Raw genomic sequence first — 144179 nt, 5'->3', positions numbered from 1 at the left:
AAGATTACTGGAGGAACGAAAAAATCCTTGTCGGGTTTAGGTTATGGAGTGAGTCGCCCAATTGCGTTGTTTACTTTTTAAAATGTTATCATGAGTACCACCACTAAGCACTTAACTAATGGAGGCACTATCAAGTCCAGAGATACACAATGGATCAGAAAGTTCCTCAAAGCGCAATTTATTTATCCAAAGCTGATTCCCTGATTAAGTGTACTTTTATTAGTTTATACCAAAATGATGATAAAGTGAATAAGAATAATTGGAACAAACTCTCCCCATGGACATTGCGATCGCCATTGAATTACTTTTCAGTTTAATTTGTCGAAAGCTAGTGAATTATAGCATTCCTTTCTTGCCACGTACATTGTAGCTCAAGATGAAGCAAATAGAATCTTACCCCCATGCTGGGAATATACTATGATCCAGCAGCCACTTGGTTATTGCCTAGCTATATAAGTTTCTGGGATTGGGATGAAGTACCTATGCTTTTACATTCATCTGACAGTGTCTACACAGTTCATATTTTAACTTTTGGCTTCTGTAAATATGACTTTCTATTAGTTGAAATATAAGTAAAATGACTTGGGTTAGTTGATGCGAAGCTTGTTTGATTAGTTCCCATATAAATGGTAGCATCCAACTCTATTCCTAAGGCCCCTTTGGTATGCAGGATTTATGGAAATTTTCGGAAAACTGAATTTTTCTAAAATTTTAATTTTCAGATATTATCGTAAATTTAATGTAAAAATTATATTTCTGAAAATTGAGATTTCCGAATAAATTTTTTTTCTCTTCTATCAAGTCATTTTAAGAATTGGTACGATTTTAGTACGATTTCGCAAGTGTAAATAAGCCCATTACGGATTCTTGTAATGGTAGCACTGTAAATACTTGTTTTTTTTTTTGTTCTTTTAAGAATTTAGTTATTTTTAAAGTGACAGTGCACTTTAGAGAATAAATTACCGAGTTATAATTATTAGTTGGAAAACTGAAAAATATATATTTAAAAAACTTTATAAATTATATATGTTTAGACATTTTATTATAATCTCGTTTGTTAACAGTTTTAACTTCGGACTACATCTTTTAAAGTGCATTCGTCGCGAGTTAAATTATATTGGTAAAAACTGTGATAAGCCCTTTTGTTTTTATTGGATGACCATGAACTCGTACAATAAAAAGGTAGTCTATTTCATTTTATAGATCCCACCTCAACCGCTTTCAAAAAAATTGAGATTCCTCCTCTGAATACCGAAGTAGCTTTGTTACATGATTAAAGAAAGGAAAGTGATAAATGATAATGGAATCGAACTAGCAAAAGGTGACGAACTGGGGACATACACACACAGAAAAAGAGAGAGGAAGTTGTTCTGCATATGATAACAATCAAGCACTATTCATACATTAAAAAGAAAAGTAAAGAAAAGCACTGCTGTGCTTCATTAAAATGTCAAAAAGTTATTCCGCAATCAAAACAAAAAATGCGCTCCACCTTCACCTGTGGATTCAATGTTCGGGGGACGGGGGGTAATTAATCACCTTCATCTCTCTGTCTATCCATCTCTATGTGACATAAACCGGGGAATGAAAAGAACATAGTAGAATTTATAACCACAATAAAACAAGATTTTACCATTATTTTCAAAGTAAACATCTATGTACAATAGGTTTTATAATCACAAAACCTACTAGCAAATTAATTGACATTTCCCATATGTTTTGTCCCTCCTACCATACACAAAAAGATTACAGCATTTCCAAGAATACGAGTAATGTGGCATTTAGGGGATTTGGTTTTCTATAGTTCTTGTGATTTGGTTGGCGAGGAGCCTCATAAGTGGAAAGGTTTTCCGTCCACCTTCCAAAAATATTCTGTAACGTACTAGGTAGATAAAGTTCTACACCAAGAACCCAAATTTAAGCCCATGGTATTTTGTCACATGTACAGATTTGATAGCATACTCTCTTTCTTTTAAGGACAATTCATTTCACCAGATGTACTTCTTGCTAATGCCCTTTTTCCTCCTTTCCTATAGTTTGTGGTGCATTTGAATCAATCTCACTGAAACAATTAAAACCAAAATCATGAATACCAAAGTCCTGGCAGTCCAACAACCAAGCACCGTTATCTTCCCAAGATGGAAAACCCATGTCATTATTTGTATTATCTGCTTTAGGTGTACTATCCCATAATGCATCAAACAGTGGAGTTTCATCCAGCCACAAGCTGTTTATTAGAGATTCATCGCTGCAAATGCTATCCAGCAAAAGGGATTCTTCTCTGGAAGAAATCTCAGCGGGTGATGAGCTCGAATTCTCTTCTGAGTTGAGAACCCCATCATTTTCCTTAATCTGATGGTCATTGCCAGCTTGTGGCAAATGCTCTGCAGGGGATGAACTGTCCATGGACGAGACTTGTTTGTTAAGAGGTTCATGAGTAACGGGATCAATACCCATCTTAAGGAGCTTTTTCTTGATGTGGGTGTTCCAATGATTTTTAATTTCATTGTCTGTCCTTCCTGGTAACCTGGCAGCAATCTTGGACCACCTGAGACAGAGCAACTACACCAATCAGTCATATATATCAAAATCCAAGACCGTAAGTTAAGTCGCAGCATTTACGGATAAGCTTGCTGTGGGGGTCTTTTCTTGGTTGCAAAGAGGACTTATATCAAATAAACCGCGTTGATCGCTTTAAGTAAAATCTTCAATTGAATTAGTGCTATTTATCTTGCAACCAATGAGAATATGTCATTATTATTCACCCAACGATCATTTCCAATTTAATAACTTTTACAATGTACAAAGAGAACGGTAATTATGCAGGCCAATAAATTATCTTCTAAATAATAAGTATATAATAAGATTTATACAACCATATTCTTATATGGTCATTGTTTTATAGTTTTATGCCTATAGCTCTGCTTTTCAAATTTATCAAATACCATTTGGTGGGCACACCGCACACCATGCATGTCTTAACATTATGTATGGTTAATACAAAAAAGTCACAGTAATCAATGGTTAAGAGTTCCACGTAGTTTAAAATATGTTGGATGGAGAAACCAAAGTAAAGAACATGGTTCATTGTTGAAGAAGCTCTAAACGCAGGGCAATGTATGAAGTATGAAGGTGAGCTTGTGAAAAGTGAATAATTAACCTGTTGCCAAGACGGGCATGGAGGTCGATAACAAGCTGCTCTTCTGCTTGTGTGAGGAGCCCTCTCTTCAAGTCAGGTCGAAGATAATTAGTCCAACGAAGACGGCAACTCTTGCCACAACGCCGAAGCCCAGCAAGTTTTGGCACAGCTCGCCAACAGCACTGGCCATTGGTGAGAATGAAGTTGATGAGTTTCTTGTCTTCTTCAGAAGTCCATGGACCTTTCTTCACCCCAAGTTTGTCACAGCAAGGTTGCCTCCCCATACCACTAACACAACACCACTAGCTAGCTAACCAATACAAACCTTCAAACCAATACAAAAGTCTCTCTAACACTACCTTGTTATGACCCAAAAGTTCCACACCCACCTTTATATAATAAAGCTTGTTCCTTTTCCTGGCTAATTGTTATATAAAAAAGAAATATGCATCCCAAAACACTCAAATAGGAGGCAGAGAAAAACTGAGGGGGAGGTTGGGGGTCCACCATTGAGTTGTGAAAGGTACGGGGGAACTAATATGGGGTGTTCTGGTGTTTATAGCTGCATAAAATGGGTGACGCTGAAAGATTGGTGACCCGAAGGCAGAGCTACATGTAAGCATCCCAAAAAGAAACAAATAAAAAAATAGTGTGTGAAATGATTAATCTTTTACATACTTCTTTTAAATTCCACTGCCCTGATTGCACTCTTACTCAACCATTTCGTCATCACCACGTTTACGTGTCTTTATTAACAGTAGATTGTGATACGGTGTAGATGATTGTTAGAAGTGTTTTGGTCCGGTTGAGCAAGATAACCGCTTGATGTGATGAAACTTGAAGGAGATGTGCTGTGTGTGTGTAAAATGATCATCTGTGCTGTGTCATGTGTGTGGGACAACAAGCTGCTCTTAGTTTGAAAACATTAAAATATTACTTATATTTTTATTTATTTGACATTCTTGTTATTCAGGAATTGGACAAAATCTCTTCTGTTTTGGAGGCCACAATTTCGTTTTTCCTCTATTTGTCCCACTTTACAAATAATAATTCCCAACTCACTTTTGTCCGTGACACACTCTATCTAACCTGACATTAATGCCTAATCTCTCATGACCCATGCCTTATTTTTCGTTTTACGAACTTAATCAATTAATAAAATTGTGACCATTCATTGACCATAAAGCATTCCACCGAGCCATGACTCCACTATATTTGGAAGGATGACTAAAAGGATTGAAAACAAGTGGTTCGGATTAATTTTATCAGTCAGAGTTGCAAGGAAAATGTGTGAGAGAGCGATGCGTCTATAAGCTGTTCAATGGCAGCACTGTGCTGATAGAAGCAAAATGCAAACGATTTTATTACAGTTATTACTTATTATCTTCTATGGGTCAATTTCTTTATTCTCATCGCGTTCGCCCCACAAGTAACTATACTATTCCACTTTCGCGTATTCTACATACGGACATACCAAATAACAATATAACACATTGCGCGAGTTTCTGGGGTATTAGAACAATAATGATATTCCATGGAAATGGATCCTCTTGCGTTAAAAAAATATATATGATAAGGTCGTGTGTGAGAAGATCATAACCATACAAAGGTAAGTCAATGGTTATGATCTTGTAATTATCTATTTTATCATTTTTCCTCTCTTCTCCTTTATCTATTTTTATCATATTTTCTCTCTCTTCATTTATTACCATTGATCCCCTTTGTATAGTTATGATTCCCTACATGACATGATCATATGAATTTTCACATGAGAGAATCCAGATCTTCATATTCCATAGCATACGATTCAATTTGTATGTGTGGCGAATCTCGGTTAACCTATTTATACTTATCGTAGAATAGATGCCAGATTGCCAGCAACTTAAAACTATGAAAACAACTTAAGGACACACACTTATATCTTTTTAAGAGTGATAAAAGAACAAATTATGGGGAGAGAGAATGGAGGAAAAAACTTGTAATTTAAAATTTAAAAAAATACATTACATTCATATAAAAGGATCATCCTTTTAAATGACAAACACTAAACTCTAAAACTATATTGGGGAATTTTGTTAAAAAAGGAAAAAGAATTATTATTAGGGAAAATATTAAACGCCAACAAAATAAAAATTAGGGAAGAAGTACATACATTAGTGATTTGGGAAATTACATGTTCCACTTTCCACTTTTCAAGTCCCATTTATGAAGAAACTGTATTCTTTGACACCATGTCTGCACAATCTAGTATCTGCGGGAATAATTATATCGTAATAAAATTAGCAAAAGACTAAACAGATAATGGTTGTTATTTAGAATATATTATAATTTATTGCCAATCAACTACTAATAGGAATGCGTTTCTTTAGCCTGGGACAAGAAAAGACAGAGCTAGATATGTAATGTTTAAAGAGAAAGTAATATTTACAAACTTTTTATTTATAAACTCTTACAAATTACATTAAGTATGATTGGTTATCCTTCAATCAAGAATATATGATCGGTTATACTTAGTGTAATTTGTAAAAAAAATTGTAAACGGAACATTCCTCAATGTTTATTATACAAACAACAACGGAGGTATGATAATTCGACGGACAATTCATTGAGTTTTTTCTTTCTCTGTTAAGTGCCTGTTTGGATTCTCTCTTTTTTAAGCTACAAGCTACTTATAAGTATAAGCTAGGCCAAACAGATTTTAAAAAAAGCTCTTATAACGAAAAGCTCTTTTTTTTATAATGAAGAAAAAAGCTGAAAACTAAAAGCTCCTAGGAGCTTTTTTTTAAGCTCTTATCTGTTTTTTCTTGAATTGTGTGCTTTTTTTTAAAATGAAGAGTGATAAAGATAGAAAGAGATAATTTTCTTAAAATATGTGTTTTTAAGTAATTTTTAAGCTAAAACTTTTATGTAATTTTGAAACAGCTTTTAGCTTATTTTTTTAAGCTTTTTTTTTTTTACTTTAACTTATAAATAACTTCTAACTTAAAAATAAGAGGATTCAAATAGGCTTTAAATCTGCTCCGTCGCTCTAAAGTTCAACCAATATCATACAGATGCGTGCATGTCTTAGTAAAAGTAAAATTAAACCACAAACTTGGTTTTGTATCTTTGACACGGACTAGACATGAACTTGTTGATACTAACACGAACCATAAAGCAGGTTGTGTTTCGTCCACCTACGCCTAATTAATTCTAGATTGTTCCTTTGTCGGGCCAAGTTCTTAGCAGATTGGTTGAACTAAGCATTCTACCACCATGGCCAAAAAAAGGAAAAGTCAATATCTTTCATTCCGTGCGAAGGAGATCATATCAAAGCCAAATATTTGATCTAACAACTCGACCCCGTGATGTATACTTATCCTTCTGATGGATCTATCATGCGACTCTTTAATATAACATTTTATTACATGGTACCTACAGCTTAGGTGGGGGGTAGTTTCTAACCCCAATTTTTGGTATTTGACTTATTTCCTTTGGCTTTTGCGCCAACGTATATATGTGTGTGTAACAATTCTATTTGTGGTTTTTTTTTTTTTTGTGTGTGTGGGGCTTGTAAAGGCTTATTTTTATTTCTTGATAAGAAAATCCAAGTATATAGTTTATTAACAATATTTTGGGATATTTTGGAATATTATGATATTTTAGAATTTTTTATTTTTATTTTTGCTATTTTATATAAGAGTTTTAATTATGTATAAATCGATTATCAATCAATAATATCATTTAAAAAAAAAATATTTCTATTCTTAATAAATGCTTAGTGTCGAAAATCGTGTCAATTACTGTATAGATTCTTCTACTGTATAGTTAATCATTAAAACCAAATATATATTTTTTTGTTCTTTCTATAAAGTTGAGTATTTTCTTTTTTATTTTTTGGTAATAAAGTTGAGTAATTTCAATATAACCTTAAATCCAAGTATAAAGTGCTACGTGTCGAAAACCGTATTCAATTGCTGTGTTGACTTGCAAGGCACTATACGTGAGATATCTATTAGCACGAGTAGCATCATTATCTGTGATGTTCTACGAATCAATACATACAATTTCCCATGAAGAAGTAAATATGACTGCTAGACTTCAATCACTGATGACTGGGATAAACTATATTCATACTTCGATCCGGATCTTTTTGTGTGAAAAAAAAAATTGATATGATGATGTGAAAAATTATATTCATATAAATATAGATTAATAATAATAAAGAAAGAGAGGTTTATTGGAGAAAAAAAGAGAGAAAATAATATTGAAATAAATAGTTATAAAATTATAACTGTTTATTTACTTTTATTTTCACATGACCATATGATGTTTTTTTTTTTTACATGAAAGATTCATTTCCTTCATACTCTAAGTATATGATTAGCTACTAACAAAGCTAAGCATAGTTGGTAGATAATTGGATTTCTTAAACATATTGATAGGAATTTGATCTCTGGTCGTATATATGAAAAAGACTTTATTGAGAGAAATTTACTCATTTAATGTAATCTTTCGCCTCAAAAGAATTACTCTATAACTGTTAGCCGGAGAATATCTTTAAAACGAGAGAGAGTATATGATTAGCTAAATTGATCAAGGCAACAAAAAGAAACGGTTATAAGTTTCAGATTGAGTTAGCAAGAGTGTGCATTATAATGTTATATAAATTTTTTTATTTATGTTTAATTTATAAAATATAAATAGTTAGAATAAAAATTTGATAAAATTAATTTATTTTTAATTTCAAAAAATGAGTTTATAGTCCAAAAACACATTTGGCCAGAAATTATAAAATAAAACATTTATTTTTTTGAACACACTTTTACTACAAGAAATTTGATAAATAATGACTTTTTTTAATCAGTTATGCTTAAACCGCATCTAAATGATATTCAAAGGCGATTTTTGCTGACAGTTATATTGATTTGAGGCAGTTACACTATAATCGCCTCTAAATGCATATTAGAGGCGGTTAAAATGACTGCTCACATTGAACATTTCTAGGAGGTTGCAGTATAATCGCCTCCAAATGTAACAATTAGAGGCAGTTATATCATAAGTGCCTTTAAATGTATATTGAACGCGGATAAAATAACCTTCCGCATTGAACATTTAGAGACGATTTAGGTATAATCGCCTCCAAATGTAGTAAATAGAGGCATTTTTACTGTAACCACCTCGAAATGTTCAAAGAGGACGATTGTTTTAACCGCCTTGTAACCACCTCCAAATGTATATTAGAGGTGATTAAAATAATCGTCCCCGTTGAACATTTTGAGGCAGACAGAGGCTTGCTTACATAGTTTCGAGCAATAATATTCAAAGAAGAAAATTTCTTTGTTCAGCCGTTAGATTATCTTCAAATTTGGTCAATGGGTTCTTCTCTTGTAATACAAAAAAAATTGGTATATTGAAGGCAGTTATAATAACCATCTCAAAATATCTTTTGGAGGCGGTTATTCCAGCGGTTCATGAAAACCGCCCTAAATTGTCTCGCGAAGATGGTAACTTCAATGGTTCATTAGCAGCCTACTAAAGCAATTAGAGGCGGTTTAAACCGCTTCAAAATTCTAAAAAAACTACCTCAAAATACCAATTTTTTGTAGTGTTTTATTAAATACACACATCATAAAATGTGTTATCATGATTAAATGTACATTGTTTATCAAATAAATATTCTCTCTCATAGTTAATAAAATTGAATTGTGTTATCAAACACATTTTACCTAAAAACTCTTTTTAAGAACAGAAATTAAAAATCATCTTCCAAAAAAAATAAAAAAGAACAGAAATTAAAAAAAAAAATATTTTTCTAAAAAAGAGGTTCAAATAATATTAAAATAATTGTCATGCCGACCGTAAACAACCTTATTTCGTCGGTGGGACAATGCGAGTTCAAATTATAGTAGGCAACTCATAGCGAGTGGCATGGGCTGAAGAATCTTTGTACTCTTTCAATTGACTGGTAATTAATTTCGGAAGCAATTCAAAATGAGTCAAATATATAAAATTGCCTGTAGTCTTAAAAAAATATTTGACAAAAATGCAAAATCTCCTTCGATTTAAGCCTTTGACAAATAATTTCAATGTGATTTTAAAACTTTGTCGATTAACCAAGTCAAACTTTTAATAATTAATTGACAAAAAAACTTCCATTCAAAATGACACAAACAAAAGCTTTAATTGAAAATACAATTATTCATAATCACATATTTAACTTAATTAGGACGTTGGAAAAAAAATACTGAAATTTCAACGTAATTGGTCCACTTCATTTTTATTTTTTTATTTTTTTCACAAGATAGAACTATTTGTTATATGTTGACAGTCTATATGCTCACAAAAAATTGTTCATCAAAAAAAGGAAGATCGAATGAACTGATTTGGACTTTAACCATAATATTAGCCAGCAAAGAAGGACAATATTCAATTACACGGATTGGCACTGAATACTCATTATGAAAGTAAGGTACAAAGACGTAGGGTGATAAGAAGCGATGATGTAAAAGCTAATTAAGGGTGGCATTGCTTGAAAGTTGGAGCTGTCTGCACCCATTACTGTAACATTTGTGAGTTCATTATCAGATTTATCCCCACGACGGTTTCCCTTTTCACAGTTCTACTTCCTTTCTTCTTGAATTTTCTTTTGCACAATTTAATTATCATTTTGTCAAACGATATAAATATTTTGAAATTTAATTATAAATAATGGGGAACAATTTAAAGTATGCTATAAAATTGTTAGATTCCAACTTAATCAGTAATCTCAAATTTAATTTTGAATATACAATTGTAAAAAGAATCGAATCGGATTAATCAAATAATTTATAAAAAGATAGATAAATAAAAAATAATTATAAAATATTAAATATCCTCCACCTATCTATAAGTCAGCAACCATGCCAATAAATTATTCCGTCAAAAGTTCAATTAAAAAAGTTTTTTGTTATCTAGCCTTTTTCAACAATTTAATTTAATGTTTTAAACATCATACTAGCTAGACTGGTCGTTGTACCAGTTAGACCATGAAACGGTTATGTGTCTTCGATCGGTTTAAATATTATTTGATTCAAATGCAAATTTAACCCGTGGAACTAATTGAAACATACTCGGACTTCGCCCAATATTTTGTAAACTAGAACGAACTGCTATATTTTCTTTTACATTTTCAATTTGCAGATTCGGTTTAATCATGGTTCAACCACAAATTTAGAGGAATGAACTAATAGAATCACTCTGTATATTCTTTCTGATTATAGTGCAAAAAGCGAAGGGACTTTAATTATTTTTTTTGTCTTCGAATGTTGAAAATTTGTTAATAACAAATTTCTGATCCAAGTAAATCATTAATGTCTCCTTGTTATTTTTTGCTTCTACGGTCTTGTATCTCCCGCATTTGATTTATAACAATATGATCTTGAAAAATCATAGGTATAAGATTTTCTCCTTTTATTGCCTTTAGTATATAGGCATAAGATGTTCAATGCCGAAGAGGTTAGGCCAATATATGTAAGAAAATATATGATAATCCCGTGGTCCAGAATCCAACCATTAACTTCACTTTAGCATTTCTTACTATATTCAACCGAATATTACATAGTTTTATGTCGAATAAGAGACTATTTTAATAAATGAGGAGCATTTCAAGGAATAATGGTGCTGCGTGTAATTGGCTCATTTTTATTTTGGTTGAAAATTGGCTCATTAATTCAAGGGAAACATTTTAATAAGAAAAATATTAATTTCTCTTTAAAAACTAGTGTAAAGAATCATTTCAACCCAAAACCTTAAGGTGTTGGGTGAATATCTTCTTAGTTTTGAATGATTTATATTATTCTCTTATACACCCCCTCATGCAAAAAGGCTTTAGGCTTGAAGCGTGAACAAGTCCAATTTTTGTTTTACCTTGTCTTATTTTAATTCCAATAGAAAATGGAAGACAGTGAAGATCGAACCTTGTGGTCATTGAAGCTCTGATAGTAAAGAATCACTTCAACCAAAAACCTTAAGATATTTGGTGAAAAACATTTTTAATGGTTTATGTTATTCTCTAACAACTAACTTAATAACTTTTCAATTAAAGAATAATGATTAATGTTAATTACTATCTTATCGAAACTTTATCATGTGAATTGATTAAAGTATAGAGCTAAGAGCAATTAATATATCAAAATGAGAAAGTAATTACGCAATCAGAGAGTAATGCAGTCGTCACTGAGACAAACATTACGCAAAACATATACTAATTAATCACTTAGACTGATTGTCATTGAAGACCGACAATAGTAATTAATTAAACAAAAAGATGAGCTTTCAGTGCTATTAGCTTTTTTAGTGTTTTTGTGACTTGGTGCAACCTCGTCTGGTCTTGTGCACGCTTGAGAAGGGTTATCATTTTCTCAACACGTTGAAAGAGTAGATAGCATTTGATTAGAGTTCGGACCGAATGGTCCAAAATTTCAACAGCGTAATCCTTAGTGTGAAGACGGAAATTGCAAGAGATAGCATTCATGAAAACAAGGAACTTTGCAGCTCAAATATGGCTACGTATTTTACTTAGAAATTTGGATATGAAGATTTGGAAGAAAAATATAAAGAGCGAAAAACTTGAAGTAGGAGTTAAATCAAATGTAAAATACTTGAACAATCAGTAATTCCCATATCAAATAAAGGTAATAAGGAGCTGATATTAATTAAATTCTTGTGGAAGATGAAGAGCTGTATTCCATTTAATTATTTTGAAGTTCAAAGTTCAAGCCTAAGTTAAATCCAATGAATGAACTATGAAGTGTATGCCAAAGCCTAATATCCAATTTCATTGGTGGACTTGGAGAAGAGAGTGACCAGTGTTGGGTTAGACAGACGGCTTACCTAGAATCAGATATTCAATGGACTAGCATGATATGAGACAGGCTCAAAACTGATGGTTCATGTGAAAATTCGTTTCTACGCAAAGTTGGTGAACCTTTTGTGTTGTGTTGAACACTTACTAGTTGACGAATCATGTTCCCCTGCAAAAACCAACTTGAGACTACCGAGTTGGGAGGAGGGAAGCTTTTACAACTTGGGCCTGAAACTTGATCCGGCCCGGACCAACCCACTAGTATTGATTTTAATGCCAAATGCAATAAGTTATTTCATTATTCAAAGGGAGAAAACGTTAGCAAAATGCTATTTTTGAGAATGGATTTTCTAATGTGAAATTTAATATTATTAAATCGAATGAAATGATTTCAATTATTTGTCAACAAGTAAAAGGTGATGATAGATAAAAGAGAAAAAATATTGGATTAATATTGTCTCATCGTATAACATGATTATATTAAATCATATATGAGAAAATTAATTCCCTAAACAATGTGATTCTTTTGTGTTCAACCGTGATTTATTCCTATATTTACAAGAACATTAAAATATATGAAAAAATATATGTTTTTAGAAAATCTATAAATCTCCCACCTATAATCTATTCTACTTAAAGAAAAAGCTAAAAAATTTACTTTTTGTCTTATCCGATGGATAAAGATATTTAGTCAAAGACTAATGGATTGATTTTGGATTTATGTGCTCTCTCAGACGTCTACGAAGAAGATATCTTTGAGGGTAACAAATCACTGTGAACGATAAAAAATGAATGACGTAGCCAAAAGAATGATATGTGTGCATAATAACAGAAAATAAATAGAGTAAATGTCATACATATAGACTTTACTTCTTATTTATAAAGTTTATGTACAGGTAGTAAAATTTTGGACCTTTAGTAACTTTATGGGATCCCAATATTTGGTCCATTACTGTCACACAAAGATGATTAGCTTCTAAAGTAAAATAGTGTGCTTGGACTGTTATAAAAAGAAAGCTCAAGGAAGAATGGCAACATGATCCATGGTGTTACATACCAAGTATTGGATAAACTACTCAATCATGTCTTCATATATTGAGTACATGCAATTTTCTAATTCGTTGAATTCTCAAAAACATAAAACAACGATTACAAGCAATTTTTCTTGTAAAGTAACGCAAAAGAAGGGTGTTGTATAGGGCCTTCGACATCAAAATCCAAACGGCCATCATCAGACACACGAATATTTAACACCCCAGAAAGCCCAATATCTATTCTATTGAAAATATTTTAGGCATTTCATCAAGGGATTTGTATTTGTTATTTAACATGACATAATAAAATTTTCTACACACACAACATTTTATGGGATTCACACTTTTTGAAGAAAAAAAGAAATTACGGCACACAAAACGAATCTCTATAATATTACACAATCACTTTTCCTAGAACATAACTCTTATAAAACCGTTTCATCAATACCCACATTGCCTATAATGTAATGAAACTTTCGGGGGGGCGTTTTATTGGCGAAATGGTAGGAAAGTCAGTTTGATGAAAAAGATGTTTGGTTGATCAAAATATTATCGAGAAAATTTATTTAAATTTGCAAAGTCTATGTTCAGGAGGAACTTCACATTGTTTTTCTACTTCCTAAGTTATCTCAAAATACTACATCTCATGTGGTATTTTGTAACAGTGAATTTCACCCAAAAATCAACACAAAAGTCGTTTCTCAGCCATCCTATTTGCCTAGTATTTTTTTTAAAAACTTGAACCAAACATGATATTTTTGAACACTCACCGACACTTCCCCATCAAATCTAAAATAAAACGTCTACCAAACATAGCCTTAGCCATTTCATCGAATACTTATATTGCAGAACAAATGCACACAAAGCCTGCAAACAAATACTGTCATTATAGAACCATTATATAGAACTTGATATACTAGAAAACCAACACAAGAACAAAATGCTTTCTTAAAAAGGAAAAAATGTGTATCATTTTAAAGGATGTAAAGTTGTATCATTTTAAGTAAGAGAAAGAAATAGATAAAGGAAAAGAAAGAGTGGACAAAAAAATATAAAGTTGTGGATCTCACTTTTTTGTGAGAGTGAAAGAATGTAAGTTGTGTCATTTAAAAGAACAAATATTTTTTCCTCTTAAAAAAGTAAAGAAAAGTAAGATAAGAATAAAAAAAGTAAAAAGTTTGCAGATGAATAAGGGTTCCTTGCCCTAAATCGAGTGTTTGAGAGATTTACGGTGAATAATTTGGAGAAGTGGTTCCTGCAAGTGATTCCTCCTTATTTATGAGCAAGTGATTCCTACTTATTTAAACCATCCTCCCATCTAATTAATCCAGAATTTTGAATTTTCTAAAAAAAAGTAGTGGTACAATGGAAAATGCTTGAAGTGTGAAAGAAAAAAAAGTATAAATTAAGAGAAATATTTGTGGCCCTTGGGCCAACTCCAACCTAGCCCTCAAAATGAGAGGGCTTCAATGAGTTAGGACAGAAATAGCCCTATAACATAAAGGGCTAAATTTAATAAAGCTTCTTATGAGGTCTAATGGCTAGCCCTAGGGTTAAAGGGTTTTTTGACAGCTCCAATCTTTCTTTTTCTCTTTCTGTTATTTTTCTTGGGCCTTCTGAAAATATGGATTTTTGACATGAGACCATAACACTTCTCTTAAAAATAATTATACTCATCAGTCATCACGTATGATTGGTTTTGTGAGACTGAAAAATTATGCCACTGTAGAATCCCATTTCGCTATTATTCTAATGCTATTATTGACTTATTCTCTCTTATTTTATTTTTATTTTTTTGGACAGATTTATTCTCCTTGTAAGTTTTAATGTTTTATTAATTATTCAATGTGTACTTAACAAGTATAATATCTATTAAACTTTTACTAAATGTATAGATGTTTCACTTGTTTTCAATGTAAGATTTTAAAACAGCAAGCAACATTACGATTATATTAACATGATTTCATAATATATAAACTTGATGATTATTATTTAATTTTTTACTACTAATTTTTTATCTTATAAAATATATGATATAGTCTGATTTATTATTTAAAATATTATGCATTATATATATATATATATATATATATATATATATATATATATATCATTATGGGGACAAGATGAATTTAAATCCGTGTAAAAATAAAAAATTGAACATTCATTTCTTACTCGTTGATTTATTTGTATTAAATAATTCATATAATTAATAAATTAAAATTATTAAATAGGAGTGAAATTAACAATTAAGATCGAGAATATAAGTTAAATGAAATTATTAAATATGAGTGTAATTACACTGACCTCTCCCTTGATATATAGATGGAAAAAAAAAAAAGATAAATGCAATTGTATAACAGACTACTAATGAATGGAAATACATTAATAATGAAAAAGAATTATTAACTCGATATAGGCGGGGGTTTCTGAAGGCTAAACGCCGCTTTCATAATTAAACAGCAAAAAAGTCCAAAAGAACAGCATGAAGGAAAGCCCAGTGAACCTGACTCTCTCTTCACCTCCTTCGTCACCTCCTGGTGTTGCTGCAAAAGGGTAAAAATATAGCATTATCAGGGGGGAAGTGAACCTGCTGATTGTCCACACTCAAATTATCTGCGGGTGAGTATATTTTGTGTTAAACTACATATGAGCTTGTTTTGTTTTAGAGGGCGTTTGGTTGAGGAGAAATTTTTTGAATACTAGGAAAATGTAATTATTAGAAAAATGGTTGGAAAGTGAGTTTGATAGGAAAATGTAAAGAAAGTTGTTTGGTTGATCAAAATATTACCAGAAAAATTTATTTAAATTTGCAAAATCTATGTTCGAGAGAAACTTCGCACTTGTTTTTTCATTTCTCCAGTTAACTCAAAATACCACATCTCAAGTGGCATTCTGTAAAAGTGAATTTCATCCAAAAATCAACACAAAAGTCATTTCCCCTTCTATCCTATTTGTCTAGTATTTTTTTTAAAAACCTGAATCAAACGTGGTATTTTTCAATACTCACTTACACTTTCCCATCAATCTCAAAATAAATCTTCAACCAAACATTACCTTAGGGTTTTATAAGAGTTATGTTGTAGGAAAAATGATTGTGTTATATTATAGAGATTCGTTTTGCGTGCGGTAATTTTTTTTTTTTTCAAAACATGCGGGTCCCACAAAATGTTATGTGTGTAGGAAATTTTTTGTGATCGTGTTAAATGATGAATACAAACCCCTTTGTTTTATATGTTAAAGTTAAAAAAATATGATGCACTGTAAGTTGAAGGTTGAAAATGAATTTTATGGACAAGGTGAATATTTCCTTTCAATAAATATGTCATTTTTAAGATGTGATAAGTTATTGTCTAGAACTTGCTAAGAATAACAATATTTTGAAATTAGTTGCAGAGTTTCTTTATGAATAAAAAACTTTGTAAAATTTTGAAGCTATAAGAGGAAAATAAATTAAAATAAAAAAGTTGGAACAATTTATTACTCTCTATCAATTATGAACATTCTATATTCAATTGATTTGACATTAAAAATTTAATTTATGCATTAAATGTTATATATTGACTTAACAATGAAAGTTCGTGAATTATATTTATACATACTTAATTTAGTATTACACATCTTTTAGATATTTCCATATACAAGTCATTAAATATATAAAAATTTGATCTTATTATAACTGTTTTTCCTAAATTGAACATATGAGTCTAATGTCCACCTTCACACATAGAAAAGATTTATAAGAAAATAGGTAAAAGAGTGATTAATTAGTTTTTCAAATAAAAAAATACAAACGGGACGGTAAGTTTAACGGGACAGTGACAATTTTATCACGCTTGGCCAAAATATTTATCAGACTGTCATGTCAACAGTAAATTTTTCCAGAATGCCACGCGGCATATTTCGCTACACTGTGCAGCGAAATATGCTTGTAAATAATTCGCTACACAGTGTAGCGAATTATGCCATGTCAGGCTGCACAGTCAGCAAAAATGACACGTGTCAAGTAGGCAGTAATTCGCTACACTGTGTAGCGAATTATGCTTAGATTACTGACTGCTTGACACGTGTCATTACTGCTGGCTGTGCAGCCTGACATGACATAATTCGCTTTCTTGTGTAGCGAATTATTTCCAAGCATATTTCGCTGCACAGTGTAGCTAAATATGCTGCGTGGTATTCTGGAAAATTTACTATTGACGTGACAAACTAATAAATATTTTGGCCAGACGTGACAAAATGGTCACTGTTCTAAGTTTGACAGTCTGAGACATTGTTTGGTTATTATTAAAAAAAATTCACTTCGACTAGGACGTTTTAATTAATATTTTAAAAATATACATTCTTTTCTTTTTTTAGTAAGATTATCATTGAAGGTAACTGATTACTCTTCCGGAAAGGCCAACGCAGTTAAGTGATAAAGGTCTTTTTCTATTCTTTTCTTTGATCGGAAATAGCGCCTTATTAGCTAACATTTTAATAAGCTAATAGTGAGATAAGAATCTTGCTCATGAGTCATGCCTTCAATAAAAGAGTATACTTGCTTGACTGCTATCAATATCCCTCTCTTGTTGGGAGAGAATAGCCTCCTCCAGGAAAAATGGAAATTTTTTCTTACCCCGTGAGTAGTTGCTTGATTTGCTTTCTTTTTGAGTTAATTGATAATTTCATATTTAATCGAAAATTTAGAACTGATAGCTATTGATTACATACTAATTATAATGTAGATTTTAAATCAAATGTATACTTGTTAAATCATTATGTAATCTTTTAACATTTGCAATGCAATAAGCAAGAATATTACATTATGTATATATAGGGTTTTATTTTATGTCACATAATAGAAATTTTATCTCCTTCTCTTACTTCGATATCCATGTTCTCTTTTTTCTCTTTTCTTTTTAAAAAAATAAAGTGAGTCCAACCATTTGTTGTGAGAATAGGAGAGAAAATTTATCTTATGTGACATAAGAAAAATAAAACTCATATATATATATATATATATATAGAAAAAATATTTCTACAGACACCTTAAATAATATTATCTACAACTATTTTTTTTTTAATTAAGTTTGATGAGTAAGACATAGTTATAATAATAAAGCTGTTACTTTTTTTTCTCTCATCAGACATTGTCGGCTGATGTGGCAGAGAGAAAAAAAAACAATTTTTATGTCTTATGGTCAAACTTAGTTAAAAATGGGTAGATGTAGAAACTTTATCTAAACTGGCTATAGAAATGTTTAACCATACATATGTCTTATTTTTTTTACAAATTACACTAAGTATGACCGGTCATACTCAATGTAGTTTGTAAATAAAAAATTTATAAATATATATAACATATATATATATATATATATATATGAGAAAAATATCCGTTTACAAATTTTTTTTACAAATTACACTAAGTATGACCGGTCATACTCAATGTAGTTTGTAAATAAAAAATTTATAAATATATATAACATATATATATATATATATATATTATTACGTAAATAGTCAACAAGAATATCAGGAACTAATGGACATTCGACTTAAAATTATAAAATAAAATGTACAAGTATATTGCATCGTATAAGTAGGGTCACTATTCAATAAAGAAAAATATAGCAATTATAAATAAATAAACACACAAAAAAACCTTAGAAGATTTTCGGGCGAGAACAATATCAAACGGTTAAATTCCTTTTTTCCTTTTTTTTTGTAAAGATTCTTCGTTTGTTTTCGGTAGGTTATTGACACAGAAATCAAATTTTACTTTCATTATATTTCGGGAAGTATGATGCATCTGTTGTATGGTCAGCTAAGCTATTACTGTTGAATGTTGTTCATAAACGACGAAAACTTTTAGAGAGGTTTCTTACCTTGGGGTTGCACCGACGACGGAGGCAGAGCTGAAGAAGATGCTGAAAATTTGAAAAAATAAAATAAAATTCCAGGATCCATCATATCAATGCATTTCACAGCAAAATACACACAGGAAAAATGGTGAATTTATGAATAAAGCAATCTTCTTGATCCCAGACCAGCAGGACAAATTTGTTTACTCAAAATTCGAAATAATTAATATTGGTTTAAACACAAAATGCAAGGGCTAGCTACAACTCCATATTAAAATTGAAATGAAAAGAGCGCCACATATATGTACATACATACCTTTGCAGATGCTGACATCGAAGTTAATACCACATGAGTGGAGAACTCGGAGAGCCTGAGCGGTGTTGGTACCAAAACCTTCAAGTACACCAGGAGTGAACCCAAGTTGGCAGAAACATATTTTATGGGTTACGTCTATAGATTTGAGTGGATTGCAGCAAGTGTCGGGTGGGTTAGTGGAGTTCATATAGTCCAAACATGGGGATAGCTGATGAGCGCAAGGTGGAACAGTTTGCGCATCTCCTATGCTAATTACACTAATTATGCCCATCATTAACACCCAACCCATCATCAACCGCATACACATGCTACTGCGATCCATTTTGTTTAATTTCTTCCCCCACCTTAAATAAGACCTTCCTATTACTCTTGTCCTCTGAATCGATATTGCTATGTTTGTTTTTTGGTGACTATGTTCCATCTTTATAAATAGTTCCCTTAATTTGCCTCATTGGAGAGAGGTTTGATTTCAGCTTCCATATTGATTAATAAAAAGATAAGATGCCCACGTCCTCACACAATTAAGATAACATAATAATAATAATTAATCAAGCTTTCAGAATGAATGATTATTCTCTTGGTTTGATTCCGAGCAATCCATTGTCCATACCATTTGTTGTTTATCGAGTCTAATTATTAGACTAAAAAATTAGAAGTTGACCTTTGATCATCTCGTGAAGGTGTTAGTTAGGCTGGCGATATTCCAAGCATGGATTGGTTCAAATGAAATAAAATCAAGGACTGGTTTTGACGTGCGTACCAAACTAGAAAATTCTAACAAGTTCTTATATACTTTCCCAAAATGGACCAACCGGAACTTGTTTATGAGACTCTATCGTTTTTGGCTAATTGTTTAATAGAATGGGAAGATATTCTAAAAATTTCCAGAGATCAGGGGTTGGTGGAAATCAAATCGAAAATATTGTGTCCTCTACATGGGCATGTTTAATTTATTGCACAACTATATATATATGTGCTCTCTAGGGGGGGGAGCATGTTTAATTTATTCTTTTGGCTGGCTCAAAAGTCGTCCGAGAGAACGTTTCATCATAAATTTATGAGAGAAAAAGGAATATAGGAAAGCCGAAACTAGCTAGGAAGAGCCGGAAAATAGTTAATGGTTGGTTGCTGCATAAAAAATGAGGGGAGAGGTGTGACTGTGATCTGTGAAACGGTGAATCCATGACTAAGTACTAACATAAACGAAAGGGAACATGGTTGGATTTGACTGATTGAATTCTATATATGATTGTGAGAGAGGTTCAGAGGTCGCATTCACTCCAGATACATGTCTAATTATTGAGCATCAAATTCGCTGCATTGATATTTGTCGAAATAAAAATAAAATCGATGCATCAATAATATTAAAATATTTTTTTACAAAAATTACATAATTATATTCTTTAATGAAGTGGTAATGCATAATTGAATAATAGAATAAAAACTTATGCTCATAACATTACAAAAGTTAAAATTAGAGTAATATGTTCAATTATAAATACTACAGTTCATATCTATTAAACTAAAAACTACTTGACATCACACGATAAGTGGATTTCGATATCCGGTTCACTATTCAGTAATTAATTGATATATTTATTTTATTTTATTTTCTTTTTTCTCTTTTAAACATAATTGGCACCTTCTTTCAATAAAACATTTGACATCTTTTACACTTTAATTATTAGGAGCGAATGAGACCAGAGAAAATGATGCACATACAAACTCTTTAATAGAAGTCAATTATTGCGAAAATTGAAAAGGGAACCCAAGTTTAATAACGCCATTAGGGTTTATTGAATTAAATTATGTATATATAATAATAATAATAATAATAATAATAAATTTACAAAATAATAATAATAATAATAATAATAATAATATCATTGATGAGCGATAGGTTGACTCCCCTCCGCATATAATACAAGATTCTTAATATCTAAGAAATAAAATTTAAAACATTAAATATATTCTGTAATATTTATTTATTTATTTTATTATTGGGTTAAGTGTTGAAGTAGAATAACTAATTCTGAAAAATAGCATGCACCTGCGCATGTTATTTTGTTGTCTAATATATTAAATTTTAAAAAATAATACTAGCACATTTTTTTTATAAACTCCATATTAGTTGTACATACAACCAATGTGAGACTATATATCTCAACACGCCTCCTCACACGAGAGCCCATTGGGCTTGAAGGGTGGACAATGCAACAACACGCCCCTCACACGAGAGCTCACTGGGTAAAGAACCTAGGGATACATCACCCCAAAAGTTAGCTCAAAGGGTGAGAGTGCCCAAGACCTTATAAACTCAACATTAGTTGCACATACAACCAATGTGGGACTATATATCTCAACACAAACATTGAATTATAGAATTAAAATTTATTATTATTATTATTATTATTATTATTATAGTGTCTGAATTAAAGTTAAATGAGATTAGTCGATTTGTTGACTATTTATGAGAAGCTTATGAGAAAACATAGCATGGTTGCTTTTCTTTAATCAATATTGAGAACCATGGAAATAGCATAGAGAGAGGGGAATGAAAGGAGAAATGAAAATGTAAATTTTACTCAGAAGAAATGAAAAATAAAAATATGAATTTTTTTAATTAAAATGAAAAGGTGTTTGATACATAGCTTATATAAACTAGAGAGAGTAATTAACTTATAAATAATCACACTTATATTTATAAATCATTGAATGACTCAGCTAATTATCCAAAGAGGATTTAGAAAGTCTTTAATTAGTTTGTGAAAAACTACTTTTGAATAAAATGTAATTTGAAAAAGGTAACTGAGTAAGAACGAATTTTGTACGAAAGAAATTATGTAGTTCAATCAGAAAAATAAATAAATTATACCAGATACATAAACCTCCAAAATGATGCGTAGTGCATTACGCCATAAAGGTCTGAGGATGGATCCAAGCACGCCCATACCCGGCCCGGTTAACCTGCGGTGAAGAGTGTTTTAAAACTACAAACTCGATTTAATTTCCGGTGTATATATACTAGAATTCTGTTTCAAAAGTTGAAATTCATCCTATAATTGATTTTTCGGGCCTAAATATTTAGCTTTTCAATATTATCATAATTCAATTTATGCACTCATAATATAAAAATATTTTATATTATTATTTAATTATGTATTCATATAATACTTAATGAACTTCATATTTTTGTTTTATTAAATTTGTAGGATAAATTTTTTAATTACAATAATACGTTAAATTAGACTTTATTATTAAACAATGGACATTTCATATTTGTTAATAACAGCTATGTGTGGACATGATTGATTTAGCAGTTTTAATTAATTTACTTTGTACCTCAATTTAAAATTAAATATAATCTGTCCAAATGCTATTGAGTTGAAACATGCTCTGAGCTGTAATGTTAACTGGACTTTTAGGGAGCGTTTGGTAGAGAAAAAAAAATTATCCGAAAATCTCAATTTTTAGAAATATAATTTTTATATTTAGATTATGATAATAACAAAATTAAAATTTAGAAAAATTCAGTTTTTCAGGAATCCCCAAATATCCCGCGTACCAAACACGCCCTATGGAAAATAATTATCTCACGTTGCATGAGATAATTATCTCATGCAACAGAGACAAAATAGTGAGGTCTACTATTTTTTCATTTTTTTTCTTTTTTTTGAAAAAGTAGTGGATCTCACACTTTTATCTCTGGTGCATAAGAGAATTATCTCATGCAACATGAAATTAATAGATACCTTTATATATATATATATATATATATATATATATATATATATATATATAGGAGTTTACATTTCTACAACTGTTGTATGTGCAGCAAATAAATACTTGTCATATATATACTTTAAAGCACTAAATGCGGGGAATCATAACCATACAAAGGATGAAAGCATTAATTATGGAAAATCATAACCATACAAAGGATGAAAGCATTAATTATGGAAAATCATAACCATACACATGTCGTTGTTGTACGTAAAGTGACTGCAGAAATGATTTTACTATATATATATATATATGACTTATTGTTTCTCAAGTTGCTTGAGATAACTTTATTTCTGGCTACTAAATCATAAACGTACAAAGATGGATCATAAAGAGAGAGAAAAAGAGAATCATAATTATTCAAAGGTGAATCAATTAATATAAGGAAATAAATAAATAAAACAACGTAGTTTTTGGTTGGACGGAGATAAATATATCTCAATCTGCTTGAGAAATATTTTTCTCATATATATATATATATATATATATATATATATATATATATGGAAATATTTTTCTTAGGTTATTGGATATAAGTTATCTTATTTTGCTAAGACAAAATTATAAGTGGGTCCCAAATATAATTGGTGGAAAAAAAAATAAAAGTGAGACCCACATCTATTATGTGTGTGTAAGATTAAATTTATCTCATGTAAAATGAGATAAGTATAACCATATATATATTATTCTGAGAGCATCATTTCTTATCATCTCATTTTTTATTTTTTTTTATATGAATGAGAATTAAACACATAACTTAATATAACCTACCTAAACTCCTCAGCATTAGACCCAGTAGCTTATATAATCTCATTTAATCATTACATGCCATGACCATTATTACTTTTATGCTTGCAGATTGGTTTTAATCAGGTTCAAGGAGGAAAATTAATTTAATATAATTAATTTTATTATAATATTAATTTAGGGAAATAATTTTCTCATGAGAAAATTTTCTCATATTACAATATTCACAATTAAAAGGTGGATTTCATTTTAATTTTTTTGTAGACCCCACTCATGTATATGTAACATAAGAAAATATTCTAATGTCAAATGAGAAAATTAATCCCCATTAATTTAATTATTTTTGTTCAAAATGTAAAAAAAAAAGGGTAAAAATTCAAAAAGGAAATTTAATTATACTAATTCAATTCAAATAAGTTTAAATTTGAATTAATTGTCCATTTTTATTAAAAAAATAATATATAAATTCGCCAATTTCATCTAAAGACATAAATAGAATTTTATTTACATTTTAAATACAGGTGTAAAAATGTATTCATCAAAATATATCAAAAATAAGTTTACAAAAAATCATTAAAATACGCAAAAACACAAATTCAAATTCTAAATTAATTGTCATGTACGTTTAAATATAATAAGAAAGATTCTAAGAAAAGTGATCAATCCAAAAAAATTGGATCTGAAAAGTCAAGTAAAATATTGATTTAAAGTACAGATAATTTTAGTTCAATTTAAATTAGATTAACTTTTAATTTTGGATCTGAAAAGTGATCAACCGAAATAATGTTTTTTTTTTTTTGTTATCAAAAAAAAAAAAATGTTTTTTTGGTTATTTAGTTTTCGGCTCAAATTTTTGGTTAGATAATCATTTATTAAAGATAAAAAATAACTCATTTAATAATATTTATTTTATCATTCTTCTATGATTAATGTTACCTAAATTTTATTTTTAAATAAAAAACATATTATGAAAGCACTGAAGATATGCTCGTATTATTGGTTATATCAATTAAGACTTGCGGGATGTCATGTCATTTAGTTTAACGTGCAACGTGTGCATATTAAGACAAAAAAAAAAAAATGACCTGCATCGAGGTGGCTTACAAATTTAATGCATTTAATACGTGAGCATGTTAGGCCCGCTAACATGTTGTTAGCTCACAACCTAATGAACTACATTCAGCAAAGTAGACCAGTGGGTTCGGCCCATGTCGAAAAAGCCAATGAAAATACAAGATCCAATGAAAAAGCCAATGAATATGGGATGATGGGAGGAACATAATTGAATTACCCTGTTAGCCTCTGCGATATCCTAATTTCCAAGTTGTAAGTTTCAACGGATAATGCACAATCAAATAGTGAAGGAAGTTGCAAGGTTGAGCGTTTAATCAGAGTGTGAGTGCCCTCCCCTCAATCTCAAATTCTCAATGGCCGCGCTTAGCTTTGGCATCGCCATGACAAGTCTGAACGCCGCTGTTGGTTGTCGTACAAGAAGCAACCGAAGCACCCGCAGCTGCAGGAGATCCACGATTTCGTGCGTTGGATGGGTAACTTAACTTAACTACTTCTCTCGTGATCTTATCTTTGCAATTTGCAATTTTATTTTCTGAAATTTTGTTGTGCCAAGGAAGGACCCCGAAGGCGTGCTTGGCCCACCCCAAACCGGCCACCTGGCTCGGCTCGAGTTTCGAAGGCGGCTCGAGAGAGATGCAGAGGCCCGCGAAGCCTTCGAGCGTCAAGTCCGTGAAGAGAAGGAGCGCCGTGAAGCCCTTCGACAAGTAATTCTCACTATCACTCTCTTTCTTATATATGCTTTATTTCTTTTATTTTTATGATTCATTCGTTTTTCTTCTTCTTATGTTTTCATTTTCCCAGTCTCGTGATGTTCCCGATACTCCGCAAGAGCTCATTGAATACTTCCTTGACACTGAAGCTCAGGATATTGAATTTGAGATTGCCAGAATGAGACCGCAGTTCGTACTTTTAAAAACCTTTGCTTCCTAATTCCTCTTAACTTAGCAGTCACTGTTCCAAACGTTCTGTTTTCTCACATCTTATTTATATTCCGTTGTGATTGACTCTTGTGTTCTGTTCGATCTTCTAGCCAAGTAACTAATTGTTTCTGCAGATTGAATGAGGAATTCTATTCGCATCTGAAGTTCGAGTTAGGAGAGCTTCGATTTGCTGTTGCAAAAACACAGGTTCGTTACTTGTGTTAGTTAATATTTCGGTTGAACGAGTCGTGCTAGGGTCTGGCCATTTTACACTGATGGTTTCTGCAGCACATGGAGGACCGATTGATTGAGCTGGAGGCTCTAGAGAAAGCCATACAGGAAGGAACAGGTTTGTTAGAATCAAAAGGAAGAAAAAACTTAAACAAAAAGGTTTTCTAGAATTTAAACAGTTGCTTAACTACTGTAACGTAAGCTCACTCCTTACTCATATCTTCTATTACAGAAGCCTATGATAAGATGCAAGCTCAACTCATAACAGCCAAGGCAAGCCTAAACAAAATCTTGACATCAAAGGACGTGAAAGCAACTGTATGTCGTGTTCACCTTCCTTTTAAGTTTGTTGGTTTTATTCAACTTGAACTCATTCTAATTTTTCTTCAATGCAGTTACTAGAGATGGTTGAACGCAATGAAATTAATAGAACTTTGTTGGCCCTTCTCGACGAAAACATAGCAAGTGCACATAGGGGCAACCAGGTAAATAGCAATTGGGAATGTTTTTCCATCTGATTAGCAGAATCCCTTTGTGGAATTGTCAATTTTGAGGCATAATAATCACAGTATCACTCAGTTGTAACCAATAACTCAGTACCCTTTTCAGAACATTTTCGTGCCACGGGACTAGAAAAACGAAAGCTCTTAACTGGCAGATTTCCATTAATTGACCTAGAACAATAGGAATATGATTAATTGTTGAACCATAACACACGAGCTTTCTGTCCGCGTAATTTGTAAGCATGCTCAGATTAGTGCTTGTATTCTGAGTTATGACATGACGAGTTTACATGTTATTTTCCTTGTTGCAGAAACAGGCTGCGGAATACATGGAGAAGCTTCGTGGGGCTGTTGTCAAGTACATTACAGTTTAATGCATATAGTACGTTTTTTCCTACTTTATTATTTTCATTTTTGCGAAATTGTGCTGTCGATAATAGTAACAAATAAACTATGTTAAAGCACTGGGATGTTGTGGTAGCAGATTTCTCCACTTTGATATAATAACATTTGAATTGTAAATTTTGAAATATGACTTGTGCGTCCTTAGTTGGAAAGTTCATGAAAATTGATTTCAAAATCACAATATACACTTCCTGTTAAAAAATATTTAGTTTTTTTTTTTTCTGTTTTTCAGTAATTTTAATGTCTCCTTCATGACTTAATTTTCCCTGCACTAGCTTAATGGATGAACCAAATGTACTTTTCTGTCAGCAAAATGGGATTAAATCGACAACATATAATTTATGTTACGACTAGATACGTTGTCAAATTTTATTTCTTTGATAATTACTATCATTTTCACTCGTACCAAGCGGACAATATGTGAGCAGTGTAAATTATATTGATCCTGTAGCCCAAGTGTGCAGATTTATTCGAATCCTTTTGTAATACGGGTATGAGATATGCAAACTGGGATCTATGTTAGTGATTGGGGTGGGTCCGAGATTGATAGAGCTTATTAGCTTAATTGAGCAGGGTAAAACTTGTTTAGTGGGTAAAAAATGAAATCACTGTGTAGCCTTACAGTCGAAATAATATATTCTTTTTATAATCATAGTCTTGGATAAGAAAGAAAAAAAATGCGTAACAGGATTATTAATTTTATGTAAATTTGTGAAAAAGAAGGTATTACTATTATTTTAGAAGAATAAAGATCACTTGTAAAAGAGGAAAATATTCTACATAAAGCCATGTAAAAAACTACCTTAAATAAATAATATTCGGTTCTATTACAATTTATTATGCATTTTTCTCTATTATAACTTAGTACGCTGGTATTAGTAAATAAGGTAAGAATCTGATTCAAAAAGACGTTGATGAAAATAATTTAAAAAAAATAAATCACTATGTGTTAAGATATGAGTTCTGGAAAATTTTTCTTTTCTATTCAACTATTTTCACCTCTTAAAGGAGGGATATTTATACAAGCGACTCTCAACAAACAAATACATAAAAATAGGAAACTATCCTAACTACTTAACAATAATCAGAATAAATTCTGTAACAAACAAAACATTCTTATCTCTAAGGAACTATAATTCAAATTCAATTTATATTTTCAACACTCCCCCTCAAGTTGGTGCATGTATATCTGTCATGCCCAACTTGTCAATGAGTCTATCAAATACTTTTACTGAAACACCTTTTGTTAGCACATCTGCAAGCTGGTCTTCTGATCGAACATGGGGTATCTGGATCACTTGATTTTCTAAGTTTTCCTTAATGAAGTGTCTATCTACTTCAACATGTTTAGTCCTATCATGTTGAACCGGATTGTGTGCAATTTCCACAGCAGCTTTGTTATCACAAAAGAGCTTCACTGGCTGATTATATTTTATCCCTAAATCAGCAAGTATGCTTCTTATCCAAAGTAGTTCGCAGATGCCATATGACATTCCTCTGAATTCTGCTTCTGCGCTGGATCTTGCTACTACCTTCTGTTTCTTGCTCCTCCATGTGACTAGATTCCCTTCTACAAAAGTGAAGTACCCGGAAGTAGACTGCCTAGTAGTTTTATCTCCAGCCCAATCAGAGTCTGTATATCCTTCTATGCAAGCCTCCTTATTTTTTGAGAATAGAAGACCTTTTCCTGGTGATCCCTTCAGGTATCTAAGAATACGATATACTGCCTTCATATGTTCTTCACTAGGAGAGTGCATGAACCTGCTCACTACACTTACAGAGTAGGCAATGTCAGGTCTAGTGTGTGACAAATATATTAACTTTCCTACTAACCTTTGATATCTGCCTTTATCCGTTTCAACTTGTCCTGGATATATGCCAAGGGAGTGATTCATCTCAATCGGGGTGTCACACGGTTTACAAGCCATCATTCCAGTCTCAGATAAAATGTCCAGTGTGTTTTTTCTTTGACACATGAATATCCCTTGTTCAGATCTTGCAATTTCTATTCCCAGGAAGTACTTCAGTTGTCCTAGACTCTTCATTTCAAACTCAGCAGCAAGTTTTTTTTCCAATATTTTCATTTCTTCTATATCATCTCCTGTTAGAACCATATCATCTACATAGACAATTAAAATGGAAATTTTACCTTCCTTTCGTTTAATAAACAGTGTGTGGTCCGAATTGCTTTGCCTATAGCCAAACTTCTTCATTGCAAGTGTAAGTCTGCCGAACCATGCTCTTGGTGACTGTTTGAGACCATATAAGGCTTTATTTAACTTGCAAACTGTATTTTCTTTTGCCTTCACTCCTGGTGGAACCTCCATGTAGACTTCTTCCTCTAAACTACCATTCAAGAAGGCGTTCTTCACATCAAATTGCTTTAACGGCCAGTCTCTGTTTGCTGCTATTGATATTAAGATTCGGATGGTGTTGAGCTTAGCTACTGGAGCAAATGTGTCTTGGTAGTCTATCCCATACTTCTGAGTGTATCCCTTTGCCACAAGTCTCGCTTTATATCTATCTATGCTTCCATCTGCCTTTAGCTTAACCGTGTATACCCATTTGCATCCAATTGTCTTCTTTCCTTCTGGCAAATTTGTTAGACTCCAAGTTTGATTACTCTGAAGTGCCTTCATTTCAAAGTTCATTGCTTCCTTCCATTTTGGATCCTCCAATGCTTCCTGCACACTGTTAGGAATAGCTACAGAAGATAATTGATCAATCATTAAAGCATATGATCCAGATATCCTATGAGATGACACTTAGCTGGTAATGGGATATTTAATTTTTGCATTCGGGTCTGGTTCATAAGTAGTCCGGGGTACACCTTTATTTTGTCTTTCTGACCTTCTTACTTGAATATCCGAATCAGAATTTGGTAAAGTGGGATCAGGAATTACCTCAAGAGTAGCTTGTGTTTCAGAGTTGTCCATAGCAGGAGATTCGGTTATGAGAGGTAGACATGGTGACCCTTCAGGTGTAGGAGGTTCTGCATGATCGGGACTGGTGTGTAGATCCGTGGCTGAGACTTCTGGGGAAGTGAGATTTTGTGCTGATGTAGGAGTTATGGTCACAGGGAAGGAAAATTCTTCTTCTCTTATATATTTAGTCTCCCCCTGAGAAGAAGGATGGAGGACTCCCCCTGAATAAAAAGCTTCGGATTCCCGAAAAGAGACTTCAAGTGTGACATGCAATTTTTTAGTTGTGGGATCGTAACAACGGTATCCTTTTTGGAATTCAGAATATCCGACAAAGATGCATTTTTTCGCACAAGGTTCAAGCTTACTGCGGAGGGGTTTAGGTACATGAACATAGGCAGTGCAACCAAAGATTCGAGGTTCTAATTTAGTGACATGAGGAATAGAGAAATAGGATTCAAGCTTCTGGTGCGGGGTGAGGAAATTCAAGGCACTGGAGGGGGTACGATTTACGAGATAAGTAGCGGAGAGGACTGCCTCTCCCCAATAGGATGAGGGAACATTCATGCCAAACAGTTGGGCCCGGACCACTTCTAAAAGTTGTCTATTCTTTCTTTCAGCCAAGTCATTCTGCTGAGGGGTATAAGTACAAGATGTTTGGTGTTTAATTTCATGGGAAATTAGAAAGTCAGAGAAGGGTTTATTTTTATATTCCAGGCCATTATCAGATTGCAGAATATGGATGGAGCTGTTAAATTGATTTTTAACCATCCTATGAAATTTCTGAAACATAGAAAATACTTCAGCTTTATTTCGAAGGAGTGAAATCCAAACCATCCTAGTACATTCATCAATAAAGGACACATAATAGTGAGACTGGGAAAGGGAGGGAACCTTAGCAGGTCCCCATACATCTGAATGAATTACTTGAAAGGGGATACAACTCTTATTGGGACTGGGGTAAAAAGACATGCGATGGCTTTTAGCCATGTCACAAACAGAACACCTAAACATAGAAGGACTGCATCTAACAAATAAGTGAGGAAACAATTTTTTAAGAGAATAAAAAGAAAGATGTCCCAGTCGCCGATGCCAAAGCCATATTGCAGAATGAGAAGACTCAGAAATTAGAACTTCAGAAGGAGAAGAGACTGGCACCTTGGTAACCGAAGCTACTGGGTGCTGGGAAGAACCATGTTTGAGGTGCAAGAAGTAGAGGTTGCCATGTCTAACACCATAGCCAAGGATCTCCTGCGTCTGGACGTCCTGAAACTCACAAAATGTAGGCCAAAAAACCACAATACAGTTAAGGTCTGATGTAAGTTTACTGACAGAAATTAAGTTAAAATCGAGAGATGGTACCACAAGGACCGAATGGAGGGTGAGGGTCTGTGTTAGGGAAATGGTGCCCTGACCAGTGATCGGGGCCGAGCCACCATTAGCGGTGGTGACAGTGGTTTTATCACAAGGAAAGGACTGTGTCAACTCAGAGGCATCACGAATCATATGATCCGATGCACCAGTATCAATTATCCAAGAGGTATTCCCAGAGTATGCAGAGAAAGCAAGAGATTTACCTAGGATTCCTTCATAGATAACATGAGCTTGAGGAGGAGTAGAGGTGTCTCCTTCAGAAGATGACCGCAGAGCCTTAGAAGGGACCTTCCTGCGGGGCCTTTTGGTGAAGTCCCACCATTCTGGGTAGCCGATTATTTCGTAGCATTTGCTCTTCGGGTGGCCTGAATCGCCACAATGGGAGCAGACCAGAGGCTTGCCTGACGAGGAATCCCTCCGCGGTTTGGAGGAAGAATGGCCAGAGGGGAAACGAGCAACCAAGGCAGAGGAGTCAGAGGAAGGAAGTGGACGATTCATAGTGATACGCTGCTGATTTTCACGGCGAAGGAACACATATGTGCCTTCCAGGTCCAGCTTCGGATCTTTCCTGAGAATCTCGCCGCGAACATGATCATATTCGGAGTCAAGGCCGCTCAGAAAAATGTAGACACGCATGCGGGCTAAGGATGAGTGCGTGTTGACCACATCGTTGACAGTGGTTGCTGAAGATGAGATTCGGTGATCGATCTCTTGGAATATGGCCAGGAGATCAGTGTAGTAGGTAGACAGGGGACGACCGAGCTGCTTCATGGAGAAGGAGCACTGATGAAGCTCGAAAAGACAGGTCTCGTCGGATCCGTCATAGAAGGTCCGAAGCGCCGCATCCCAAATCTCTCGAGCGGATTCCAAGCGAATAAACCGCTGCATCAAGGATGGCGTCATCGATTCGATTAGCCAACTCTTTACTTTCTTGTTCTCAGTAATCCAGGTGCCATAAAAAGGATCAGTGGTGGGTGGTTTCACGGTGGCTCCGGTGAGGTAGCCGGACTTATTTCTGGCCCCAATACGCATATCCATCAACTGGGACCAGAGAGGGTAGTTGCCATCATCAAGAAGGACGGTGACAGGGAAGGAGGAAGCATCGTTTTGGATGATGATGTTGGGAGAAGGAGCGGAGGTGTGAGACGCGTTTGGGGAGCGTTCTAGAGAAGCTTCTGGAGATGTGGGAGAGGAGGCCATTACGGCTAAAGGAAAAAAAAGAAATGAGGGAGTTGGGTCGGGTCGGGTAGAAAATTAGGGTTTTGGGAAATTAGGAAAAGGAAAAAAACAGAGGAAATTAGGGAATGGGATTGGGTGGGTCGGGTAGGAAATTACGGGAAGAAAAAAAAAGGATAAATAGGATGGGAGTAGGGATACTGGAGAGATTAGAAAAAAAAATTCAATGATAAAAATTTTAATGGATCGAACACTGCGATGATATCATGTTAAGATATGAGTTCTGGAAAGTTTTTCTTTTCTATTCAACTATTTTCACCTCTTAAAGGAGGGATATTTATACAAGCGACTCTCAACAAACAAATACATAAAAATAGGAAACTATCCTAACTACTTAACAATAATCAGAATAAATTCTGTAACAAACAAAACATTCTTATCTCTAAGGAACTATAATTCAAATTCAATTTATATTTTCAACACTATGCCTCCTTTAGTTTACGGTTAGCCATTTAAGGAGGAGTAGGATTAAACAGAATTTTTTAAGTAAAAGAGGGAAAACAGTTCAAAAAAGCACATTATGTGTAAAATGATCTGATTATATTATATATATATTACGAATTCCTTTCCTACGCATTATATATGCCAGCTCCATATGATATGGCCATATAACATAATACATCAATATAGTAAAGTAGGTATCCTTCATAGTGATGGCGGCTAGAATGGGGCTTTGTTTACTGGTCCTCATGAACCTTGTCATTTACATGTCTGGCACCACAGAATCCGCCATTAACAAACGATCCAACCCTAACCCAGCAGACTTCATCAAGTCCTCATGCAGGGCCACTCGGTACCCTGTTTTATGCGTTCAAAGTCTGTTGGGGTATGCAAGCTTGATTCGCCAAAGTGAGCGACAACTAGCCATGACTGCTTTATCGGTGAGCATATCCAGAACTCGATCGTGTGCATCATTTGTGAAGAAGATGCCCAAAGCAAAGGGCATTAAACCCAGGGAGTACGGAGCCATACAAGACTGCATAGAGAACATAGGTGATAGTGTGGACCGTCTTAGCCAATCGGTTAAGGAGTTAGGGCGTTCGGGTGAGAACAAGGGAGAGGACTTCGTATGGCACATGAGCAACGTCCAGACTTGGGTTAGTGCTGCCCTCACCGATGAGGACACTTGTCTTGACGGCTTTGCTGGTCCTGCCATGAATGAAACATTAAGGTTGCCATCAGGGACAGGGTCCTCAACGTTGCTCAACTCACTAGTAATGCACTCGCATTGGTTAATCGCTTTGCCTCCAAGCATCCACACACTGAAACTCCTTGAATCTTAAACTAAGCGGTTAGTAGTTTTTACAACTGTATTTTCAAAGTTTGCCCTCTCAACTGTTGGAAAAGTCCGTCATCTACCAAGTCTAGATTTGTTCTAGAGGTGCTTCTCTGTTGTGCAAGCTGTATACCAAAAAATGAGCATTTTGTGTTATCAAGAAAAAAAAAAAACCTATTGAGTGCGTTTGTGATGTTTTTGTAATATAGGGGTTTTGTATGTTGTATTTAAGAAGTTCTTATTCTGGACAATTTGAACTCCTTTCTATCTTGTTTTTTGCTAGGACCTTTTTTTAGTTGGCAAAAGGATTACAAACCAAACAAGTAAAAACATGTGTTATTTTGATTTACCAGCCCCTAGCTAGCCATGAGGTTCTCCACTTGGTTTTAGAATTCATCAATCTATTAATTTCAATATATTGTGAAGAATTTTTCTGAACAATGAATCCATACTCCTGCAATTATACTACCATTGTTAGAAAACGAAATCCATTTCTAGGTTTACGCCAGAGTAGTTTGATCTTTTAAGATAATTGGTTCTTTTACATAATATCTGTTTCTTCCATTAAATAACCGGGAATAAGGAGGCCTTTGAAGATAAATCATGGTGATGATACGACGAAGAGGATTCAGCTGACCAGGAGATCTGCTTGAAGTTGAACTCCTACGCCATAAATCTTCCATACACAGTCTCTATATAAAACGACAATTATGACATGCAGCTATCACATTCAGGGCCTAATCTTCCTGTACCACTTTAATCCTTGCAGTCATGATTCAGGTTTAGTGGTCATCCATTATGAGTGAAAGTTGGATAATCATTAAAACCCTTATAATTTAATTTAAGAGACTCGGTGATTAAAAGGTTTGGTTAGTTACCAAATGATTTGTCTTTATTAAGCATTTTTTTATGTATATGGGTAAAGAGGCAACAAATTTTCAAACTCTGAAAGCGAAAGAAAAGGATGACTATGGAATTCAATTTGCAAGAGATAAAGTTGCATAAGGGATAGGCATGAGCTACAGAATTAGTCTCTTCGAGGTGATTATTTATTGTTTGTCACTCTTGGCAAAAAAAAAAATAATCAGAGTGTTACGCAAACAGTAAATTTTGCTAAAATACTACGTGGCATATTTCGTTATACTGTGTAGCGAAATATGTGTGCAAATAATTCGTTACACAGTGGAGCGAAATATGCCACGTCAGAATGCTCAGAACCAAAAATGTCATGTGTCAAAATTGGAGAAATTCGCTACATAGTGTAGCGAATTTCTCCAATTTTGACACATGGCATTTTTGGTTCTGACGTGGCATATTTCACTACACTTTATAGCAAAATTTTTGCACACATATTTTGCTACACAATGTAGCGAAATATGCCACGTGGCATTTTGACAAAATTTACTTTTTGCGTGGCAGTCTGATAATTTTTTGAGTAAATACCATTTTTGGTCCTCAGCAAATTTCACGATGCCCGCTTTAGTCCCTAGCAAATAAAAAGGCTCATCGTGGTCCCTAAAAAATTCAAAAAAAACCCATTTTAGTCCTTTTAGGGACTAATATGGATCTTTTTTGAATTTGTGAGCGACCACGATTTCAACTAAATGGGTCCATTTTGAATTTCTTAGGGACCACGATGGGCCTTTTTATTTTCTAGGGACTAAAACGGGCATCGTGAAATTTGCTGAGGACCAAAAAAAATATTTACTCTAATTTTTTTTTTTTTTGCCAAAAGTGATACTTGTGTCACTATTATTGTCAAATCGAGCTCAACTGCCAAAGAAAACCAAAGAATCCACATGAATTAATGGTAGAGTAATTAATTCATTTAATTGTGCTTTGGCACTGTGCAAGTGAATATTTTATGCTTTTCAGTCTGAAAGGAAAATAAACGGCTAAAAATAAGTGAAAGAAGGTAGACAGGGAGAAACATACGTTACGGTTTTTAAGGCCTGCCATAGAGCCATACCATGTCTGAAAAGCAAAGGAAATTAAATTAATTAAAATTGTATAAAAGACGCCTATAATGCGTTCATTTTTCTTTATTTAGACTTTAGGGGACCCAGCATGGTATTGGCAATCCTCCCTTTGTCTGTCTGGTCCATTAATTTGTCAGTGACTCGACATTAATTGCGGAGTTGTTGATCTTATTGTTGATTGGTATCATACGCATTAAAAAAGAATATACGAGATTTTTAATGAATATATATTATGTGTTTAGTATGTGTGTTTTTAAATAACACAAGATTTTTTTTTTTGAGTTACCCAACCCTAAATAACAAGGATTCTATTTTTTAATAGTTATGATAATTATGTATTATAAATAATATATAATTATAATATTAAAATTATTTTTTTATTTTTTATGTCAACATATAATTTCTATCGGCTGTAGGCTAGCCCTCTATTGGCCTTTTGACTTTTTTACTGCCCTCTATTGTCCTTTTGACTTTTTTATTGTGATTTTTAATATGTATGATCGAAATAATCTTTAGATTATATGTTTTGCCTAAATAATGCATAACGACGCGACTGAATAAGGGACGTTTTAAGACACGACACTCTACATATCGCGTCCAGTACAAATTCTGACATGCCATGTGACGTGATACCATGAAAGTCGCGTCCCTTGCAAAATGATATGCACAGGACGCGGTTGTGCATCAATCACATGTCAGGAAGTCATCAGACTTTTGATTGCTAAGCGTTTAATTCTGGGGTCTTGGTGATAATACTTCAGATAAATTATCCTTTTTATGTCACTGTTAAAGTTTCATTGCTTGTTTTCCAAAAAAAAAGTTCCATTGCTTTTCAGATATGAATTAGATGAATTTGTCACTGACTAAATGAACTACTAAGGAGAAAGGCCCCAATTTGAATGTGCTAAGCGCATTTGTTCAGTCCCAAGTAAAATTCACCAAAGTCGTCTGAAATAGTTTCTGAGAAAACAAAATTTATCTATCAGTTTTCTTATGTTTTCAGCTAATCTGTTTAGTTTTAAATTTAAATTTAATATAATTTAATTCAAAGAAATTTGAAGTAAATCGATTGTTGTTTTATTTTTATTTTTTATTTTTTCAAGGAGGCAATAAATAAACTTGATTATATATTTTCTTTTCTTTTGTATGTACAAAATCGTCTCTTTTGCAATGAAGATTTTGTTTTTTTAAAAGTACAATAGCAATTAAGATTTCAAGTGTATTGTTTCTAAATGCTCAATATTATAATTTTTGTGTTACTTAACACGTTTAACTTATATATATATATATATATAGAGAGAGAGAGGTAGGATCCTTTAACACCAGTATCAATTTCAAATTTGACACCTCATCTGAGAGTCGTTAGATCAAAAAAGATCAATGGTATCACATACTTACAAATCCGAGTAATTGATCTTTTTTTATCTAACGACTCTCAGATGAGGTGTCAAATTTTAAATTTTCCATCGGTGTCAAAGGATCCTGCCTCATATATATATATATGGGGGCAAGTTATATTTACAAATTTTTTTGTTTACAAACTACACTATGTTCTCCCGGGAGAAAAGTAGTTACACTATGTTCTCCCGGGAGAACATAGTGTAATTTGTAAAAAAATCTGAGCATTTAGAAAGTTTGTAAACGGATCATTCTCCAATATATATATATATATATATATATATATATATATATATATATATATATATATATATATATATATATAAAAAAGGTGTGTCATTTTAAATGACACACCTTATATCCTTTCACTCTCACAAAGGGTGGGACCCACATTTTTAAAACTTTTTTCCCTCACTCTCTCCTATGATTTATCTCTTTCTCTCACTTAAAATGACCCAACTTTGTGTCCTTTAAAATGATACACACTTTTCCCATATATATATGAACTACCATTAAATTTATCCATATTTTTACTCTAACGGTTGGCTTGAGCTAACAGTTTAGTTCACTTCGATTGATTGGCCGCAACTTAATTAAATTATAAGGATACTTTGTACCAAAATAAAAATAAAAATTATAAGGATACTTACATTTTTTATAGTTTGTAGAAAAAGGAAGAAATATGGATTTTTTTAAAATAGAAATATGGATAATTTACTAAACAATAAACGTGTTGGAGTAACAAGTTATGAAAATTTAGTGTAGTTATTCTTTCGTTTTTATACAATTATGGAGATTGAAATATTGAGCATTTAGAAACACAAAAACTATAATATTGAGCATTTAGAAAGAATACACTTGAAATGTTAATTACTATTCTACTTTTAAAAAAACAAAATCTTCATTGCAAAAGAGACGATTTTGTACATACAAAAGAAAAGAAAATATATAATCAGTTTATTGCCTCCTTGAAAAAATAAAAAACAAAACAATAATCGATTTACTTCAAATTTCTTTGAATTAAATTATATTAAATTTAAATTTAAAACTAAACAGATTAGCTGAAAACATAAGAAAATTGATAGATAAATTTTGTTTTCCTCATAAACTATTTCAGACAACTTTGGTGAATTTTAATTGGGACTGGACAAATGCGCTTAGCACATTCAAATTGAGCTTTACTCCTTAGTAGTTCATTCAGTCAGTGACAAATTCATCTAATTCATATCTGGAAAGCAATGGAACTTTAAGACTGACATAAAAAAGATGATTTATCTGAAGTATTATCACCAAGACCCCAAAATTAAACGCTTAGCAATTAAAAGTGTGATGACTTTCTGACACGTGATTGATGGACAACCGCGTCCTGTGCATATCATTTTGTAAGGGACGCGGCTTTTATGGTATCACGTCTCATGGCATGTCAGAATTTGTACCGGACGCGGTATGTAGAGTGTCATGTCTTAAAACCTCCCTTTAGACAAAACATATGATCTAGAGATTATTCCGGTCATACATGTTAAAAATTACAGTGCGAAGGACAAAAGGCCTATTGAAACAGACAACAGGTGTTTTAAGTCAAAACTTAAAAACTTCATTGGAACAACGGATGTATGAGATTTTTCAAACCCTGCCTCAAGCGCTCAGTTGTCAACTGATCTACGGCTACCCTGGGATTCTACTAAATTATATTTAATTAATTAAATAATGGTAGCTCAATTAGCTAGTATATAGAAACTGAGCAGATGGAGATAAAAAATATGTATTTGATACTCTTTAGTATTGTCTTTAAAAGAGGTTTAAAGCATTGATCTTATATCCATTCGGAATAAGATTACTCCCCATAAAAGATATATATGATTTGTAAAAAAAAAACTGTGTTTAATTGTGATAAGCCCATCGAGACGAAAGTCCTTCGCTGCAAATAGGTGTCGGGAAACTGGTCATCGAAAAGCATAGTTATCGACTATCGTAGTCTGATACAAGGTATTATTATTAGAATAATACGATTGGGAATTCACATAACATTGCACGATTCGCGAAATCATTTGTCAGCAATTCCTTTTATGTATTGTATGATTTTGATTTATAAAATATTGTCCACCTGAGTATATGAAATAAAGTTATTTTCATTTCATTAATCCCAATTAAAAACATATGAACAGTATAATTCGTATCAGAATCACACACTTCAACAATTTGTTAAGTTTTATTTTTAAAACTTTTCTTTTAATAATTCTCACCAAAATTTAAATTGTTAAAAAATTTTAAAAAATTCTACCAAATTTTTTTTTTAAAGAAATGCTACTAAATAAGTTTTATATTTAGAGAATTATATTTTGGATAAGTTATATTTACATACAAATTTTTACATATTACACTATATATTATGGGTAGTGTTCCGGATGGCTCAATAACTGCCGGCCCAAGGTCCCAAGTCCAACCCCAGGCTCCAACCCACGTTAGCCCTAAAGGCTGACATGGATCCTCCCATCCCCCAATGTTGCGACACTCCCAAAAGGAAGCACCAAAACGTCCCATCTTGGGACCTCAACCCCCAAAGACGACTGTCACGGGCTTCGTAAAAGGAAACTGCTCCTTTGCCCTACGCTGACACCTCTAGGCAGCAGAAGGCGCAGCGCTGCTACAACAGCAGCGCCTGCCACGCCCAACTCTGCCATCATGGGAGTGAATCTCAAGGAGGGTTGACCCCCTCCTCACCAACTAGGTGCACACCACTTTCTCTATAAATAGCCCCCTTGGGCACACTATGAAGGTATCTTATGTATCGTTATTATGCCCATTTGAATTTAGTCACAGACTCACACACCCAACACCCTTGTTATTAACTTGCTTCATCCTTTGAACAATACCTCCTAACCTGGTCTTTACTTCAGCTAGGGGTATCATCCATACAGTGACATTATCTCAAAAGGGAACATAATGGGCTTATAGATTTAAACGGTACATTGGCGCCGTCTGTGGGAAGCTATAAACTTCTATTCCCATTCTCCTACCAAATATCCTCAAGACGCATTTCACACTCTGATAACTAAACATGGTTGTCACGACCAGAAGAGAAGAACAAGCTAGGGCCACAACCCCAGAGGGTCACGTACAAACAGTTCATCCTAACTCCCCGCTATCCATGCATTCAGCTCCAGCTGAGCGAGCGGTTGGCGAAGCTCTCCCTCCGGTGCTGCAATCTGTTGGCTCACAGTTTCCAACAGCTGGCGCTAGAATAGCACAGTTGAATCACCGCGTAGCTATGCGTGAAATGCAAGGAAAAAATTTAGTCCCAAACCAACCCCCACCGCTGGGAGTTCACTTCGGAATGTCATTCCCCACTGCTGCACCACAAGCCTTCGACACACTCGCCCATCGTCCACAACCGGCCCGAAGTCAGCCAGTGGCGATGTACAATGATCATCATTTGCCATGATAGCCCCGTGCCCCCTGGACCTTACACTCATAATGTTGCCAACGTTGTTGCTCCTTTCCTTCAACCTTACCCTGCTGGTTTCCCATTCCACGGTTACGCTATGCAACCACATAACATGGCCATCCCACAACCCCAGGGGTCTTATCTAAACCCTGGTCATCCACCATATGGCGCCCACCAAGCTTTACACCAGGCCTCAGCCCTCTCTTACTCTGTTGAAGCCCCACACATACCTCACCCACAACCCGACCAGCATGCACGTAACCCCAATGTAAGGATAACGCTGCTCATACGTCAGGACGCAACAAACCCTTGACTGATAGCTTGCGGTTAACCCCCATACCCCTCGGTTTCAAAGGCCCCTCTAACATCACCATGTATATTGGTGAGACTGATCCTTTTGAGTGGATCCAAAAGTTTGAAGCGGCAATGACCCTTCACGGCGAGACGGATCTCCTCATGTGCAGGACTTTCCCCACACTTCTGGGAGAGAGAGCGCTGACATGGTACACCACTCTACCAACCGGTAGTATTGCATCGTGGGACGATTTGGCGAGCAAGTTTCAGTCCCACTTCGCAACCAATCGCCCGGTGCCTAAGTCCGTTCACTCCCTTGAAAAGATTCGCCAACAATCTGGAGAGTCCCTTAGATCCTTTTTGGACCGCTTTGATAAAGAGGCTCTGCAATTTCAAGGCTTAGACCCCAAGGTGCAAGTGCACATACTTCTGTCAGGCTTGCGACAGGGAGCGTTCGCTTACGAACTCGCTCGCCATGAAATCACTGACTTAGAAGAAGTCAGGAAAAAAGCCCAGGAGTTCATGAGAATTAAAGAGTACAAAGGGAGTCGAGTTGATGACGCCCATAACCAAGAGATGACGATCGATAAGAGTAAGAACCAAGCTGAAGAGAACAGGCGGAGTCATAAATCGTCTAAGTATGCCAGTCGCCCTTCAGGGCGTGACACATCAGGACGCCCATCACATAGCGTCCTGCAAACTGAGTACAAAGAGGAGCCCAAGAACAACCAACGGCCCCAGCAGCCGACCGGAGAAGCTGCCGCGTACTGCAAGTTCCACCGCAGCAACGACCATAGTACTGAGGAATGCAGACACCTTAAAGACGAGATTGACGAGCTCATCAAGGGCGGTGCTCAAAGGCGGGGAGGAGAAGGTGCGCGCCCGGCCAGAACTGGAAGGCGACAACGTGAGCGTAGCAGGTCACCAGAACAAAGGAGAAACAACCAGCTTGGTTATCAACCTTGCCATGAACGAGATCGCGGAGAAGACTCCCCACGAGACCGCAAAGTGCCGGTTAACCAAAGCAATAGAGGAAGACGAGAAGGATATGAAGAAGATTCAGCAGTCATCAAGCATGGGGTGATAAACATGATTTCAGGAGGCCTGAGCGGAGGCAGGGAAACAGTCAACACTAGGAAGAGATATTTGAAACAGTGTTTGGCGGTTGCTGGTAAAGTCATCAGCAAAGTAAAAGTGGATTCAGGTCCCGCCAAGCCTAAAATCGTGTGGGATTACAACGATTTGGGCGACGTCCTTCCTGGACATGATGACCCTTTGGTCATTCAATCAATAATCGCCAATTTCGGCGTCAATCGTGTATTTGTTGACCACGGCAGCTTTGCTGATATCTTATTTTTGCCATGTTTCAGGGCGTTAGGATTTACAATGAATGACCGTTGCAGGTGAACTTTCAGGTTTCGACGCAACAACCACCAAGCCGCTTGGAATGATAAGCCTGTGTTTGTCTTTGGGGACGCCACCCACATCAAGATCAGCTGACATCCAGTTCCTGGTGCTCGACACCCAGCCAGCTTATAATGTAATTCTCGGCAGAAGAATGTTCACCGCGTTTGAAGCAAGAATATCGTACCCGCACTTGGCAATAAAGTTCGTGGCGAGGGACAATAAGGTGGCGACGGTAAAAGGCGACCAAACAGTAGCCAGGAGTTGCTACAATGTATCTTTGAAACCAGCACCTAAGGTCACCTTCAAAGACCAACCAACGCCTCAAGTGAGAACGTCACAGGTAATAGAAGAAAATGCTAGTAGAAATGACAAAGAACTTGATCAATGTTTTCTTGTAGAATTCGACGCTAGAGACGACCCTCGAGCGAAACATTCCAGGACCACGCCAGATGGAGTATTAGAGCATGTAGTTTTGGGCGACGCGGACCACCAGTCAACTACAATCGGAGCGACCATTGATCCCGAAATTAAGAGTAGGCTGATCAAGCTGCTACGTAGTAACAGAGATCTCTTCGCCTGGAAACCATCCGACACAGGTATAGACCCAGAAGTGTGCTGCCACCGATTGTCAATAGACCCCAAAGCGAAGCCCGTCGCGCAAAAGAAGAGGAAGTTTGGCCCTGATCGCCAGAAGATAATCGATGAGGAAGTGAAAAGGCTCCACGAAGCTGGCTTCATAAAAAAAGTCAAATATACAACCTGGCTCTCTAATCCTATGTTGGTTAAAAAGCCTAGTGAGGTGTGGAGGATGTGCGTCGATTATACCGACTTAAACAAAGTATGTCCCAAGGACGCTTATCCCTTTCCAAGCATTGATCATATAAATGAATTTGATTACACTTTTGTATACATCTTATTTGATTATATAAATGCTTTTTTTTTCTTATGAAACATAAATTTGATACATATTACTTATGATTTATGATTTTAATTTTATCAATTCTTAGTTTAAAATTATTATATTAAATAAAATACGTTATTTATATGTTCTATTTGATGTGATTTAAAAATTGTAATAGATTATATTTACAAATTTTTGTTTACAAACTTTTACCAACTACATTATATATTTTCGGAAATATATTTTTAGCTGTGTCTATTCCTGGGAATACATAGTTGAATTTGTAAACAAAAAATTTATAAATATAATATTTTTCTTGAAAATTAATTATGAAAATTCACAATTTGAATTACAATTTAATAACCTCGCAACTGTTGAAAGTATTTTATAACTTAATAATTTTAATTCAAGTCCTTTAAGGCTTTAACTAAATTCCATAGCTTCGCCCAAAATCCCCTTAAAACACTTATTTTGTTTACAATCACATATTTCTTTTTATGAAAAAATATTTTTGCAGTTAATGCAGATAAGTTATCTGCATTTATTACCAAAACGACATCATTTTGGTATTGAAATCTTAAAGAATTATAAATATAAAGACTATTATTACCTTAAAATAAATTAAAATTACAAAAACACCATGATTTTCGTCTCAAAACAATGTCGTATTGGGTTTATTGCAGATAATTATCTGCAGTAAGGGAACCCTTTTTTTATATGGTTCACTTTGTTTTTGACATTGTATCAAGTTACACCGCATATACTAACAAACTGACTTGGCTTTATCAACCCTATGTAATCAACGTTATTTTAATTTTTTGATTTTTTTTAATGAAGGTGTTTTTTATGTAGAACATATGTTTAATTTATCTTTAACATAAATAATAAAAATATATATTGTCACTTTAAAAAAAATATATCCATTTCTTCAACCTGGGCTTTGGCCATTGTGATTCTATAATATTTTTTTTTTAAATGTTTGTGTTTGGGCCTTTGGGACACTAGATTCTATGACGTTTAACTATAACTAAGGTGGGTCAAACAAGATGAACACCCAAGATAACTACTTATTGTTAGAATCGAAATACTATTGTTTGACTGGTTTTTTATAATATATATAGTATCGAATCGTAAAATATAAAAATATAATAAAAAAATAAAAAAATACTTATTGAAATAATTATTTAATTATTTTTTTATTAATATATATTTTTCAAATTGATTTTTGAGTTTAAATGACAAATAAAATCTCTATTTCATTTTTCTTATTAATAATAATTTTTTAAATTTTTTTTGATTTAATTCATAAATCAAATTTTTATTTTATTAAAAAAAATAAAAATTTTGAATTAATTTTTGTATAACTACTTACCATATGGTACGACATTGATAACTGTGAGCTCATATAATAGCACAGTTGCACTGTATTATATTTTCGGCCAAACAATACTCATCATTTATAACTGACTGATGAATAATATAAGAAAAATCATCATCTCATTTTACATGAGATAATTATTTCATGTTCTCACATCAAAAATTGTGTCATCATTTTTCTTTTTTTTCTTTTTTTAATAGATAGTGGACTCCACCACATCATGTGTCTATAATAGAAGATAATTATCTCTAACAACATGAGAAAATAAAATCCCATAATACATAGATCTCCCCCAAAAAGGCCAGAATAAAACAGCCGTCAGAATTACCAACAATACAAGCATGATCATCTTCAGCCCACGAAATACATTTCACCATATGTTTTTTTTTTTTTTGGGAATTTTAAAACAATATTTACAGTCTATTTTATCGGTAAAACAAAACAAAACAAAAAAAGAGCCGAGACTTTATGGCCACCATAAATCGTCATAGAAAGAGTTTCCAAAGAGATCTTAAACACCAGTAGCAAATACTCTAATCTGCTACTATACACAGCTTTAATTAGTCAAACTAATTAGCAAAACATTTTAGGTTACAAATATTGTTTCCCCTAGCCCAGGGGAGCCCAATTCACGAAATTCATTTTCGTAGAAACTGAGGAAAGACGGTGATCTTCTGCAACAAAAGACACCCGAACAAGACATTTATAACCTCAGACAACCGAGATCAAGTTATCAAACCGCGATATCACAGTCACCCTCCAACGATTTAGATTAAATTAAAAGAAAGGCATGGCACGCACAAGAAACCAACGAAATGGAAAAATGGACTGCAATTGAGTTTCTCATAAATTGTATGAATTCACTAAAACAAAGCAAAATTAGAAAACAACTCAAAATCTCCCAGTTTGTTCTCCAACCCAATCTATTAAAGTATCAATGTCACACTGCGAAATGTAATTGTCAATTGCTTCTTCGCATGAACTCCCTGCCACCTTCCATCAAATTTACTTCATCTGAACAATTCCGGCACTGATCAGCTTTTGGATCTTGCTCATCACCATTGGATTCTTAGTATGTTCCTGTGCAGCCTTGGGATTTTCCTGGAAATCAATCAATACCTGCATACACACACAACACTCCATAAGCAAATCTCATTCCCGTCACACGAACGCAATACACACCAACATTCGATCAAGAGGTGAGCAAACCTGTCTCATAACAGGGTCTTGGAGGATGTTCTGTATCTCTGGATCCTGCATTCCTTTAGCCTGCAAAAGAACACAAAATTTTAAAATATATTGAATAAATAAATGAAACTATAAATTTCCCACTGAAATATTTTTGGCAGTAAATACTATAAAGTATGACAGTATGCCACACCTGCCTCTCCTTCAATTCATCGGGAGTCAAATCTCCACGGCTGGCCTTATTAATTTGTTGTACACATCTAAAATGGATATTAGATGATTAGACACACAAGATCACAGTCAACAAGTAAACTTGAAATATTAAATTAAAATTGCATGAATGTAGAACAATACCATACCTTGCAATGCCGTCAAGCAACTCCTGGTTGTTAGGGTCATGTTTCAATCCCTCTTTATATGTTTCCAAAGCCTTGTCATATTCTTTCATGAAAAACTGGACCGCACCTTTCCTATTATAACCCTTTGAGAAGGTTGGATCAAGCTCAATGCACTTCTCTGCATCCTTCAAACCTTCAGGCATTGCCCCCAGTTTAGTGTAGCATGCAGCTCTGTTACTATAAGCCTGTAACAAACGGGATATTCAAACAGATTAGTACATGCATTTTGCCATTAAACACAAGGATTATCACCTCTGTCCAAGAGTATTATTACCTTAGGATCTTTTGGGTTTCTTCTTATAGACTCTGTGTAATGCCTTATAGCCTCAGGATACTTCTGCTGCTTGAAGAATTCATTTCCTGCATGTCAACGTTTTTTATAATACAAGTTAAATTTATTAGGAAAAGATGGAATCCAAAGAAAGAAAAACAAAGCTAGCAGGAAATGAAGAACCTAGGAGAGTAGACTAGAAGAGATCATACCCTTTTCTCTCTCCTCTTCAGCCAACTTTGGATCAAAGTATTCTAGTTGTTCTAGTTCTTTCTTGGCCTTCTCAGCTTCATTAAGTTTGGTCAAGGTGTCTGGGTTGCGGTGCTCTGTAAGTGCTTTTTGGAAAGTCTCAATGGCAGGTTCATAATCCTTCGAGCATTTTGCCATTTTGACCAAGGCAGTTCCTTTCCTTGTCAAAGCTCTTGCTATCATCTTGAAGTCTGACCTTAGTTCTCTTCCTCTTTCAACAGCATTCTCACAGTCTTTTATGCATTCATCGTACTGAAAAAATATTCATCAAGGAATAGTTGTAAGAAGAGTCCTTACCTTACCAAAACATATTCCCTTGATTTTTTCAGACGACTGCCTAGTCTTATATGCTAAAGACACTCTATGAAAATCAAAGAGACCTATTTAAACACTCACTCAGGCACATTAAAGACAATCATGATAATATTTGATCAAATTCCTCTATATCCATTGTACAAAAAATTAGCCTAACATCGATCTTAAATATCATTAGTCACAAACACTTCGGAGGGGTTTGGCTACTGGATGCACCAAAGTATCTTGAACATATAGACAACGTGCATGGCTTGATGAGAGGGTTAAACCCGAGACAAAAACCACTCTAAATCACGCTTGACACATTCTTCTTAGTTCCCACAAACCAATAGTTATCATTTAGATTTCATTCTCAATTTAGTTCTTACCGGCCTGTTATTACAACAAAGTATTAAAGTTATAACACTTATAGAAATCAAATTGAAAATGAGTGTCAAAATATATTTTTGGTCCCCTTTTTCAATTTGATCTCTATACTTCATAGTAACTCCATGCAACTCTGACAGGGTTATAGCTGCAACAAATGGCGAGCACGAAATGTTGAAAACAATGAGGTGTTTAAAAACAATTGCAAGTACAGAAACTACATTAGAAACTTTTTTTCTCAATAAAATTAGAAAAGAGAGTGATGTGATGAGAAAAATTATATTTTAACCTAAAATTTGATTAAATGCACAAATATGACTAAGCAGCCTCATTAAAAAAAATAGACATATACCTCATATTTGCATAAAGTACTAACCACTTGTCTAGTCTACATTCTACAATTAAAAAGAGCAATGCACAATGACCATTTAATAGAAAGGAACAGAAATTCAATATATCTATTAAACCAAAAAGCATACCTTTCCCATTTCCAAGTAAACAGCAGCTCGGTTTGTGAGATACGATATATCCTCATCATCCAACTCCATAGCCTTCGAGTAATGTTCAATTGCGGTATCAAAATCCTTCTTTTTGTACGCTGCATTGCCCGCTTCCTTTTCCTTCTGAGCCTGAGCCTTCCTCTCCTTTGCGCTCCTCTCCTCACTTGTCACTTCCATGGGCTCAGGTTCAGACTCGGGCTCCGGTTGCTTCGCAGGTTCGGCTTCGGCAGCTCTCTTCCTCTCGGACGGCGAAGGTGAAGAAGACTCCGGCATATCAGTGTCATCCGTCGGTGTTCGAATCTTCACGTTGAGCAAAACCCCAATGGCTTGCATGACTCTTTGGTCCTTCAAGTGCAGGTTCAGATTGTTGGGATCTCTCTGAATATCCTGCATCATCTTCACGAAATCAGGTTGTTGAAGGTAAGCCCTAGTGGTAGGGTCAGCAGTGAGCCTGGCCCACATCTCGGGGCCAGAAAAAGCGTCGCCGAAGGGGTTAGTTGATGGCGGAACCGAGCGGGACCTGGAAGCTGCCGCCGCCGCCGCAGCCTGGGCATCAGATAAACCGGACTTGAGGGGCCCATTGTTTGGGTCGATTTCGAGGCCCTTTTTGTAAGCTGAAACGGCGTCGTCGTATTGGTTAAGACCAAGATGAGCGGCGCCGAGACGACTGTAACCCTTGGACCAGTCGGATTTTAGGTCGACGGTCTTCTTGGCGTCGGCTAAAGCCTCCGTGTATTTTTGGAGAGAGGCGTAAGCCGCAGATCGATTTGAATAGAGGACGTGATTTTCAGGGGATAGAGCGATGGCGTCGGAGAAGTGACGGATGGCGGCGGCATAGTCGCCGGAAGAGAAAGCAGCGTTGCCTTTGGCTTTGGCTTCGTCGGCCATGGATCGGAGTTCAGATTTTAGGGTGGTTTTGGTTTACGCGAAGAAATGGGTTTTATTTGATCGAGTGAAGACTGAAGAAGAGGGAGCGGTAGAGCCAAGAAAGAAACTAGAGAGTTCTAGGGTCGTGAGGTTCTGGAATGTTCTGCCAGCATCCTCACTTACTTGTTTGGCAACGCGAGGAAGGATAAATGCTTTTTCTATTCCTCCAATCCTCCTCCCTTTATTTTGGATTTTCTATTTAAAGGCCTATTTGGTGTGATGTATAAAGTATGATAGTATAAGTTTATATATATGTTATGACATTTTCAGTTGTTTGATGCAATCATTGTATAGTATAAACTTATACAGCAGGACCCCTTTATACATCAAAATGATGTATAACTTAATCCGGCCTAGGAGTGATGAATTAGGCCTGATAAGGAGTTGATGTATTAATATTGCTTGTACAATTCCCAAGAACTAATATATCATTTCAATATTTATATATTAAAATAAATTTTTTTAATAAATTAATTTTTAAAATATTGTAGGATATTATCTTATACAATATCACACCAAACGCTGGATAGTATTAAAATTTAATCAGGTCTTATACTATCAAGCCTTATCCTATACTATGCACCAAGCATGCCCTAAATCACAGAGACAAAATCTCAATGATAAACTTATTTACAAAAATTTAGTGATTATTTGAATCCTATATTTTTTAAGTGAGAAACTACTTACAAGTATAAGCTAGATCAAACAGATTTTGAGAAAAGCTCTTATAATGAAAAACATTTTTTTTATAATAAAGAAAAAAGCTAAAAACTAAGTGCCTGTTTGGATCCTCTTATTTTTAAGCTAGAAGCTACTTATAAGCATAAGCTAGGCCAAACAGATTTTGGGAAAAGCTCTTATAACGAAAAACTATTTTTTTTTAAAATGAAGAGTTATAAAGATAGAGAGAAAGATAATTTTCTTGAAATATGTGCTTTTAAATAATTTTTAAGTTAAAACTTTTATGTAATTTCTAAACAGCTTTTAGCTTATTTTTTTAAGCTATTTTTTTTAGCTTTAGCTTATAAGTAGCTTCTAGCTTAAAAATAAGAGAATCCAAACAGGCTCTAAAAGCTACTAGGAGGAGCTTTTTTCTAAGCTCTTATATGTTTTTCTTGAATTATGTGTTTTTAAAAAAAATGAAGAGTTATAAAAATAAAAAGAGATAATTTTCTTGAAATAAGTATTTTTAAATTAATTTTTTTATGTAATTTTCAAACAGCTTTTATTTTCTTTGTTTAAGCTCTTTTTTTAGCTTTAGCTTATAAGTAGCTTCTAGCTTAAAAATAAAAGGATCCAAATAGGTTCTTAATCACCTTATGTGGTTAGATTTTATTTTATTTGTTGTTGATAATATTCATATAATAATTTAAATAAAAAGAGTGATCAAAATGATTTTTATATGTTTTTTATTATTTACAAAATAGTTTTCTAACTCCATCTAATTACATTTTGATAATTTGTTCAACGAGATTATATACTAATTAAAATTTTCATTTACGTTATTATCTCGTATTGTTTATGGTATGTTGTACCCTATAAGTGAATTCATTTTTAGTTAGAAGAATGTCATTAAGTGGTTTCAACTTTCAAATGACTCATAAAGGTCATTCAGAAGATAATATAGTATACAATAATAATTTTTAAAACAGCTCTTATTTGGTCATTTTATGGGGTTAAAAACTCAACAAAAAATTATTGGAAAGCTAATTTTTAGTAATCAAGTTATATTTGAATAAACGTTTTTTTATTTTATTTTTTGAATCATGAATGTTTTAATGAGAAATGAAGAGCAAAAATATTTGTTATTATATTTTAATTATCTATGTAGATTTTTCTTTGTACTTTTTTAAATTTATATACTATTGAAGGTTAAGCGTAAGAAAAAAAATCACGTAACATTCCACCATAATTATAAAACGCAAAATTCATTGGTTAATTATTATAAATATATATCTATCGATTCATCGATTAGCCGATTAATTCAGTTCATGCACAGTTGGATTTTTTATATGAGATGACTCTCTCAAAATAATTTTTTTTCATTCTTAAGACTTAAATTCGAGACCTCTAATTAAAGAAAACAAATTCTTTATCACTTAAAGCGATGATTGTTGGTTGAATTCTATATTCTTGATAAATGCAATGTACATATTTTGGAGTTTAAGTCTTCATTCCTATACCTATATTGCATGACAGAAGTCCTCCTTATACCTATAGATTGTGTTGGTTAAGGTCATGTGTATTGGGCTGGTTATTGACCCAGCCCTTTTATCTATTCAGGTCCATCAAGAATTGGATTTGGTGGCCAATTACAGCACACACACACACACACAGTACCACCAACCCCCTCTTTGCTTTAATGCTGTTCTCTACAGTTTCAATTTCAACCCCACTCTGATTCAGCCCTTCCCTGTGCAGTGAGATTCTTTTGCCTCTTTGACAATCTCCATTTCCCCCTTTTTCTCTGGGTTTGTTGTCTTCCTCTGGACCCTGTTCCTCTTTACTCTTCACAAACTACACTTCTGGACGCACTAAAGGAGGTATGTGATTATATCCCATCAAGTTCATAATTTATATGCTTCTTTTCTATGGTCGTTGTTCTGCCTGTCTTATTTTTTCCTGCGATTATGTTGTGGGATGGCCAGTTCCATCTTATGTGGTTTAGTTAAATGTCATTTCCCCCCTATATAACAATTGTGCGTAATTGGTGAATGAATGTTGATTGCAAAGTAAGTGCTTAGTCTGCGGAGTACATGCTGCTACCTATCTTGACTTTCTTATTCTTTATGCTTGCTACTTGTTTATATAAATAAATGACCTGGAGGATGTTATTCGCTCCATATTCTTGCTACTTGTTCCCATATTTATATGAATGGACTTATGGACATGAGATTGATCAAAGTTCAAAATTCATAAAGTAGAATTGTCTAAATGTCACGTGTTTCATAAAAATATGCATATTTGAAATAAATAAAAAAATGAAGATAAGTGAAATATAATTTTAATACATCAATTATTGACAGTGAACATACTCCTGTTTTGTGATATTTCTGGTAAAGATAATTCAGAGCTGATAGGCACTCAGGGAGAGTGAGTGTCTGAAGATTGCAGAGAAGAGAGGACAGAGTGAAAGAGAAAGGAATTCTCTATTATTGCTGTATCTCGAGTCAAGGAAAATGATCTTCTACAATGCCTTTTTCTAACTGAACAATGTGCTCAGTTAAAAATTGTTCCAATAGATGCCCCAGCTATACAATTTCTGCTATTTGTCCCACTAACTGCCATCCAAACTGACTAATTGGCTTCCTATCTTGCTAACCTGATGGCTTCTCTTATTCTTTTCATACCCTTTCCCCAACAAGAGTAGAGTATAATCACACCTAGCAAATGTGCTGTATGAAAAAATACAATTACATTGCCAAGCAAAAGAACTAAAATGATGCAATCATACCTTGTCTGCGCATAACTACATGCTCATACACGGTCAACCAACAATATAAACTCTTAGATATCAGATCTTTTACAAGTTTTTTACCCAATTGCATAGCCATTGCATCAAAGCAACAAAACAATACCTGTTTCACACCAGCACATGGCTTGGAATCTTCCCGTGTCAACGTACTGCAATCTCTATATAATGTGGTCAGAACCTTTGCCATTTGATGACAATGTTCTTATAGTTGATTGTCGCAGGTATAAGCTTATTCATGATATTAACTGTAAAGAACCAATTCAACCCAAAAGCTTAAGCTGTTGGGTGAGGCTACATTAATGGTTTTATATATCTCAACACGCCCCCTTACACGAGAGTCCACTGGGCTAGAAGGGTGGACAATACACAGGCCCACCTACATGGCCGAAGAGAGAAATTCCACTAGAAAGAAAGTGGGAGACGATGAGGATCGAACCCGGTACAACCTGGCTCTGATACCATGTAAAGAACCAATTCAATCCAAAAACTTAAGCTGTTGGGTGAGGCTACATTAATGGTTTTATATATCTCAACATTAACTATCAGCTATAGTTGCTTGAGGAGTTAGTAGTAACAGACTAATAGTAGTAAGTGATTCAGCAGCAGGGAGCATGTTCCACTACTTCTCATAGCGATTGTCACGGACCCCGTTCAGAAATTGTTTGACATGTGGATAAAATGTACTGACAACGGGTATTTGTATATGCATATTCTTACCTGGATGATAATTAACGATAGACATCAGTGTATTGCTGATTATTTTGTTTTCCTTTAGCATATTATAGAGCTCAACCCCCAATTAGTGGAATAAGGTTTGGTTGTTGTGGAAGAAAATCTTTTCTTCAAGGGTTGTTGTGCCCATACAGTTTGCCCAATGCCTTATCCATGTATATTAAATTTGAAAATAGCACAGAACAAAGGCGAGTCTGACATAATGATAAAGAAAATGAAAAGATATGAGTTATGATTAGACTTTTCATGAAGCTGTTAACTTTACATATGATCATTGAAGAATTATTTTGCAAATTAATTTCAGAGTATGCTATGCATTCTCAACCCATCTGCGGAATTAGATCATAGCTTACAATTTTAAATGGACAAAAATCAGTCCTCAAGTAACTTCTAAGATATATGATGTTATGCATGTGTGTTTACACAATATTTGTTGATGTATACATAGTGATTTCCATTTTGCAACTTTTTATTTTAGCTTGTATGGTAGTATTGTGATTGATGTAACTTTCATCTGTAGGCACCCAGGTAAGGTTTAATGAATGGTGGTTCTGCATCTAGTAACTTAAGGGCAGCTCTCTCTTATTGCGTACAGCAAGTGAGAAGTTATGATTATCATCACTATCTTTGCCTTCTTGAACTGCCTCCATCTATGCGGAAGGCTGCATTTGTACTCCGTGCCTTGAATGTTGAAACCGCTAGAGCTATGGATGTTGCTTCAGACCCCAGGATTGGACTTATGCGCCTTGTATGGTGGCAGGAAGCCATAGACAAAATATTTGCCAATAAATTGATTGAACACCCAACAGCACAGGCCCTGTCATCTGTGATAGCTGAGAAAAAAATTAGTAAGACATGGTTGAAACGATCTGTTGAAGCTCGGATCAATGATGCAAGAAGAGAGGTCACTGACATCCCAGAAACTATTGGGGAGTTAGAGAAATATGCGGAGGACACTGTATCAACTATGCTGTACTTGACACTTCAAGCTGGTGGTATTATGTCTACTGCAGCTGACCATGCAGCCTCACATATTGGCAAGGCCAGTGGTATTCTTTTGCTCCTTAAATCCTTGCCCTATCATGCTGGTCGCAATAGTCATTTTTCTTACATACCAACTGCAATAGCATCCAAGCATGGGCTATTAGTTAAGCAAGGAGACGGAGAAGAGAGATGGTTGGATTCTCGCGAGGGCCTTTGTGATGCAGTTTATGAAATGGCATCGGTAGCCAATGCGCACTTACAGAAGGCTCGGAAGTTAGCTGAAAGTGTGCCTGCTGAGGCTCTTCCAGTGCTCCTTCCTGCAGTGCCTGCTCAGGTTCTCTTGGATTCCCTAAGTAGGGTCCAATTTGACGTGTTTGATCCAAGGCTAACACGAGGGGTTCTGGGATTACCACCTTTGTGGTACCAGCTTAAACTCAAATGGACTTCATGGAGAAGGAAATACTAACAAGTTACCTAGCTTTACTCCACAGTTTGGCTGCGCATTTTTTTCCTATTTATTAATGAGTATTTGTCTATTTTTCTTAATAAGTATATTCGGCCACAACTCTTCTTGGCAGAAGACACCCGGGGCTAAGGCAACCATTTAGTGGTGAATTTAAATCACATATCAGCGCATAAGTTGGGAAAACAAGGGGCTTCCTCAGCCAATCTCGTGTCGTGTTGTACCACTTAAAAAAGTTGAAAGTTGAAAGATGATGGATTTTTTTTTTTTGGTTTCCCAATGCATTCTCCAGCCGATAGCTGAAGATTAATTCTTTCGAGGCAGGAGATCATATTAAGTGAGTAAATTTCTTTCAATAAAATCTTTTTTATATACACGATCAGGAATCGAACCTCATGCACAATTGTTTGGTTGTTTATTAGATTCTTTCAATTTTCAAACGATTACTCATGAAAATATATTTAAAAAAAATTGCATTGTGGTTAAAATCGATGGTGTACAGAAAGGGCCCATTTGCAAGGGCGGAGTTTCTGAAACCTCCATGGAGGATTGGAGGCTATGATGCCGGCCAGTTCCATGAACTTCCATCCATCAAAGAGAGCTTATAGAGCTTGATTTTGGGCTCTGCACACAAAAAAAAAAAAGGCCTTAACAGGGTTTTTTAAAATTTGGGTGACAGATTGTTTTATTGTGTAATATTTTGTACTTAACATTAATCATGCTCTTTTCTCCATATGGTTCATTTTGCAGTGTCTGCAGGCGCCCTCCTTTGAATGAAATTGATCATTAAAGCGAATGATCTTAAGTATTATATTGACGAGGGAAAAAAAAATGATCATTAGCCATATAACTCATGGTCAAAGATAGTTTTACTTTGATGAAATTGATCATTAAAGCGATTGGTTTTAACTTTAAGTTTAAAAATATGAGGAAAAAATAAGATTTTTGTACAACTCTTGGTTAAAGATAGTTTCAGAGATTTATTTTAGTAAATTTTATTTGCAAATTGTCAATTATTCATGTAACTCACATTCTTCAATTATTACAATTAGTTTCTCCCCTTCTCTCTTAATCCTTAACACTAATGGTGGTAACTAAGAGATATGAGATATTTGAAGAAATAAGAATGGGCCAATAGTAATTTTAAAAATATACGTTTTTTTATGTAAAATATGTGTATGGTTTAGTGTTCAACACTACTTGAAAAAACATAACTAGCTTATCTAGTTTTGGTTTTGCCTTATTGAATAATGTTAATGTTTTGAGCACCAATGAAAGTCACATTCCCTAATTGGGAATGCAAACTTAAACGATGCAGAATTGCTTGAAAGACTAGCACAATTTTGATGGTTAATTCATATGGTAATTATTCACAAGTGTTATTCTTGTATTTTTTTTTTTAATTTTGTTTGACATTTGTATATTGAAAAATTTACTTTTCATTAAAAAAGAAGAAGAAGTAGAAAGAACAAGTATTTTGTGAGGTGCGTTTTACATTTTTTTTGTCATCTTGTGTAAAAATTGTCTATAATTAATAACAAAGTTGAAAATTATTAGTGCCACGTTTAAATTCGATTTTCTCATTCTTAGTTTTTCTTTGCGTTAACTTAAATCTTATTTTGGTCCTTTACTTTCCTATATATATATTGTGAAATTAAACCTTCTTTAAAATATTTAGAAATTAAAAATTTTAATTATTTGACGTTTGACCAGTAAAATAATAAAATAAAAAATGAAAGGTTACATTATAATAGAAGATATTGTAGGACAGTAAAATGTTACTTTTAAACCATAAAAAAAATGTAATTTTGAGTCAAATTACAACGAGATAAACTGTAAATTATCTAAATAATGAAAATATATAACCATAATTCTTCTAGCCCTAGGTTTTGATCCGGTACCATTTATTATAAATGGTTCACTTATGACCCATATACAATTATACTTTCGGGAGATGAAGCTCGGCACGGGATTGTAAATAAAATACAGTAAGAAAGTAATCATTCCAGACTCCACCGTCGCAAACTTTGTTTGTTCTCATTTCTTAATCTTGTTATTATTGTTATAATTGACAGGATTATTGATTGAGACACAAAACCAAATATCATCATGGATACTCTGTTGCTATTCATTTTCTACTGCCAACTTGGCCATCGATCGAAACTCGTAATAAGGAGCCACGACCCATAAACTAGAAAGAAAAAAGGGATTTTAAATTAGTAATTATTGGTCATCACGCATTTAGCCAACAAATGGTACATGATGCCAATGTGCATGTTTTCCGTGCCTGAACAGTAGTTGACTACGAAATCAATAGTCATACGTACTCATATGTATACCCAGTTTTTAGTACTAACTTTAATTTCTTGACGTCTTTTATTGACTGTCACGATTAATCAAATGGGTGGATTATGACACGGAAAATATTATTCTCATGTGTACGTTCAAAAAAATTTCTTATGCATTCACAAATTAAAAGAAAGAGAAGAGAAAAAATTATAAAATAAGCTCTATATTTGATTAATTTGTGAGTCATAATATTTTTTTTCTTCTTATACAATATGAGAGTAATATTCTTCTTATGACAAATTATATATACCAACTTATTTTTGGTAGTGATCAGTTGGTGTGCGGACGTGAATTTCAAACAATTGATCTCTCTATCCGTTCAAATTGTTCCTCCTAAAATAATTACAAATTAGGTAATAATATTTTTTTCAGAACAAAGTTTATTCAGATCATCCTAACAATAAAAATTAAAAAATTGAACAGTAGATGAAATTCTCAGTATCAAAGGGCACATATTGTCTTGCTGGTTATAGTTGCCATTAGTCATAGCAGTAGACTGCAGTTTTTTTTTTTTTTTTTTGGGGTGAAAAGCTAGGTATTTTTTAGTTTTAGCTTTTGATGGGTAATGAAATCTGGAAAGAATATCAGTGGTCATCAAATCCAGTGCATGATGCAGTTGGTGGAGACTCTTTGATTAAAATGGCTAATGCCATGCATTGGGATGATTGTTTGACTTTAATTATTCTCGTTTGCTTACCAGAGGGTATTGATCCCTAATAAAATGCATTCATAACTACAATTCTAGATAAACTTCACTTGTTTAGTGGTAGAAATAATAGTAATGAGTGCAAAGTATTCAAAGGTGCAACGACAAACCATTTGCATTGGGTGACATTAAATTTAGTGGGAGCTACATTACGTGTGCTTTGTGAAATAATAATGATAAAATTATTATGAGTCATTTATTATGCACAAAGTAGCTTCACACATTAGCCCATGAAAGTAGCTTATCAATTGACGCCACCAAATGAACGAACCTACTTATCACTTCCTCCTTTCCCCTGAATAAATCTTTGGTACTATTACATGTTAGTTAAAATTCTGTTTTTTCTGTCAGATTTTCTCTATCTCTTCTGATGTCTAATGCTCTCATTAATGAGATGCATTAAATCTAGGTAAAACAGTAGTACCAAAGATTTATTCCTTTCCCCTCCCCTTTTCTCTTTTCGCCTTGAGCACCGTACTCGAGCCCGTATGAAAACTGAGAAGTTAAAAAATAGTTAATGAACCATGACACTCAGAAATAGTAACTGTTCTTAACATATGTTTATATTTGGATTATTATATTGGATAGCGCGTAGCTGAGCATATTTCCTTGATACAACTTCCACTTTCACAAATGTACTATTGATAAGAATCTAACAAGCTCTCGAGCTAGTTCGCCCATACTTCAAGCACGGGTCTTTTTCTTATGCACACACCAAGGGGTGTATCAATTAATCGATCCAAAACTTTCAAATCAAGTCATTCATTCATTATATATATATATATATATATATATATATATATATATATATATATATATATAGAGAGAGAGAGAGAGAGAGAGGTAGGATCCTTTGATACCGGTGTCAAATCTGAAGTTTGACACCTCATTTGAGAGTCGTTAGATCAAAAAAGATCAATGGTGTCACATGCTTGCAAAGTATTTCTTTCCACCAAAGGGTGTATCAATTAATCGATCCAAAACTTTCAAATCAAGTCATTCATTATATATATATATATATGTGAAGTAGGATCCTTTAACACCAGTGTCAAATTTCAAATTGACACCTCATCTGATAGCCGTTAGATCAAAAAAGATCAACGACTCTGATTTGCAAACATGTGACACCATTGATCTTTTTTTATCTAACGGCTATCAGATGAGGTATCAAATTTGAAATTTAACACTAGTGTCAAAGAATCCTACCTCTATATATATATACTTGTTTTGGATAATCAAGCCATTCCTTATATTCACATTACAAGTTTCCGTACTCCAATATTCATTAACAAATACAAAGCAGATGCAACGATTTATATATTTTTATTGGGTGAAATAACAGCATTACTTTTTTCATTGTGAAAATAAAGAAAGAAAATTTATGCAAAAAATACTGTTCCGAAATGGATGGTTAGTAGGTTGAACAATGCTCAACGCAAAGGGATGTGTTAAAATATTTAAGTGTTATGAAGTTTCGTATTAGTTGTTAACGAGCTAAATAAAAGTTATATAAGAGGAAATATTTATGAACTTATTGTCTTAAAATTTTTGGTTAAAATATGATGTGAGACTCACTTGATGTGGTTAATTGGTCTAGTTTAGCCTCTAGTGATGATTTTCCATCATGGGTTCCCTCTGCCCCATTTGACAATGGTATACTGGATTGGACTCAGGCTAGTCAGGTATTTGACTAAAAGCAGGTTGAGTACTTGATAGTTTCGTGCCATGGGCTCCTTTTCGGGTTAGAAGAAAACCTTTTATACAATATCTCTCAATACTTAAAGTCAAAGAAAAGAAAGAAAGAACACTAACGAAGATTGAAAAATCTCTCGATCTGAAAAACTATTCTGGTCTATTCTTTACAACCCACACAAATTAACTAAAAACTAAAAGATTCTAAAAGCTAATAGCCATCTATCTTCTTTTTCATCCAATGGTTCTGAATTGTTCCCTCTTCCAAAATATTTGATCCATGTGGCTGCTGTAATTCTTTGAGCTGAAAGTAAAAATAGAATAAAATATGTTAGAATTCATGCCATTCACTTCTCTTTCTATTTTTACCTTCTTAGGCCATATTAATCTTTTTAGGCTCATTTACCTGCAACATCAATTATTAACAGCCCAAAGAGATTTAAATAACATAAAATAATACAATAAATAGATATATATATTTTAGTGCTAACAAAGCCAAAGGTCTATTTTAAAAAAGTCAAGCCTTAAGGCCGTCACTTGTAATTATAGGTTGTGCTACCATTGGTCCAATTAACAAGAAGTGTGTTTGTTATTTAAAATAATCTATGATGTTTTAGGTTGAATACTCAAATTTGCATAGATGATTCATCTTTCCTTAACTTCAGAGGTATTTTTTGGGTTGCAGGATTACACAATCTTTCACTGAGAACTAGGAACTTTTTTGAGTTGCAGGATTACACAATCTTTCAGTGAGTAGGAAAATTAACTTAAGGTGGAATTGCTTTGAATTCAAAGCTGGTAAGGAGTCGTCTCACTACTACTTCTCTTGATGTACACCTAGTTCAGTTGTTAATACATACAAATATATTTATATATACTTCAGGTCTTTAGCGTATGGCCTACTTGTACTCATATTGCTCAACCTTTACTTCATACCCTCTAGGCCTTCTACATCATTCCTACACCCAAATTTAGCTCACATTAAATATATAAGCTCATAACCTAGTGCAAAAAGTGCATCATATAAAAATAGAATGGAAAAGTAAAGAATACCTGCTTCACTATACAAACAATTTTAAATAAGAAATTAGGTCTCATAATGTTGGAGCTTGGTGGGGTTGGATTGAAAAACAACTGGTTTTCACGAACGTGGAACATTCTTAGCCAGTGGGATATATCAAACACTCAAGGCCCCCTCCATGAGTATATTTTTGTAAATAAGATAGTAAGAAATGAGAAAAAAAAAATACTGATAACGAAGAGTTTAGGATAAGCCACGGACTAAAATGGTAAATGGCGAAGATACAAAAGCTTTTCCAAATTTTTATAGAGCGCTTTTTGAGAAGTTGCCCATCCTCTCAGTTAAACGTGGGGAACCGAAACAATAATGTCTCTATATTTGCAATCATTATCTATGATCCCCACTCTCTCTACCTTCGGTGGTTGTCCACTTGCTCCTTCCCAATACGTTCGGGTAATTCTCATTTAATTTTTGAAATAAAACCAAATTTGATAAAGCTTATTTTATTTTTTTTTGGATATTGAGAGGTTCTATCAAGAATAAACACCCTTTTTGTCTCTGACAATATCTACAAAATCTTTTTTAGTTCCTGACAATAAAAAAGGTTCAAATTGATTCCTAAAATTATGAAAAAGAGCCACATTTTTTTTTTTGTAAATAAAAAAAATGAGCCACATTAGTCCTTATGTCAACTCCTCCGTCATTAATGTGGTTCTTTTTATATACTGTTAAGGACCAATTTGATCCTTTTTTTATTGCCAGGGATTAAAAAGGATTTCGTAGATATTGACAGGGACCAAAAAGAGTGTTTACTCTTCTATCAATTTAAACATATAAGTAATCTTGGGTCGATATTACTGATCGAGGATTGTGGTTTCGAAAATATAAACTACTATAAAGAATAATAAACGCAAGAGTGATGACACAATTGTGTATAATATAAAACACCAAATTTTAATAAGAAAATTTAACTGTCAGAAATATTTTGAACATTTCAAACCAAAGCATTAAAATCTTACTATATATGAAATTACGAAAAACTTATTTTTTTTTGTTAATAAAACTAATTAGTCGGAGACTTTTGGGCTAATGAAATCAATTATATTGAGATATGAGGGGAAAAAATTAAAAAATTGTAGTTTGAATACAAAAATACGAATTTAAAGCAATATGTAAAGTATTTATGAAACTAACGCAATCAATTGCGCACCATATCAATTTGGACATAACTGATCAAGTTTTAGTGAATTGAATCCAAACTGATCCTAATTAGTTGTGTATCAATTTGCGCACAATCATCAAAGCTTGTCGTATGGCACAAAAAAATTGTCGTCTATACATGTCATGGGGCAAACTATGGTGAGTTATGTCCAAATTGACATGCAACTAAATACGCATTAATTTAAACGTAATTCACTTAAGTTGGCTGCCTAAATTGATACGCAACTAGTTGTGCTTGCAATGGTGCATAATCAATTGCATTAATTTCGTAAATACTTTAAAAACCGTTTTAAATTCATATTTTTTTTATTTAAATTACAATTTTAAAATTTTTCTGCATGAGATATGATCTGCAATCAATTAGAAAACGTGGGTTCAGCTGGCTCATTTTGGGGAGCATGAGCTTCCTTGAAGGTTTTGAGGGTTTAACCATGGTAAGATGGTGGGGCCAAGGTGACACTTGGATCGCGTGTGAGACGTTTCCTTCACTTCTCTTGGCGGAGAACCGGCCCGAAACAGAGGGTGAACGGAACTGCACCTTGACGTGCCAAACACTTTTCGCCACGTGTCATTCTTTAAATGGTTAACCTTTTCTGACTCTGGCACTGTGTGCCACAGGCGAGAGAGCACTCACGGTTGAAAGTTGAAACAAACGGAGCTCCGATATCTCAGCAAAAACATTTATTTATTTACTTTTTTTATTAAAAAGAAAACTGTGTAGGAACTCTAATGAAATAACGGGGTGAGGGGCTGAGGGCCCACAAACAGAACCGGCCTGCACAGAAATTGTGATACTAATGATAACAGGGTAGCCCACGCCGGACCATAAGACTCCACGTATTGAGCCCCAACCAGTATTCCGCTCGTGGGGCCCATCCTCCACTGTGCAAAATAGAACACATTTACAATTACAAGTTACGACCAAGCAGCCGATTGAAAAGGGAATTATAGAGAGGAGACAGTGTATTTGGAGAAGTGTCTCATTCGCATTCCTTAGGGTCGGTTGGTGGGCCCGGCTCGTGGAAGCTTTAGGAACAGATTTAATAATACTAACAATACAAAACAGAATAAAGAATAATTCTTTAGTGTAAAAAATATTGCGGACCAACCAACCAGAGCCCGCGTGCGGTTGCACCAACTGAAAAACAATTATTATTTATCTAAAAACCTTAAAATGATAGAGCTGTTTGTCTTGTCTGTTACTAGTTTATTTGCACTTTTTGGAGACACAAGGGCACCTGCAACTGCAATGGAGATTGTTGATTTCTTCAATCGCTCACTTTTTTCACATATCTAGCAGGAGAAGCCAATACAACGTCCCATTGTGCTAAACTGCTTAATGAACAACCTTGGGAACATTTACTTGTTTATTTATTTTGGACTGATAAGCCAATATATTTATTCTCAACAATAATCAACCTCTGTTTTTGTTTTGAAGAAAAAAAATTAAAAATTTTTCTTTATAAAGAATATAACTTATATCTTTTTATTAATTTATAATTATGTAGTAAGGGCAACACATAATTATAATATTAAAGTTGTACTTTTTCACTTTTCATGTTTGCAAACAATATCTGAAAAGAGAAAAAAAATACAACTTTAATATTATAACTATGTACTACCCTTAGTACAAAATTATAAATTGCTAAAAGGACATAAGTTACATCCTTCAAAAGGATAAATCATTAAAAAAAAACCTTCAATTAAGAATCAAGTAGTTAGATATACAACGGTTTTATATATAAATGGGATCGAAACAATCACAACATATGCATTATGCAATAATAGTTAATATATGATTACAAAGAGCAAAAAAATAGGGTTATTCACTTTTTTCTCTATATATATATATATATATATATATATATATATATATATATATATATATATATATGAGTTTATCATTTCTCAAGCTGCCGGAGATAAATTTATCTCCGACTACTAAATCATAACCGTCTAAAGATGGATCAATGGTGATAAAGGAAGAGAAAGAAAAATGAAATCATAACCATTCAAAGGTGGATCAATTAATAAAAGAAAATAAATAAATAAAACGACGTAGTTTTGGGATGGCCTGAGATAACCTTGTCTCAAGTTGCCGGAGAAATATTTTTTATATATATATACCTTATCTTAGTTACTTGAAAAACCAAGTTGAAAAGAGAATAAAAAAATTAAAGAATTGTTTTAACACTTAATATAAAATAACTTTAATGTAGACGAGCGTAATAGAAGTTTAGTTCACATTTGTGTTTAATTGATGGACCTTCCCCTTTACTATTTGATTTGTTATTTCTAACAATAAATGGTTATATTAATGTAGAATGTATTGTGATCCAGCTAGAAGAGTTGCATGATATATCCCTGTGTTATGATTATAAGTATAACAACTACTATAAATAAATAAAACAAATGTAATCGTGTACACCAAGCTGACTGAACTCAGCTGGCAAATGCTGGGCAATACTGCAAGAGCAAATATATATAGACAAGAATAAGGAAGCTAGAGGTTATGCATTGGGTTCAGGAAAATGTCAGATTTATAGTAGGAGTCTTACATTGCAATCGTAAAAGATTAAATCATCTGAATAAGCCTGTGATATCTAGGTCACATGGTAACAATATTAACATTAATCGTTGTGTCAAGCTCCAAAAATACTTATTTAAATATATACATGGTTTATACATTAAGCTTAGATAAGTTAAGTCATTGATTTTATTTTATTTTGGTAAACAAGTCATTGATTTTAATGCTTACAATAACAGGAGGATGTTTCATCATTGGGTTACTATGTAAAGGAAAAAAAAAATAGAATGATTAATGGTAAGGTTAGTCAAGAATGAATATTTATTTTATAAAATATAAAATGTGTAAATTATTAAGAAGGACCATATAAAAAATATTTAGAAACAAAACCAGTATATCTTATATAATACACAAAAATATTCTTATAAAAAATTGAAAATAATTTCTTATTAAAGAATAATATTTTTTCGGAAGCTCTCTCAAGAAACTGCAAAAAAATCATTATTTCCTCAAAATAAATTAATTCAAACACACACTAGATGCATAAAGTTATGAAGACATTATGAATGATTTTTGCTATTTGAGAAGTGATTAACTGATCTAATTGATTAGTTAATTATTATAAATGATTATTTTGGAGGCAAAGATTATAAATGAAATTTTATATTTGGGAAGTTAAGAAGAAATCTGTAAATGATATTGAACGCATTAATAGTGGTAAATGAAATTCCGTTTAGATCCATTAAGTTAAAAAGAAATTTACAAATGACTTTTTTTTCTAGGTTTTTGTTAAGTGATTTTTATTTTTGGTCAATTGTTAAGTGATTATTTATTCAGTGAGTGGCAAACAATTATAAATAAAAATTTATTGTACGTTAAGATGATGTTTCTAAATAACTATTACTTGTTGTTTAATGGTTATTTATTTATTTATTTTGGTTGAAAAATGGTTATTTTTATGGTGGAAATGGTTGTTTTTTTATTGAGTATTTAACAGCAGTAAGTGAAATTCTATGTTAAAGTCATAAATTAAAATGAAATTCATGAATGAATAATGTTTATTATTAAGTGATCATTTTCTCTCACTAGATAGTTAGCAATAGTAAACAAAATTATTTTTGTAAAAATACATGAAGTTATAAAGAAATTTATGAATGACTATTTTTTATTACTGTGTAATTAATTATTAATTCCGGATAATTGAGTTTTATTTTCTTTAATATTATTTTTGTATAATTAATTATTAATTTATTTTTATTCATTAAATGAAATATAATGATTTTATTCTCTAAACAAATTTTTGATTTGAACATTTTATTTTTTTTAAATATAAATATTTCTCAATCGTCTTTATCTTGGATATCATCATCTAAAATTTTATTAGTTCATGTATTTTAATATTTGGTTGATTGTTTATAATATACATACATAAAAATACGTGAGATTTATATTTTTTTTACATAGTTTCACACATATTTTTATATTTTTACAGGAGATAAAATTTATCTTTTACGACATTTTATATATTTATTTCTAAAATAATGCCCATTCGTGCTCAGCTTTTGATGACTTGATCTATGTTACATCCTCTCTTTCTCCGGCGCGGGCCACCTCAAACGTTAACACCACATCATTCTTTTCTCGTCACCATCAGTGGCTGGTGGGTGGAGTCTCTCTCTCTTTCTCTCTCTCTCGCCGTTTTAGCGCCACCTTTTTATGAACTCAAAGCTTTTCTTGCAATCTAGCTCCAACTCAATAGATAAGGAGAGAGAAACTTTTGAGAGTGATGGTTTATTGGGTTACTCAATTTAACGTGTTTCTTCTTCTTCTTCTTATGCTTTTGCTTACTATTTAACCCTACCTCATCTCCATTTTTCCATTCCTGAACCTTTCTTTTTCTTTTTCCTTTTCCTTCACTTTCCCCTTTTCTCTTTCTCAGTAATCCTCGGGATCTCATCTGACCTCTCTCTTTTTGTAGACAACAACTCTTACACAGTTCCTGATCAGTGCAAAGCAGTTTCCACAACGAGGTGATTCAGTTCAATTCCCGAGGATCATTATTAATTATTCTTTTCACTTTCTTTTCTTGTTCCCCGTGTCAGCTTGTGTTTCCTTCCCTTTCTTTTAGTGCTCTTTTTTTCTTTTTTCTTTTTGGTTGGATTTGAGATATTCTTATAAAAGTTTCTTCTTCTTTTTTTTAGCATATATATTGATCCTGTGAATTTGTGCTGCAAAAGAAGTTGGTTTCATCAGATCTACACAGGAAATCTACAGTTTTTTGTTATCTTCTAAGGAGAGCAATATCAAGGTTCTTCTTTCACCATCACCTTTTAAAATTGTTCTTAATCTTATGCTTTGAATTTCTTGTATCATATGGGATTTGGGTTCCTCATTCAATTCCTTCAGCATATTATTATGTGAGTGCATGAAAATGGTGGTTGATTTTATATGGTTCAAGTCAACTAGCATATATAAGTCCAAAAATAAAAAGAGAGAGACAACTAAAAGACAGAAACCATAGTCAAATGCTAAATGTCAATTACATGAAATCTTTGACATGACTTTGATCTCTGTGTTTCGGTTGGAGTTTGTATCCCATCGACACCTAAATCATGCTTTCACTTGTTCCCCTCTTTCTTTCTTCCTTTTTGGTTTTACACGCGACACTATTAATCTCTTTGCATATAAATGAACAGAAATGTTCTTTTTCTGCATGTGATGATATTTCCCCCCCAAATCGCTTTATTGTACAAATAATCAGCTTCTAAATCATTTTGACTTCAGTACTTGTGCTGTAAACCATTACGAATTAGACTCAGTTTGAGTGCTCTACCAACCCTATAGACTATATATTTGATTCTATATCCTACAAGATTTCTTGCCTCTGCATCATTGCATGGTAAAAAAGTGTGCCTTGATTGCCTTCTCTTTTGTGATTTACAACTCAGTTTAGTTTGTCTTTTTTAGGGTAAAAGAGACTCTATATTAAACTTGTACTTTTACCTTTTTTTATTTTTTTATTACGTTTTTATCATAGTTTTACTTAATCATTACAATTGATTTTATGTTTATAAATATAGACATCCAAACATAATTACATGTGAGTTCTCAATTATTTATTAGTTGTTGGTTTTATAAAAATGTGTAAGAATTTATAAAATATAATTAATGATCAATAAATATTTTATAACTTGATTAAGAATTAAAAAAAGTATGCAAGTATCAAAATTAACAATCCCAGTCTTTGTCGGATATCTTAACCAGACACTAATTAATATGTTTTTCTAATCCTTTCTTTCTTGTCTTACTCAGTTACTCTAACCAGTTGAACTTAGAACATTCATTCAGCACTATCATTGTTCAATTTTCACCTTTATATATAGTTATGCTCACCAAACACAACTCATGTTATGTCACGACGATTAGAAGCAAATAATGGTTTTGGATCATTTTATGTTCTCCTTTTATTGGTCATGTACTCCAGTAAATAATCAATGTGGAATATATTCCTACTCGGTTGCAATTTTTCTTCAAATATTATTTTAAGATTTAGAGCATGCATACATTGAAGGTATAAAACCCAACATACATAACTTGTAACATATATTATCAATTTTGGGGTGGCAGTGAATCTTCTAATTTATGTCGTAGCCACAATATATACAAGAGAAAAAAAGATGCCAAATACTAATAAAGGTAAAATCGTCTTATATGTTCTTTTTGTTTTTGTTGTTTGATTTATTTATTTTTCCAAATGCAGGTTTCAAATCTAGAGCAGATATGAACACTTTTTCACATGTTCCTCCTGGCTTTCGTTTCCATCCCACTGATGAAGAACTTGTTGATTACTACCTTAGGAAAAAGATAGCTTCTAAAAGGATTGATCTAGATGTGATAAAAGATGTCGATCTCTATAAAATTGAGCCATGGGATCTTCAAGGTATCAGCCTCTTATAAGGTTGCAATTATATAGATAAGCTCAAATAAAATTATACTTTAAAGAATTATCCTACTATTCCTCACATTTGTTACTTGTGTTGACAGAATTATGCAAAATAGGAACTGATGAACAAAATGAATGGTATTTCTTTAGTCATAAAGATAAGAAGTACCCAACTGGCACTCGCACCAATAGAGCAACAAAGGCAGGATTCTGGAAAGCTACAGGAAGGGACAAAGCAATTTACTCTAAGCATTGCCTTATTGGCATGCGAAAGACACTGGTGTTTTACCAAGGAAGAGCCCCCAATGGACAGAAATCTGACTGGATCATGCATGAGTACCGGCTCGAAACCAATGAAAACGGAACTACTCAGGTAATTACTACCAGATTACCTTTCATTTTTAAAAAAAACTTCCCTCTTTTTTTTTCTTCTTCTCGTTTTCAGATCTTTCATCTACGATGAAAGATCTGAAAACCCTAAACTCTAATAACAAACTTTTATGACTTGCGAGGGTAGGGATTAGATCAATCGTATACTGTCTTATCTTTATAATTTTCTGCAAAAAAACTTTTTATCAGATTCAAACCAGAGACGTTCCGGTTACAAGAAGCAACCTCACCGTTGTTTCGAGCAATTAGTGTAACACCCTCTCTTGTATGCATCCAAGAGAGTTGTTTGCTAAGCGGATTAGAGTTCTTTAATCATATTTTAGAGACTGAAAATCACTTTTACAATGCTAATTAAAAACTTACAATTGAAATCGGGTTCGTCACAAAAATCAGAGTATACTTTCAAAATTTCTCAACTACCGAAAATATAACTTTCCTAGCAGACCTTGCTGTCTTTAAAAATTCGTATAAAATTCACTTCAACGATTCAAAGAAATATTCTTTTTAATCTAGAAACTAGACATTCGGGGCTTCGCGTTCATATAAAATAATAGTAATTTGAAGGTCGTTTGCCCCTCAAAACATAACTCGTAAGGCGAGAGTTAAAATCAGTGAATTTATATCAATAAGTTTCGCCTTCAATGAGGCACACTGGTACTAAAATTTGAAAATAAAACTGGTAACAAACGTATATAATGGGGGGCAAATTTTCTTTGGAAATGAAAATTACTTTACCTGAGCAATAGAAACTTTGGTTGAAGCACACAAGATTTGCAGACTTTTGTGTACCATGCTAATAATTAATTTGTATCAATATTTATTTTTACCACCCTCATAATTTGATTTATGAGAGCCTTTACCAAAGTTTTTCATTCTAGCATTGTTTTATATGTTGAGTACATAATTCAAGAAGAGCACTATTACACAAATAATCTTTTTCATATATAATTATTAGAGTCTAATTTCTGTAACTGCTTTTCAGGAAGAAGGGTGGGTTGTATGTAGAGCTTTCAAGAAAAGAATGACAACAATGCGGAAAGTGGGGGACTATGAATCACCCTGTTGGTATGATGACCAAGTCATATTCATGCAAGAGCTTGAATCCCCAAGGCGAATTTCTCACCCTAATTATGCATCGTACCACCAACACTACCCCTGCAAGCAGGAGTTGGAATTGCAATACAATATACCCAATGACGCTTTCCTCCAACTTCCACAACTTGAAAGCCCTAAATTTCCTCAATCTGCAACCAGTTTAAGTTGCAGCCCAGTTGTCCCTTACGGCTTTGATAGCAATAACAATGGAAGTGCTTTGCAGTCGTCATCACTCACTCAAGAAGAACGCATACAGCGTTGCCAGCAACAAAATCTGCAATTGCTTTATGGTAGCAATGATCAAGCAGTAGAACTAGTGACGGATTGGCGAGTGCTTGACAAATTTGTTGCTTCTCAGCTCAGTCACGATCAAGAAGTTTCCAAGGAAGCCAGTTATTCCAATGTGGCTGAACAAAGTACTATGCTTGCAAATGAATCCAAAAACCCAGAAAACGGCAAGGAATATGCTTCAACATCAACATCCAGTTGCCAGATTGACCTGTGGAAGTGAAATTTTATAACCAGAAGATGCATACTAATTATAGAGGGTAAAGTTTAACGCTGCAAAAAAGACCAAAAAAAAAAGTATTGGTTCGGTTTCTGTACATAATAAACCAAGAAGTATTGAATGTGCTTAGCAGTTGAACCTCTGGTATCCATTAATGCTTCACAAAGGATAAGATGCTACAAATACGCCTATAGCAAATATATTACATATTACTTCAAGGTGAACAGTCTGGGACGAGCTCTGTGAGTGTAGTGGTTTCATCATTACAAAATTTGCACTTGAAATTAAAGTTACATATACACACATGTATTTAATTAATTGTACTTGAAAACCATAGTTGATTCTACCTGTACTAGGAAGTGAAATATGGAATGTAAAGGTTTGAGAATCTAAACCAAGCATATGCACTTGAACAAGAATATATGTACATTTTTCTTGCCCATTGTTTATGTGTCATAATTTTCGTACGTTGATTCTAGGAAAATTTCAAATTGTCTGTAGCATATGGCTCGTTTTTGCTAGTGTGAAATTTTGCTTCAGTACTCTTACAAGCAAAATGAGGGAGAAAGTGATGAGGCTCTTTTAGCAAATGTTTAGCCACTTGTGAATAGAAGCATTTATCCCAGAAAAATTTCTTATTTAATTTGTTTAGGATGACATAGTCGGTGGAATGTCTCAAGTCATTAACAAGAATATCACAAAAGAATCCTCATGGCTGTTATATGGCATAAATGCTTTCCAAGATGAGTTTTATTGTCATTGAGGAATTTTCTGTTTTGGATGCAATGAAGTTTTATTTTTGGGTAAAAATAAAATAGCTATTTTAACCACCAAAAAATAAAATAAAATATCTATTTTAAATAGATAGGATTAGGGATAAAGTCTTAATTTCTAAATATGAAGCCACAGCACAGACCAAAGGAACATCCAAATAGTGTACCTGTTGATGCCAGTAACCTAGTAAGAGTTCGCGCTGCTAAACTTAATGTGCCATATTTAAAAGCAATGCAACAGTGATGGCTAAAATATACCTGTAAGCGGTTCGGGTAGCCAAGAGCAACCCAATGAATTGCACATGTACAAGGAAACTACTCACTATACCAAACTGCTTTGGCATACATTTTAACTTAATAGTGCATAAGGCTAATTTATCAAGATCTCTGGAAGGATACTGAAGCTCTTGAATGTCAGTTGCATGGATCGATAGGGATACGAGTACCTATATAGGTATTAACTGATAGAGGGACGAGATACTACAGAGTTTCTAAAAAACTAGTACAGCATAATTTATCATATACAACTATAAAATCATAAATGATAAAATAATTAAATCATAAGAAATATTTTAAAATGCACAAGTTTTGAATAGAGTAAAATTTAAATTTATTTTACTTAATAATAAAATATTAACATAATAAAGTAAACCAATTAGTATCAAAATTTGATATTTTATATGATTGGCTTATACTTAATTTATAAATGAATATTTAGGACTTGCCAATTACCAATTACCAATCTGTATTCAACAACCATCAGTACTTGTATCGATACAGATACGGTTTATGAGTGCTGATACATTATATATATATATATATATAGAAGCTGTTTCATATCAAACTAAGGGGAAAGATCCGTTTACAAACAATTTAAAAGAGTTTGTAAACAAAAAGTTTGTAAATATAACTCTTCCCTCGAACTAATTCAATAATTAAGAGACATTCCAATTTTCCATTTTCACAACGCATACCTGTGTGTGAAGATGGCTTCTCCGGTTGAAATTGAGATTCCTCTATTAACCAGAGGCATATCTTCTCGGTGGTTCAGCAGTTGCCAGAGCTAACTCAGAGGGTGCGCGGTCACACAGGGACTAAATAGAGCCATGTGTTCGAAAGTGCCACCCACCGGACCGAAGTGTGTTTTCAAAAGTGATGGTTTAAATACATGTTGCAAAGCAAATCTAAGCACCTAATCATGCATGCTATTCAAGGGCAAACAAGTGGTTGTTTGTGTAGAGCTAGGGCCTAGGTGTCATTCAATATCGACGACGAATGAAATTCTTGTGTCTGAGTCAAGAAACAAAATTCCTTTCAAGCAATGGCACGACACAATGATTAGGCGTGCGCCCATCAACTTAATCATAATGCAGGTTTCAACTCTAGTCAGAGTCATGACTTGCACAGGTGTGAGAGTGTTTGGCATGCTTGCAAGAAGATTTCTCAAGAAAGTGTGTTTTTCTTACCTTTGACATGGAGCAGTACTCTATCACAGTAGGGTTTTTATTTTTTGTTAACATAATAGTGCTTCACTTGTCTTCTTAGGCATGATAAAGAAGAGAGAGATATTGACCTGTGTTCGCCTTACAAAGCCAATAAACAAGCATGCCATGTGCAGTGGTGTGATTAATAATGGGGTTCATTAAAAGTTTTCTTTACATGCTAAGGTTGCATTATTGACGACCATGTGAATGTGATAAAGTTCCATGTGATGATGCAATAAGCTTGCTTAATTAGTTCCCTAAATGCCAAACCTCCACAGTTCCCGGAGTCACAAAGTCTGCTCTTTGTATTTCTTATCCAAAAACTAAAAAAGGAAAAAGAAAAGTAAACTTTTTATTCCGAGTTAGGTTAATGACAAAATTGTTAATCTTATCCGCTTTTTTATTTCCGGGATTCTTCATTTGGGGGTACTTTGTTATTAATATACATGAAGCAGGAGTAACATAGTTGTTAAAATTTCGATTTATCAGTACGATTTTATGTTTTTATGATTTTTTTTAATCAAAATAAATTATTAATATTTTAAACACTTTTACGTTTTATGATTTTTTACATTATAATTTTACGTTTTATAATTTTTTAATTCTTTTCTGATTTTATTTAAAATCTCGATTTTAACAACATTGAGACGAAGAGCAATAGCAATTTTTCTTTTTATACCGGTACAATATATCGATATGTAGATCACACATGAAGTAACAAAATGTAGAGAGAGTAAACATGATTTTGGAATTACTGTAATGCCACGATACAGGGTTAAATTGAGCAAATTCTTTCAATTGGATGAGAAATTAACGGAACAAACTATGCCTCCATCCTTCGAAGTGTAACACGAAAACCATGAGCAGTGAGCTGTAACGCTTTAGGGGCACATTCCCTGGATGAAATGTTGGGGAAACAACCATAAAGGGGGAGAGACAATTCTTCGTTTATTATTATTGATGTTTCATTCTTTTTTGTTTGTTTAAGAATCCACTAATTTGAAAAGAAAATCATAAATAGAATGCCAAGAAACTCTTCCCTCGGGAAAGGCGGAAGAAAAATAACAAAGCACAAGTAAATAACAAGTAACTTGATTGAAGCCATTAGAATTAGTCTAATGTAGAATTTAGATAGTTTGTAATAGGTTGTGTTAAATTTCCTATAAAAAAACAAGAAACATGATTGATTTCTTAAGTTGCTAAGTTCAGATCTTGGGTCGCGAGTAGGGACCGGGTCTCCCCCACTAGTATGTGGGCTCTAATTGGATTTTTCAATTTTAGCAGAAGTTACTTTCTCAGTAAGTTGACCTTGGCTTCTGAGGCCTATCTTATCATTGCATAAAACCATATAGGAGTAGGATAACTTTATGCATACACTTCTTTTGATTTCTTTTAATCAAGTGATTATAATTTGTTAATTCTGAATTCCTAAAGTTTTTTATATCATTTGCAATAACAAAGCAAAATATTTTATATGAAATTACTTATAAACTAATAACTATGTATTAATTTTCGTCTTGTTTTAATTATTGTTTACAAGAACTTATTCTACAGAGAATGTAATTGATCTCAATGGAAACTTACCACTAGAGGTTTGTCTAGTTGAATATACTGAGCAAAGTTTCTAATTTTTTTTTTTTATTTTTATTTTTTTTTGGTTTCCATATACAGAAATCAGTGCGAATAATGCATGAATTCTTCCAGCACGCACTATCATATGACTTATTTTTTCCTTTGCTAATTGCACTACAAGGGAATATCTGAGCAAGGTTGTTCATAATGCAGCTACCTTGTGCTAAGCATAAATATGGTCTGGCTCACACAAATATATGCTCCTATTATCTTCATCCTAGTAGCTCTCATAGAAGAAGGAAAGAAAGAAGTCTAGAAAACCTTCTGCTAAATATGTTTTATCATCAACTAAATTTGGCTACATGTTCTATCTGGATGCATGCCCATTGCCAATGCTCCAGTATGGGAGATGCAAGGCAAAATTATTCCTATTTTGTATAATTGCAATGCTCACATGCATTGTGAACCTTATCTTATTTGGAATCTTCAGAGTGTTTTTTTTTTTAAAAAAAAAAAATAACAAATAAAAATAAAATTAAATCTTGCTTCCAAGAATGCCTTTAGTACCGTTAGGTCTTTTCATGAAAACAATGGATACATATGGTCCAAAAATTCTACAGTAATATACCAGAAGAATGCAAGCCTATGCAGTTTTCTAGTTAATCTTATAAACAATTCAATCATCTGTAGAGCAAACTGTATAGTGCAAGCTAACCTAGATTATTTAGGCAAAAGCCAGGTTCAAGCGCTGAAAGATGTGGAGGTACTCTGACCAATGATTATAGAAAGTTAACGAATTTCTGTTTATATTATGTTTCATTTTCGAGATCATATTCATCGGGCAGATTGAGATTAGGTAGAGGAATTAAATATCATATATGATATGCAAAAAAGCATCTATTTCAACTAGAATTCCAATTGCAGAATTCGATCTCCAAGGGATATTAGCATCTAAAGAGAAACTCGTCATTTTATATCCTTCAGCATACATAAGATAAATTTAAGCAAGAAATAGAACTTCAAGTTGCATGAAAGTACTATGTCATATGGATGGGAAATCGAGACCAACAGGTAGGATAATTATATATATATCCAGCAAATTAGGAAGTAGATATTACATGGAGAAAGATGTTTGCACAAAATAGGTTCTGACTTTCTACAGAGACCGAGATCCCAACATAGAACATATAGGGTAGTTCAAGAAAGGGCTTCATCTGTTCAATGCCTATATGCTCTCAGAAGTCCAAAAGGAAAACAAATGCCTCATTTGTAGTCTCTGGTATATTTACACAAATATGGTCTGTTGTAGCAGGGATTACAACAACTATTTTGCATCGCAAAGGCCTGTTTTTTCATCACAGAAACCATCTCTGTCAAGCAGTTTTTGTGGTGGAGCACTTAACAGGGGAGATGATGGAGAGCCATAAGCATTTCGTCGTTTGTTCCCACAACCTAAGCTTGCTCTTGTGCTCACTCCAGTTACAGGATTTGTGCCACTAGCATACTTGCATAAAGCCTACATAATTTAATCAAATAGTCATATCAGTCACACGTTGGGTAAATTGTACTCCGAGAAAGTATTTCAACCACACGGATACGTATTCTAAGCAGGAATGGATCCTCATGTAAAGGTTAAGGGAAGAGAGATAAACAGAAAGAGCCAAAGACACTAAATAAGCTCCAACTTAGAACCTGTCAAAATTTGTGGACCTCCACTACATAGGTCTAAGTATACATATTTTTTTACCTGATCATCCTATCAGGTGAATGAGGGGCAAAAAGGTTTCTTGTTCTTATTACAAGACTGTGATTGGATCCTCCTATGTTTGATAAAAATAATCATATTCTCCTTCGAAAATAAATCAGAAAAAGGAAATTATTCATTTGAATTAAGAACAACCGACTAAATTGGTCCTAGTTACTGAATGAGTAGAAGAAGGGGGAGATCCTTGAAGGAAGAAAAGGATCCAATCACTTTGAATGAATTAAATGAGGATCCTATCATGCCAAAACTCACATAAAAAATCCATTACCATTATAATTAATGGTATAATGGCCATACCTGCTTTTGGTAAAGGTCCAACACAGCATCACTAAAGTCGGCACCTTCGATGACGGCACCTCCAAGGTCACTCCGGGTGAGGACTGTTCTCAGGAGAATGGCATTCGTGAGATTGGCTTCATTAAGAACCTGTAGACCCCAAACAAGAAAATCATATAAGCCAAATAAAAGGAAAAAAATATATATAAAATTAATCAAATCAATGCAGTTACCATGCGATCCATCAGTGTATCACTAAAATCAGCACCTGAAAAATGTCAAATGGAAATATTTGAGGAAACTACAATCATTGACTTTTGCAATTTACATACAAGAAGAAACACAGGAAAGTGTCTGCAAAGAAACTGTGGAGTTGCAAGAGAACAATAAAGCAAATACTTCTCCTAGGTTCATGAAATTTATATAGATAACCATTTTAATTTCATAAAACACATCAGTTTTTTTTTTTTTTTTTTTTTTTTAATTACATTAGTTCTTTATGCCTTTTGCAGGACTTGATTTCATATGTTTTAATTTACTTTTATCATGACTTACAAGGGGAAAAAATTGATCTGTCTGGATGATTAGTCAAATGTGGGTCTAACAGAATATATTAGAAGAACGTATTACACTTTTTCTTATCTAAAGCAATGTTACTTTGGATTTTATTCAAATATATTGTGAAGACATTACATCCTTCCCTATACTTTGTGTAGAGAGGAGAGTTTCATACGTTGCCTCTTACTTTTTATATTTTGAAGACATTAGCTACCTTAGAATTCTATACATATAGAACTTTCAATAAGCTTATACCTGTAAAATTTGCCTTGTAAGCAACTGCTTTCTCAAGATATGCACCATTGAAAGTTGAACCGCTAAAATCAGATTCTCTCATATCAGCAGCTGTGAAATTGGCTCTTCTGTATCAGTAATTTAGAATGATCATGATGAATAGACGACACTAAATTTCTACACTAATTAGATTTCAAATAATTAGCTAGGAAGTGACAACTCAGAATAAATTGAAGCAGCAATTTCCTACAATGCTCAATTCCTCATATGTATATTTAAAAAAAATAAAAATAGTATTGTATACAAAAAAAAAGTAAAAAAAAATAGTGAACTGTATTAAATTGTTACAAATAAATTTATATGTCCACTGTTTGGAACAAGGTGGCTCACTTTCCTCCTATGGTTATGTGCTTTTAATTGACAATACATATTTTTTTTACTGCTTCTGTTTTGCCCGTCAAGTAGTGCCTCCAACACATCCCAGCAAAGCCATTGGTAATTCAGCGCCCAAATGAAACATCAATGTGAGGGACCAATGGATTGCGGAAAGCATAACAAAACAGAGTGATCTTCAATTTGGAAATTGCACTGGTGAAATAGTTTTTCTATTTGTTTTCACACAAGAAAAAGTTGAGCAAAATACAAAAACTGTGGTGTAGAGCAAATGCTTAGTTTCTACCTGGTATAACCAAAATTGGAACAATAACAAAGGAACATTGTTCAAAGTTTGGAATGGACACCACAACCTCATTCAACATTTGTTCGGTACAAAATAAAAGTTATTGTTATTGGTTAATAATAATAAAACGTACCTACTTTTAACTTCAAACCAGTCTACTAAGTATGAGAGAAAATAGAACATTTCCAGACTGATTCTCCACTATATATCTATCATCTTAGTATACTCTTAGATTTTACTTTCCTCCTTCTTCTTTTTTTGATATAATTCTAATAAAGTTAAAAGGAATGAGAATAATAATATTGCATATCTAACTTCAAATAAAACAGGGCCCAATTGAGACATTACCTGAAATTTTCATTCACATGCACTGCTTTCCTGCATTATATTAAAACAAAAAAAATAAGCGAGCCCAATTTTGTTTTTCTTTCCCATAATCCCAAAGAAACCACAATTATAACATTCAATGTAAGAATGGACCAACCTGAGGTCAGCAGAACCAAATTGGGCAGCGGATCCTATCCCAAATTCACCCCTCAATTCAGCTTCATATTTGTTAAGATCAGCAAGGGCAGACATGTCAGAGCTCAAGGCAATAACCGCAGCTGCCAACGTTGTCGAAATCAGTTTTCCCCATTTCTTGGATTCTGCATTGACATATGGCAACCCAACCTCTGTCATTTTAATACAACGCTCTTTCTTTCTTCAATGAAAGATAATATGATAGAATAAAAGAAAGAAAAACAGGTACACTCACCTTGAGGGTGATATTTGTTTGAGTTCATTTGGCAGACAACGGGAAAAGGCTTTGGTTGAAAATTCAGCATATTTGAAATCTTGGAAGATGGGTGGAGAGGATTAATTGAAAGTAGTGACGATGAATTAAGTGCCATCATAAGGAAGATATTGAGCAGCTGGATTGGATATGATTGTCTGCCACTAAATGAGGAAGGAGAATCAAGTTCGAGCGAGCTTGCAGTTCAGCAATTCATCATCGAAGTGGAGGAGGGGACTGGTGGCAAAGAGTAGTACACGTGTTTTTGTGTTATCTGGTTTATGTGCATCGCCACATCTCAAAGTTTTTGTACTGGGGTCCAAAACTACAAATACGAATATATACCAGGCTTTAACGTTTCTATAATCAATTAGATAAGTTATTTATATTTATTTTTAAAATAACATTTTTCTGAGTTAAAAAATTAAAATGAAAATACTATTATAACCTTAAATAAATTATTATTACAAAAATATCTTGATTTTTGTTCCAAAACAATATCGTTTTGTGCTCAATGTAAATAACTTATCTACATTGACTGTAGAAAAAACAAACCTTATATATTAAGCTCTAATGTTTGTGAATACACACATAAAGGTTCCGTATAATTTTAGGGAAATTATACTCTTATATTACATATGATTCATATCTCATGTTACATTCACATAAAAAGATGCGTCTTTTTTTTTTTTTTTTAATTGGTGAGCCCTAGTTAATTTATCTCACAACATAAGATAATTTCTCTCCTACAACATGAGAAAAGTAAAGCCCATATTTTTATAGGGAAAAAGAAGTATCATTTAAAAGGACACAACTTGTGTCTTTTTAGATAAGTTACACAAAGTATGACCGGTCATACTTTGGGTGTGCATGACAACCTTCCCAGAATCAATTCTTTTTTAATTTCTGTTCCCGGGAACAGAAATGGATAGGAAACTCGTTTGGTAAAATCGGTTTATATTTTTGTTCCCGGGATGAACCAGTTTAATTTTTGTGCTCGAGAACAGAAAAAAGAATAAAAAAATTTCTATTTTTTTGTTCACAGACACAAAATGAGAAACACTTATTTCTCACAATTACTCTTCACCACTATCATCATCATCACCACCATCATCATCCCGACATGACCACCGCCACCATTGTCGCCACCACCGTTGTACCACCAATGTCATCGTCATAACCACCACCACCACGATGCCGCCGTCACCACCACCACCAACACGATGTCATCGCCACCATCTCCACCATGTCACCGTCATCACCACCATTACCACCGCTGCCACCACTACCATCGCCGCAGCCACTGCCGTCACCACTACCACCACGCCACCACCACCGCCACCGCCATCACCACCGCCACCACGACCACCATTACCACCATCATTGTCATAGCCACTGCCATCACCACCACCCCCATGCCCATCACCACATCATTGCCTCTGCCACCACGCCACCGTCACCAACCACCACCACCATCGCTACAGCCATTGTCGTCACCACCACCACCACGCCACAACCATCGCCACCGCCACCACTACCACCACCACCACCATTTTACCACCATCATTGCCACAACCATTGCCATCACCACCACCCCCACCACCATTACCGTCACCACGTCATCGCCACTGCCACACCGTCACCAACCGTACCACCACCATCGCAGTCACTGCCGTCACCGCGACCACCATGTCATCACCAACACCACCATGCCACCATTACCACGCCACCAACCGCCGTCGCCGCCGCCACTACCACCACCACCATTACCACCACCACCGCTGCAGTCACTGCCGTTAGTACCACCTCTGCCACCACCGCCACCATATGAAAAGGAAAGTGATGATCCAAAAAAATTATGCTTGATAGGAATTATTTTTTATTATATCATTTATTATGTTATCAAACGCAATTCTCATTCTCAGAATAAAAATATAATATGTTATCAAATACATTTTTTTCTCAGAAACTGTTCTAAGGCACAGAAATATAAATGAATTGTTTCTTTTCAGAAACAATGCCAGGAAACAGAATAGTTGTCATGCACACCCTTTGTGTAAATCTGAAAAATTGCTTTTTTTCTCTCCCCGTCACATCGCTTATGGGTAAAGTGAAAAAAAAGAAGTAATTTTTCAAATTTACACAAAGTATGACCAGCCATACTTTATGCAAGTCACTAAAAACACACAATTTATGTTCTTTTAAATGACACACACTAAGCCCATTTTTATATATGCAAAAAAATAAAATTATTTCCTAGCATACAAAAAAATATCAAACCCATATATTTAAGCGCTATTAGTATTTACCTTTCTATGTTCAATTATACTTGACTCTTTTCTTTTAACTTTTTAAAGTAATTATAGTAAAAAAAAAATATTTATCGTTTTAAATAATATAATTTTATATTTTTAAGTGAAATAATTATATTTTTATGATTTTTTATTTTTTCCTTCTCCAAAATACTATCTCTTTCTCTTTTCTCTTAATTTTGTGGAAGAGAAAAATATAAAATATAATCAAATATATATCAAAATAAAATCATTTTACTTAAAATGATACAAAATTATATCATTTAAAAGTTGCAGATTGGCTAGCTACCATGTTATGGAAGGAAGTTGGGAGACCCAATTTTTTGATACACCTCCCTTCGAATGCAGCAGCCTTGTAGCTCGCGACTCAATGGGCATTGCCATGCCTAGACTAGTTAGGATCTAGTTTTCCTTTTCTCTTTATGTCTTTATTTTTCATTGTTAGTCAAAAAAAAAAACAAATATTTTTTCTATAAAATATTATCTTTTCAATTGCTTTTTCTATTAAATTTTTTGGTATAACTTTGTTTATCATGATTTGACAATCATCGTTGATTGTAACTTGTAACAATCTTTGTAAGATTTCAATTCTGACATTATTTTGAGTGAAAATTTTCTTATATTATCATTTATTTTTATGTTAATATTAATTATATAATATATTACATTTATTAAATGAAATGATAAAATATATGTATAAAGATCTATACATTACTACTAAAAAAAATAGTTATTTTAATTTAAAATTTAATTCAAGTTAAACCTGTATAGATACTCTATAGTCTATAGTCTACAGTGTTTCTGTTCAAAAAATTTGTCTCAAAAAATTATAACGGGAATGCGGGAAAGGCACACAATAACTAAAAGATCAGAAAGCCCATTTTTACGTGGACCGATGAATACAGAATCTAGTAAACAGCAGCTTTTGCATTTAAGTTCCGTGGCATCACAACTTTCAGACTACTGATTCCGGAATGCGAGGAACACCTACAAATGAACAACGTTTATGAGCCCATTGGCCTATTTTCTCAATAAGGAACTCTTCCAGGGAGGGAGAGGGCTAGTTTGAGCATGTGAACTTGGCAGCGGTTTTAGACCCTCACAAAAGTCCCATTTGGTTTATTTATTGTGTGAATTTTGCCAGTTTTGAAACTTCATTTAGGGGACGTTTGGTTGATGAGAAATTTTTTGAATACTAGGAAAATAGTTAAAAAGTGAGATAGGTAGGAAAATGTAAAAATAAGTTGTTTGGTGGAGAAAAACTTTACTGGAAAAATTAGATAACTTTTATGAAATCTATGTTTGGTTGAAGGTAAAATATAGATGGGAAAACAAGTTGGTATTACGAAAATAACCCTGATTTTAAATTTTTTTTTACTGTATGTTTGGTATTACAAAATCTCAAACATACGAAAATCTATGTTTGAGATTTTGTCTTTTTGAGGCCTCTTTTTGCTCTTTGCAATTTTAGTTTTCAAGATATTGTTCATATTTTAACAGTGCACAGCATAAACAAGAAGCATCCAATTCCAGAGTTAAATTCGCCAAAACAATACAATTGAATCCAAAGACTTCAAAGTTAGAATGCTCCAATGACGGAGTCTGCCACCCAAGAAGTCGTGCTACAAGTCTCCTGTGTCTATTTCTGTTGCAAAAAGGATAAGAAGAGAGCAAGAACCGAGGATGCTTTGGCAAGAGAGGTAACTGTTGCTGCAAGTTTCCTTTTTTGAGGGGGTATAATGGTCTCTAACAATTTCTCTACACAGTCATTTAGCTAGTTTTCACACAAAAACCACCTCCAACAAATCTTTCTCAACATTGACAAAACCTATCATTCCACCAGCAAATGGAAAAAGCAATGCAAATAGGATAGCTGGTATTTAGATTGAATCTATTCAACCAAACAAGTCATTTCTGGATTCCTTCCTTCATTTGCATAGAAAACTTTGAAAACCCTCTCAACCAAACACCACCTTAGTTCAACTTAATAAATCCTTCTTCATATGTACCTTCCCCTGTTTTCTTTTTACGTGGAGGAGAATGTATTCAGTTGCCATCCTAATACACATTCATTTATTACGTCTAAATTTTCAACATTTGTATTTTTTTTAATTCTGTGTTTAGCAATGTTTTCAATTACGAAATATTAAGATCAAGAGTAAACACCCTTTTTAGTCCCTGGCAATATCTACGAAGTCCTTTTCAGTCCCTGGCAATAAAAAATGACTAAATTGGTCCCTGAAAGTACAAGAAAATGGCCACTCTACATATTTGGGAGTTGACATAAGGACTAACATGACTTTTTTTTGTAATTTCAGGGACCAATTTGGTCCTTTTTTATTGTCAGGGACTAAAAAGGACTTCGTAGATATTGACAAGAACTAAAAAGGGTGTTTACTCTAAGATCAAATGTATCCAAGTACGCTTTCTCATAAAAGTAAAACTTATCCATGTTATGACCATATATTGATGTCAATATTACAATCAAATACAACTAATATTAAATGTCTCATACCCAATTCACATCCAAACAAAACTAATACATACCAGAATGCCTTCACTTTCAACGTAAATATCTCATTGTTCAGTTAATTATTTTGGTTATCTCTTGTATATAGAAACTCATCATCATGAGTTGATCAATCAATTCAGTTCATTCTTCAACTTAGTCGTTTCTGTTCTTCTTCTACTTCTCTGCTCCCAGTTTCAAGTTTGCTGATAAAGTGAAATTTGAAGACTCAAGCAAATGAGCAAAACTGACATATAAGTATTGTTGATTATTAATAATGTAACTCAAATTTCATGCAGTTGTCCTTTGAGATTTCCCTTTTTGTAGAAAAATCATTGTATATCTGAATTAAGCTAAATAAAAAACAGATATATCAGTATTGTTGATTAACGAGATATGTAAATACTTAATTTACATGGAATAATTTTTTATTTTTCTAATAAACAATAATAATGCGTAAGATTATTATTGGGGAATCAGAGAAACATCATATTTCTTTCATTAATTACAAATATCATTACAGGCGCAGACAGATGTAACAAGAAATTTACAAACCAAGCCTACTCAAAAAAAAAAAAAAAAAAAAAAAAGATTTAGACAAAAATGTGGGAGCAGTTGGGTTTGCTCAATAACCTCCAACATCTCTTCCTTTGTAGTTGTGAGCGGCGAGAGTCTCTTATCTCTCCATTTTAATTCCTCTCATCAGGGTGGAATGGGCGTATGAATGCAGAATTCATCTGCCAAACCTTGACTGATGCAGTCACAGTGGCCCCTGTTGCATTATTGAACAAGAACAATCTAGCAGCTCCATAGATTGCCCTTGTTGGATAAACGCGGGATGTCACACATGTCCTTCCACCTTGAGCAAAACTTTCAACTACAGAATGGTCCACCTAAATTATATTAACCAGACATTCCATGAAAAAATAAAGTTGATTAGTTGGTCTTGTTCATGTGCATAAGATAAGATATATTAAGAAAGAAAACCATAGAGAGATATATTACAAGGATTAACTTACCAATATCCTTACAGACAGCTTTTCATCTTTGAGTACTGGAACCAAGCCTCCAAAGATTTTCTTTATAACATCAGTTGCCAGAGAAGACCTACGGAATAGATATAACGAATTCAACATTGTATTTTTTCTCAAACTTAATACAAAATTATTTTCTATCTCTAATTTAGTACCAAACAGAAACAACACTAGTTCAAGTACAAAACAAAAAATAGTGTAATAATACCTTGATTGGTCAGAGCAGAAGGAAGTCTTAAGATTTCCATCACTTCCTTTAACCACATAGAAGTAGACAGGAGTATATTCAGAAAGGCCATCATCTGCCAGAACCAGAAGACCAAAAGGTCCTAAGGCACCGCGTTGAGCTGCTCCACCGCTGGTGTCACACTTGTACTCCACGTTGGACTGAGCTGTCTTATCCAAGGCTTCCTTATCTATCTCAAACTCAGCTACAATGTCCAACTGTTACATTGGCAGGTTCAATTTCATGTCATTTAGTTAGCTTGCCTTTATTTGGTGGTCTCCTAATTACTTACAACTTTAAAAAAAAATTAACAAAATGAACACAAACCTGTGTGGCTGTTCCGATATCTAGTAGCTTCCCCGACCCTGGCTTCACCTTCACATTTTTAAATTCGTCCCTTTTCAATCTCAAACTATCTGTCTCCATAACAGGCCACTGAAGTAAGTTGGTACCAGTTTTGTTATCAAGTCTCACTGTCCTTGGGATACCCTGTACAATTAAAACCAGTGTTTTTAGGTAGCTAATAAAAAAGACACAATATTGTAAACAAGAAAAAGGGTAATATACCTGAAGTGATGCCCAACCTTTGGCCACATCAGCATATTCACTGTCAAACTCTCCAATCCAACCCCACAACACTCTCCTCCCCATACCCGGATCATAAAATGTCTTGGATGCATAAAATACACCATAGTCATACTTCAACCCAATACCAACATCGTTCTTGGAATCATCTGGTATGAACTTAACATTCTTTTCATCATAAGTCCCCAGAGCGTAGTAATCATATCTATCTTCATCCAGGCTAACCTTCATCACATGCTTCACATCAGCACCATTAATGGAAGTATCCAAGCCATGTTGAGCCTTGCTGGACACAGGGTAGAAGTCCACACACTCCCACATGCCAGTGCCAGGCACAGCACGAAGCATTCCCTCTACACGCTCGTAGGTCTTGAAGTCCTCGGTGTCATAAATCAAGGCAATGCCAGTTTGGTTAATCTTAGATCCAATGGAGATGCGCCACTTACCTTGAGAGGTGAGCCAAGCAGTGGTGGGGTCACGGAAATCACTGGGATCAATGGCTGGTGGTGGGAAAAGGACAGGGTTTCCAGGGTATTTGATCCAATCTATAAGGAGTGGATCAGATGGGTCAGCAGGATAGGCAAGGTTCTGGACCTGCATTGACTCGTTGGTTGAACCAGTGTATAACATGATTACTTGACCATCGGGTAAGATGGTGGCAGAGCCAGTCCACACACCGTTTTGATCATACCATTTGTCGTTCACCATCGCCATTGGAAGATGAAGCCAGTGAGTCAAGTCCCTTGACACAGCGTGTCCCCAAACTATGTCACCCCAAACTGCACCATTCGGATTGTACTGGTAGAAGAAGTGATACCATCCCTTGTAGTACATTGGCCCTGAAATACACAAATTCCACCAACCATGTCAACAAGGTGCTCGAGTATTCTAAATGAAATCAATCTGACAGAGGACCCAATTGAAATTGGGGTAGTTCTTCCAATATTGTTGGAAAAGCTTTGTGCTTTATTCAATACTTCTCTAGAATTTGATTGCACTTAAACTTAAAAGACAAAATCATTATGGGTCTTTTCCAAATCCACTCAAGAATGAGACGAGTTTTGCAAAGACGAACTGCTGTTGAGACTATCTACAGTTTTATAAGATCCTAATTCCTTATTTTCTCATGATTTTTTTTTAAGTAATTTTCATATCATTTCAACCCTGTACAAAAATACATAGATTTCTGCATAAAGGATCCAGAGCATTAGACCAAATCTTGCATAAAAGATATTTGTAATAACGTTAGGAATATTTGACCAGGTCAATAGTAGGCGGCAAAAAAAAAAAAGTAAAACCGGGGCAAATTATTAGGAAACAAACTAAAAATTAAAGGGAGTTATCTAAAAACAAAGAGAAAAAGAGAGGGTGCTCTTACCATTAGGATCTGAAGCGGAGCAAACCAGATTCCCCCGTCAGAATAAACCAGAGTCAACCAACAAAAAAGAAAAAGTTAGCGTCATAAACATTTAACATTAATCACATATTTTATTTTATTTTTCAATAGAAAAGTATTATTTCGACAAGACTAACTAGACTCTCCCATGGATAGATTGGGGCTATAAAATTAATAAATCATCATCAACATTAATAATTATAACATAACAGTGGTAAGAAATTATAAGGAAAAAGGGATTATAAGTATAATCTGCCTAATTTTGAATAACACATAATTTTTTAAGAAAAATCACTATTTTTAATTGTTATATATGTTATTTGTTATCAATTTATCATTATAATATTGTGAGAATTGCATAAAGCTATTATCAAGTGTAAGAATTAAACTAATAATGACTATTTTATATAGGGAAAAATATAATACTATTACTTTTTATTAAAAAAATCATTTTTGATTTGGTCAAAATTGATGGTATTATAAAAATAATACAAAGTAAGGACAAAATTGATGGAGACTAAATGAAAAAAAAAATTCATACAACAATTATAAATGAGCTTAACCTATTTACCAAAAAATAAAATAAAAAATATGAGCTTAACCTTTAGGGATTAAAAAACAATTATTTTAATTAACGTCTCTTTTTTTATCGCTTTTCATTCTTTTCCTTTTTGGTTACAATTTTTTTTTCTATCCAGGCATAATGGTTAGAATAGAAACGCATATCCAATTTAATGTGAGAATGAGATCAAATCATTAAAATAGAATCTCCAAGGTTAATCTCTATTGAAATCCGTTATTCCTCGGAAATATTTCCAGAAAATAACGTGAGGGTATAATCTTATTTTAGAGTAACCGCGTTCATAGGATGAAAATGACAAGAATAAAATGAACAACCGTTCACAGCGGAGCAAAATTAGCAAAAGACTAAAAATGAATTACGTACCGTTCATCCAATTCTTCTCTGGCTGGAAATGGTAAGCTGTTCTCTGCCATGATAGCATAGTGTTATTCCAAGGAAACGACGCCGCATTGCTGCTTTTGAATAACCTAAAATTGGACTTCTCTGAGACACCTGCATCCACACCACGTGAAACAGGTTGCCATATTGGCCAAGGTACTGTTTTGCACGTCGCTTCTTCATTGGATGTTAACGTTGACAATAACAAATCTCCATCTTGTCCATTTGATGTCCTGTTGTGCCCATTAAAGGCTACAAACGAAACAAGTATTAGCAACCCGCTAAATATCACAATCAACTCCCTCAAGTGTCTGCGAGGCTCCGCCGGAGCTCCGGCGTTGTTGGGTCCATTGGGAATAGGAACATAAGAACGAGGGAGATCAGGATCAGAGGAGGAGGCATTAATTGTGCCGTCGCTTCTTCCCATGGCTGAGACTCAAACAAGGGAAATGGGCTTTTTTTAAGAATGTGCAACAATTATTCAGAGGCAATGGAAATATTGCTCGTGATGATAGGATGAAAAGTTTAACACTTTTTGGTTGGGTTTTTCTTACAAAGAGAGTAGGCAGAGTAATGTGTTTCGCTGCTAAGGAATTAAGAAAAAGAAAAGTAAAAGAAAGAAAGAAAGAAGAAAGAGAGAGGAGTGGATCGTGCACAAACTATATTTGACACATTAGTATATTTATAGGGTCTCTCTTGCAAGGACAGACAGACACAGGAGCAATTAAATTAGAATATGAAGGGACGCAAAAAGATTTATTTTAAGGGAAATAGACGTATAACATTGTAGGAAATTGGTTGTGTCATGTTATAGACACAACTAATGTGGACCTCACCACTTTTAAAAATAAAAATAAAAAATGATGGAGTCAACATTGATTGTGTCTATAACATGACATAACCAATTTCCTACGCCATGATACATCTATTTCTCTTTATTTTAACTAATAATTGGTGGTTGGCGGCCCAACATTTTCTAACGGCAATGATTTCAGGCTTTCTTTGATTGTTTTTGTACCTGGTTGATTGGTTTTGATAATTACAAAAATTTGAAATTTTTTATTATTACTATGTAAAATTTATGTCTACATTTTTAAAAAATTTTCATAATAATCCAACAATAATAGGTGCGTATATATGTATGTTTATATTTTCTTCAAATATTTCTTTTTTCACCAAGCTATTAGATAACATAGTGGCAAGTCAATTTCAGCTTATAGTTTTCTTCGTTACTGCTAATCGAATTTGGGTTTAAATTTAGCATGGTCTTATATTTTTTTCCCTCCCTCATTTGCTTTCGGTAGTGTTTGGTAGAAGATTTATTTTGGGATTGATGAGAAAATGTAAGTGGATATTGAAAAATAGTACGTTTGGTTCATGTTTTTGAAAAAAAAATACTAGTCAAATAGAATAGATGGGGAAATGACTTTTGTGTTGATTTTTGGATGAAATTCACTATTACAGAATACCACTTGAGATGTGGTATGTTGAGATAACTGGAGAAGTGAAAAAACAGGTGCAAAGTTTTTTCCGAACATAGATTTTGCAAATTTAAATAAATTTTCTTGGTAATATTCCAGTCAACCAAACAACTTTTTTTATATTTTCCTATCAAACTCACTTTCCAACCATTTCCCTAGTAATTATATTTTCCTAATATTCAAAAAATTTCTCCTCAACGAAACGTCCCCTTCAAGTTTTTTATAATGCTCTTGACCCGATAACCACATACATTTTCCCTATAATTAAATCATATTCTGGTTATCGTTTGTGATTCAGACCATGCATAAAATATATATTGAACAAAAAGTGATTGTATTATTTCGTTTGAAATCTAAGTGATACGGTTAGGAGTGTCAATATGGGTTTTGACACGCGGATCAACCCGCGACACGACACGAAAATTCGTGTTCGGGTTGACTTGTAAAAAAATTTGTGTCGTGTTCGTGTTGGAAAAAATGACACGCAAAAAATTCGTGTCGTGTTCGTGTTTATGAATTCGTGTTCGTGTCGACCCGTATTATTTTTATTTTTTATTTTTTTATTTTTTTATTATTATTTTTTAATTTTTTATTTATTTTCGATCTATTTTTTTAAATTTTTTTGTCAATTACCGTTTTGTCTCCTATTTTGCGTGTTATTCGTGTCGTGTCGTGTCAACCCGCAAAAAATTCGTGTCGTGTCAGTGTTGAAGATTTTGACACGAATGAAAATTCGTGTCGTGTTCGTGTTGATGTATTCGTGTCGTGTCGAATTCGTGTCGTGTCAACCCATATTGACACCCCTAGATACGGTTGATTGATAAATCTAAAATTTATAAATCATGTATGTGATTATAAAATACTCAAATAACAATAGAATTAAAAGGTAAATGCACGTACTTTCTGAGAAAATGAATACACTTGATAGTTGATACTAGGATTTTCCTTTCGATCATCTATTGTTCTTGCCAGTCTTTGCTATGGGTGTACAGATGGCCACACTAAGCCAAACCTCATGCTAAATATATCAAAAAATTTAATTGATAAATAGAGTACAATTCTTTTATTTTCAATAATTATATAAGTTTTTTTCTTTTTTTTGGGTGAGCAGCTATGTAAGTTTTATACTCTATAGTTTTTTCATATTTTTTTTAAATTTAAAACAAGTAACTTTGACTATCATTTATAAATTAATAAAATGAATAACTTGTATGTAAAAAATTATAATTTAATTTTTCAGTGGTAAAGATAAAATTACAAAATTCTCATAAAAAAATTATACTTCAATTTATGATCAATTAATTTTATAAATAATTTATTAATATTTTGTATAACAATGTGCAAAATGTTGAATTAAACCTCGTGAAGTTAAGAAAATTAATCAAAGGTGGACAGTAAAGCCAATAATGTAGCATGATCATGGTAACGTGTACCAATATCCTTAAAAAGCCATGAAATGATAGTCCTGCAAACAGGGCCAAAGGAAAAACGGACTTACAAACCGTTCTCACGATCCATACGTAACCCAAATTCTCCGCACGAGTAAAACACATAATAGCCATTAAAGAATATAGAAAGGTTCATCAATGAATGTAGGAACCCTGAAGTCATGTTTTGATTTGGTAATGGCTCAGTGGAGAAATGAGAGAACGCCACGGCGGCAATTGATGACTCTAGATTATAGAAGCTTAAAATGCTGACAAATCCACGTATTAGTGCATTTAAATCAGGTGTATTATTTCAGATGTTATAAGATTGTGATACTTAATATTAATTAATTATGATAGTTATTTATTTAATGATATGATTGGATGTATTTAATTTGAGCGCCCTAGATTTAATTAAGTATTTCTCGTACTCATGCTTAAATAGCCTTTATTAGTAATAATCGTCATCATTTTGAATACAATAATTGCCATTATTTCTAGATAAACGATCATAACAATGTTCAATTATACTTATTTTATCTATATATGATTTCAAATCAAACTCCAACTCCAACATCCATCCCCAACAACCTCGGCAATGAGTTTTCTCCTTATGATTGTTTTTGACATATGTATGACTGGCCTTGCTGAGTCAGATTGTCTTGTTCTTTCAACTGCATACAATAATGCATTTGTCATGACAGATTGCGGTGGCATGTCTATTTACCGAATATTGTTTATGTTGGTTTTGCACCGCGTGTAAAGGATACACCAATACAGAGGTGTTTTGGTGCATGAGTTTCTCTTTTCTTTTGCCAGTTGTGAGGCTGGTATTGTTTCGGTCCCACCTCTCCTCACAATAATGTGTGATTATTGACTATGAAACAAATACTAATCAAATTAACATAAGTTACATATTATACATGAACGGGGTCTTTAAGCGTTGCTTTTATTGTTCTGCGGTATGATTCAAGCCTGGACTATTTTAGCATATTTCAATTGCATCGCCTTGTGGTGTTGCAGACTCCACATGCCTCTTGCTTCCGCCAGTAGCATATAAATGAGTCGGCTGATTAGCAGATATTTTAATATATGATGTGATTGTATATCCTCATAGAATAATATTCGATACAATGAATTTGTTGGTCCTCCAACGTCTTCCTTCGCTACCGAGCAAAGCTAATCACAGAAATTTTATGTACATTTAACTTCAAAGACATTATCCATTTATTTAAATTCTTTTCTATATGAGATTATGAGTTGAACGAAGTTTGAATGTGTTTGGTAGTGGCTAGGGGGAGCTCAATTAGAGGAGAATAACTTCCATACATCAAATGGATCTAAGTGACAAATCCACAACAAAACACCTCACATCACATCTCAACTCAAAATTTTAAGGCTTTGTTTGGGAGTTGGTTTTAGGAGGGGAAAGAAAGGAAATTGAACCTTGTTTGGGAGTTTAAAAAAAAGAGGGAAAGGAATTGGGAATTTTTACTAAACTCTCCAAACTCCTCCTTCTTCTTAAAATTAGAGTTCCCCCAATTTGGGAGGTTTGAGGGGGAAAATATTAAAAATTAATTATCTACCCTTATCATTAAAATGTGAAAACTACATAAACGTGAATCATTTTTAAATGTAAAATTATTAGAAAAGTCTCAAATACTGTCAGAATTTAAATACGAAAAATATTTCGTCAAAAAATAGTGATGAATTTTTTTATGAAAATCATATATGGCAAAAAATTTCCATCAAAACTAAAGAGGAAATTAGAGAAGGAACCAGATTTTGCCATAATCACTGACAAATTTTTTACGGAAAAAAAATTCATTCAAAATTATTAATAGAATCTAAATTCCGTCAAAACTTTCAACGAAAATATTTACGTCCAAAATTTTGACAAAACACATTTCCATCGAAAATTTTCGACGTAAAACAAGTACGTCAAAAATTTTTACGGCAAACATTTTCATCCAAAAATTTCACAAAAATTTTCGACGAAAAATATTTTCATCAAAATTTTGTGACTAAAAACATTTCTATAAAAAAATTTGACTGATAATTATTTTTGTCACAATTCTTTACGGAATCTAAATTTCGTCAAAATATCTCACAAAAAAACATATTTATCAAAAATTTTGACGAAAAATATTTCCATCAAAATTTTCAACGAAGCACATTTCCATCAAAAATCTTTGACGGAAAAAAACTGCATCAAAATTCGTTAGAGAATTTAAATTTCGTCAAAAGTTTTCGAAGGAAACATTTTTGTTAAACTTTTTGACGAAAAATATCTCCGTCGAAAATTTTGACAAAACACATTTCCATCGAAAATTTTCGACGTAAAACAAGTACGTCAAATTTTTTTACGGCAAACATTTTCATCCAAAAATTTCACAAAAATTTTCGACGAAAAATATTTTCATCAAAATTTTGTGACTAAAAACATTTCTATAAAAAAATTTGACTGATAATTATTTTTGTCACAATTCTTTACGGAATCTAAATTTCGTCAAAATATCTCACAAAAAAACATATTTACCAAAAAATTTGACGAAAAATATTTCCATCAAAATTTTCAACGAAGCACATTTCCATCAAAAATCTTTGACGGAAAAAAACTGCATCAAAATTCGTTAGAGAATTTAAATTTCGTCAAAAGTTTTCGAAGGAAACATTTTCGTTAAACTTTTTGACGAAAAATATCTCCGTCGAAAATTTTAACGAAACATATTTCGATTGAGAATTTTTGACAGAAAATATTTGTGTCAAAATTTTTGATAAGAAAACTTTTCCACCAAAATTTTCAACGGAACACAAATATTTCCGTAAAAAATTTTGACGAAAAATATTTCGATAAAAAATTTTGACGGAAAAATATCCTGTCAAAATTCTTTACAGAATCTAAATTTCGTCGAAAGTTTCTAATGAACCATTTCCCTCAAAAATCATTTTCGACAAAACTTTTGACGAAAACTAAATTTCGTCGAAAAGTTTGATAGAAAAATTTTTTTTGTTACAATTTTCATCGGAGAAAAAATTGCGTCGCTTTTCGACGAAAAGTATTCCGACGAAAAAATAATTTTGTGATAAAATTTTCGTCATTTGCAAGGTAGAAATTTCGTCAAAAATATGGTCTTTTTAGTAGTGTGAAAAGTATATAAATAATTTTGTTAGAAATTTTAAGTTTAATTTAATTTGTAAAATGTAATAATTATATTAATTTTTAAAAAAGGTTAAAATGGTATAAATATGTCATTAACCTTTCGCTTTTCTCCCTTACCATTTCTTTAACTACCAAACAAGGGGAGGGAATACCGTTCAATTTCCTTCCCTTCCTTACCCTCCCTCTCCCTTGGATCCCCTTCCTTTCCTTCACCTCCAAACTCCCAAACAAAGCCTTTAAGGCTTTGAAATCCCACTCTATAGCTAAAAATAAAAAATTGAAAGGGAGTTTGGAGGGGAAGGGAAGGAAATGGATCCAAGAGGGAGGGAGTGGAAGGAAATTAAAAGGTATTCTCTTCCCTTGTTTGGGAGTTAAAGAAATGGTAAAGGAGAAAAATAGAGGGTTAATGAGATATTTTTATCATTTTACCCCATTTTTAAAATTAATATAATTATTATATTTTACAAATTAAATTAAGTTTAAAATTTCTAACAAAAGTATTTATGTACTTTTCACAATACTAAAAGAGATCATATTTTCGACGAAATTTCTACGTTGCAAACGACAAAAATTACGTCATAAAATTATTTTTTGGTTAGAATACATTTTGTTGTAAAGAACCTTGAATACATCACCCCAAAAGCTAGCTTAAAGGGTGAGAGTGCCCAAGGTCTTATAAAGGCCACATTAGTTTCCTACACAATCAATGTGGGACTTATATATCTTAACACGCTCCCTCACGCAAGAGCCTTTTGGGCTAGAAGCGTGGAATTGCACAGGCCCAATTTTTGGTTTACCTTCTTGTGCTTTTTATTTTAATTCCACTTGAAAGTGGGGGCCGTGAGAATCGAACTTGTGACCTTATAGTCACTCAAGCTCTGATACCATGTAAAGAACCTTGGGATACACCACCCCAAAAGCTAGCTCAAAGGATGAGAGTGCCCAAGGTCTTATAAAGGCCACATTAGTTGCCTACACAATCAATGTGGGAGTTATATATCTCAACATTTGTCAAAAAGCGACGAAATTTTTTCTTCGATGAAAATTTTTACAAAAATAAATTTTTGACGAAAATGATTTCCTCCATCAAATGTTTTAAACAAAAAAGGAATTCCGTCAAAAATTTTGACAGATTGTTTTCCGTTCAAAATTTCAATGGAAATGTGTTCTCACAAAAATTTCGACGAAAATTGTTTCGTCAAAATTTTTGAGGGAAAAGTTTCGTTCGAAACTTTCGACGAAATTTAGATTCTATAAAGAATTTTGACAGAATATTTTTTCCGTCAAAATTTTTTATCGAAATAATTTTCGTCAAAAAATTTTACGAAAATATTTTCTATCGAATTTTTTTTACAGAAATGAGTTTCGTTTAAAATTTTAATGGAAATGTTTTTTATCAAAAAACTTGACGAAAATATTTTTCGTCGAAAATTTTCGATGGAAATGTGTTTCGTTAAAAATTTTGACGGAAATTTTTTTGTCAAAAAGTTTAACGAAAATGTTTTTTCGACAGAATTTAAATTCTGTAAAGAATTTTGATGAAATTTTTTTGTGTGAAAAAATTTCGATGGAAATGTGTTTCGTCAAAAATTTTGACGAATATGTTTTGTTGTAAAATATTTTGAGGGAAATGTTTTGATGATATTTAGATTCCGTAAAGAATTTGGACAAGAAAAATTTCCGTCAAATTTTTTTACAAAAATATTTTTAGTCACAAATTTTGTTGGAAATATTTTTCGACGAAAATTTTTGATGGAAATGTTTTCCGAAAAAAAATTTGACGTAATTATTTTACGTCAAAACTTTTCGATGGAAATGTGTTTCGTCAAAATTTTGGACGGAAATATTTTCTTTGAAAGTCTCGACGGAATTTAGATTCTATCAATAATTTAGACTGGATTTTTTTTCGTAAATAATTTATGTTAGTGATTATGGAAAAATCTGGTTCCGTCTCTAATTTCGTCTTTAGTTTGACGTATACAATTTTCATCAAAAAATTCATTACTATTTTTGACGAAATATTTTTCGTCAATAAATTCTGTCGGTATTTGAGACTTTTCTAATAATGTCACAGTCAAAAATGATTCACATTTATGTAGTTTTCACATTTTAATGCTAAGGGTAGATAAGTAATTTTTAATATTTTCCCCCTCAAACCCCCAAATTAGGGGAACTTCAATTTTAAGAAGAAGGGGGATTTTGGAGAGTTTAGTAAAAATCCGCAATTTATTTCCCTTGTTTTTTTATAAACTCACAAACAAGGGAAAGGCTTACTAAAACTCTCATTTTTCTTTCCTTTCTCTCCTAAAATCAACTCTCAAACAAAGCCTAAGGTTTTGAGATTAAACATAGTGTTGGACTTACTTATTGTATTTGATCTAACTTAGCTCATTGGTGGTGCCGCCGCGAGTTCCTCCTAACCCACCTGATAGTGATATTAGAGTCAACGGTTGATTGACATATTTGTATCGAATATCTGGAAGTGGTGGTTGATGATCGGGTTTGTAGCCTACGCAAACCATGTTGGGCTTCCTCCTTCAATGCTAAGCCCAAGCCCATTTGAGGGGTTTCCTAAAAACCCTAACCCTAATTTCCACCTCCTCTATATATACTCATTAGTTGAGGGTGGAGGCTAGGTCAGATTTTGAGAGAAAAATTATTTGATTGTTTGAGTAAAGCTTTATGCTTTGCATTTGAGAGATCTCTAGAGAGAGTTTGAGTGAAACATCTCTAGGGTAGTTTGATTATCACCATTGTTGGAGAGGTTGAGTTAACCACCACATTGGTGTATTTGATTCTTTGTAACCATTATTTTCATAGTGGATTTTTAATCTGGACTAGGTCCCGGGGGTTTTTACTTCTTCATTGAAGAAGGTTTTCTCACGTTAAATCTGGTTGTGTTCTTCTTCTCTCTCTCCTGTTTTCGTTTTGATTTTTCGTTGCGCTGCCTGACCTGGTGAAGTTCAGGCCAAGGTATTGCCGAGATCCGAGATCAGGATCTTGTTAATTGACTTCCGCACAAAGGCTGCTTAGCCGAGCTTGAGGGAACCGAGTTCCCAACAGTGGTATCAGAGCCCGAGTTCGCCGGGTTCTGAGGGAGACGAGATGGAGACCAGTGGCATAACCAATGATGGAGACATGTTCAAGTTGACCGCAGACAACTTCACTTATTGGAGACCGATGTTGGAAGATCATCTCTACTGCAAAGATCTACATGAGCCCATTATCCTTGATGAGAGACCAGCAGGAAAAACTGATAAGGAGTGGGAGATCCTGAGTGGAAGGCTGTAGCCACGATCAGGAAATATATTGATAAAAGCCTCTTTGAGCACGTGTCCGAGTTCACGAACGCGTATAAGTTGTGGACGAAGCTGGAGTCCATGATTCAAAAGAAAACTCCCAGGAATAAAGCATACCTGGTTCGCCGACTTGTGAAGCTTGAATACAAGGACGACATGAGCATGATTGAACACCTGAACACCTACAAATGTATTGTGAATCAGCTGTTAAAGGCTGATATGAAAATTGATGAAGAATTGCAGGCATTACTGCTGTTTAGCTTGCTGCCAGAAAGCTGGGATACTCTGGTGGTGACCTTGAATAACTCGACTCCAGATGGAAAATTGAAGATGGATGTCGTGACAGACAGCCTCCTGGGCGAAGAATCCAGGAGAAGAGAACGAGGTACTTCGAGTACGTATGAGGCCAATGTTGCTGAGAACAAAGAAAAATCTGACTCCCGGGGTAGAAGCAAAAGTCGAGGTAGAGGTCGTGACAGACGAGAAAAGTCCAGAGGTCGTTCAAAGCCAAAATATGAGTTGAAGTGCTTTTACTGTGGAAAGACAGGCCACAAGAAGCCAGACTGCTGGACCCTACAGAATGATGAGAAGAACGGCTCTGTGAAGCCGGATCAGATTATTCCCAAGAAGAGGGAAGACAAGAGCACCACTGCGGTGGCTGCCAACCCTGATGCCGAGATATTCCTCCTAGGTGAGGATAATTATTTGAATGTTGCATATGATGATTGCACCTGGATTGTTGACTCTGGTGCCTCCTTCCACGTTACTCCACACAAAGGTTTTTTCTCCTCTTATCGAGGTGGTGATTTTGGAGTCGTGAAGATGGGAAATCAAGTGACCAGATAGATTGTTGGTGTCGGTGATGTAACTCTGACCACGGATGTCGGATGCCGACTTGTGTTGAAAGATGTAAGGCATGTTCATGACATGCGTTTGAACCTAATCTCGGTAGGCAAACTTGATGATGCCGGGTTAGTGAACTACTTCGGTAGTGTTAGATGGAAGCTGGCCAAGAGAAACTTGGTCGTGGCCCGAGGTAAGAAGGAAGGCTCCTTGTACGTGATGCAAGGAAAGATCAATGGCGGAGAAGCCAATTCTGTTCGAGATGAACCTAGCTTGGAGCTATGGCAGAAGCGCCTCGGCCATATGAGCGAGAAAGGGCTACAGATCCTGAACAAGAAAGGATCACTGACCGGGTTGAAAGGCCAAGCGTTGGAGAGTTGCACGTATTGCGTAGCTGGAAAGCAGCACCGAGTTTCTTTTGTAAGACCGGATTAACCAAGACGATGCAGGTATATTCTTGACCTCGTCCATACTGATGTCTGCTCCATGTCGGAAAGATCCCTTGGAGGAGCTCAGTACTTTGTTTCATTTATTGATGATCATTCTCGCAAAGTGTGGGTATATTTGTTGAAGTCTAAAGACCAGGTACTCCAATCTTTTAAAGAATTCCATGCAATGGTTGAAAGGGAGACTGGCTAGAAATTGAAGGTGGTCTGATCTGATAATGGTGGTGAGTATTGCGACCCATTTGATGCATATTGCAGAGCGGCTGGGTTCCGACTTGAGAAGACGCCCCCCAAGACACCTCAGCTGAATGGACTGGCTGAGCGGATGAACAGAACTATTGAGGAGAAGGTACGAAGCATGTTATCCAATGCCGGGTTACCGAAATCATTCTGGGGAGAAGCCGTCAAAACAGCTGTTGACTTGATCAACCTCTCACCATCACAACCACTTGAAGGAGAAATTCCAGAAGAAGTCTGGACAGGTCGAAAAGCGGCTTATAATCAATTGAAAGTGTTTGGATGTCGAGCTTTTGTGCATATCCCTAAAGATGAAAGGGCCAAACTTGATGCAAAGACTAAAGAATTCATCTATCTTGGTTCGCCGAGATGTGAGTTCGGGTTCCGACTTTGGGATCCAATCAATAAGAAGATCGTGAGAAGCCGAGATGTGATCTTTCATGAGAATGAGAACATTCATGACATCTCGAAGCCCAAAGTCCGGGTTACTGTCAGACGTGAAGAACTCATCCCTCCTGTCCGAGCTGAAGCAGGGGGAGAAAATCAAGAGAATGAAGGAATTGATGACCAGCAACAAGCTGAAGATGACCAAGACACTGAGGGCCGAGTTGATGATGAGATCCGGGATGAGAATGATGAACCGGGTTCTCAAGCTGAAGAACAGCCGAGTTATCCAACTCGAGAAAGAAGACCCTCTACAAGATACCCATCTGATGAATACACCGTTGTTGCTGAAGACGGTGAGCCTCAGAGTTATGATGAGGCTGTGATGAGCTCAGAGAAAGAAGAATGGGAAAAGGCAATGCAAGACGAGATGAAGTCTCTACACGAGAATCAGACTTACGAGCTGACCGAGTTGCTAGAAGGAAGACGAGCTCTGAAGAATAAATGGGTCTAAGAGATTAAGAATGAAGAGAACGAGCAAAAGCCGAGATACAAAGCCCGGATTGTAGTGAAAGGCTGCAATCAGAAGAAAGGAGTAAACTTTGAGGAGATTTTTCTCTTGTAGTGAAAATGACCTCGGTCCGAACCATGTTAGCCATGGCGGCTTCAATGGACCTCGAGGTAGAACAAATGGACGTGAAGACGACATTTCTTCACGGTGATTTAGAAGAAGAAATATATATGGAGCAACCTGAAGGGTTTCGATCTCCAGACCAAGAAGACTTGGTATGTCGGTTGAAGAAGAGCTTCTATGGCTTGAAGCAAGCACCTCGGCAGTGGTACAAGAAATTTGAATCATTCATGATTGATCATAAGTTTGAAAAGACAAAAGCCGACCACTGCGTATTTGTGAAGAGGTATGAGGCCGGAGATTTTCTGATATTGTTGTTATATGTTGACGACGTGCTTATTGTAGGGAAAGACAAATCGAGGATAGCCGCCCTGAAAAAGGCATTGAGCTCGTCCTTCGCAATGAAGGACCTCGGCCCTGCAAAGCAGATTCTCGGAATCAAGATCATCCGAGATAGACAGAAGAAGCTACTGTGGCTGAGTCAAGAGAAATATATTGAGAAGATTCTGAAGAGATTCAGCATGGACAAAGCTAAAACAGTGAGCACCCCCTAGCCGGACATATAAAGCTGAACCAGAAGCAATGTCTGAGATCTGATGAAGACAAAGATGAGATGATGAAGGTCTCGTACCAATCCGTCGTCGGAAGCTTGATGTATGCAATGGTTTGCACTAGACCCGACTTGGCGTATGCTGTTGGAATGGTAAGCCGGTATCTGTCAAACCCCGGCAAAGAGCACTGGGAAGCAGTGAAGTGGATCTTCAAGTACCTCTGAGGTACGACCGACTTATGTCTCCGATTTGGAGAAGGCAAAGCCGAGTTGCAAGGCTACTCGGATTCTGATTTAGGAGGAGATTTCAACTCGAGGAAGTCGACGACGGGATACATGATGAGATTTGCCGGAGGAGCTGTCTCTTGGCAATCAAGACTTCAGAAGTGTGTTGCACTATCGACAACTGAGGCTGAGTACATTGTCGCTACTGAGGCAAGCAAAGAGATGATGTGGATGAAGAAGTTCCTTATGAAACTCGACCATGATCAAGACAAGTACGAGCTGGGTTGTGACAATCAAAGCGCAATCCATCTTGCGAAGAATTCGACCTATCACTCCCGCACTAAGCATATTGACATGAGATATCACTGGATCCGGGATGTGGTAGAAGGTGGAGAGCTCGAACTCGTCAAAGTGCACACTGACCAAAATTGGTCTGACATGATGACAAAGCCGGTTCCAGCAAGGAAATTTGAAGACTGCTGTGAAGGAGCCGGGTTGATGCTGAAGCCGACGCATTGAAGTCAGAGGGGGAGATTTGTTGGGCTTCCTCCTTCAATGCTAAGCCCAAGCCCATTTGAGGGGTTTCCTAAAAACCCTAACCCTAATTTCCACCTCCTCTATATATACTCATTAGTTGAGGGTGGAGGCTAGGTCAGATTTTGAGAGAACAAATTTGAGAGAAAAATTATTTGATTGTTTGAGTAAAGTTTTATGCTTTACATTTGAGAGATCTCTAGAGAGAGATTGAGTGAAACATCTTTAGAGTAGTTTGATTATCACCATTGTTGGAGAGGCTGAGTTAACCACCACATTGGTGTATTTGATTCTTTGTAACCATTATTTTCACAGTGGATTTTTGATCTGGACTAGGTCCCGTGGGTTTTTACTTCTTCATTGAAAAAGGTTTTCCCATGTTAAATCTGGCTGTGTTCTTCTTCTCTCTCTCCTGTTTTCGTTTTGATTTTCCGCTACGCTGCCTGACCTGGTGAAGTTCAGGCCGAGGTATTGCCGGAATCCGAGATCAGGATCTTGCTGATTAGCTTCCGCACAAAGGCTAGGAACCGAGTTCCCAACAAACCCAGCCTTTTTTGTTCTTTGTAGCCTGCATTGCCTTGTGGTGTTGCAGATTAGACATGCTTATACTTCCACATGTAGCATATAGATGAATCGGGTGACTGTGTTCAAGTGGTAAGTGTTGGGGAAAACAAATAAACTGTAAATTAAAGTAAATAACTTAAAAATAAATATATAACAACATCAAAATAAATGGCACATTGAATTTTTGACGTGAAAACAATAATGTGGGAAGAAAAATTATGGGATTTTTATTGAAATTCATCCAAATTCTCGCTATCACCAAATAATAACGGATATACAATCGAAGTATTTCCTCTCTATATAATAATAGAAAAATCAAATATCATCATAATAATAGAGACTTATAAATCACAAAGCGGACATTAGATATGAAATACTAAATATAATTAACACTCTCCTAAAATTTGAGTTTAATCTAACAAAGTGTCACGTTGGATCATGAAAAAGATATTTTTTTTCTCTTTTCTCTCTTCTTTTTCTTGCGGGCCTTCCCTCTTTCTTTATTTGAGTATCAAAGTGTCGTGGATGCACTCATTCCTTTTTTCTTTTTCACTTGCTGCATTAGGCCACCAAATAGAAATGGGCTTGGGCCCACTAAATTAAATTGATATGGACTCAACAATAAGGAGCATGTTTTTATTTATTATAAATCCGTTTGAGAAAATGATTTGATAAAAGTTATATTTACAAAATATTTTATAGTATTTTTTTAATGGTTTGATCAAAATTAAATCAACAGTTTTCACTTGATGTTATTTTATAACCAATAATTTGATTCTAATCCAATAATAAAAAAAATAATTGTAAGAAGTTGTAAAAGAAAATAAGTTGTAAGTATAATATTTCTCAAATAATTTTGAGAGAAACGCCCCTATTATAAGTTGCAAAGTGTTCAAGTCAAATTAAAAGGATAATCAATTAATGGATAAATATATTCAAAATAATAATAATAATAATAATATGATGTGATGGTATATCCTTATAGAATAATGTTATATACAATGAATTACCGGTTGGTCATCAAACATCATCTTTGACTACAGAGCAAAGCTAATTACATAAAAAAAAATTATTTTTAAGGATTCATCTAATAATGGGTAAAAAAATGGATAGTTTTTGTTTTTGTTTTTGGATAAAATTAATGGCACTTAGTTTGAGTCTACTACCTCATACGTTATTCAAACCCGTCATTAATAGATCAAATTCCTATTGGCTTGATAATTTTTGATTTTGAATTCGTAGATTGCAATTTTCTCCCAGATGGATTTGTAGATTTTCCAACATGACATAATCTTTGTTGCGGATCAACCCAAATATAAATTTTCATATCATTTCACGACTTGATCTGCGGGTTATAACATATTTTGAGACCTTGCTCTTAGTTTAACTCCAAAGTTGGTTTAATAGATATCTAAACTAATATAAATCAAAACGAACATTAAGAGAGTACTAATATCATGGTATTATAATATGGGCTTCTCTTTTCTCGTGTCAAATGAGGTAGCGTCTCTCATTACAACAAGCGGTGGGCAGCTTGTTGGAAAAAAAAAAATAACATGGATTTTTATATCTCATGTCATCTCTAGAACAATCTCCAAAAACATAAGAAAATGATTTCTCTTATAATATTAACCAAAACTCCACATAATCTGGTAGCTTCCTGTGTATAGCCTTCGTAAAATATTAAAATTGTAACCGGGAACATTAAAAAAAAAAATCTATATGAATGGTATAAAACAAAATGCGGGAACAGAGACACTAAAATTTTTAAAACCAAAAACTCTGATGCTTAATTAATTCTCCTCATGCTTCCTTTCTTCTTGCCTCTTCCAATTCACCAGAAGTTGGAGAAATTGCATGACCTGCATGTGTTATTTAACGATAATCTTTATTATTTCCTTCAATATATATGCAGAACACACAAAGTTTGCAGAAAATAATGCATATAAAACTCCGTTGGGATTTGCACCTCAGTCGGGTCTCGGAGAGAGTAGAAGGCATTGCTTTCTTTCTTCACTGACGAAACCAATATCCCACAACCTCGACTGCTCTCTCTCAGCACCTAAATATACAATGCAAGTAATCATCAAATTCATAGCAAAAATAATCGGTCTGAATATAGGACAGTGTTATTTTCTACTGTTTGAATACCTTAAAAGCATCTTCATCGGTTTTATCATCTCCAATGTAAATGGGAAGCACATCATCCCAATCATTTAACCCTGCAAGAAACATTAACCATTTTGTCCCTTCAATAGTATCTTTTAACAACATTTGCAATACATAGTATATAAATTATAGTAATTAGAGGAAAACAAGAGATTCTTACCTAAAGATTCAAGTAAAAATTCAACTGCTTTTCCTTTGTTCCAGTCAATCACAGGACGGACTTCTAAAACCTATCACACATTAACAAATTAAAATGCATTATACACCGCAGGCACAATTGTTATCAGTAGTTTACTGATAATTTAATCATAAATTAATAACTTTTATATGAAGGTGTAAAAATGTATAAAGAAACAAGGTTTAACTAACGGCACAACTCGTGGTATGAATAAAATACCTTCCGTCCATGGGTTGAGCGTAAACGAGGGTAATTTTTCAGTATATCATGGACACGTTGTCCAATTGTTGTCCAATTCTGCAGTGATCAGCATAACGAGTCAAAAATCATAACATGTGCGTGTGTGATGTGTCTATATATATGTATATGGTTAGGGTAAATAACCCTTACATTCTCTTCTACGTTACGGTAATGTACTGAAACGCAAAACTTGTGATTTTCAATTTTAGCACCCTTTATATCTTTAGTAATCTCGACAAGGGTTCTAAAAACCTGCAAGAAAACAACCGAAAAGTATTCTATTTTATAGTCATGAAAAAGTGAAATATCTCTCACCAAGTTTTTGAGAGAGAATTTTGAACCTCATCAATCATGGGGAGGAATTCTCTTGCAGGTTGAAAGAGAGTTATCCCCTTTCCCTGCCACAATCAAATACAAAAAGCAACTGAACTTCTGAATTGTATGACGTTTACTAATAAGGTTAGTTATATTAAAGAGTAGAAAGACGATAAGAATCCAAAATTGCTTCATCAGTAACACTCACCTTGGGGTCAGTAGAGTTGGTGCAATTTGGATAGTTATTGGAAGGACTCTGACAAAAAGGTCCAATAATGTCCATTCCATGACTACCAGCATAGTAGAGTTCCGTTAGTTTAACTAGATCAAAAACCTGAAAATGCAGCACCTCACACATTCATGACATAGTTAAACCGATAAATCTGAATCTTATAAACAAAAATTGATTACTTCATTGAAACTTGGAAAAATAAAAATTATCCTGGATACCACCTTGTCACGGCATCTTCCACTGATAATTGCTGTGGGAAAATAGCTTGCCACGCTTTTCACTGTGGCACGCATCTGAACAAGTAGGATTTTGAGGCAGAGGAAATAAAAGGGGAAAAAATTCAGAACTATAGAAGAATTAACTTGATAGTAATTAATATATATATATATATATATATATATATATGACAAGCGAGTATATATGCATTGCTTACAGCTTCAGACATAAAGGCACAGTCTGGGTCATCTACTATTGGCGACAGAGTGCCATCATAATCTAGAAACATTGCAATCTTCTTATTCTTTGCACGGTCAATAATTTTCCCAAAAGAGTCTATTGCTGAAGGATAATCAAGCTAGTAAAAGGAAATGAATGAATGACAATTTATAAAAACTTAAGCTGAGATAGCTCAATGTAGTGAAATGAAACAAATCAAGCATAGAAATGAATGATGAAATTAATTAAGTAGCCAGCGATACCATCAATGAGCGATAGTCTTCAATGTCATAATCAATTGAAGCAACATGAGCATTGGAACCTTTAAGTAGCTTCTTCCTCGGAGGTGAAGAGGCCTTCATGGCATCCAACCAACCATTGGACCGAACATCATCAAGACTCCCTGCACCTTTTCGTGAACCCGTTCTTGAAAACTTCCCGGGTGAATCTGGTTGGGAATAAGTTCGCACACTAGAAGAATGGATTCCGAGTCTTGACTTGTTTACAGGTACAGGATCGGTGAGAACAGAAGAAACATGAGAAGACTTCAAGTCCATTGGTCGTAGGTATCAAGAAAGGAAAGAACTGATTGCGTGTTATTGCGAGTTACTCTCTAAGAAGAAGCAGAAGCTTATTTCTATATAGCCTATCCCAAATTTTAGTTTAACCAACTCTTTTGTCTATGAAAAACCACCGCTTTAATGTTTTCTTGTCACTGCTACTTGGTAAGCAGTCCATCAAGCACGGGTTTCCCTGAAACTTTAATTTGAAGGCACCAAAAGCAAAGTCACAGGAAAATGAAATTCAGTTTTGGACAAATGCGAAATAAAATCGAAACCTCAAATTCTAAATATATAAAATACCTTCTCATATATATTGCATTTGCAACTGGGGTCGTTATTAATAAGCTAAGTCTTCTTAGAAGAGAATGATAAGTACTGCTTCTCTGCATGAAAATCAGGAAATCAATAACTAATTTATGTCTAGAGAGAATAAAATTTACATCCATGCATAAGATAATGGACGGATATCAACTCTACAAACTCTTGCTGCAGAATTCAAATGCAGGTCTAAGAGTGTGAAATTAATAGCTTACGCCGGAGTTTACGAGGAAAATTAGAAATTGTTGACAGAGGAATGAAATACGGAGATTAAGAACGAAACAAACTGAGCAGGAACTAGAAATAGAAATTGTTGTCAGGACTCAAAGCCAACAAAACAATTTAAGCATGATATCCACTTGCACTCGTCAGACAGTTAATTTTAGTTTTATTAAGACTCCAGTCTGGAGCTTACAACTTGCAAGAGTTTATGATTCTACTATTATAAATATTGGTTCAAAATTCAGATACCACATGTTGATCTTATGGAATAAATAATTGGGAAAAAATATACTTATCACCAAAAAAAAGTTTACCATCTTTACAATCAACTTAATTATCACTAATTTCCGTCAATCTAACGGTTATAATTTATTGAAAATTATTGAATAATTTTCAATAAATTATAACCGTTAGATTGACGGAAATCAACGGTGATTAGATTAGTTGTGAAGGTTGTAAACTTTTTTAGTGGTAAGTATATTTTTCTCCATAAATAAATAGAACATTTCCATATCTGTGAACTCAGATAACACCTAGAACTTGCAGTTAGAGGAAAAAAAAAACAAGAGGCTCAAGCCTAATTCTACTTAATCCGAAAACAATTAAAAAATGGAAAGATTCTGATAACAGATTTTGCTTTGTATTTTTCCCCCTGTTTTTTCCTTTCAATCCGGAAGAAAGAAGCCTCTCTATCACTACTTTATATTAAAGATTCGTGGTTATGTTTAAAACATAAATTTATCTTTTTTAAATAATGAGGTACCTTTTGAGTAACTTTTAATCATGATTATCTATAAAAATTAATGTTAAAATTCACTTCTTACGATAAGAGTATTCTCACTCAATATGCACTTGCATGCGTGTGTCACACATGAAATGAACATCTAAATATCCGTACGGATACGGAATAGATCATTTTACCTTACTTCAGGAGTGTTTCATATAGGATAAAATACATTATACAGTTAATACCAAAAAAAAAAAACATCATACAGTTATACTGTACCTTTGTCATGCCAGTTATTTGAACTCATCCACAAACTACAGAATGTTTTTTTATGCACTCATGAGCAAATGACTTCCAAGGCAAAAATATATTATCATAATTAGTTACGTTTATTAATCAATAAAGATGTAAAGAATCTTGGGATACACCGCCTCATAAGCTAGCTCAAAGAATGGGAGTACTCAAAACCTTATAAACTCCACATTAGTTGCATATACAACTAACGTGGGACTATATATCTCAACACGCCCCCTCACACGAGAGCCCGTTGGACTAGAAGAGTAAATATTGCACAGGCCCAATTTTTGGTTTACTTTTTGTGCTTTTTATTTTAATTTCACTATTAAAGTGGGGTCGGTGAGGATCAAACTTGTAACTTTATAGTCACTCAAATTCTGATACCATGTAAAGAATCTTGGAATACACCACCTCAAAAACTAACTCAAAAGATGGAGATCATATAAACTTCACGTTAGTTGCATATATATCTCAACAAAAGAAATGAAAACATGAAGTACTAACAAAAATATTGTGTTAATTAAAACAGAAATGTGATGCCCTGTAGTAGTCATATGTATACAGTATACGCGCGGTAATATCCGTAGTTGAAACTTGAAATTCTATCTGGTGATGGAACTACCGGATTTTACCTGATTTTATAATGAAGAAAAAAAAAAAAAACAGAAGCCGCAGCCTGTAACCTGTAGATCCAACGCATGACCTTCACGTCCAATTATGTATAATTTAAAACTCATTATAAAAAATTCATCATTCACCGGACTCTATGACGGCCAGTCAAACTCAAAAGTAATAAATCCCCAAAACAAAAAACAAATCAACAGTTGCGCATAAAAATAAAAATAAAAAGTTGAAAACTTCTTAAAAATCGACGGCCATCGAATTTTCCTTTTTAAAAGATACTTCATAGTTGGCAGCCATCTGTCAAAGATTAAGGTCAACCTTGACCTAGTTCTGGGTACGATGATAAATAACCTGAGGTAAATTTTAACCTGAATCGGGCGTGAAGATCCCATTCGATTTCAACGGGTTTGTGCTTTTTCCAAGTTGGGTTTAGGTAGATCCAGGTATGTTTCCAAAAACTCAACATCTTCAGGGGGAGGTGATCACATGATTCACATCTTGTGTCAAGAGTCTTAAAAAGTCTTTGTATTTTTTAATGAAATACGTATTTAAAATAAGGAAAAAGATTTTTCCAAGTCACCGTGTATAAAGTTATAAAGTTATCTTCAGTAAAAACGTCGTTTTGGAGTTATAAGATTAAAAAATTATAATGATAAAGACTAATATAACCCTGCAATATATTATAATTACAAAAATACTTTTATCTCCGGGAAGAAATCCTTTACCCTTAAAATAATTTATTTAAAATAATATAACTTTTTATAGAAATTTAAAAAATGTTTAAAAAATTAAAATAAAGGGAAAGGTGTTCGTCATTTTAAATGACAGAAAGTTATATCACTTTAAGAGACATACAGACACAGAAAATTTAAATTTTAAATTAAAAAAAATCACTCACTTTTTTCCTCCCATGATTTCCGTTTTTCTGTGTCTATCTCTCTCCTAAAATGACATAACTTATGTCATTTAAAATGACAAATACCAAACCCTAAAATAAATATACTCTAAGACATAAAAAGGATTTTGTATCTGTTTGTTTAAGGTTAAAACAGTATTTTATTTTTATTTTTTAAAAACATATATCTATTGTACAAATTTTTAAATACATTTATAATTATTAAATAATTTACTTAAAAAAATAGAGCTTTTATGCACTCAAGTTATTGGTTTTAGATTTAAATTTAGGGATTTGCATTTGTTATTTAACATGACACAACAAACTTTTCTACACACACAATATTTTGTGGGGCCCGCACTTTTTGAAGAAAAAAAAAAAGAGATTACGGCACGCAAAACGAATCTCTATAACTTTACACAATTATTTTTCCTCCAGAATAACTCTTATAAAATCCTACGAATATATATTAGGTAAATGAAGGTAAACAATGCCTTGTCAAATCACTGTACAATGAACTTAATAAAAAAATAATTATAAAATGAGGGGAATGTATTCTCTGGTCTTAAAGGAACTCAACCATTTAAATAAAAATCAATGACGATGGAAAAACTATCAAAGTAAATGATGTAAAAAGAATCAGTTTTTGTTATAGTAGAAGAAAAATTTATCGCTTATATATATAAAAAGTATATGGGCATTATGTTTTTTTTTTTTCTCTCTTCATTTCTCATATGAGCCCACATGTTTTTATATAGATATAGGAGATAAATTTATCTCCTAAATTATTAAACCCTCAGCCCACATGTTTTTATATGAATATAGGAAATAAATTTATCTCTTAAATTATTAAAACCTTTATATAATTATTATACTCTCAGCATCACCTCATATGAGAGAATTCATTCAACCCATTATTTTAAAGTGTGATAAAAATTTTTGTTAATATATTTAATAAATTAAATATGTACTACAGCTCTGTATGGTCAAAGGGGAAAATGCGTCGTACAAAACGGAAGAAGAAGAAGGAAAAAAAAAACAAAGAAATAGATAAAGGCATCAAGCTAAAACAAATCTAGACAGGGGAAAAAGTAACCGATGAATGCAGCAAAAAGATGCAGCTTTCCATGTTCATGGGCCGATAAACGCTCACTTGTTCGTTTTCATTGCAAAACTACCATTTCGCATATATGGGGCAAAAGAGAAAGATCCATACAGAAAAGAATGCAAAAAGCTCATTTCAAATAAGAGACTATTTGTACCCAAAAAAAAAAAACAAGAGACTCTGATGAGAAGGAAAAACACAGGGAAATTATCAAGACTACACATATCATCAAACATATAGGTTAGTCGAGATTGATTTAGAACATAATTAACATTTTTATACGCTATGGATTTTACACGTGATAATTTCTTCCACCATGTACTACACAATAACGTGCACAAATTCGAATCCTTTCAGGAATCAGGATAGGCATAGAAGAATAAAACACACCTGCGTCGACGTTGAGAACCGTCAGAAAGCACCGCTCTTTCAACTGCGCGGAAACAACAACGTTAACAACCTGAAATAAAATAAAATCAATCCGGGAAAAGAATGAGAAGGAAAGATTTTGTATGCAAAACAAATTAGATTCTTTTCTGAGACAGAGAAAAAAATAAGAAAGAAAAATGAAAAACAACCTTAGAAAAAAGAGGAAAAGAAGAACAACAGATTAGAGGCTTTGGGTATTTATATGTTCGAGGTACCAGAAGACGTGCCTATCAAGGTAGTAGTTTAATTGACATTTATAATTTAATTTTACCATGATTTTCGTATAATAATCAATTATATTTCACTAATTAATTAACCGTGATTTCGTATAATAATCAATTCTATTTCACTAATCAAGGAACTATATCCGGAAAAAATTAAATTATGATTCCAGACATGAATATCATTAGCGTTCTTTCCATTTTATATGGGAATAAACATTTGTGTGATTTTCGTATAATAATCAATTCTATTTCACTAATTAAGGAACTATATCAGGAAAAAAAATCAAATTATGATTTCAGACATGAATATCATTAGCGTTATTTCCTTATTTTATATGGGAATAAACGTTTGTGTGATGTGTGTACATTAATATATATATATATGCAAAATGTATCATTTCACTCTCACAAAAAACTGTGGATCCCATACTTCTTTTTATTTTTATCTTTGAGTGGGTCTCATCCTTTTATGAAAGTGAAATGATATAAAGGTGGATCATTTAAAATAACATATATTTTTTGGGAAAACATTTTCTCCTTTTAAAGGAGAAAAATTTTCTCATGTTAATGACCCATAGCATAAGTGGGTCCCACAAAATAGTGGAAAGAGAAAAAAATTCAAGGTGGGACCCACTTATGCTTTGAGTCACTAACATGAGAAAAAATTTCTCCTTTAAAAATAGAAAATGTTTTCCCATATTTTTTTCATATATATGTGTGTGCGCCAGCACGCGTGCGTACGTGTGTGATATTTTATTAAATTAATATAATGTTTCAGTATTTTTTTAAAAAAAAAACTGACAACATCCAGTAGATTTAGAAATAAGATATGAACAATTCACGTAAAATAGTTTAAAAAATAAAATAAATTTTTGTAATATTAGAAAATTAAATTTGCAAAATAATAATAAAAAATACTGAGAAACATTAACTTTATTACTCAAAAAATGACCAATTTCATATTTGAAAAAGTAGTAACATATTTTACTAAAAAAAATAGTAACATATTTTATATGAAACGAACAGGTCACAGCACGTGTAACAACAATTTAAATAGGGTGACATCTGTGAACATAGATGATGACATGGTTATGTGTCAGGTTGGGGCCACAATGCTAGGAGGAATAGGTATTGGGCTTAAGTCGCTTTCGTGCAGAGCTGGCATTCGTCGGTGATGAAAATCTCTTTGCCTTCCACATTATTTTTGTCTTTTCAGTTAAATATGGTTTAAAAGCATAACTAAATATTTATTTAGTCCCTAACAAAAAATACAGTTCTCATCTTAGTTTTTTATAAAAAAAATTGGTCTCGAAGTCCTTAAGAATTCAAAGTGAACTCATTTAGTTAAAATTGTGATCCCTCACATTAAAAAAGACCTATATTAATTTCTCAAAAAAACTAAAATTAATCCACTTTGAATTTCATAAAAATTAGCCGACTAATTTTTTTTTAAAAAACTAAAATAGGAACCATATTTTTTATTAAGGACCAAAAGAATATTTACTCTAGAGGCATTTATGCTGATCGCATTGCATATTGTGGGCTTTTTTATGGGTGCGGTAAGTGTTCGTTTAATTTTACAAACAAGAATAATTTTAGTGTTTGAAAATGATATAAATTATAAAAATTCGTGCATTTTGTTAGCAACTTTACAACGAAGTTTTTTAAAATTTTGAATAAAATCGCATGCACAAGTATTGTGAAATGGATCCAAGTGGAGAAGTTGAAAGATAATAAGAGTGTAAGACCATCATGGGAAAAAGTCTAGCTTCCGAGATGTATTGGTGTAATGGGGCAATTGTCTCAAAACAATAATCATAAACAAAAACTGAAAAGGTTGGGCTATGGTGAGAACGAATAAATCTTTGGTACTACTGCTATACCAAAGATTTAGTACATCTCATCAATGAAAATATTACATGTTAGCTAAATTTATTTATTTTTCTGTCAGATTTTTTCTCTCTCATCTGATGTGTAATATTCTTATTGATGAGATACACTGAATTTAGGTACAATAGTAGTACCAAAGATTTATTCGGTGAGAACACAGGGATCGAGCATGGTGTCACGTGGCTCACCATCCAGGCTGGCAATTGGGGTTCAATTTTGAAAGTATTTTTTGTACACTTAGAATACATGCGTCTTCGTTAAATAGGTGACATTTAAATTAAAAAATTATTTTTCTCTTTTTCTCCATACACACATCACAATTATTATCTGGTTTTAATTTATCTGTCGCACTGAATCCTCAATTGAATGGGATTACCTTAATAATTTCGGATTTTGGGATGAAAAGATGAAGTTGTTATGAGTAAAAAGTTGAGACTTTTGGGTCTAATTAACCAATTATTTCTTTTAAAAGAAGTATTGATTTACATCACCTCCTAAATTATATATTAATATAATGTTGATCAAATAATTCTCTTACTAAAATCAAACTTTATATATGGTATGATTATATTCGCTTATTTACTTAATTAAATGTGAAATTTACTCCAATAAAATAATTTCAATGAATTAAACTAATCAAATTGATCTAACAAGGAAACAAAAAATCAATATAAATAATAAGAAAATAAAAATTAATAAGGAATTTTATTAAGAAAATATATTTTTTTACAAATAAGAAAAGAAAAAATAATAATTTACTATTATTACTGATAATAAATTTAATATTATTAAATTTATAAGGATTTTAAAATATCACTGTATAATTATTTTATTATTATTGATTTTTTATTCTTATTTACCCAAAAAATGAATGAATTGATTTTTTTTAACAAAGCAAAATAATGTTATTTATTTTGCAATAATTTTAAAATATTATCGTATAAATGAGAATTTATATTTTGAAATTTTTGTAAATTCAAAATTAGTAATTTGATTTTTTTTTTCAAAAAAAAAACAAGTGGATGAAATTTTTTAGACTAAAAGAAAAAAATTAATTGTCAAATTATTATTATTAACAATAGATTTGATGTTTTTATATTTTAAAGGATAAAAATATTTTGTGATATAATTGAGAATTATTTATGATTTTTAATATTATTTGATTTAATAGATTTAAAAATTATAATTTCTAATATCATACTAATTTTAAATTTATTATTAGTTTAGAACACATATATATTATTTATTTAAATAAATAAGATCATTTATTTGAATAAATAAAGTTTAACTGTGCTCAAACATACTATATAATTTGAAAAATGAGATAAATTGATTTTTTTCCCTAAAGAATGGACAATTTGATCAATTAGCCAGACTTTGAGGAAACTAAACATGTAAGCTTGCTACTTGATTTCTGTTGTTATATATCATTATATAAATTTAATTTTAAATATGTATTATTATTGTAAGAAAATAATGTTTATATTTAATAATATACTATCACTTATTTAATAAATTTATAATTTATATAATTGTTTATAAAAATAAATTTATTAAATATGATGTTACCATATTAGTAAATAATAATATTAAAATTTATTGCGTGAATCAAATTTTTAAGCTCTAATAAATATACATGTTTTGATCTTCTTAATAAAAGGGATTTTCATATAGCATTAAGAATTGTTTTATTAATTGAAAATTGAAAATTTTAATTGAATTATTTTAAATTGAAATGTGTATTTTTATTTTATAAAATATTTATATTTTTTTAATTTTATATTGTTAAAATAATAATTTATTGGCTAAACTACTTAGTCATTCACCTAATAGGTTGATATTTCTTTGCACTGATTAATAAGTCTAAGTTTATAATTGTATCATGCTTACACTTCTAAGGGGGGGAAAGGGGAAAAGTACTCATGTTGATCTACAATTGATGGCTATGTTCATTTCCTTTTTTTTTCAATTCTAATTCAATTTTGTCCAAACTTTTTAACTTGTATATATTGTTGATTAAAAGTGTTAAATAAAAATCTTGCACTTATTATTCACATTATGTAACAATCTAACACACAAGTCATTTTTCTTTTATTTAAAGTTCGAAGAAATAGTACAACCACCATTGAAATAGTATGCCCACCAAATGAATAACATAACAAAAAATTAATGACTTTACCATCATCATACTTACATCATATATATTGTGATATTTATGTTATTTTGGTAGGGGAGAACTTGACATCAATCATAGACTTGATAAAAATGTTGCTGGCAAAAGAGCTGATTATATTAAACATATTTTCGTTACTATCAAAATAATTTGAACTATTTTTTTTAAAAAAAAAAAAGGAAAAAATTAGTACGATTTCAAATAATCATTATTTATTTATTTTTGTTTCAATTTAAATGTTTATAAATCATCGAACTGGATCCATTTTCTCTAGTTGAAAATTATTGATATATAATCAGGATTACAATTGGACTAAACCGCACAGCTAAAAACTCTTTTTTCTTTTTTCTTTTTAATCTGTTCACTTCAGCTACATTAATTAAAAAATTATAATATATATTTTTGTTTTCAATTCTATATATATCTAAAGGAAAAAGTTGATCGATCGGCGTTTATTTTTATTTTATTTTTTAAAAGTTAGTTTCGTGTTTACAATAAGATATATTTTTAACATTGGATTTTTAACCTATGCTTGGGATCTAATTTTATCTCCATTTTTTACTGTTATTTTTCCCCATCCTTTAATCAATGATTTTTTCCCCTATGCTTTTTATTTGCCCTTTCTAGTGAAACAATTCAATTGAATCTACATAATAAATATCTGAAAAATATCATAATCGTTGAAGTATTGTGCCTAAAACATACCAAAGTTCTGTCTGATGCGGGGGATCCCTAATACATTATTTGAGAAAAATTAAAGTCCAACATAGGGGTAGGACCACAAACTATAGAGCATTGAATTCCATACTTTAGTACCCCCAAGGTCTGGCTGTCTTGTTCTCTATGCATAAGTAGTGGTCCAAGTTTTTTGTCATCGTAGTGTCACTTCCCTGAAACTGGTTTATCAAGGCTCAATGTCCCGCAATAATGTCAGTTTGGGGGGATTAAGTATCTTTTTGTGAGAAATTATTTTCTTATGTCAGAGAGATAAAAGTAATTTTAATATACTCATATATAAAAAAAAATATGTTTTTCTCATGTTGAATGAGACAATTTGTCTCATGCAACACACAAAAAAAGTGGATATGACTCACTTTTTTTTTCTCTCTTCTTTTTAGTGGGTTCCACTTACTTTTTTGTGTGTTGTATGAAACATGAGAAAAACATTTTTCATAAACATTTTTCATAAAAAAATGGAGTCCATTTATATATTTTTTCTCTCCTATATTCTTTCTCCTCTGTATGTGTAGAAAACTTGTTTCATTTTATGTAACATAAAATAACAATTTCCCATCTTTTATATATATAATGTGATTTTATCTTCTCTGTTTTTCAATATATATATATATAATGTGTGCAACTGCATTTCTTGTTGATAAGAAACTTTTGGGACCCTTCTTCTTCTCCATACATTCACCTATCAGCTTTCCCTAAAATTAGATTACATATATACAAACCATGTATATCTCATAATTGAAAGTTGAGAGACAGCAATTAATTTGTATTTTATTACGCACTACGGACGAATTCAATCAATTATTTGAACATGATCGTTTTATGCCCAATCACTTCGTTGTTTGTCTTTTCTCACCAGATACAAACTTTTTATATGTCACTTAAAACTAATTTAAGGATCCTGCATTACTGTACATGAAGCCTTAATATAACAAACGCTTCTGCCTCTTTAATTAGATGATGGCAGAGGAAATAAAGTGGTTTGAAATACAAGTGAGTTTATTCATAAATGATTTTTTTATATATAATTTTTTTAGAATGAAATTAGTTTAGGAATTAAATAAACTTACAATTAATTTTAAATGATAATTTTCAATTACAAAAGATAATATACTTTTTTCGTGTCCCTTTGTATTTTTTTAAATGATTTTGAAGATAATATATTTTAAATATATGTTGTGGACATGGTGATTAACATGCTTGAAGTCTGAAGATAACATATTTTAGAAATAATAGCAGAAATTGTTGATTATTGATATAGCAATAGGGGAGTGTTAATAATTTTGAAGTCTAATCGAATAAAGGTAGCTCAAATTGCATTCTTTTTATATTGCAACTGTTCTGAATAGTAGCGGATCAGGAAGAGCAAATACGCAATTTGCACAGTAACTGTTTACCACGTTTGACAAAGGAGTTTAATTATAGTTCTAGTTGCGAAGATCAAGTGGGCAAATTATTTGGGCTTGCTTAATTTATGTAAAAGAAACCATTGGTGCTTTCCTTCCACCATATTCATCAGCTCTGTTTTCACATTAATGATTATTAACGAATCTGTTCATCCCAACACTAATTGAGCGTCCTAATTGAGCGTCCCAAGGTGCAGAGTGCAGACAATTTTTTAGGTAACCATTTATCGATTATAAACACCCAAAGCAACATTTAACATATTTAAACATGTGGACCATATTGAAATTGTACCTAACTATTTTTTAATTGGGATATGATCAACTTACACCGGTGTAAGAATAATAAATCTTACACCAAATCCTAACCGTTGATTTCTGTGCATTCAATGGTTGAGATTTATTGGGAATTAAAAATTAATTAATGAGTGAGACCTAATAAGTCTTAACCGTTAGATGTAGAAAATCAATGATTAAGATTTGGTGTAAGATTTATTATTCTTACACCGGTGTAAGATGATCCTGCCCCTTTTTAATTTATATATATATATATATATATATATAGGGGAGGGATATTTTGACTCCAGAGTAAGACTTACAAGTTTTACTCCTCATCTCAACCGTTGATTTCCGTCCATCTAACGGTTATCTATACCAATTAATTAATTATTAATTTTTAATAAATAATACCCGTTAGATGAACGGAAATCAATGGTTGAGATGAGGAGTAAGACTTGTAAGTCTTACTCTAGAGTCAAATGATCCCTCCCCATATATATATATATATATATATATATATATATATATATATGAAAAAATATTTATCTTTTTAAATGACATAATATTATGTCATTTTAGATCCTAACCGTGATTTTCATCAATTAACAATTATAATTAATTGGATCAAACTTATTATTAATTAATAATAACCGTTGATTGACGGAATTAATAATAAATTCGATCCAATAAATTATAATCGTTAATTGACGAAAATAAACGGTTAAGATCTAAAATGATACAACGTTATATTCTTTAAAAGGATAAATATTTTTTCCGTATATATATATAAAAAAATGTGTGTCCTTTTAAAGGATACAAATTTAAGTTCTTTTAAGCGAGAGATAAACATAAAAAAGGATGAGTTTTACTAAAATAAAAATAAAAATATGAGTCTTACCTCTTTGTATTTACCTTTCTCTTAAAAAGGATTTAAATGTACGTCCTTAAAAACACATTTTTTCCTTGTTATAAACATATTAACTATTCATTTGATTATCTATACGATGGGCAATACCTACATACGAATTCATCTATTTTTTCATATTTAAGAGACTTTTTTTCTCTGTATTCAAATTTTGTGTGCACCACGATCAATTATAGGAAAAAGTGTATGTCATTTTAAAGAATAGAAAGTTGTGTCATTTTAAGAAAAAGAAATAGATAAATAAAGAAGGAGAGAGAGTTGACAAAAAAATAAAGATGTGAATCTCACCTCTTTATAAAAGTGAAAGGATATAAGTTGTATCATTTAAAAGAATAAACATTTTTTCCTCAATTATATCTACCTGATTTGATGAGTTTAATTTTTTTGCGAGGAGGGGGGCATTTTTCGTATCCTCCGGTCCAACTAGTGGTAAAGTAAGCACGGGACGAGATGAATTGAGAACCGGACGATTTGGTAAGTTACATATACACGTGTACATAGTTAAAAAATGTTAGCTACACAAATACTTTCCCTCATGCCTGATAGATTTTTATTTTATTTTTTTTCAATTACTCTTATTTATTTTTCTCTCTTTTACTTTTTTTTCCCCTCTATTAATTTTTATTGACAGCAGTGGCGGACCAGGATATTTTTTTATATCTGCACACTTAAGACGGAGATTCGAGGGCGTTGGCCCTAATTTTTTTTTTTTAAGATCATGATCATGATCCAATTTTTTCTTCCACTTCAAAAGTAAAGCTTTGGTGAATCAACCAAAATTTTAAGGAAATAATAGATAATGATAATTAAAAAAATAAACACCACAAAAAGATATTTGTAAAATATAGTAAAATTGTAGGAGTTAATTAATCAAAAACTCACATTTGTCAATGTCTATTTGATCTAAAGTTTGCCACTTTTGTTTCACAAAAAAACGTGAAAAATCTCGTGTGATTCTCCTCCACTTGATGAAGATTGAATTTCAGGAATGTTGATGTTTATTAAGATTTGGAGCTAATAAGGTTTATATAAAAAAAAAGGAGACAAAACAATGTGCTAGGGTTTAAGCTTTAAGCTTTTAATTGTAGGGGTTGATTAGGTCGAACATATTTTTACCTTTTTTCTTTAATCTTCCTTTTTCTTTTTTTTCTTTTTCTTTTTTAGAGTAAATACTCTTTTGGGTCCCTAACAAAAAATATGGTCTCACTTTAGTCCCTTAAAAAAAATTACTCGTCTGGTCCCTAAGAAATTCAAAATGGACCCATTTAGTTGAAATTGTGGTCCCTCACAATTTCAAAAAACACCCAAATTAATCTCTCAAAAGGACTAAAATGGTTCCACTTTGAATTTCTTAGGGACCAGACAAGTAATTTTTTTTGTAAGAAACTAAAGTGGAGGGCCGTATTTTTTGTTAGGGGCCCAAAATGATATTTACTCTTCTTTTCACTTGACTTGAACACCCACCCCATGTGAATTTTTTTCCCCAATTTTATGTCTGCAGGTACAGACAAATGCACCCTGTCCACCTATGATTGACAGCCCACTTTAATTTTAGGGTGTGTTTGGTACATGAGAAATTTTTTGGTGACCGGGAATCATGATTAATGGGAATTCAGTAGAAATTGAGTTTACTTGGAATCTTACGAAAGAGGTGTTTGGTTCGCCAAAATATTACCGGAAATATTGGGTAAAAATTACTGATTCCATATTTGGTTTAGAACGAAATATGACTTGGAATATGATGTTATTTTACAAAAATAACCCCAAACTATTTTTACTTTTGTAATTGATAGATTGGGTCTAGATTTTTATGTGTATTAGGTATTTTTTGTCTCAAAATTTATTGTTGTGCTTTCCCTTTTGCTTGGTATTCTGATTGGTATTCTGAATTACCATATTATTTTTGGTAATCTGAATAGTGACTTTTCTTTATAAATCAAATTACCGGTAATCCTTTGATATCCGGGAATCGTAATTTATTCCTTCTACCAAACGTGGTAATTACATTTACCAAAGAAGGATTACCGGTAATCCTCTTCAAAAACTTGAAACAAACACCCCCTTAGGATTTTACATTTGTCATTTCAAAAAATACAACAAGACTTTTCCACATATTAAAAAAAAATGGCCCACTTTAATTTTTTTTCTCTCCCTAATAATGGAATCGATGGTGTTGATGTGTCTGCAACATTATATTTGTATTTCCATTAATTTTATGTGTCTTTTGTGCCATGAACAACATAATTTTGTGTAAGAATCCTTAACCATAATAGATAGGTTCATTGAAATTGAATTGTTAAAACTTTTTAATTAACCCACGAATTTAACCTACTAACTACGAAGGGTTTTAATTTCTCCCTCCTTTCTTAAATTGAAGGTCATATATATACGGGTTATGTTTATCTCATTTTACATGAGATAAACAATTTTCTTACACACACAAAAAGATTGGATCCCACCATTCTTTTTTTCTCTCCTTTTACCTGTGAGTCCCACTTGTAAATTTATTTCTACAACATGAGATAACTACTCTCCTACAACATAAGAAAAATATTCCCTTACATATATATAGGGAAATATTTTTCTTATGTTGTAGGAGAGTAATTACCTCATGTTATAGAAATAAAATTACAAGTGGGACCCATAGATAAGAGGAGAGAGAAAAAAGAGTAGTAGGACTCACCCCTCTTTTGTGTGTGTAAGAAAATTATTTATCTCATGTAAAATGAGATAAACATAACCCATATATATATATGGAGAAAAGTATGTGTCATTATAAAGGATGTAAAATTGTGTCATTTTAAATGAGAGGAAGAGATAAATGATGAGGGAGAGAGAGTGGACAAAAAAATAATAATAAAGGTGTGAGTCTCACCTCTTTGTGAGAGTGAAAGGACACAACTTGTGTCATTTAAATGGACAAATATTTTTCTATATAGGGGAAATGGTTTGTCATGTTACATGACAAGAAATAATTTTTTCTACACACACAATTCAAGTTGGGTCCCACTTTTTTTTTTTCACTCCACTATTTAATGGACCCAACATATATCATGAGTACACAGTTAAATAGTTTCTTGTCATGTAACATGACAAAAACAAAACCCATATATATATAAAGCCCATATATATATATATATATATATATATATATATATATATATATATATTTATTTTATATATGTCATGTTGTAGGAAACTTGTAGTGTCATGTTACTCTAATACATTTGATGTAGGTCCCACTCAAAAAGAAAAAAAATAAGGTGGGGCCATCATTTTCATGTTGTAGGAAACTGTTAGTGTCATGTTACTCTAATACATTTGATGTGGGTCCCACTCAAAAAAAAGAAGAAAAAAGAAAATAAGGTGGGGCCATCATTTTTTGTGAGAGTAACATGACATTACAAGTTTCCTATAACATGACATATATAAAACTATATATATATATATATATATATATATATATATAGGGGTTTACATTTCTGCAGCTGTTGTACGTGCAACAATCAAATACTTGCCATATATATATTTGAAAGCATTAAATGCGGGAAATCATAACCATACAAAGGATGAAAGCATTAAATGTGGAGAATCATAACATACACTTGTCGTTGTTGTACGTAAAGCAGCTGCAGAAATAATTTTACCACATATATATATATTCTACACATACATAAAAGTACTTGTGGTTCAATTTTTTTTCTCACTTCTCCTTGTATGGCCCCACATAGATTCACATACTTTTATGTGTGTGCAAGAGATAATTTTATCTCCTACAATATGAGAAACATTTAACCATATATATATATAAGAGAGTTATATTTACAAACTTTTTGTTTACAAACTCTTACAAACTATACTATGTACTCCCAGAAGTACACTAGGTTACATATTGTTCTCCGGGAGTACATAGTTAATTTGCAAAAATTTGTAATATATATATATATGTGTGTGTATATATATATAGAGAGAGATAGATAGGTTAAGTGTTTGTCATTTTAAATGATATAGCTTTGTGTTATTTTTAATGAAACAATGTCATTTTAGTGTGTTTTTAATATTTTTTACATTTTTTTCTATTTTATAAAATTAGAAAAAAAATAAAGTGGAGGAGAGAGAATGCAAAAACACACCAAAATGACATAATTTCATTAAAGCTGTGTCATTTAAAATGAAAAACACATTTTCCATTTATATATATATATATATATATATATATATATATATATATATGGATTTGCATTTCTGTAGCTGCTGTACGTGCAGCAATTAAATACTTGTTATATATATACTTGAAAGCATTAAATGCAGAGAATCATAACCATACAAAGGATGAAAGCTTTAAATGTAAGGACTCATAACCATACACATGTTGTTGTACGTAAAGCGGCTGCAGAAATGATTTTACCATATATATATATGGGAAAGGATATTGTAACAACCAATTAATGTTACTATAATTCAATTTTACCGTTGGATCGATTATGTGGATCCAACGGTTATATTTATTTTCATCTTTGTATGGTTATGATTTCTCATATTTAATACTTTTTTATTTATTTTGCATTAAATATGGGGAATCATAACCATACAAATATAGAAATAAATATAATCATTGGATCAACATAATCAATCTAATAGTGAAATTAATTGGTAGTAACACCAATTGATTGTTATAACATCCTACCTACCTATATATATATATATATATATATATATATATATATGGGTCACTTTTTTCTCATGTTTCAAAAATTTGAAATAGTTCTCCTGCAAATTATATACTCCGGGCCCGGGAAGTACATAGCTATAGTATAAGAAAAAATAACTTTCACTATTATAATTATGTACTCCCCGGAATACATAATTTGCAGAGTAAGACTTATGTATATATATAAATGACGATTGTTGATTTTCGTTCATCAACGGCTGAGATGGGGAATAAGACTTAAAATTCTTACTCTGGAGTCAAAAAAACTCTCCCCATATATGAGAGCGATCATTTGACTCCAGAGTAAGACTTATAAGTCTTACTCCCCATCCTAGCCGTTGATTTTCGTTGATCTAATGGTTATAGTTCAGGAAATTATATTAATTAATTAATTATTAATTACACTATAAATTATGACTGTTAATTTTCGTTCATCAACGGCTGAGATGAGGAGTAAGACTTAAAATTCTTACTCTAGAGTCAAAAGAACCCTCCCCATATATATGTATATATATATACACACACACACATATATATATATATATACATATATATATATATATATATATATATATATAGTCTTATGTTGTTGGATATTGTTTTTCTCTCCTACTCATACATCAACTTTTTTGTTGCTTCTTTTTCTTTTTTTATAAGTGGGTGGGTCCCACACATGGTTGTTTCTGTAATATGAGAGAGATTCTCTCTCATTGCATGAGAGTAATAAATCTCATATATATATATATATTGACTTTTTTATTTCGGTGCAAGACTAAAAAGTCTTATTCCTAATCTCAACTATTGATTTCCGTTCATCTAATGATTATAATTTATTGCATTACACCAATTAATTAATTATTACTTTTAAATAAAATATAGTCGATGGATGATGGCTAGGATGAAGAATGAGATTTTTCAATTTTACATAGTCATATATATATATATATATATATATATATATATATATACATAACTATATATATATATATATATATATATATATATAACTATATATATATATATAGCTTTAATGTTTCTACTATAAACGCAAATAAGTTATTTATATTTACTTCTAAAATGACGTTATTTTGAGTTGAAAGATTAAAAAATTATAATATAAATACTGTTATAACCTTAAAATAAATTATAATTACAAAAATACCTTGATTTTCGCCTTAAAACGATATCATTTTGTGCTCAATGTAGATAATGTATCTGCATTCACTACAGAAAAATGAACCATATATATATATATATATATATATATATATATATATATAGGGTTTTATAATTTTCATCTTACATGAGAATTGAAAACTTATGTCAGAGACAAAAAGTGCTTGAGTCCCATATATTGGAAAAAATCATGTGAGGGAGTCACGTTAGCATGAAAATCGAAGGGTGTGTAAAAAAATTTAAATTCTCATGTTGCATGGGAATTATAAAACCCATATATATATAATAGGGTAAGACATAATATAATTTGTAAGAGTTTGTAAATAAAAAATTTGTAAATATAATATTTTTCCTATATATATATATATATGTTTATATATATATGAGAAAAATATTTCTCAAGCAGCTTGAGATGCATTTATCTTTGTCTATCCAAAAATTATGTCGTTTTGTTTATTTATTTCTTTATATTAATTGATTCACCTTTAAATTGTTATGATTCCCTTTTTTCTCTCTCTTCCTTTATCATCATTGATCCATTTTTATATGGTTATGATTTAGTAGCCGGAGATTAAGTTATCTCAAGCAACTTGAGAAACAATAAGCCCTATGTATATATATGGTAAAATCATTTTTACAGTCGTTTTACTTACAATAATGACAGATGTATAGTTATGATGCCCCATATTTAATGTTTTAATCCTTTGTATGGTTATGATTTTCCACATTTAATGCTTTTACGTATATATATGACAAATATTTGACTGCTGCATGTATATAGCAGCTGCAGAAATATAAACTCATATATATATATATATATATAGGGTTAAGATCATTTTACACCAGTGTAAGTTACACTCTCAATCCTGTTCGTCGATCCCACTTATATCTAAAGGCTCTAATTTGATACTTGACACTGGTGTCAAAGGATCCTACCTTATATATATATATATAGGGCTTAACATTTCTGCAGCAGCCGTAGATAGTGTTATCTACAGCTGACACAGAAAAGTGGGCCCCATGGTTTTTTTTTAAAAAAAAAAAAAAAAAAACTCAGGATCCGTTGCCGTATCCTAGGATCCGGACGCGGATCCTTGCTTGCTGTAGGTACAGCAGCTGCAGAAATCATTTTGCCATATATATATATATATATATCAAATTTGAAATCTGACAGCTCACGTGACTGCATATGAGCATTGGTACAATCACCTAGAAACTATGTCGTTTTGGTTGGGATAAAGGAAGTTTGCATTCAAAATTAATTCTAGAAAATGGAAATGTTATATTTATTTTCACCTTTGTATGGTTATGATTCCTCATATTTAACGCTTTATATTTATTTCCGTCTCTATATGGTTATGATTTCTCATATTTAATGCAAAATGAATTTAATGCTTTCATACTATAAAACAACATAATTTTATACGACCGCACCAATTCTTACTGTACATACGCTAAACCTATATATATATATAAAACAGAGAAATAGATTGAGAATATTGATCTCATACTGAAGATCTTGGACAGTTATAGGTTTGACAGTAATACTCTTTTCTAGTTTTTTAAGAGTATCTTTAAGATTAAACTTATTAGGAACCAACAACTCTTTAGATTTAGAAGAACTGGTTTCCAAGGATGATTTTAATTTTGCTAAGTAAGCTTTCTTTTCATGGGGATCACTGATTGAATCTATAACTTCGAACAAAAGATCTTGTTCTTTAGTTAGGACATTAATTTCTTGCGAGGATTGTGAGTCCTCACTAGCAGATAGATCATCTTCATGAATTTGATTTAAGTCTTCTGAGGATTCTTTTCCAGATTCTTCATCAGAGGGTTGGATTAGAAGATTATTGATTTGTTCTTCAATAGATGGATCAAGGTTTAGGTTATTTAGTTTTTTCTTAAGCCTACAATATTTACTAATATGTCCAGGTTTACCACAGCTGTAGCAAATAGTTGGCTTAATTGGTTTGGATGTATTTTGTGATTTATTTGTTTCAGTATTTGGCTTAGGATTTTCATTTTTAAACTATATAGGGTTTGTTTTTTCTAAAGTTACTTTAGATAATTTTATCTAATGTTCATCAAAACGACGTCATTTTGGGATGAAAATTATGGTGTTTTTGTAATTTTAATTTATTTCAGGGTTGTAATAGTCTTTATCATTCTAATTTTTTAATTTTTCAACCTCAAAACGACGTCGTTTCGATGAACATTAAACAAAGTTGTCTAAAGTAACATCAGAAACTTTTTCCCCATATATATATATATATATATAACCGGGACCACATACGTAGATTCTTCTGGGCTGTTTGTCCTCGCTAATCATAGATATCTGTACTTGCAGTTTCAGAATTGGTACTTAATGGATAAGGAAACTAGCTCTCGTGAACATATAGTGGGATTAATTTAATTCTTCCGCAAACGCAAGAAATTTAAAACACATTTATCCTACTTGATACTAGTCCTTCTTTCTCTCCCTTTGTTTTCGAGTAGATACATGACACTTTGTTATTAATTAAATTAGATCTATGGAATGGAGTATGTTATGAATATGAAAATATGGACTAAACTCATATTAGCAGTTTTATCAGGCTTTATGAAATGTACTAATGAAGCAGATAGTAATGAGATGCACATGGTCCAGGAAAGAACATGGCATCTGATAGGTTGTTAAAAAATAGTAATTGGGCTAATAAATGAGATCAACGAAATACAATTTTTAGAAGCATCAAGCTAGTAATCAGTTCACTGACGATATATATATTTTTTTTTGGTAAAGAAATTCACTGACGATATTATTTGGGCTAATAAATGAGATCACGTTCTACACATTTTGTTGCCATCAATCATCATTTGGGTGAGGCTTAGTAGTAAGAGACAAAAATCTATCACAAATATGACTCATACCTTCATAGGCTTTAGAGGCATATCTACTAGAAGTCTAGAACAGTTGAACAACTTATAGAATGGAGTGACACAAAGCCCAAGGGGGCGTTTGGTACAGGAAAAACCCGTGTACCAAACGGCCCCCAAGTGTTATCTGTTCCCCACGAAGCAGGCGAACGGGATTAAAAATAGTTTATTCAATAAAGCAAGTAAGAATGTAATTCTTCTTCTTGTTCCTTTGTAAGGGATGCACTATGCACATTTCAAATAAAAACATTATCTAATAGATAATGAAAGTTTGATAGGTTTAAATAATAAAATATTATTATTTTCTTTATAAATCTTCAAATTCTTAACAGGTAATGAATGTTTGGTAGGTTTAAATAGATATTGAATGTTTGATGAGCTTAAAAAGGCTAATAGATGACATAAGTTAGGTCTTTTGATTTTTTTAATATAAGTTAAATCAAACTTATAATCTCACTTACATTAAGCTAATAAGTTAGGGCAAAGTAAAGATTTGACATAGACTCATTCTATTTAGACCAAAATCTAATATATCCTAACCTATTTTCATCCCTATTTACCATGAAGCATTTATATTGATTGGCTATAAATAACAAAGAATAAAGAATCCTATCCTCAAATTTTATTCTCTTATTAATCATAGAAACATTATTATATTTTAGTAATGCTAAGATTTTTTGTAGTATACTTACAACATGAAATTAGGAAATTTGAAATTAATATTTGGTTATGCTATCATATTAATAATAATGTGCTTGGTTTAAAATTTAATCTAACCAAATTTTTTAAATATATTTAATATATAATCATATTCTTTGGATATGAAATTAAAAAGTTTTATATTATATAAAATTACGTATTATTTCACAAATATCGCGAGTAAATGAGTATACGGTTTTTTATAATTTTAATTGTTTTTCTTAAATATTTTTAAATTTATATTTTTTTCAGTTTTACCTAAATTTAAAAATATCTGTACAATGCCCTTGTAATTTCTTGTATATATTGATATAATAGAGGGGAGGGGGGGAGGTATATTAGCTCCACTGGTCCGGCAGCTGATTTTTATTATAATTCAATGTTCACATTCTTTGTCGACTCTTCCATCGTCCTATGTAAAAATTTGGAAAAAAGACATAGCAACCGTAATTCTTGGCACCCTGTCTGTTTGTCACACACCGAAAAAGAGAAGAGCATAAGCTGACCAAACTGGCCAGGCCTACCACAATTGACAGTGGCACGGTGCACATAACGTTCAACGCGTTGGCACTGCCATGGTGCCTATAACTTCCAACATTGAAGTAAGGCTATGGTCAAAAATTGCGGAAAGTTTGTCCAATGTTATGTGATTGTCCGCAATAGAAAAGAACAACTGATAGCTAAGTATAGCCCCTCGCTTCTATCAAAGACTTTTGGCCGATAATACACTACCAGCCCTTATATGCACAATACATTCAAAGCTCTCTACCTCCTCTCTTTTTTGGTACTTTCTAGTTATGCTATAGTCTTCTCTTCTTCCTATGATTCATCATCTTCATTCCATTGTCTTAACCTCAACAACACGTTAACATGGTAATATCTATTTTTCTTGGTTGTAGAATTTCTTCAATATATTTTTTAGAAGGTTAATCTTTGTTGTTAGGTTGGCCTCAACTCCATCAACTCAGTTCCTAATTGGCTTCTCATTCTTGAGGAAGAGAAATTTTTTACTCGTTGTTTGATTCATGACTCAGTAAAGAAGAACGAAAAGAATATTTTTTGCTTAGATTGCTGCACGAGCATTTGCCCTCATTGTTCGCCCCTTCACCGCACTCACGTCCTTTTGCAGGTGGAGAAAAATTTTGCTTACAAGAATCAAAGACATTAATTTTTCAAACCATTTACAAACAATGCCTTGGTGTTTAAAAGTACACGGTTCTGTTTCTTTCCTGTGTGACAGATACGAAGGTACATGTACAATGACGTATTACTGCTTGTAGATGCTCAGAGATTGTTAAATTGCTCCCTTGTTCAAGTAAGTGAAAGCATTAATGTTGAAACATAAACAAAATATGACTTATTAATGTTTCTATTTTTTTTTTTGTTCACTATCTTCAAAATATGATTCTTTCCGATGAAACAGCCCTACACAACAAATAGAGCAAAGGTTGTATTTTTGAAACAGAGGCCAATCTCCCGCTCTCTTAAAGGCTCTGGCAACCTTTGCAGCACATGTGACCGTAGCCTCCAAGACCCATACATCTTCTGCTCTCTGTCATGCAAGGTTCAATTTTTGTTATTGTCTATTATATTCAAAGCAGAAATTCCTATAAACTTTTGAGTTTTCCATTTTGATGATAATTATCTCGCCTTGGACATCATCAATATAGCAGGTGCATCATCTTCTACTCGTTAACAAAAGCGCAACCATAAAGGACTCTAGGAACAAGTATAAATTCTCTGTTCCACTAGTAGACAAAGAAAAAAGCAGTGAGAATCCCCATGAATTTGAAGACAGCCAAATCACCCCAGATTCGGTCCTAGATTCACACATGTCGACGCCGCTATGCACTGTGTCTGGGTCAACAAGACCTATTAGTTGGGGTATGGCAGAGAGCTTGAAGAGGCACACTAATTGCGCTGCCAATGTCCCTGCTGAATTACTCAAAAAGAAACGTGGCAGTGTTCACATGGTGCCACGGATTTGGTGCTCACCCCCAACGGAGCAAGCCACCGCGGTGAACCGGCGGAAAGGTGTCCCTCACCGATCACCATTGTACTGAAAGCATGTGCATTTATGTATCTACTTGGTTTTGTGATTCATTGTACATTTTGATTCTTGTATGCCTATTTTATAACCCTTCTTGGGCATATAGAAAAGAATAGAATGCTGCACATCTTATTATCAAAATAGATCAAAGAGTTACTCTATTGATTGGGTTTTTGGCAATTTTAAATGATTTATCTTAATTAGCCTAGGCTTGTGGGTTACACATCTTATTTCGATCGGTATGTGTATGTATTTATGTTAAAATGCTCAGAAATTTTTGTTTCATAGAAACAATTTATTGGAAGGACCAATTCAATAAATTTCTTATATCACGGCCACACATAAAGTAAAAGCTTAGCTACAAATTCGTTGACAATCATTTTCAACTTTAAAATGTAGAACAGTGTTGGAGCATGTGGCTTTAAAGTATAATGTGATGGAGGATCCAAACATCCAACACCAACTTCACACCAAGGCTTAAAAGAATAAAGTTAATTGTAATTGAGGTACAAAATCATTAGCTAATGATTTAAAGATGCTGGATGATGTATATGGTTATAAAATACCCAAACAATATAAAATCAAAATATGAGATTGTGCGTACCTTATTGAGTCATCACAAAGTCGGAGGAAAGGAGGGACAATATGCTAGGATCTTCCTCTCTATGACCTATTCCGAAAGTAGCAGCCTCAGCGATGGGAGCATGATGGCTCATGGGACTTAATCTCAATATAAATAAGCTAGAGAGGGGACCTAGTCAAACACTCTGAAAAGAGTTTGTGTCCACTGGGTCCACCCATCACGAAAATCAGGGTTATACTGAAGCCTACACTGCTGCCCAACTAGGCCCAATACCAACAGATGCCAAAAACCCAACTCAACATGATCACAACAGGCTTATCAAAATAATACAATTGGAATATTCATTAACCCGATTAATTTTAAAACAGAATACTAGTTAATTAATATTGCCCACGAAAAGGAAAATTTCTAACATTCTCCCACTTGGGCTATATTAATTAATTTAATATTATTTTAAAAATCATTTTATTTTGAACACAACTCTATCGGGTTAATAACTAAAAAATCATTTTACGTGGCCACGATTTTGAAAAACAATATTCCAATTCTAATACCAGCATCTCAACACAATTCAATCCAACATAACCCTATCATAGGAACATAGCGATCAATATACCGAAAATATCATAACATATGACCTTCCATACTCACATACAATGAGTATTACATCTTCATGAATCAAGGCTCAGTAGTGTAGTAAGAATTAGTGCCAAAATGTGATCAACAATATAACACATTAATTCTTATCGGTCCTCAATGTAATTTCTCAATAACATGAAATTACATTAGTGCAATTTTCAAGAAACATGAAATTATATTCCATAACGCAATTTCTCAACAACATGAAATCACATTACCACAATTTCTAAACAAAATGAAATTGCATTATCGCAATTTCTAAACAACATGAAATTGCATTTTCCAATCCAATTTCTTAACAACATGAAATTGAATTACCGCAATTTCCAAACGACATGAAATTGCTTAGTTTAAATAAACTCATGTCACAGTACATCATGAGATCTCAAAATTTGTGAAATTCAATCATCTTTAAGCTCACAACATGCTTAAAGATATCATTCATACATATATTTCTCAATCGACAGGAGAAATAACAATAATGATGATCATCAATTATAAAAATTCAAACAAAAGTCACAAAAATCATCACCAATTTGCATGACCAAAAAAGCAAATTGTATATAACTCTCACTGATCAAGGGAATCAAAAGGATTTAAAACACTCAAAAGAAAGCCTCGAGTACAACTCCCACTAATTAAAGGAATCAAAAGAATTTAAAGTACTCATATATACAAAGGAGGCTACTTCAAGGTATTTCCTATAAAAGCTTTTTAAATAAAAAGATTTTATTTCATTCAGTAAATCATCATCTTACTGAAAAATAGAATGTCATCTACATAAAGTACTAAGAATATACTTATACTCCCACATACTTTCATGTAGATGCACTTGTCAAATATATTTAAATTAATTCAAAGGAATTAACAAAAAATCATTGTTAAGGCAAAACGAGTGCATCCAAATAAATTCTATGGCAAAATACAACTTCAATTAAGGCAAGTTATTAGAAAGAGGCCAACCAAATAGTACATTTTCCTTTGGGCAGAATGTACATACCAAGGTTTAAACCAAGGTTAAAGCCTCAGATGAATCAATCAATGAGCATACACTAGCTTCAAAAATCTGCCCCCTTTGGGCAGACAGATCACCTAGACCAATGCACCCCAAATAACTTTATTACAGACAAGCTTCTAATTAAAACACACAATAATTCCTTTTGGGCAGGAAATTACATGAGATAACCAGAAACATTCCTCAAATTTACAAAATTTTACATGACAAAAAAATCAATCCCACTTTAGTGATAACACCATAGTAATTCGTAGAAACTCTTACAAATTTTGCCCAAAATCATGATGCATTCCAAAAGAAGGTGTAACACCTTCGTTGATCATGAGTTCAAAAACAATAATATTCTTAAAAATGTTTTACACTTAAACAGTTCAAGCGGAAGCATATAACTCAATAAATAAAAATATTATATAAATTATACATCTCCATTTCTTATAATTTGACATAGTCAATAACTCAACAATAAAATGATTGTTGTTGATGGCAAAAAAATAACTGATTGACATACACAATGCAACAAGATTAAATTTGGGCAACAAAATAATTTATATACCATAAACCCCCTTTTGGGCAAGGAATATAATGTACAAATATTTTCTATCACATGAAGATTTGAACAACTAGGAGAATAATATAATTATAAAAATTCATCCCCTTTGGGCATACAAAATTTTAAATTATACATATTTCTCCATAATACCACATGCAATTTAAAAATTGTTTATCCCCTTTAGGCAGATAAATACTTTTAAATCACGTAATCTAATCAATAATTTCTTCATGCAATTTTCCAAATTATTATATACAACAACCCCCTTTAGGCAGGTAATTAACATATAATAATTCAAAATTATATATCAATAATAATGTCCAACAACATGAAACACTTAACAACATGTGTTTTCAACAACATGAAATATTTCATAACATGTGTTTTCAACAACGTGAAACACTTCACAACATGTGTTTCTAACAACATGAAACACCACACATCATGAGTTTCTAACAACATGAAACACTACACAGCATGAGTTTCTAACAACATGAAACACATCACAACATGTGTTTTCAAAAAATTATATTGCATTTGTTGCCACAACAAATCATACAAGAATTTTTATTATATTTGTATGATAAATTACAACTAATGTCACACCATTTTTGTGATCCAAAGACTCTCAATATATAAATGAAATAATTAAGGGTGTTGATGCTAATCCCTAATTAAATGAAATTATATGGATCACTTGATATTAATTTCCAAACCCAAATTATTGCTTCAAACCATAGACAATAATACCAAAATATTCAAATTACTCATCTCAATATTGTATGTATAAGGAAACTTTAATTAATACATACAATCAAATCATTATAATACATGACATAAAAACTTGCCTAATTTAATTTACATGATGCATAAATATTAACTTTGTTCAGAATCCGTTATGCCCATTTACCTTCATTTTGGCACATGCAATTAATGCCAAATTATATAGTAATTTTACTCATTTTTATTCAATAAAATGATTCAGTAGCATTGCCAAATGGAGTAAATATTAACTCTTATAAGTTAAGCTATAATCAAAAATCTCAATTAATGTAAAATATAATTAATTGTGTTTAATCCATTGTCAGTCACAAGTCATGATGCAACTCACTGCAATCAATGAGCCTAAAAACATTGCAACAACGTTTATGCCGAGCCAAAAATCAATGACAGTGAACTAGTCATAAATGTGCCAATTAAATAAAATATTGAACAACCCATATAGTTAAATGAAATATGAAACCAATTTCACTAAATCTAAAATGTGAAATGTGAAAACCCATTAACATATCTCACAAAGGACAAAGTTTATTAATTATGGGACCTTCCTATGTGAACCTATTTCACAAAAGTATACAAAACTCCAAATGGTTTTCACTTATTTTCACTAAAATCAAAACCAAAGATCCAATAATTTAGAGGCTTAAATCATATGTGAAATCAGATGAGCAAAGGAAAAATCTAGGAAAAAAATTATCACCAATGAGATAAGTTTAACCAATCACATCATCAAATGGGTATGCAAATAACAACTTAAGTTATCAACAAAAAAATTAGTACAAATCTTCAAACAAACTCACTCCAATAAGTTAATCAATAATAACGTCCTCAAGTGATAAGGAGAAAGTTTAGTCCAAACAGAGATTATATGTTTTACCGGTATCTAACCTCATTTAAACTTTTTATTATTCAAGAAAAAAAGAGATTATATGTTCAGTATGCATTACAATATCAAAAAGGAAAATATATAGCTGTTTATTCTCGTCCTCTTTTTCAATAGAAATCAGAAAAAATATGTATATATAAAATATGATATATATTATGGGTTTGTTTTTTCTGATGTTACTTTAGATAACTTTATCTAATATTCATCAAAACGACGTCGTTTTAGGACAGAAATCATGGTATTTTTGTAATTTTAATTTATTTCAGGGTTATAATAGTCTTTATCACTCTAATTTTTTAATTTTTCAACCCAAAACGACGTCGTTTTGATAAACATTAGATAAAGTTATCTAAAGTAACATCGGAAACTTTTTTCCCATATATTATTGGTATAAAAATATTTTAAATGATTTAATAATGTAATCAGACATTATTGAATAGGATAACATTGTAAAAATTTTACTGTCATAATACAGTAAAATTAAACTCTTTAAAGTTCAATATGCTTTTAAAACCCAGGCTCTTAAATATAAGAGCCAATTGTTTGTATTTATATTTTTAATTGTTTTTGGAGATCCAAAATAGAGGCCAATAGAAACAGGGAATTGTAATGGCCCAATAACACTGAAATTGGGCCGGATAGCCAATTTGGTTTGGACCCAAGCCCAATAACAAAAAACACTGGTAATAGGGTTTTACTTTTAGGGTGTATTTGGTACAAGTATTTCAAAAGGATTACTGATAAATCTTCTTTGGTAAACCCAATTACCATGTTTGGTAGAAGGAACAAAAACCAGTTCTCGAATATTCAAGGATTACTGGTAATTTGATTTATAAAAAAAAATCACTATTTAGATTACCAAAAATAATATGGTAATTCAGAATACCAAGTAAAGGAAAAACACAACCATAATTTTTGAGACAAAAATACTCCAACACACATAAAAATCTAGACCCAATCTATCAATTACAAAAGTAAAAATAGTTTGGGGTTATTTTTGTAAAATAACCTCATATTCCAAGTCATATTTCGTTCTAAACCAAACATGAAATCAATAATCTTTATTCAATATTTCCGGTAATATTTTGACGAACCAAACACATTTTTCGTAAGATTTCAAGTAATTTATATTGTATTATCGTTAATCGTGATTCCGGATATAAAAATTTTCTTTTGCAGCAAACAGAAGGGTTCAACCGTTCTGCAATAGCAATAGCTAATATGGCTTCAGCAGTGAGGGTGGCTTCCATTGTATAGAATAGAAATAAAGCGAGTTGCAATTGAAGCTTTGAAAATTTGATTGATTTCGGTGAGGAACATCCCTCACCATCAACCACCATGTGGATGTCACCTCGAATCTCATATCTCATGTGAGTCTCTCTCTCTCTCTCTCTCTCTCTCTCTCTCTCTCATAGCTGTTGAAGCTCAATTTCTTAGAATATTGATGTTGCTTTGTGCTTAGGTTGGTAGATTGAGTAAATTAGAAGTAAGTAATGTCGAGGTTAAGCATGGACGTTGCTGTTACAGTCTAATGTCGCCGCCTCCTCCAACCCCCGATTTGCAGGCCTCAAAGCCACGGGTATCTAACATTCACAGTTATTTTTCATACCATACCTGCTTCATGCCATACATAGTTTGATTAAACTTGCTCGCAGACAAAACTTCATCATCCTTATTACAAAGCTGGAGATATACCAAATAATTGTATTGGGGAAAATGTATCTAGAAAAGACAAGTCCAAGTATCTTCTCACTACAGTAAGGACAATAATGTGTATCACGCCCAATAAATATATTGTGCTTTAAACCTTGTCAATATCTGATTTTATTTATTTATTTTTGTGAATTTGTTGGTTTGAACCAAATAATGCAGCTTCTTGATCTCAACGACAGGAAGGAGGCTATTTGTGTTGCTCTTGATGCCTGGGTTGCCTGAGAACAAAATTTCCCCATCGCCTCATTAAAAACGATATTGAATGTTCTTGAAAAGAAGCAGCAGTGGCATGGGGTTGTTCAGGTATGCCCAGTGTTTTCTTCTTCTTCTTCTTCTTCTTATTATTATTATGCATTATCTCTGTCAAAATGAAGCATGTCCAAGAACGAAAATGAGCATGAAAGAGATGCATTACAACAAATGAAATGAAATTGGATAACATAGGCTTAATACAGTAACAAAAAAGCCAAAGACTCTGAAAAAGATTACAAACTTTTAATGAGTCTAACTCTGGTGATGGAAGTGCATGTATGTAAACAAGTCAATTGCCAACATCAAGTGATTTAACATTTAAAATGTATCTTTCTTTTCATAGACTTCTGTTGGTTGGTTAGATTGTTATGTAGTACTTTTAAGTTTTGAAAATAAAAGATATCGTGCTATGGAGTTTATCGATTTCATAAAGCTCAATTTATTTATCCCAATGACCAGCTGCTTTTTTTGTTCAAAAAACTGCCAATTTTATTCCCTTCTTTGTTTTGCTGATAAAGTTATAATTTGATAGTTTTTCTGTGCGATGTCTTGATTTTGACCTGATCTGTTTGAGTGTTGTTTTAGAATGTATTGTGAGTTTGGAATAGATAAAGATTTTGGGGACCAATTTACTTTTTTAATTTTTGGGGAAAAAGAAAGTCCAGTTGACCTCAGTATTGTTAGGTAAATTAATCTGGTGCTTTATAACTTATTCCTCTTCAAGGTAATTAAATGGATGCCGAGCAAGGGGCAGGGGACCACAATGGGAACATATGGTCAATTGATACGAGCTCTTCATATGGACCGTAGAAAAATATAAAATTATTAATGTAATTTTACTCAATAACTTAATTTTTTGAAATGAAATGATATTTTTCAATGAGTTAGAGATGACATGATTAAATTATAATCTTTAATCCTCATTGCCCTCATTCTACTAATAAAAATAATTAATTATGTTTCTTAGCACAGGTAAGCCCTCCGTCCCTATTCTATTAATGATAATAGTTAATTATCGATAATTTCTTAACATAGATAGACACAAATGCATCATTCACCATTCAAAGCTCGATGGAGTTTCTTTTGGGTTGAATAGTTATTTATAGAGGTGGCAAAACAGACTCGGTCCATCGGGCCGGCCCGCCTTGCTCGCAAAACAGGACGGGACGAGCTGAGTTTTTTAAATCCGCTGCCTGCCAGCCTGCCCAGGCTGAATTTTTTTATTTTATTTTTAATGTAAAATGTCACGGACTTTGGAAGGGCGGGGCGGGCGGGCGGGGCACTTTGTCACCCCTAGTTATCAAATGTTTATTCACATCGGACGTAAAAAATTGTTCAGTATTTATTTGTTTACATTTTCAATACAGGAGGGAGGAGAAGTTCCAAGTTGTGATAAAATTAGTTGCACGACCAGACCTTCACCATGTAGAATTGTTTTTGGAGGGGAGACAAATTGATGCTCCGCTGGAAGCTATTGATGCTCTTGACTGTGTTCTCGGTGCACCACGTGCTACTAGGTAGGGGTGTAAATGGGCTGGGCTGGGCTGGGTTTTGGCCATCCTAGCCCAAACCTACGTCAAAAAAAATTCAGTCTATCTGGCCTACTGGCCTATTAAAGACTTTATTTGTAGGTCAAGCCCGACCCATTTTCAAAAATAAGAAAGCCTGACATGGCCTACAGGCCTTATAGGCCTCCCACTATATATACTAAGCAAAAAAAATAATTGTATAGAGCAAAGAAAGTTCCATTCATGCATGCACTAGTACTTCTCATAAGAAAAAATGACAAACAAGAAATAGTCAACATAATACCTCAGTTCTAGAATGTATATCATAGAGGAATAGAGTCAAAGAAATGGGAAAAATAAGAAAAATACAATTACTGGATGCTGAAATAAAGTCTACAAGAGAATGTCATTTATCTAAAAATCTTTAAACCACCGTCAAGACAAAAGAAAGAAGAGTATTATTGAAAGATCTTCATCAGTAACATCATAATCCAGCAAGGTACCCATTGCTCCTTGGTATTAAGCTGCAACAGCATGTAAAATTTGGAGACATTAGACAAGTTTTCATTTCATAAAATAAAATAGCACAAAAAGTAAGAGATATTGGTATTTGGTACTTTGTGTCTTTGCCACATAAAATAAATATTATTTTATTTTAATAAATTAAATAGGCCAGCCTACAAGGCTGTAGGCCGGGCTTGACAAAATTGGCCTATGGCCTATTTATTAAAAAAAAATTTATATAAGCCTAAGTGTACTCTACTTTTCTGAAAGGCCGGGCCTGGGCTGAGCTCAATGTAGGCCGAGCCGTAGGCTAGGCTGGGCCAGCCTGGCCCATTTACACCCTTACTACTAGGTATCTGATACAACTTTTGTTTCCACTTTAGATACAAATTTTTTATTTCCATTTTTATTGACCAAAGTGCCCTTATTTAAATAGAATTACCAATGTATCCACTTTAGAAATTATTATTATTATTGGGTGAAGCTCTAGCCTATAAAATTTTTAAACATGTTAAGGGGCAAGAATATATTATTTTAAATCATGTTCTAAACATGTTCAGTATAGATCCTTTTTTATTGTTTAGTTCATTTTGGCTCATCTTGTTGTATACGGTTTTGCTAACTGAACTTTTGATGTCATCACAGGTATTGCCGATTAGGAAGGTCGTTCTATTCACCCAAACTGGGTAAAAACACATCTAGGTGAGGGATTGGAAAGTTGAGATGGTTTATTTCAAAGTTTTCGTCCCCTTCAGATGGGTTTATCTCTGAATGTTGGTGCGTAATATCACTAATTCTTTATTTCTTCATTTTTATAAATAAATTCTTTTGACAAATCAATTTTTCTGAATATGTTCATTTATGGATGTTCAGACGTATCCTCCGCTGTTTTTATCGAGTCATTGCCAGTTATAGACTTTGTAAAATAATGGCTGAAAATGAATGTATCCAACCAACCACTTTCTTATGCTGATCGTGCAAAGGTTTTCCTGTTCAGCAGTTGTTTTACAAAGTCTATAACTGGCAATTGCTCAATAAAAACAGCGGAGGATACATCTGAACATCCACAAATGAACGAGAGAAACTTCAGTACATCAGTTGTATGTCATTGGGTACTCATTTTTTCCAATTTTGAAAAGATTCTTTCCATTCTACTCCTTTACTTTATTTTTGTTCCCATTTTAGTCCTCAAACACTTTCTTTTCTTGGGCAGATGTTCCATACATCGGATGTATGGAAGATTTTTCCCAAATGAACATATTCAGAAAAAATTGATTTGTCAAAAGAATTTTTTTATAAAAATGAAGAAATAAAGAAAGCAGTACACAAATTATTGTGATATTACGCACCAACGTTCAGAGATAAACCCATCTGAAGGGGACGAAAACTTTGAAAGAAATCATTCCAACTTTCCAATCTCCTAGATGTGTTTTACCCCGTTTGTGTATGTCAAGGTAACCCGGTCTAGGGCCACAGTGAGGGCAATGGAGAGGCTTCACGGATTTAGAAGAAAAACAGGCCACAGTGAAAAAGATATGCATCAAGCAGCCCTATTCTTCTAACATGTGTCTTTAAAGTGTAATGCAATGGAGGATCCAAACTTCCAACACCAACTTCAAACCAAGGCTTAAAGAATCAAGTTAATTGTAATTGAGCTTCAAACTCATTAGCTATGTCTTTCTTTCTTTTTTAAAATGTGAACAAAAAATTAGCAGAAATCTTCAAACAAACTCAATAACTTCCTCAATATATATAAGTGATCTATTGCTTAAAGCGAGATCTCATGAATTGCAGCAGGATGTCTGAGGATTTAAGTGATCTATTGCTTCTAATAGCACAGGGCCGCATGTACAAGGTGTTAACGATTTAAAAAATAGTAGTATCAAGTGCTGCATGTAGAAAAGTTGACTGGGTATCAGCTCTACAATGTGCGAGTACTAAGTCCATTGTGTTGCGTGGATCCTAGTGTGCTACTTGTGTCAAGGGCAGAAGTATAAGTTCAACAACTGAATATTTCACATCAAGTGTGTTTTCCGTTATGTATTAGACCAAAGTTCTCCTCCAAGTTCAGCTATTATGTGATCACGTCGTTATCACTTTTTATTAATGGATGACTTATTAAAAGTATTATGAACATGTAATTATATGATTACTTTTAAATATCAATTTTTCTTCTTTTTTTTGAAATCGCACTGTAAAACTGACTTTATGATCATTATTCTTAACACTGAATTGTGAGCAAAGCACATCACTAACTTGGCTTAGGGTTTGTTACAACATCAGATCAGATAATTATCAAAATCCCGTTGAGCTTGCAGAACTAAGTCATCATCCTCCCACTCGTCACGGTAAGACTCAGATCGCAAGAGCCTGTTCTTAGATGTGGCCATATACATTTGCACAATCCATTCTTCAATAGCAGGAATTCCACACTGATCGGCAATCCAGTTATTGTAGTCCCACTGCAGCATTGACACAATCCCACATATATCAGCTGCAATATAAGTACGTCTTGATGGATGATTTAGAATTTAGATACGCATAGACAAGAAGGCACAATCAAACAAAAAGTTGAGGAATAAAAAAAAAAAACACAAACCTGAAAATGGCCCATATTATGAGTATAACTCTTAGGAGTGCCAGACGCTTCAAGTGATGAGTAAAAAGCTTCAATATCTTCAACCATCTCCTCTTTTGAAGGAAGTGCAATGCGATTAGACAAAATTCCAGCTATCCACTTGCTTTGCATTTCGAACATGGGGAAGGGAACAACCTGCTAACAATTTCATCCATGTATTAATATTAAGTCGCTTATGAATTGAACAGTTTCGAGTTTTTGTTTCAAGGAAAGGACGACAAAGAACTATGACATGGGAAGTGGGAACAACCTTCCAAGGCAACCCAACAAATGAAAGCCATGGAGCCAACGCCGGTGGAAAAACATGCTTGTAGAGTGGTCCTACACGGTTGTCATCCACAGTCACCGCGCCATTGGTTTCAAGGAAAGGGAAATCATACTTGTACCTGGAAAAGAAACAAATGGGCGTCAACAATGTTTCACCTTTTCTTTTCAATAATCTGCATCAGTTTTGTATCTCAATTGAAGGCTATGCTATGCCAAAATAAATTGGGGTCTTCAAAAAAAAACTGATGGATAATGCTCAGAATACCCTGTGCAATGTACAATGAAGTCAGCACCAACTGCATTTCCATCTTTAAAAACCACTGAACCATCTTCATGAACGCTGTCAATCTGCATTTTTTAACAAATACTTGCGCTTCAGATCAACCATTCTAGGCAACAGTTGTCAAATCAATTGATGGATACTCATGATGATTGCCATCAAATTCTCACCATGGATGATGAGTTTTACCATAGAATGAAGCCACATGTTATCATGACCAGGCATCTTTCCAAGCTTATCTTCTTCAACTGACCTAGCAGCAATGTGAACTTCTTTAGCTACTGTTGCAATGTCTCGAGATATATCAACCGCACTAGCAGCACTGCCTATTATAACTACAACCTGCGCAAAGAAGAAACGGAAGAACTAAATCAGATCATATCAGAATGAAGACGAAATCTTATCAGAGAGAGTTTTCCTGGAATTCATATTATTGAATGTTAATGATGAATGACTTACAAGCTTGATTATATAGTACAATAGAGAGAAGAGAAAATATGCGTGTAGTTCAAACTAACTAAGCTATAACTAAGCTACTGTTAAACTACTGTAAAACTGAATTCACAACTAACTCCATGAAACTAGGAACTAATGAAAATAGGACACGTCAGCTATTTATGTCAATACTATAACTACGTATTATCAACAATCTGTGAAGTCAGTGAGGAAGCCTTAGGAGCTTGAACGTGATCATGTATATTCCCCACAAGCGGGACGATGGATATCACGGAGGCCCAGCTTGCCAACCATAGCAGCAAATGGAGCTGGATGAAGGGCTTTGGTGAAAAGATCCGCCAATTGAGCAGAAGAAGAAACTGGAAAAAGACGCAGCAGACCAGAGTGCAGTTTCTCTCGAGTGACATGGATGTCAAGCTCAATGTGCTTGGATCGTTCATGAAGGGTAGGATTCTTGGCTAGGTAAATGGCAGAGACATTGTCACAGTATACATGAGCAGAGTTACATGGAACATCAAAATCTCGAAGGAGATAAGTAATCCATTGAAGTTCACACGTGATGGATGCAAGTGCCCTATATTCAGCTTCACTAGAGGATCGAGACACCGTTGGTTGCTTCTTGGAACGCCATGCAATTAACGAAGAACCAAGAAAAACACACAAGCCAGTGATTGACCTCCTAGTATCTGGGCAACAAGCCCAATCAGAATCGGAGAAACCACTTAATTGGAGAGAATTATTGGAAGCAAAAAACAAGCCTGTACCAGGACACCCTTTAATGTAGCGCAACACACGATTAGCAGCAACAGAGTGGTCTGAGGTGGGGGCACTAACAAACTAACTTAATTGTTGAACGGGAAAGGAAATATCTGGACGAGTAGTTGTCAAGTACAACAATCGACCAACTAAACGTCTATAGGAGGAAGCCTCAGGTTCAGATAGTAGAGTGCCAGTAGTACGAGACAAACGAGTTGAAGGAACCATTGGAGTGGAAGAAGGTTTAGAACCGAGAAAGCCAGCATCAGATAAAATTTCCAAAGCATACTATCTTTGATTGACAGCAATGCCAGTTTTGTTACGAGAAATTTCCAGGCCCAAGAAAAATCTTAGAGAGCCTAAATTCTTGATACGAAACTTGTTGTCCAAAGTTGTTTTAACTCGTTGAATTTCATCAGGACTATCACCTCCCAACACTATATCATCAACATAGATGAGGAGAACGGATAAAGAACCATTATGATGCTTAGTAAACAGAGATGGGTCAGCAGCGGATTGAATGTAGCCAAGTGAAACCAAAGCACTGGTCAATTTGGAATGCCATTGTCTGCTGGCCTGTTTGAGGCCATATAGCGACTTGTGGAGATGGCAAACTATACCTGAGGGAGCTTGAACACCGGGTGGGAGTGCCATGAAAACCTCCTCATTCAAGTCACCATGCAAGAATGCATTGTTGACATCGAGTTGCTCAAGTACCCAATTTTTGGCAGCTGCAATTGAAAGAAGTGTGCGGACTGTAGTCATCTTTGCAACCGGACTAAAAGTATTGAAATAGTCTACCCCCTCCAACTGAGTGTATCCTTTGGCAACCAACCTTGCCTTGCATCGTTCAAGAGTGCCATCAGCTTTATACTTCACTTTATATACCCATTTACAACCAACCGTGTGTTTCCCAAGTGGGAGCTGCACAATCTCCCATGTGTGATTCATGTCTAATGCAGAAAGTTCTGCTGCCATGGCTTCTTGCCAACATTTAAGTTTGGAGGCCTCAATGTAGGATTTAGGTTCAGTGATAGTGGTGGTATTGAAACAGAAACGTGCATAAGAAGGTGAACATCTAGAATATGACAAAAAATGAGACAAAGGCTAACGGATACCTGGAGAAGATTGGGTAGCTGAAACAACATGATTGCAATGATAATCCAAAAGATAACTTGGATGTTTCCTTGTCCTGGATGATCGACGGATAGGAGTAGAAGCATTAGTATTATTGACAGGAGAATGTGATTGTGTGTCAGGGACGGAATGGTGTTGTAGTGAATGATTGAATACAGGAAAATCATCAAAAATAGTGGATGGGGAACAAGGAAGAATAGGAGGGGTATGCTCATTTATAACAGATGAATTTACAAAAGGAAAATGGAGCTCGTAGAATATAACATTACGGGATTAAAATAATTTGTGGGAAGGTAATTCGAGGAGGAGATATCCCTTTGTTCCTTCTTGATATCCAAGAAAGACACATTTATGAGCCCGTGGGGCAAATTTTGTGCGATGTGAATGTAAAGTGGATGCATAGCATAAGCTTCCAAAGGATTTTAAATGGATAAGAGAGGGCTGCTTACCGTGTAAGACTTCATATGGAGTTTGATGTGTAAGGAGTGGAGTGCATAGGCGGTTTATAAGATGAACTGAATGTGCTACTACATAATTCCAATATGTTTTGGGAATGTTTGATTGAAACGATAAGGCCCTAGCAACATTCATGATGTGTTGATGTTTGTGTTCCACTATGCCATTTTGTTTTGGGGTTTCAACACAAGTGGTGTGATGAAGAATGCCTTTTGTTTTAAAGAAGTCATGCATAAGAAATTCTGGACCATTGTCACTTTTGATGCATTTTACATTTGTTTCAAATTGTTTTTCATGGAAAATGATGAAATGTTGGATAGCAGATCGAAAATCTGATTTAAACTTGAGGAATATCACCCATGTATATCTAGAATGATCATCAACAATGGATAGAAAGTATCTGTGTCCATGTATAGAAACTTGAGGAGTTGGACCCCAAATGTCCATGTGCAGTAATTCAAAACATTTATTTGAATTTGTATGACTTGGAGAAAATGGCAATTTGTGTTGCCTAGCAAAGTGGCATACATCACATGGTGATACACTTTTAGAAGAAATAAAAGGAAACTTAAGAGACATTTGTTTCATAGTTGTAGAGGAAATATGACCCAATCTAATATGCCAAAGCAAATGGTCATTATTATTACAAGAAATAGAATTGAAACAGGACTGATATGAATTGGATGCTACATTATTGGAAGAATGACAGATATCAGTATTTTTGTATGAAGGACCAGTGTTTGTGGATGGAGGATCGACCAAGACAAAGAGGCCTCCATGTTGTTTAGCTATACCAATCTTCTTGGTATGGATCTGTTTAATAAAACATGAAAAATTAGAAAAAATCAGATAGCAATGTAGTGTAGAAAGCAACTTGGTGATTGAAATTAAATTGACACAAAATTCAGGTACATATAGGACATCATGTAACACAAATTCAGCAGAAAAACAAACATTTCCTGCATAGGATGAAATGACCTTGCAACCATTTGGTAAATTGATAGACACAGGATTGATTTTATGAATTGAAACAAGGTTTGAAATAGAGGATGTGATGTGATCAGTTGCACCGGTATCAAGAATCCAGTACAACTGATTACCTTACACAATGTTATTGATGGATGTGTTCAATGCTGAAGTAGAAACAAGGTTGAC

The 144179-nt window shown here is 33.3% G+C and overlaps 12 protein-coding genes, 1 long non-coding RNA gene and 1 pseudogene across 25 annotated transcripts in view; 7 read left to right on the top strand and 7 right to left on the bottom strand.

Annotated features, from left to right (window-relative positions):
• Positions 1-1631: 1631 nt before the first annotated feature.
• LOC133302115 (MYB-like transcription factor ODO1) lies at positions 1632-3514 on the bottom strand. 2 transcript variants are annotated; one of them, XM_061501856.1, is made up of 3 exons: positions 3161-3514; positions 2002-2548; positions 1632-1961 (listed from the first exon to the last, which is right to left on the bottom strand). In XM_061501856.1, exons 1-2 carry the CDS (start codon positions 3421-3423, stop codon positions 2008-2010), a joined length of 804 nt encoding a protein of 267 aa, XP_061357840.1. In that variant the 5' UTR covers positions 3424-3514; the 3' UTR covers positions 1632-1961; positions 2002-2007. The 2 variants fall into 2 exon arrangements, with proteins under 2 accessions (XP_061357840.1, XP_061357839.1); XM_061501855.1 differs by having other exon boundaries at positions 1632-2548.
• Positions 3515-15433: 11919 nt separating this feature from the next.
• LOC133302080 (non-specific lipid transfer protein GPI-anchored 8-like) lies at positions 15434-19481 on the bottom strand. The gene is made up of 3 exons (XM_061501804.1): positions 19160-19481; positions 18868-18909; positions 15434-15543 (listed from the first exon to the last, which is right to left on the bottom strand). The coding sequence occupies exons 1-3, from the start codon at positions 19479-19481 to the stop codon at positions 15434-15436; spliced, it is 474 nt and encodes a 157-aa protein (XP_061357788.1).
• A 5492-nt stretch (positions 19482-24973) lies between these two features.
• LOC133302124 (uncharacterized) lies at positions 24974-26999 on the top strand. The gene is made up of 8 exons (XM_061501870.1): positions 24974-25236; positions 25321-25467; positions 25565-25662; positions 25818-25890; positions 25972-26032; positions 26147-26232; positions 26310-26399; positions 26729-26999. The coding sequence occupies exons 1-8, from the start codon at positions 25117-25119 to the stop codon at positions 26789-26791; spliced, it is 738 nt and encodes a 245-aa protein (XP_061357854.1). The 5' UTR covers positions 24974-25116; the 3' UTR covers positions 26792-26999.
• Positions 27000-33006: 6007 nt separating this feature from the next.
• LOC133302125 (21 kDa protein-like) lies at positions 33007-33629 on the top strand (annotated as a pseudogene).
• Positions 33630-40823: 7194 nt separating this feature from the next.
• Positions 40824-42152, top strand: LOC133302079 (uncharacterized). The gene has a single exon (XM_061501803.1). The coding sequence runs from the start codon at positions 40824-40826 to the stop codon at positions 42150-42152; it is 1329 nt and encodes a 442-aa protein (XP_061357787.1).
• A 3084-nt stretch (positions 42153-45236) lies between these two features.
• On the bottom strand, positions 45237-48771 carry LOC133302116 (hsp70-Hsp90 organizing protein 1-like). The gene is made up of 7 exons (XM_061501857.1): positions 47698-48771; positions 46501-46789; positions 46292-46377; positions 45979-46202; positions 45813-45879; positions 45641-45700; positions 45237-45550 (listed from the first exon to the last, which is right to left on the bottom strand). Exons 1-7 carry the CDS (start codon positions 48604-48606, stop codon positions 45437-45439), a joined length of 1749 nt encoding a protein of 582 aa, XP_061357841.1. The 5' UTR covers positions 48607-48771; the 3' UTR covers positions 45237-45436.
• A 2244-nt stretch (positions 48772-51015) lies between these two features.
• LOC133302146 (uncharacterized) lies at positions 51016-54636 on the top strand. Its single transcript, XM_061501896.1, has 2 exons — positions 51016-51188; positions 53373-54636. Exon 2 carries the CDS (start codon positions 53391-53393, stop codon positions 54300-54302), a length of 912 nt encoding a protein of 303 aa, XP_061357880.1. The 5' UTR covers positions 51016-51188; positions 53373-53390; the 3' UTR covers positions 54303-54636.
• Positions 54637-66118: 11482 nt separating this feature from the next.
• Positions 66119-69754, top strand: LOC133302137 (NAC domain-containing protein 7). The gene is made up of 4 exons (XM_061501885.1): positions 66119-66123; positions 67576-67755; positions 67860-68131; positions 69131-69754. The coding sequence occupies exons 2-4, from the start codon at positions 67596-67598 to the stop codon at positions 69752-69754; spliced, it is 1056 nt and encodes a 351-aa protein (XP_061357869.1). The 5' UTR covers positions 66119-66123; positions 67576-67595.
• A 4845-nt stretch (positions 69755-74599) lies between these two features.
• LOC133302118 (thylakoid lumenal protein TL20.3, chloroplastic) lies at positions 74600-78162 on the bottom strand. Of its 3 annotated transcripts, none has more exons than XM_061501860.1 (7): positions 77850-78162; positions 77577-77766; positions 77441-77470; positions 76435-76541; positions 75855-75889; positions 75643-75771; positions 74600-75096 (listed from the first exon to the last, which is right to left on the bottom strand). In XM_061501860.1, exons 1-7 carry the CDS (start codon positions 77986-77988, stop codon positions 74905-74907), a joined length of 822 nt encoding a protein of 273 aa, XP_061357844.1. In that variant the 5' UTR covers positions 77989-78162; the 3' UTR covers positions 74600-74904. The 3 variants fall into 3 exon arrangements, with proteins under 3 accessions (XP_061357844.1, XP_061357845.1, XP_061357846.1); XM_061501861.1 differs by having other exon boundaries at positions 74604-75096; positions 77577-77739; XM_061501862.1 differs by lacking the exon at positions 77850-78162 and having other exon boundaries at positions 74604-75096; positions 76435-76524; positions 77577-77715.
• Positions 78163-83164: 5002 nt separating this feature from the next.
• LOC133302107 (acid beta-fructofuranosidase-like) lies at positions 83165-87534 on the bottom strand. 2 transcript variants are annotated; one of them, XM_061501847.1, is made up of 7 exons: positions 86876-87534; positions 85912-85920; positions 84516-85372; positions 84276-84437; positions 83931-84166; positions 83708-83795; positions 83165-83581 (listed from the first exon to the last, which is right to left on the bottom strand). In XM_061501847.1, the coding sequence occupies exons 1-7, from the start codon at positions 87315-87317 to the stop codon at positions 83378-83380; spliced, it is 1998 nt and encodes a 665-aa protein (XP_061357831.1). In that variant the 5' UTR covers positions 87318-87534; the 3' UTR covers positions 83165-83377. The 2 variants fall into 2 exon arrangements, with proteins under 2 accessions (XP_061357831.1, XP_061357832.1); XM_061501848.1 differs by lacking the exon at positions 85912-85920.
• Positions 87535-102467: 14933 nt separating this feature from the next.
• On the bottom strand, positions 102468-104802 carry LOC133302078 (probable trehalose-phosphate phosphatase F). Its single transcript, XM_061501801.1, has 11 exons — positions 104507-104802; positions 104242-104382; positions 104030-104101; positions 103785-103910; positions 103603-103659; positions 103412-103513; positions 103241-103318; positions 103004-103073; positions 102826-102896; positions 102644-102736; positions 102468-102536 (listed from the first exon to the last, which is right to left on the bottom strand). Exons 1-11 carry the CDS (start codon positions 104798-104800, stop codon positions 102468-102470), a joined length of 1173 nt encoding a protein of 390 aa, XP_061357785.1. The 5' UTR covers positions 104801-104802.
• A 22327-nt stretch (positions 104803-127129) lies between these two features.
• LOC133302077 (protein RGF1 INDUCIBLE TRANSCRIPTION FACTOR 1-like) lies at positions 127130-128175 on the top strand. Its single transcript, XM_061501800.1, has 4 exons — positions 127130-127156; positions 127498-127683; positions 127795-127869; positions 127978-128175. The coding sequence occupies exons 1-4, from the start codon at positions 127130-127132 to the stop codon at positions 128173-128175; spliced, it is 486 nt and encodes a 161-aa protein (XP_061357784.1).
• A 6104-nt stretch (positions 128176-134279) lies between these two features.
• On the top strand, positions 134280-139091 carry LOC133302093 (uncharacterized). 3 transcript variants are annotated; one of them, XR_009750289.1, is made up of 6 exons: positions 134280-134427; positions 134520-134636; positions 134713-134814; positions 134930-135073; positions 136390-136539; positions 137680-139091. It is a non-coding gene; the product is annotated as an uncharacterized LOC133302093 (long non-coding RNA). The 3 variants fall into 3 exon arrangements; XR_009750290.1 differs by lacking the exon at positions 136390-136539 and having other exon boundaries at positions 134950-135073; XR_009750288.1 differs by lacking the exon at positions 136390-136539.
• A 136-nt stretch (positions 139092-139227) lies between these two features.
• LOC133302091 (flavin-containing monooxygenase FMO GS-OX-like 4) overlaps positions 139228-144179 on the bottom strand; it is a 7428-nt gene continuing 2476 nt past the window's right edge. Inside the window, exons 3-7 of one of the 7 annotated variants that reach the window (XM_061501814.1) lie at positions 140409-140561; positions 140205-140287; positions 139899-140058; positions 139628-139807; positions 139228-139496 (exon numbers count right to left, since the gene is read on the bottom strand). In XM_061501814.1, the coding sequence (XP_061357798.1) occupies positions 139314-139496; positions 139628-139807; positions 139899-140058; positions 140205-140287; positions 140409-140561 (759 nt within the window). In that variant the 3' untranslated portion in view covers positions 139228-139313. Of the gene's footprint in view, positions 139497-139627; positions 139811-139898; positions 140059-140204; positions 140288-140408; positions 140562-144179 lie in introns of all 7 variants that reach the window. The other 6 variants (XM_061501821.1, XM_061501816.1, XM_061501815.1 and 3 more) reach the window with 6 other exon arrangements.

The sequence above is a fragment of the Gastrolobium bilobum genome, unplaced genomic scaffold (assembly GCF_033153095.1).
Source record: "Gastrolobium bilobum isolate Gb01-03AN ecotype WA unplaced genomic scaffold, APGP_CSIRO_Gbil_v1 utg5726, whole genome shotgun sequence".
Classification (NCBI taxonomy): domain Eukaryota; kingdom Viridiplantae; phylum Streptophyta; class Magnoliopsida; order Fabales; family Fabaceae; genus Gastrolobium; species Gastrolobium bilobum.
Note: the sequence above shows the minus strand (reverse complement) of the source record. Positions and strands in the feature narration are given on the sequence as shown.

Coding starts and splice junctions, on each gene's coding strand:
- LOC133302115 (XM_061501855.1), bottom strand. CDS start 3,423: ATGGGGAGGCAACCTTGCTGTGACAAACTTGGGGTGAAGAAAGGTCCA. Junction 2,549..3,160: donor CATGCCCGTCTTGGCAACAG/GTTAATTATTCA, acceptor GCTCTGTCTCAG/GTGGTCCAAGATTGCTGCCA.
- LOC133302080 (XM_061501804.1), bottom strand. CDS start 19,481: ATGGATCGCAGTAGCATGTGTATGCGGTTGATGATGGGTTGGGTGTTA. Junction 18,910..19,159: donor CGATGTCAGCATCTGCAAAG/GTATGTATGTAC, acceptor TCAAATTTTCAG/CATCTTCTTCAGCTCTGCCT. Junction 15,544..18,867: donor GTCGTCGGTGCAACCCCAAG/GTAAGAAACCTC, acceptor ACCCTTTTGCAG/CAACACCAGGAGGTGACGAA.
- LOC133302124 (XM_061501870.1), top strand. CDS start 25,117: ATGGCCGCGCTTAGCTTTGGCATCGCCATGACAAGTCTGAACGCCGCT. Junction 25,237..25,320: donor CGATTTCGTGCGTTGGATGG/GTAACTTAACTT, acceptor GTGCCAAGGAAG/GACCCCGAAGGCGTGCTTGG. Junction 26,033..26,146: donor AGCCATACAGGAAGGAACAG/GTTTGTTAGAAT, acceptor CTTCTATTACAG/AAGCCTATGATAAGATGCAA.
- LOC133302079 (XM_061501803.1), top strand. CDS start 40,824: ATGTATATTGGTGAGACTGATCCTTTTGAGTGGATCCAAAAGTTTGAA.
- LOC133302116 (XM_061501857.1), bottom strand. CDS start 48,606: ATGGCCGACGAAGCCAAAGCCAAAGGCAACGCTGCTTTCTCTTCCGGC. Junction 46,378..46,500: donor TGAAGAGGAGAGAGAAAAGG/GTATGATCTCTT, acceptor GTTGACATGCAG/GAAATGAATTCTTCAAGCAG. Junction 45,551..45,640: donor AAGACCCTGTTATGAGACAG/GTTTGCTCACCT, acceptor GTGTGTATGCAG/GTATTGATTGATTTCCAGGA.
- LOC133302146 (XM_061501896.1), top strand. CDS start 53,391: ATGAATGGTGGTTCTGCATCTAGTAACTTAAGGGCAGCTCTCTCTTAT.
- LOC133302137 (XM_061501885.1), top strand. CDS start 67,596: ATGAACACTTTTTCACATGTTCCTCCTGGCTTTCGTTTCCATCCCACT. Junction 67,756..67,859: donor TGAGCCATGGGATCTTCAAG/GTATCAGCCTCT, acceptor TTGTGTTGACAG/AATTATGCAAAATAGGAACT. Junction 68,132..69,130: donor ATGAAAACGGAACTACTCAG/GTAATTACTACC, acceptor ACTGCTTTTCAG/GAAGAAGGGTGGGTTGTATG.
- LOC133302118 (XM_061501860.1), bottom strand. CDS start 77,988: ATGATGGCACTTAATTCATCGTCACTACTTTCAATTAATCCTCTCCAC. Junction 77,767..77,849: donor AAACAAATATCACCCTCAAG/GTGAGTGTACCT, acceptor TTAAAATGACAG/AGGTTGGGTTGCCATATGTC. Junction 77,471..77,576: donor TTTGGTTCTGCTGACCTCAG/GTTGGTCCATTC, acceptor AATATAATGCAG/GAAAGCAGTGCATGTGAATG.
- LOC133302107 (XM_061501847.1), bottom strand. CDS start 87,317: ATGGGAAGAAGCGACGGCACAATTAATGCCTCCTCCTCTGATCCTGAT. Junction 84,167..84,275: donor ATATCGGAACAGCCACACAG/GTTTGTGTTCAT, acceptor CCAATGTAACAG/TTGGACATTGTAGCTGAGTT. Junction 83,796..83,930: donor TTCTGCTCTGACCAATCAAG/GTATTATTACAC, acceptor TCTATTCCGTAG/GTCTTCTCTGGCAACTGATG.
- LOC133302078 (XM_061501801.1), bottom strand. CDS start 104,800: ATGGACTTGAAGTCTTCTCATGTTTCTTCTGTTCTCACCGATCCTGTA. Junction 103,514..103,602: donor TCCTCCCCATGATTGATGAG/GTTCAAAATTCT, acceptor GTTTTCTTGCAG/GTTTTTAGAACCCTTGTCGA. Junction 103,319..103,411: donor ACCGTAACGTAGAAGAGAAT/GTAAGGGTTATT, acceptor TGATCACTGCAG/AATTGGACAACAATTGGACA.
- LOC133302077 (XM_061501800.1), top strand. CDS start 127,130: ATGGTGCCTATAACTTCCAACATTGAA. Junction 127,157..127,497: donor CTATAACTTCCAACATTGAA/GTAAGGCTATGG, acceptor CTTTGTTGTTAG/GTTGGCCTCAACTCCATCAA. Junction 127,870..127,977: donor TAAATTGCTCCCTTGTTCAA/GTAAGTGAAAGC, acceptor CCGATGAAACAG/CCCTACACAACAAATAGAGC.